The 142,500-nt window shown below is 39.3% G+C and overlaps 5 protein-coding genes across 7 annotated transcripts; 3 read left to right on the forward strand and 2 right to left on the reverse strand.

Annotated features, from left to right (window-relative positions):
- Positions 1-11,978: 11,978 nt before the first annotated feature.
- Positions 11,979-97,949, reverse strand: LOC121876144 (E3 ubiquitin-protein ligase UBR2-like). Its single transcript, XM_042381081.1, is given in 32 exon segments — positions 11,979-13,092; positions 14,616-14,763; positions 16,043-16,259; positions 16,484-16,672; positions 19,637-19,890; positions 22,104-22,268; positions 24,441-24,603; positions 24,605-24,649; positions 24,952-25,102; positions 28,305-28,620; positions 33,890-34,094; positions 63,631-63,909; positions 64,282-64,409; positions 64,770-64,983; positions 65,421-65,648; positions 68,528-68,676; positions 69,293-69,427; positions 71,051-71,278; positions 74,765-74,983; positions 75,882-76,158; positions 76,874-77,028; positions 77,175-77,350; positions 78,847-79,042; positions 80,638-80,769; positions 81,603-81,722; positions 85,608-85,790; positions 86,183-86,383; positions 86,816-86,963; positions 87,416-87,564; positions 89,341-89,451; positions 90,024-90,161; positions 97,889-97,949. Coding segments are annotated over 31 exon segments (5,607 nt in total). The 5' UTR covers positions 90,150-90,161; positions 97,889-97,949; the 3' UTR covers positions 11,979-12,892.
- Positions 43,755-48,213, forward strand: LOC121876176 (neprilysin-3-like). Its single transcript, XM_042381132.1, has 2 exons — positions 43,755-43,905; positions 44,172-48,213. Exon 2 carries the CDS (start codon positions 44,255-44,257, stop codon positions 46,907-46,909), a length of 2,655 nt encoding a protein of 884 aa, XP_042237066.1. The 5' UTR covers positions 43,755-43,905; positions 44,172-44,254; the 3' UTR covers positions 46,910-48,213.
- On the forward strand, positions 54,741-58,642 carry LOC121876177 (neprilysin-3-like). Its single transcript, XM_042381133.1, has one exon. It carries the CDS (start codon positions 55,356-55,358, stop codon positions 58,008-58,010), a length of 2,655 nt encoding a protein of 884 aa, XP_042237067.1. The 5' UTR covers positions 54,741-55,355; the 3' UTR covers positions 58,011-58,642.
- Positions 97,950-111,484: 13,535 nt separating the features above from the next.
- LOC121876191 lies at positions 111,485-114,640 on the reverse strand. 2 transcript variants are annotated; one of them, XM_042381157.1, is made up of 2 exons: positions 114,582-114,640; positions 111,485-114,396 (listed from the first exon to the last, which is right to left on the reverse strand). In XM_042381157.1, exon 2 carries the CDS (start codon positions 114,279-114,281, stop codon positions 113,478-113,480), a length of 804 nt encoding a protein of 267 aa, XP_042237091.1. In that variant the 5' UTR covers positions 114,282-114,396; positions 114,582-114,640; the 3' UTR covers positions 111,485-113,477. The 2 variants fall into 2 exon arrangements, with proteins under 2 accessions (XP_042237091.1, XP_042237090.1); XM_042381156.1 differs by having other exon boundaries at positions 114,521-114,633.
- Positions 114,641-132,562: 17,922 nt separating this feature from the next.
- On the forward strand, positions 132,563-139,928 carry LOC121876264 (helix-loop-helix protein delilah-like). 2 transcript variants are annotated; one of them, XM_042381299.1, is made up of 2 exons: positions 132,563-133,129; positions 136,702-139,928. In XM_042381299.1, the coding sequence occupies exon 2, from the start codon at positions 137,265-137,267 to the stop codon at positions 138,045-138,047; it is 783 nt and encodes a 260-aa protein (XP_042237233.1). In that variant the 5' UTR covers positions 132,563-133,129; positions 136,702-137,264; the 3' UTR covers positions 138,048-139,928. The 2 variants fall into 2 exon arrangements, with proteins under 2 accessions (XP_042237233.1, XP_042237232.1); XM_042381298.1 differs by having other exon boundaries at positions 132,563-133,125.
- Positions 139,929-142,500: the final 2,572 nt, after the last annotated feature.

Consider the following 142,500-nt stretch of genomic DNA (forward strand, 5'->3'; position numbering starts at 1 on the left):
TTCTCGATACCCCTACACTTTTAAAACAGTGATTCCCGAGAAGTACAATTCCTCTGTGCAAGCATCTTCTTTGGATATTTCAACTTCAATAGTTTCTCCAGTTGCTCTCCATTACTGGTAATTCCTATATTTTACATTACAGTATGTATACAAAAAGTTTCTCCTGATAAATTCATCAAGTGACACTTTAAATTGCTATCCCTAAAGGCCCGTCCACACGATCGAGCAGTGCCCAGCGGGCACGCGCTAAATGCCCGTTATCGGGCAAACCAGCGTAGTGCCCGTGCCCGTCGTTGAGCGAAATCACGGTCCGCCTGCCTGGTGGTTTGCTGCCGGATATGGAGCGACGATTCTGCCAGACAAACGAGTTGACCCTGGGACCCCTTCACAAATATTAATGTTTTAATATAATTTTCATTATTAATAATCGATAAAACCGGAAAACCGACATTCCTATAACATTGTCAATAATATTCAACATTACACAAGCCTGCAATACAAGACACGTGTTATTATTGGAACCTCACGTGACTCAAAAACAGCTGATCACTACGCCACCGCTGACCTCGGGGAGGTATGAACAGAGATGGTGACACAACGTATGCTAACACTTTGTAAAACCTGAGTTAAGTACTACAAATGTGATACGTATATGTTCCCAGCTTGGTCCAGTGTATAACCAAATAAGCTTATGCAATGTACTGTTCATTATTGACGTGACAATAAACGGGAGATTGTTTATGTATTGTGTAGAGGACATTCATGTGTGTTCTTCGTTCCTGCTGCTCTCCTCACTCTAGTCCCATAGCTTCCTGTCTATGCATATCATAATTCTAACATTACTCAATGAATTTTTATGTACTACAAATCTCACCTGCAAGTAATCTTCCTTGAGTACTTCATACATAACTTGCCAAGTTGCAGGTATTATGCCAGACAAACTTTGTTTTGATATCCTTGTTCTATACTGAAGTGACGTGTAGGTGCACCCAGTTGAAAGATATATGAGCGTTGCCTCTAGACGAGCCTCTGCAGATATACCCTCCCTCATATAGGTATCCTGTTTTTTTATATATGATTCCACTTTCGCTAGAAGTTTGTAAAATGTGTTGGGGTCCATTCTCACGTAATTGGTGAAGTCTTGCTCATGTCCATCTTGCAGTTCACGTAAAATCGTGGCATGACTTCCCAATACTTTTCTTCGACCTAACCACTCTTTGCACCATTCCCTTTTCTGCATTTGGTTCTTCATTTTGCACATAGAAGCAATTATTATAGTACACAACGCTATGCTCTTCGCTTTAACTGTCCGGCGATTATTCCTGCGACACACCATGGTGATCGTACCGCACCCGCTACTGCCGACCACCTACTAGCTACCGGCGCCCGACTATGACTGCCGCCAACCACCCTCGTGTGTACAACAACACACAGGCTTTGCCTGGTAAACAGGCAAAGCCCGCCGGGCACTGCTCGATCGTGTGGACGGGGCTTAACTAGCCCCATTGGAAGTTATCATTAGCTGAATTGTCAACATCTCTCATTCAGCAAAAATTTACTTTATTAAGTGTTGCCACTGTAATATTATAATATGCTATTTTATGAACAAACCATGAGATATTTTTCCAATAAAATTACTGTATTATACAATATTAATTCAGTGGGATAATAAAATATAAACAGTTTTGCATATTAAAATTTATATACATAATGTAAGAAATTTAAAATTAAATATCTGCACTGCATTATAATGTGTAGCATCTAAATATTTGATGTAAGGTGCTTCCTTAAATAGCAGCTCCAGCAGAGCTTAAGGAAGTGGACTATCAGAATAATAAAACACTCCTTTATAGTATTTATCACACAAAGTTACATTTTCACAAGATAATTTCTTTTGTATTTGGCTTTTAAAATGCTAACTGATGAAAACAAAGTTGATTTATACAATAATAAAGCATTAATACAGCAAAACAGTGCTAGTAACTAGATATGCATTACATTTCACTCTGGCAACCTTAGATTAATGTGACTATGGATCTTCACTAACACTTTCCAGAGTCGGTGATTAATGTCAAAGTCTGCTTCTTCTGAAATGCCTTAGTAAATCCTAGAGAAGAGCAAATTGGATGGCCACTTCCCTGTCAGAGAGACCTGTGGAGATCTATGCCAGCACGCTAAGAGCTGATACACACAATATATTCATTCACTCTGGCAAATGTTGACCTCGCATAAATCTCCAATATCCCGCCATGACAAGTTGTTTGAAAAAATAAAATAAAAAAGCAGAAACACAAAAATTACTCCAGAAAAAAAATATATAAAAATTTATGATTTAACCCTAATATAATATTAGTCTTATTCTGCATTCTGTACAAGGGGATTAATGTTTTTTATGTAAAATTTTCACTTGCCTTCTCTGAAAATTATAAAGGGAGTAGGTAGTTATGTCCTATATTTATCTACAGAAAACATTCAAACCTTTATTTAAAAAAATATATAATTAAAACAGGGATTACCTCAAGGTATGTCATAAACTGAGAAAGAGAGAGAGAGAGAGAGGACAAGGAGGAAGAGAGATAAATATAGTTCATGCAACTAGAACAAATATGGTCCGAGAACAGTGATGTACATTTCAAAAACAAAATTTGTAAGATGAAGAGAAACACATCTCCTATACCAATTAAAGTGCATTATATATATATCTGTACTATATATTTTGATCAAGTATACTGTACAGTATATAGTGGTTATAAAAAAAAAAAAAATCCAACTTATACAATGTTTTGACTCTCAGGAAAATACTCGTTTTAATAATAATGCTGATATGATTCAAAACCAAACAATAATTTGTATTCTCCCCATATTAAACCCAACTGCCATTCTTTGTGCGTCTATCACTAAAAGTAGTTCTTGTAATGCAGATTTCAGAATGCCTGAGAAAGATGCAGCTGTAAATAATAAGTGGAAATACAGTACTACAGTATATGTAAATATCGTGGAAGGATGTGATAAATTTCTTTGATAAATAAATGTACTAAAATGCAGTACTGTACATCCCAAAATTACTGATTTTCTTTCCTATCCACGAAGTGAGACGATAAAGTATGACACAACACCCAAAGTTATACAAGATTTTTTCCCATTCATAAAATGAAGTCTATTTTGTAACATAATTATATATCATACAACATAACATCACAACCATGAACTGACTGTCATGGATCATTCATCTATTACACGCTCTAAGTGTGAGTTTGAGGTGAGGTGCAAAGAGAAAACATTATGGTTGATAGTGAAAGAGTTCTACACAAGATTAAGTACAATATTATTTATTCAGTATTTGGAGCTCCCAACACACAGCCCTAACATCTGAAATACCACATCAAAAAAATTTCACTATCATAATGTCTTAAATAAATACATAGCACTCTTTTGTTACAAGTAATTCATGAGACCAACTTTGTAATATAACAATATTCAATTTGTGAATTATAATTTCTCAATGTTCAGCTCAGTAAATGTGGGTTAATTTGATAAATTGATCACCTAAGAACTGTAACCCAGAAAAAATTTCTTATTACAAATTCTCATGACTACTACATTCTAAGTTCATTTGAAGAAAAAGTCTGTAAGATCTCTGACCTTGTAACACTGAGTTTTCTTATGAAAGGTAAATATCTAGTAAGTCCATGAAACTGGCAATTCTGCACAGCACAAAGATACGAGATTGCATGCCTCACGTTTGACTGAATTGAGTGTCCTTTGTACATGGAAACTGTAATATACTGTACATAAAAGTGTGGTGATATGTATGAATACATACAGGGCCATTTCCAAAATCCCTTGACATTTATGTTTACGAAGTCCACTGAGGCAGCAACACATCCAAAACATTGATATGTACTCCACCATTTTCTGCATGTGATGTAAGTATTCTTTATCATATCTGCTGTTATTTTGACTGACAGGAGGAACTATAATCAATGTATCATGGGTATCTATGATACATTCTATACATTGTAACCAACAACACAAAAAGAAAACGTCACTGTAAACACAGCTATGTGTACAACACAATGAGTGTGTTTTGTATGTGCAATTTCCTTAAGGGGTTCCATAAGCACAAGCATTACGGGACTCTGTAAACACCATTTATGTATACATTTTTGTATGGATAAGCACATGTATACATTATTCACATAGCTTAAACAAAATCTTCACAAATGGCAGACCAAGCTAATCACTTCCTGCTATCTTTAAACTTATTGCACAATCAGTGATTTTACTACTTAATATCTTAAAACACAGTCAACTGAACACGTGTAGTTACATAGAATAGAAAAAGAAAACTGAACTAGTGACAGAAGTAAAAATGTTGGAAAATAGTGTTACCACCTGATTTACTCACACTACCTTATGTATGAAATTCAGTCAAATGAGCCTCAATCCAGAAGGTCTCCAACCTAATCATTAACAGTGAAGCCCAATCCTAATGATTAAGGGTAGGTCTTTATATGACTGAGGCTCAATTCTAATGATTCAATTTGATTGGACTGGGGCTCACTTGACCAATCATTAACCAACTGAAGGCATATAAGGACTTTTCTTGGTGTTTTCTCAATACTTTTTCCTAACACAGTACCGTGGAAACATTAGCCAATTCTAATACTTCTCAATCGATATAAAATTGTTTTTTTTCTGTGACTAAAATTTCATTCAATGATGAGGCCCTGAGGATTAAAGGGTCAATATGGCCATTAGTGAGATCTATGCATTTTCATTTTGCTCTGCTCTGTTCAAAATTTTAAAAATTCATTTGTGTACTATACAATAGAATATATTGACATGGAATTTGTTTTCACTTTTTGTCATCAATTACAGCAGAATGTCAAACTACCAAATCCTGCCTCTCAAGCTGCCGTAATCAATATCCCCAAGTTGCCATACCCGTATTATGTCCCTTAAGTTGCCACAATGTTCAAGTTGCCATATCCTATCCTTCAGCAATGATGGTTTGTACTCACCGAGCAATTTTTATATAAACACTGAACTACTGTAGTATACAGGTGCTCCTCTACTTACGAACAAATTACGTTCCTGAGGCTTGTTTGCAAGTCCAACTTTACTCTTGTAGTTGCCAAACATATTGTAAAAAATGAAAAGAATATGGATATTTAGTACATCTATACCCTTTAATACAGCCTTAAAACCTGGCTCACTCTTCTCCTCTTAGGTAATGTTTGTTCTATCTGGAATTTTCTTCAAAATAATCCAGTTTCATCCACATTACACACCTGTTCTGGAGGTAACCCCCCTCAGTGATGATGTTTGTATCTCTGAAAGTTTGTAAGTTGAACATTCTTAAGTAGAGGAGCACCTGTATTCTATGCATAAGAGGAGGGCTTCCCAAATTATAGGCACCAGGTACAAAATTATGGAGAAAAAAATCAAGTGAAATACTGTACCTATATACTCATGTGATGTTTCCATAAGGTGCGGTACAATATGCAATGCCTGATATGCAGCCAAACATAACACTTGCTCAGTAGTATCACGATTCTCACTGAGCAACAATATTATGTTTTACATCGTGTGTATAAATGCAATTGAAATTATCTTCAGCGCAGGTTATTTTTTTTTTTTAAATAAAATGAATCACTTCTTCCATTTTAATTGTAAATTTTAATAGTAATTATTTTATTTTGATGTCTAGCCTGTGTTATACATAGATTCTACACATGATGTCTGTCACTTAAAGTTTGAGACCCGCAATTTAGAGGAATATGGTCATAAACAAAAGAAATGTACGAGGAAAACGGATTATCAATGTGCCACCAATTTTACATTCAATAAATATGATGCTGGAGAGAATGTGATAGAGGTTAAGAAGATTAAATCTACCCATGATAAAGTCTGGTTGGGAAAATAGTTCCAACTTGAAAATACAATTTTTTTTTCTTTATATACAGGTGCTCCTCTACTTAAAAAAAGTTAAACTTATGAACTTTCAGATAAGAACAAACCTGTCCATGGGGTCATTTACGGTGAATGATAATCACCCATTACAAGCTTGCAGTATACGATCCTTACCAGTAAGCTCCTTTATCCTGGGCTTGCCAACCATGCCCCTAGATTCTTTCTAGATTCATGTTGTTTTATGAAGAGTAGAACCTCATTCACTTTAAAAGCCATTTTAAATCTACAAATATCTTAAGCACATGAAGATAATGAAGACTTACAAATAATTTTCTTTTAGTTTGCATCTCTTAACGTCACAGGTGGCATTGTTGCCAAATTGGACTCGTCACCTAGCCATATCCCCCTAGCCCTCTTGCTACCTGGCCGAGCTGTGACCTATGTTGTTATTTTTCAACTCGTTATTTTGTGTAAACATACTTGACCTTTTTTTCTTTTTTTTAACTCTTGTTACATGCACACAACCCTTCATACATAATATATATATATATATATATATACAGTATATATATATATATATATATATATATATATATATATATATATATATATATATATATATATATATATATATATATATATATATATATATATATATATATATATATATATAATAAAAAATAAATAAATAAAAATTATCAAGTAAAAAACAGAGGGAATAAACATTTGTTTCTGTGCGAAAGTTAGCAGGTTGAGCGTGAAGAGGGAACCAAGTGAGGGAGATCCGTTGCTAGAGGGACAGCAGAGGCAATGTTCCAGCGGAGCTGCATTGCTAAGGTGAGCTTTGAGGCCACGTAGCTGGTGTTTATGCAAATGGCAGCTGTTACTTTCATTTAGCGGTTTCTTAATTATTTTAGCTGCATTTTTTTAACTACAAAGTATACAAATGTTGCTTGAAGTTGCACAATTGTTAAATAACAAAGGTAGTGGTATGGTTTATGAATGCTGGGAAAAAGAGGTACAGGGAGTAGTGAGTTTGCTTTAGCCTTTTGTCTTACCATGTACGCCATTAGTACTTTACATTAGTGATAACATTACTTATGTTTTTACTTTTATTTTCACATGATGTTTGGTATCTACAGGAGTAAAGTTGAACTTACAAAAAGCCTCAGGAATGTAACTTGTTCTTAAGTATAGAAGCACCCGTATTATTTTGAATTTTATAATGGTCTCATTCCGAGTCCTCTCACATGAGACTACAGTACTGTATTATCTAATGATAACACAAATGACAAAATACATAAGCTTAGTAACTCGATAACATCTTATACAGGGGGTCCCCAACTTACGAGCACCCACCGATACGAACAGGGTTAAACTTGAAATTTATAGTATTTTATTTACCGGATGACTAATTTTTTTACTTTCATTTACTATATTTTGTCATTCTGTTTCTTTTTTTGCTGTGATATAGTGGGATTTTAAACATTGTTCTGTACGTACGGTATGCACATAGCATGTGTTCCGACTTGCATACAAATCCGACTTAAGAATGTCCTCAGGAATGGAACCCGTTCAATGCGTTCATAACCCAATAATCCCCTGTACTGTATAGTCCAGTAAAATCCCAAATTTACATAGAACTGTATTATTGAATGTGCTAGGTTTATTAAATTACATGACTGATAAAAAATCAATTTGGTGCCTCGTAGTCTCAAAATTGGCCACTACATACAAAATACCTTATATAAGAAATTTTTAGTGATATAATTTTGATTAGGTAGTCTTCAGGTCTTAAGGTTTAGGTAATGTTTTATTTGATTATTATAACAGCACTGTAGATAAAACACAAGTAAATTTTGGCAACGAAACTCTCTCACTAACATCAGTGCGTTTCATCTCTTACAGTTGCTGGTGGTTTAGCAATGTTTATATACTTTAGAACATTTTTACACTAAAAATGATTTTGCTTTGGTATTTTCTAATATTGTAGCTAAAAACTTAGAAGGGATTAGTGAGAACACAAAGTTTGTGGGTTGCAGGTTAAGATGCATGGAGACTGGAGAAGCCAGTCAGCTGTCTGTACAGAGTACAGTAATTTTGAGTTGTATATATGTATTAGAAGAGTTATTCACTATAATTACAAAACAGTACTGTATACTGTACATATTTGTTAGTGAAGGAAAAACACAAATTTATCCATCTATTTTCAAAGGATATTCACAGTTTTGTGTATTTCACTACAATTCTAAGGAAATTAATTTGGTCAAGCAAATTTGTAAAAAATGGGATTTTACTGCACAGTACATCACCAAGAGTGTAGCTAGATTTCAGTGCACCAGTGCATGTTGTTGCATTCTAGTACATCATCAGATATGTATATATAATTTAGCTCATCACTAATATGACCACTGGAAAGTAAATTCTAGTGTGTCACCAGAAATGTGGCTAAATTCATACACAATATGTTTCCAGCCATTAATTTGTAAGGTGTGTACCAAGATTCTAGTTTGAGTAAGAGCTATGTATGAGGCACAAATTGTTTTTTAGCAACACCAAATTCTGCTGTAGATGTGTTGAGTGCAACCTTTTGTTCTGATCTGCTTAGACTCTATACTTTGTATATTTCTAATAGCAGAATCGCAACACATTAAGGTGGTTGTCAGGTAAGCTTTATTTATACATATAAATACAACATGGCATCATTGACTAGTCATAGTATGCAGAAATTTTTTGTTGTGTCAGCTGTATATTAATGATTTTGCACCTCAGTTTTGCCTTATTGGGAGACCATTTACTTGGGCGCGATATTTTAGCAGAATTTTAGATTACTGACAGTTAACCGTAATGTAGTTGAGATACTGTATATGTTCCAGGACACCTCATCCACTTTGTGGGAGATGTATGAACACATTCCCCAAAACTGTTAGTTAATAATCTTAGTTCTTCAACTCAACAGAAAATGACTGTTTACAAGACAGAGATATCAGTTGACTTTGAAATTATTAACCAAGAAAAATGGTTGAGATATCTGTTTCCATTTCTCATGCATTTGTGTTAGCTGTCTAAGTGTGTTTCTAGCAGAAACCAGAGCTGAGTGTATTTATTATCTCAGAGTAAAGAGACTGACTTTAGGCAGCTTGGGTTTCAGTCTGCAACTGCAAGCATTAAAATAGGCTGACCAATTCACTGACTGATATGAAAATTCAGGCAAGTCTTGATCAATCTTAAAATATCAGAAAAGTGCAGGCAAGAGTGTATTACAGGGCTATGGTAAGCTTTGTGTCTGAGTTAAACTAGTTTACAGAAATAGGCTTAGTAATGTCTTACAAAAACTCTTTTTCTTGATGCTGTATGAGACAAAAGAAACTCCATACCAAAATACTCCTGTGCACTCTAAGAGGGAAAATAATAATTTAATGGACATTTTTTTTTCTAAGGATGAGGGTTTGTTTGTCCCACACAACTTTGGTGGACCTAAACAGTTTATAGGAGCAAATTTAGCATGTTTACTGTACAAATGCATCTATAATGCTGCTAAGGTTAGTTATAATCTACCTCAGCCAAACTTTATCCAACATTAATTAATAATAAATAAATCTTAGTATTTCTCTGGGTGTCTTGTGTGCATCTTACCGAGCCTATATTATTTTTACAGCACAGGGCAATGTGTGGCTACACTCAGATTCTCTGAAACATGACAAAGAACAACTAAAAAGTCAGTGAAAACAGAACCCAAAGCTTGACCTCCACTATGAAATCTGTATCAAGGTACAGCACGCATTGTAAAAAACGAATAAAAAATTCCCTTAAATATGAATAAAGAAACGTCATATATATTCTCCATACTTCAAGCTAAAAAAAAAAAAAAAAAAAAGGGTACAAAAGGACAAACAATTATCCATATATAACAATGCAACCAATGTAGTATTCTTTTTCATATACAGTATAATAATGGAAGCCCCTCGAAATTGAGGATGGCCGGCCCGAGGGCCTCTTAGGCGTGAATTTGTTAAGGTGTAGAAGCTGTCGCCAACACAACAACCACACCCTAAGTTAACGAGCTGCATGGCCCAGTGTCACGGAATAGTCCGAGAAGACTGGACAGCTCGCCAACTGCACTGGCTAGCCATTACCCTGGAATACGATCCACAAATCAATTAACATCCAGGTTCCCAATTACTGCTGGGTAGACAGAGGCAAATGGCGTAAAGAAACTTGCCCATAGTTTCACCCTGCCCGAGGATCGAACTCGAGTCCGCTCACTTACGAGGCGAAGATGCTGACCCTTACACCACAGGTTGCCATATACAGCATACATCATCTACAACATATAGGAACTTTTTATAGCTGACAAAATGCAAAATTAGCTAATGTATGGTAAATCACGACCACCAAAGTGAATGTACCTGAATAATAACTAAAGTTGATTCTACATTTGTGTTTATAAGTTATATAAAAAAAAAAATAAAAAAATAAAAAAAAATAAAAAATAAAAAAAAGGCACCCTTTTGCTGCACTTGAGGTAACTACTACTACTACTACTGTACATACTACATAATATAAAGAGTGTGAAAGATATTTGAAGTACAGGAACCTACTCAATTTGGAGATATCTTAAGAGATGATTCAAGTACTTTACAAAAATTTCAAACACATTAAGAGACAATTCAAATATTTTAGAGACATTTTAAAAAACAAAGAAATGGTCCAAGTGCTTACTTATGTTTCAAATATGGTACCTAATACAAAGAACAGATCTTGAAAACCTTGTAAAAATCGGCATCTTTGGGTCAGCTCGTTACTTGTATTCAATTAATTTCCTTGTTAGTCCCACTTCTGAATTTTAAAGCCAAGGTGTGAATGGAAGAGAATAGTACTGTATTTACCAAGGACTGTACTGTACCATACATCTGATTTAGTAGGTAAAAATATTTCTGGACAACAATATGCAATATCAAATTCTGTTGGAACATTAATATTTATCACTGTATAACTAGACAGTACTTCAGAAGCCCATAACTATTGTACACTGAAAGAATGACAGACAGCAATATGATAATTAAATGAGAATAAAAAAGTGACAATATCTCTGGTATTTCAAGTTCTGTTGTGACGAACTTGGTAAACAATGACAATCAGTACATATAGAATGTACACTCGCCAAAATCTTCTCGAACGCTATAAGCACTACGCAATCTGAAAAATGAACAAAGACTCTGCGAGCATTCCGAGATGACAAGCCCCATTCTCACATTCATTGTGCCCAGGTGTTCGAGAAGTTTTTGTTGTGAATGTACAGTATATGAAACCAGGCATTACAAATACTGTACCTTTAAGGCTGCTATAACCCAAAAGTAACCTTCTGGCTAATTTTCAATATTCATTTTTGTTGTGGAATACCACACAATATTTACTTTTATTATGGGGCATGTCACTTTTATTATGGAGGAAGTCACTTTTACTATGGAGCAAGTCACTTTAATCTGGAGCAAGTCACTTTTACTTAGGAGCAAGTCACCTTTACTAAGGAGCAAGTCACCTTTAGTATCGAGTATGTCACCTTTACCATGGAGCAAGTCACCCTTACTATGGAGCACCAGTAAAATTCCACTTTTGCTATGGAATACTGGAACCAGAATCACCTTTGCTATGGGGTACCAATAAAATTTAACTTTTACTATGGAGTACACGTATTTAAATTGTTGTAAGTTACACCTATATGGTACCCTGTACTCGTTTGAGAGGCAAATCACAAACTTAATCTGGCAAATGAGGTACAGTACAATGCTTGGACATTTGTACAGCCTACGTATTTTCAATAAATGCCAGTTTGCAAGAATACTTTACAGTATTTTATATTTCACTGTATTCTTAAAAAAAAATTTAATTAACTAAATATATAACAATATATGACAAAAGAGAGAAGCATTCTTTTATAAAAAATTTGAGTTCCTTCGAAAACTAAAACTTTCTTATTTTAGGCCATGGCTAAAACTCTTAAAATTCACGACACTTGACACACTCCACAATAGTCTATGACACAGGAAAAATACCACAACTCTTGCTCTTTTAGTGTAACATTTACCAACTACATTCTGCACACGTTTTGACATCCTCAAAAACTGTCACAGTCCACAGTCAGTGATTGATTGCTTGTTGTTAAGTGAGTCGCACCCTATCATTCCATTAAACACTTAGCAACCAACAAATAAAAAGTTGCTACACACTGTAACAGTGACTAAGAATCCCAAAAGTGAACAGTTCTTAGTCGACATCAATTCTGTACATGTACCAAAGTAAACAATTCTGCACATGTATGAAAATGAACAATTCTGTACACGTAAGTAAATGAATCTTTCCTACTTTCACTCAGCTTACACAATAAATTCAAAATCTACCTAAAGCTTTGATTATTATTATTATGTTTGTTAGGATTCAGTCTACTTGTCAAGGTCATACTGTGGTGTACTGATATATATATATATATATATATATCCAATGACTTAGAACTTTGTGTTTACAGAGAAGTACAACTGGTGCTGTGATATAACCACAAACAAACAACAATTCTGTCACAACAAGATTGCATTACGTTAATCAGTTAGGTGATTTGGACACGATTACCAAAAACAAAAAGAGTTGTTGAGAGAAAGGGAGAAAGAGATGAAAGATTATTTGGATATCCTCTTCTTCTCCTCTTAAAGTTTCATCTACAGACAGTAAGTGAAGTGTTTATTGAAAAAACATAAAAAAAAAAAATATAAGCTTAGTAAGATAAAAGAATATAACAGAAACAACCCTTACTAAAGAGCTCCACTTGGTGAACTTGGTGTGTGAGCCTCACATGTGGTGTATAACAACACTCCTCACCAGACTATTTGCCGTACAAGTATACTGAACCTTACAGAAGCAGCAACTTGGGCTGAATATCCCTGATCTGGCAGCTATTACAGTGTCTACACAAATTGAGCCATTAGAGGTGCTGCCACTCTGTCGCCATAACACTCGAGTTGCTCTCCATTGTGTGAGCAATGGTGTCAGGTATGGAGTGGGAAAGCCACATGGTATGGAGGCGTGCATACTGTTTAGCGTCCAGGTGTAAGGGATTTCCACGCTTCAAGCCTTGATCAGTCTCTCCATACTCATCAAGGTAAGGTGGGTTGACGAAGCATCCTGTAAATAGTGCTAACATAAGTCTTATATTCATGCTGTATTAAGTGAAATGAAGTGATTTAAGATATGAAGTGTCTGAGTTCAAATTTTGTCAATACTTCCAGTCAAATTAAAAACAAAGGCCAGCACAACTTTAGTAATTCTCTCTCTCACTCATATAATTACTGTATGCAAATACTGCACATTAATATTACAGTACTTAATGTTTCAGAAAAGATTAAGCAAAACAGTAGTGAATTAACAAACTCACACAAAATTATGGTAAGGAACTTAGTCAGTCATTTGGCACAGATATAAGAATGAAAAGGAGATGGTACTGAGTTACTGTACTGTATCTGATAGTGAATGTATAGAGACAATTTGTATTAATACAAAAAAAAGAAGTTAAAGAATCATAAGTACAGTAATCCTTTGCCAACCACAGGTTTACCAACAGGGGTTTTGAGTATCCATGTTTTATATATTGCATACCACCTTATCAACCATTGTATTGTTTTGAGTATCTGCATTTTTCAGATTTCTAGCCCAGTTCCAAAGGAAGGTTCATTGGATCAGTTCTAAAAGAGGTTGATCTTGTTCACTTAATCATATACAGAATATTCCTTAAATTATATTTTATCATCTCATTTTCACACAAGTTAAATGCAATGTGGCTTTCTACTGTCTTGACAATAGTCATCACCAAATTTAACACTCCAAGGGTCAGGGGCTGGGGTGGCAACCATACCCCTCATGGTCCAGGTCACAGACACTCTAATCACCAAGTAACTATCAAAAGCATTTATACCTTTATTGATAAACATGGAAACTTTTTTTTTTACCAAACTGAAGGAAATGAATTCATCTAGAATATGTTAAAGAGTTACAGTATTTTGTAAGGTAAGTATTTCTTTGAAAATCTGAGATGAATAACTTATTATACATTTTAAAGTTCTCATATTTTTCTTTGCCATCAAAAATATTCATTCTAATTCAAACATATGTAAAAGTATGAAAATAAATCAGTGTAACAGACCAAAATAAAACAGAAAAAGAAAAGACAACTAACACAAAGACCTCTGACATCCTCAAGTGTGAGTGCTTTAGGTTAAATGAGAAGCAGATATTACATGTACTGTATCTTCTTTACCCTTAACACCTTGTAAAAAAAAAAAAAAAAAAATTGAGGACATTTATTGTGTAGGCACATTGAGGCCAGGTGTAGCATCATGGGAGACTGCTCTATTGTACTACTACTAATTCTTTTTTTTAATATCTGTATCTACTCAGTGTACTGTATAGCATAATATATAGCATACATCCTGCATTACTTTAAACTTTCAGCTGTGTATTAAAGGAATTTAGTTTTGCCCTTGTATGGACACTTCCTCAAATCCTATTTCCCATTAAACCCAGCCCTTGCCAACCATAGGAAGTTTCTAAAACATAACCCCTGTGGTTGGTGAGGGATTACTCTATGTGCAAATTATTATGGGAATTAATTTCAAAGCATTACTAAAAAATAATCAAAGCACGGTACATACCTTTGATACGTCCTGACAATAGTAAGATCTTACACTCTCGCACCCTGAGGAATATTCCTGTTCCTGCTCCACAATGGTGAGCATGGTATGTACAAGCACCCACCATCTGTCTTGACCCTTCTGGGAACTCAGTCTGACAGCAGTAACTCTGAAATAATTGTCATATTATGTCATTAAAGTTTGAAAAGTATTTCAAGTTAGGCCAGATAACACATAACTTCTGTCTCAATATGTATGCTCATCTCTATGATGCTGCTTCACCTGTTTATTTTGAGTCACTATTTACCTCACATGCACTACCCAGTACAGCAGGGGTTCTCAACCAGGGGGGAATTCCCCCCAGGGGGGGAATTCAGGTTTTCAAGGAAGCAAGAGATATGTTCGATGAGAAATCAATCACAGAAATTTGGCCCTTGATGTGCGATTCCTACCCAAAAGCGGCAGAAAGAGATATCCGTGCATTGCTTCCGTTTGTGTCGACATATCTTTGTGAATCAGGCTTTTCAACTCTGTTGCAAATTAAAACGAAGCAACGTAGTAGATTAGAGGTAGAAAATGACCTGCGTTGTGCCCTTTCAAGCACTCCTCCGCGTATCCCAGAATTGGCGAAGAAAAACCAATCACAGGTTTCTCATTGACTGTAATCTTCATCTGAATAAAATTAATTACAAATTTACAATATTCTGGTATTCTATTGAACTTTTTGTTTATTGCATTATGCTTCAGTTTGGTCTGTTAAGTAATTCATTATAAATAAAAAAACTATTTTACTTTTATTCAAGTTTTATAAATCCATCAACATTTTCAATTGGCATTTAATTTGTAAAACTCCACTATAAAAATAATCCATGTAAAATTGTAAATGTATATGTACTAATATGGAAAAAATAAAGGATTTTCAGTATTATATGCATATTATTTGGAATGCACTTTTTGAGGCAGACAATCTTGGAAAGGAGGGGGGAATGACATTCTGACATATGGAGAAAGGGGTGCATGGGGCAAATAAGGTTGAGAACCACTGCAGTACAGTATAAGGTCAAGTAATACAAGCAGTGTTCACCAAACATTATGCCTGCTGGCCAAATGCTGCTCAAATCTTGAGTCCAGATGCACAAGAAGCTGACCCAGTTGAATAAGTTTGAACCAAATAATTCTGCATGTATTTGTTTGATTTGGGTTACTCTTATGCTGATGAGATCTGCTCTTGCAGTGTATTGGCTATTGGTGTATTTGTTGCAAAATGCAAGGCAAAGGTTGATATTACTGTACAGTACATACAATTTGTGTTCTGAAATTCATGAGAATATACTAACAGAGGTTAGGCTAATAGATATAAAGATATTTTTCAATTAAAAATTTGGTAACACTATGGGGAAAGTCTGTTTGTTACCAATTTTCTTCCAAGCAATATAATACCTTCTCACCTGTGAACATAACATTTTCCCACATACAAGACACATTGTAGGAGTCCGAGAATCATCTCCAGATGATGCAGGACACGGGAATTGTGAGACAGTGTTGATCAGCTCGGAGTAGTCATGTGGAAGGCTGACCAGCTGATTAATGCGTACCCAAGACCTCATACAACCTTCACTACCGGCACCAGAAACCATGGCTCCTACACGACTGTCACTACACCACCTGAAAAAATTTCAAGTGTACAGAAAATGAATGACAGAAGTTATGAGGTCAAATAGAGTTTTAGATAAACTGCTATTGATATCTGTGTTAAGGTGCCACTTCAATTATAATGTCAAAACATGGGAGTTATTACACCATTATTTGAACTTCATTAAAATGTTCCTGAATATTGATCTCAAAAGTGGGAGGAGAATAAAGACAAAAGACAGAAAATAAGTCCTTACTTGTTGACTAGTTCTGACAGTGCTGGTTCAATGAATGTTGGTCTGAGTTGGTTTACTGCCAGGCCAAGATAGCGAAGGAGACAATAGAACTCGGACTCTGGCACCCAGACAGAAGACTGAAGCTCCTCTGGGGCAGGGACCTCTGTCAGGAAATGGAAGAACAGACCACAGCACCTCAAGAATGGCAAGCTGAAACAAATATAAAATATTAATTTTGTAGGAACATATAAGTTATATACAGTAGTAGATGCTACAAAGCTGTTTGCCATGCAATGCCAAGTAGCTAATTACTGTAGTGTATATCTATAAGAGTTAATACTCTTATAGCAAGATGTAAAACAAGAAAGAACTAATAGGAAAAGAAGGAGAATGTGTTGCCTTTTTTTCCAGCCACCAGTGTTGTCCTTGGGAAAGACTTTGTACAAGTCAAAAGTGAAAATGTGTCCCATAGGCATGACTGCAATTAGGGACAGTGTGGACACAGTACACTGTATACTAAGCCTTTGGTACACAAGAATGCAGCATGGCCGGTACTGCACTCAACCTCATTTATTTCGCCAAGTTGTAAACTTACGTTCCCATTTAAAGCTCGGTGAACTGGGAGTGCCCATGGATTGTACCACTGACACCCTGGAACAGGAGGCGAGCGCTGTATCCACTCGACCACTGCACTAGACAAGTGAAAAGTAACGAATGTGTAACAGTATATCTAGTACTGTGTGACAGCTAGTCTCAGATGTCTTATGTGAAGTGGATACAGACACAACAGAACAGTGTAAAGACCAGTTCACTGATGTAGTACAGCCATCAATGAGATTACGAAAATGGTCGTCCGCAGATGGGGAGGTTAAATGTAAACAAACATGGACGATGATAATCTTCGCTATGCTAGAAGAGAATGATCACGTCAATTACTAATCAAGAGGCCACTTTGTGTTGAATTTTACCTTAATTACTGAATGGCCACTCACTAGAGGTGGCTATACCAAGGGAAGAAAGTCAGTAGCCTGTGTAGGATCCCTCCACTGTTCCTGATAATTTTGTTTTGGGTTATTTGGAAGCCCAGTACAGTAGGGTCTCAAGAGTACGTGAGGATTACATTCCTAGCATCCACGCACAAGTGCAAATTTGCGTATACAGCGGTCCCTCGGTTAACGAGCACAATCCGTTCCAGCATGTTGCTCGTTAACCGAAAAACTTGTTAACCGAAACCATTGTTTCAATGGGTTTTTGGGTAATTGGTTCCAGCTCACAGAAAATTGCCTAAATTCAACAAAAAATGTAGAAAAGCACACTTACTTTGAGGTGTGTATGTAGAAGGCTCCTGGATGATGATGGGAATTAGAATGGGGATGGAGGAGAAGGGAGAAGAGAAGGCATTGGGGTGGAAGAGAAGTCGCCCCATGGCGCCATTTCACCCATAAAATTTTAGTTCTCTTGGTGTAATTCAAGATTATTTTCTTTAAATCAACATTGCACTGCATTATATATTGTCAATATGTAAAATAAATTTCAAAATGACCCATAATTTGCTTGGAAACACAGAAAAAAGGCATTTAGTTGAAGAGTCTCAAGCAAGATGTTACCTCCACTGAAAAGAGAGAGAGACAAACGCCTGTTTGTGTGTTAACAGGCTGGATGGCGTGCCAGAAACTAGTTTCTTTACCTTCAATTATGTTCAATAATTGTTAAAAATGACTAAAAAATATTCATATTAAACTTTTAAAATTATTGAATTGTATAAACTTCTTGATATTTACTAAAATAGTAAGGAATTTAAGCCCTAAAACCGATTACTGTATTGGCGGACTAATACTACAGCTGGTGGACCGCCAAATGCAAGCGAAAACATGTTGAGGTCGGCTTGTAAAAAACTCGTTAATTGAGGGATTGCTCATTAACCGAAGTTAAGAATCTTATGGAAGGTAACTCGTTAACCGAAATCTCGTTAACCGAGGGATCACTGCATGTATTTGGGTCCCCCTGTATATACCTGTATATACGTATAACCCCTTTTTTATACTAAGGTAACCGATGTGCAACTTCAGAGTTCTAAGTCCAATATCTTGATTTTTTTTTCTTCAAAAGTTCTCACAGTAAGTGTTAATTTTCTTTTTCTCACTCTCACCACCATAAATTTTACTCTTAAGGCCATGATTGGGGTAAAGTTCAACGGTAACGAAAAACTTTATGAGCATGAATACCTGGGAAATGTTCATGGGACCAGTGCAAGAGAGAAGGATGCCTCGGCAATAATTTAACCTATGGTACCATACAAACGCTTTAAATGTACAAACAAACACAAATATTAAACCTACGATATCATATGAACATTTGAATGTAAAAACAAACGCTCAAACCATTCTCTGGGCGACGCAACTCAGAGACGTGTGTGACAGCTGCTGTGACATCATATAGGAGGAGGAAGAGTGCAGCTGGGTGGTGAGTTGGGGACGCAGTTACAGCCCACTGCCTTAATACATAGGTTTACTTGCCACACATACACAACCACGCTCTTAATTTTTCTTATTTTACAGTATTGTATTTATTTATTTTTTAAAGCCAAGTTAGAGCAATGTATTCTTTTTTCAAACGAGCACAGACAGGTGATAAACACATTGAGCTAGCGAGAGATGCTGGGTGGGTTGGATAACACAAGAGTAAGACACAAGCGTAAGGGTGGTTCAGGGGGTTAAACACGTATAAGTAGGGTCATGTATTTTGGGATTTTGACTACTGTAGTTTCAGCAACATACAGCAGGGCATCACTACTTTCCATCTGGCCTGACATGATTCAAATCATTTAACTCGCTTGTGTCATTGGGCCCATTAGAAACGGGCAGTAGATGTTCCCGATTCAGACACAACATCCATCAAGCAGGCCGGTATGACATCACCAATGGCTAATGACATAAAAGACAGCCAGCCATGTAAATGGGTTAGTGTGAACCGGGCCTAAGAGATTAGATTATCTTTATTGTTTGCATCTTATTGCAATCATGCACTGTTCTCAACTGTCATTTTTGTCACTTCTGATTCCCTTTTTTGTGCCCAGAGTAAGAAGCAAATTAGTAATAACATAAGAGCCTGATATACTAGCAAGTGGGGGTAAAATGATAAATTAATAACCAAATGCAGGCTTTAGCTACATACCAGCTCTCTTTAACATAACTGAGGAGGTGCTGAGGTTCTACATTAGTTGTTGGCAGGTTGGCTAGTGATCGGCAATGAGTAAACATGGACATAAGCCATGTAGCGTCACTGCTACCAGTAGTACTGGTGCCTTCATCACTCTGTTCATCAGTCTCATCATCAACTTCCATATTTGAGTTGCTTGTGTGACCCTCATAGGTCAGCAGGAGCTGCACCAGGTGAGCCAGGAAGCACACTTGAAGTAGGTGTAGATCCTGTAATAATGGCAGGAAAAGATATAGAATGTAATTTTCTATAAACAAGAAAAGGCAGACAAAAAGTGATTAGCATAGATCTTTTATCCTACTGTTCTGAATAACAAATTGCAAATGGGATAAGTAGCATTTTAAGGTTATTCATGAAACAAGTCAAGCATAACTCAAAATTACTGGAAGACTAAATAAATCTGCTTTCCTATTATAAAACAGCTTGTTCACATCTATTACTACCAATAGTTGCCAAATGTGGCACTGATGCTTCTACAGTATTTACTGTTCCAGTGTTATTCAAATACTGTAGTGAAAGATTATCCATATTCATCTCAATCAATTCACTTAGGTGCAAGCTATTTTCCCAAGTTGAGCTGTTCTAAATGCTGTGCTCCATCCTCATCTGAAATTTGCTGTGAACCAAAGAGGAGGAGGATGTGTGTGTTGTTACCTGGGGAGACGTCAATCATGCTAAAGGTTGCCACGGAGGGTGTAGAGGTACAACATTTACACAATTCAATTAAAGTAATGTACAAAGTGTGATTATTAATACAGTGGCTGGTCTACTGTTATGAGTGGAATGTTGACTGTACAGATGAATCATTAATACTGTTATAGGGTTGACAGAGTGTATGGTCTTTATTCTCTGTATCTGATACACATTCATATATAATCACACCACATAAGCAAAGAACTGAAGAAGATATTGAAGAAGATGAAGAAGAGATGCTTAATGCATTAAATAATTACTGTAAACTATTATAGGGTTGCCATATTTGAACATTAAAAAAAGAGGACGTTCCTGAAGACATCATGCCCACCCGGCACACACTTTGGTGCTATGTAACTTTGATGCAGCCGTGACCGTTTTATGCTCCGGAAAAGTACAACAAATCGTAAGCACTAGCTGTGGCACCAAGTGACAAACCCACAACAAAGACTAAGATCAAACACTGTCACTGCAGGTTAAAGACTGGCCAACCACCGATCACCATCAGAGTTGTCGACACACGTAAATAATATAGCGAAAGTGGCTAGATTTATGGTTGAAAATTGCTAAAATGCCTTAAATGCAGGACACGAAAAACATATGCTACAGTGTAAAAAAAAGCCATAATAAAAAAATGGTATACTTTCAACATTTCATTTATGGCTGTAACAGCAATAAATACAAAAAAGCAAAAACAAATATAATAATGCGCGTGGCTGAAGAACAAGAAAAAGCAGTACATGGCACTACAGTTTACCCCAAAAACTGCTAGCAGCTAAGTTGACAACACCGTACAGGCATACACGTGACTTTGTAGAGGATTCCTCCCCTACAAGCGCCGTTTGTCGCTGAGTAGCCGAACCTTCTCGAATTCCCCAGCCTACGCCTCCAGCGCCGCCTACGGAGCGGGGGTCAACTATCAACCCACGCCTACCCCCGCCTTATAAGACCTGACACCGATGTGACCAGCCTCTTTCTACCCGCTGCCACCAGCAAGCAAGACCTCCTCCTCCTCCGCGCCAGCCTGGCGGCTCCCGCTCCCGCAGGCGACCTTGGCGTCCCTCAAGCTGAGTGTCCTCACTCTGGGCACCCTCTCCAACCAGCTCTCTCTACTCAATGCTTGTTACCATGCTGCTTACCCAGCAACAAACTGCACTGTACATCCAATACAATATGTATACAGTGAGCACATTGTGAGTTTCCTTTCTCCATCCCATCCTGAGTGTGAGCCAATATCTCATAACCCCACAACTTATCAGCTGACGAAAACTGAACAAGATCTCTACTGTTTCCACCTCCCCTCTCTCACAGTCTCTCTCTCTCTCTCTCGTCATTACAGTTTCAGGTTTCTTTCCGTGGAGAAAATGATGGAAGCTGAAATTCCGGACTTTTGAAGAATTTTAAAATTTCCTTCCGGATGAAGATTTCGAGACCTAATGGAGGACATGTCCGGGAAAATACGGATGTATGGCAACCCTAAACTATTATGTAAATACAGTATAACATTAATCAAATCTTTAATAAATCATTAAGCCCAACAAATTATATTTAACCCTCTAACTTTTGAGTAGAGTGAATCAAGAAGTACAGAAACCTCAGAGCCAGGGAGGATATGAGAGAAGAAAATGATGCATGACAATACACTGGGAACCATAGATGATAATTTAGCTTTTAGCAACAATGAAATGCAGTATGCACTTTACATAGATAATAATCTGAAGGGACAAACCTGCTGACAACCAATGGCTATTCCTTGAATGTTGGGGAATATGGATGGCAATCCCAAGCTGAGTGTGACCAACAGGCTAAAGGTGTCCCACTCAACCACACAAGGCGCTGCCTCCCCTCCCTCCAGAATGTAACTTAGAAGGCGAACGACAGCACCTTCAATCATCTGTAATACAGTACATGAATGAAATATAATATATATATATATATATATATATATATATATATATATATATATATATATATATATATATATATATATATATATATATATATATATATATATATATATATATATATATATATATATATATATATATACTGAACGTGTGTGGAGGCAGTGGGCTGTAACTGTGTCGCCGACTAGCCAGCCCACCTGCCTCGTTTATTGTTACATGTAATCAAACTATAAAAGTCGTGAAATAATCATTACAAGACTTTAATGTGGCTTAGATACTATGATAATATAATATTAAATTATAAAATAAGATAAAATGAAAAGCATGGGTGGGTTGCGGAGTATGTGTGGGAAGTGAAGGTGTGTAGAGGTGATGGGCTGTAATTGTGTTGCTGCGCTCCCTCCCTCGATGTGACATAATGGCATGGTGCAGTGCAGTAAGGCAGCAACCACATGTGTGAGTAAGCTGGTTGACTGCCTAGTTGAAAAGTGTCACATTGCTCAGAGGATGGTTTACGTGTGGAAGGAGTTATTTTCTGTGAATAAAATACAGTGGTCCCTCGGTTAACGAACACAATTCGTTCCAGAAGGTCGTTCGTTAACCGAAACCATTGTTTCAATGGGTTTTTGGGTAATTGGTTCCAGCTCACCGAAAATTACCTAAAGTAAAAAAAAAAAAAATGCAGTACAGTACACTTACTTTGAGGTGTGCATGTAAAAGGCTCCTAATTGATGATGATGATGGTAATTAGAAGTGGGGGTGGAGAAGAAGGGAGAAGAAAAGGCAGTGGGGTGGAAGAGAAGTCACCCCATGCTTCATGCCGACATTTCACCCATAAAATTTTAAGTTCACTTGGTGTAATTCAAGATTATTTTCTTTAAATCAACACTGCACTGCATTATATATTGTCAATATGTAAAATAAATTTCAGAATGACACAATTGTACTGTAAAAACGTTAAAATAGTTTATGTTCAAGAGAGTCTCAAGCAAGATGCTTCCTCCTCTGAGCAGACACAAACTGACGCCATTCTGGGGGAGTCAAGTGGCTGTTTGGTGTGCTAAAAACTAGTTCCCTGTACTTCAATTATGTTAAATAATTGTTAAAATGACTAAAAATTTTAATAAAAGAATTGGAAAATTATTGAATAGTACAACTTTCTTGATATTTTCTCAAAATGTAACGAATTTAAGCCTTAAAACTGATTACTGTATTGGCGGACTAATACTACAGCTGTTGAGCAGCAGGAGAAAACATGTTGGGAAAAATTTGTAAGGAATTCGTGAACAGAATTTTTTTCGTTAACCGAATTTAATATTCTTATGGAAGGTAATTTGTTAACCGAAATTTCGTTAACCGAGGGATCACTGTATGTGTACATAATTGTATTTTATGATGTGATGTGTATCATCAATTTTATTGTTTATCATTGCATTTTTTTAATTTTTGATGTATGCAATTTGAAACTTATTCAAATTCGGCTAACCTTGTGCTCACTAAATCATTTAACTCTGAACCACATCTTTTATAAAAAGTGGAATAAGTGTTAAAGAACTTTCCAATAAATATGGTATCTCATCCCTGTTGTGTGCAGTATTCAAACCAGATCAAGAAGACAGGGCAGGGCAAAAGAAAGGGAGAGAACATGAGAGGAAGAAAGAGAAAAGTAGGAATTAAAAGAAGCAAGAGGGAGGGAATGACGTGCAGGGAGGAGAGGGAGACAAGAGAAAGAGAGGTAAGTGGAGGACATGTTTGTTGAAACAAGCATGACCTTTACCAAGCTCCAAGTTAAGCAAAGTTCTTTCTGATAATGTCCAAGAAACTTCATCATGTAAGTTTCAGCTACCCTTTATTTGCAGTATGAATTACATGAGAAAAAAAAATGAGATTTCCATCAAAAATCACTTATTATTTACCGTACTTGTTTACATTCAGGTTAATAGGTTGTAACTTTATTCTATTTATCTATTTTGTTGACCTACACCTTCCAGGGACATAACTACATTTTATATTTATCTTATTCAATGTCATAACATTATTCATTTATCTCACTTAATTCTATACTTAATGAGGACTGTAAGTTTATTTTTTCATATCTGTACTGTATGTTTAGTATTTAATCATTATCATTGTTTACATGTGAGTGAGCTGTAATTCACCTGTTTCTTCTTCACACACAAGGGAACATATGCTGCAAATTTGACAAGGGCAGCGAGGCAGTCACGCTGGCGAGCTGATAATGCAGTAAGGAGGGCACGATTGGCATTTCGCTGTGTCTCTTCCAAGGTATGTATAGTGTAGGCTGCACTGTCCCATACCATGAGGAATACGTCTACTTGATGCATTGGGGTTTACACCAAGGCCGCGGCTGTGGATTAAGAACGTATAAGCCATCATAAATGAATTAAGAGTTAAACTATACTGTAAAGCATTAAATTTCAAAATTATGTTCAACATCTTATTTTTATTATTTTAACTTATATGAAATTCATGCATTTTTTCTACTACAGTGTAGTATGGCAGCAACCAGAAGTAACAATCGCCCTCTCAATTCGTCTAGTAGTTGTAACAGATGTGTTTCATTATGCTGTACTCTTCCACAACTTGTCCTAGGTGAAGCTGTAAATGTAATGCTGTAAAGTAATTGAAAAACTCACTCCCTATAATTACAAACTCACCATGTAAACAGCATGGGCGAAGTTAGACATCATTTCTGACGTATGGCTGGGGAAGGTGGGTATGGTGGTGGCTGCAGGGTTGTTGAAGAGTACACTAAAAGCCTCTGCAGTTTCAGGAGATGCGATTGACATGAGGTCAACAGCTACAGTGGGTAAAGAAGGAGGTGTCCAAGTGCCCTCAGTAAAAGAGCCGTTTTCTTCTTCCTCTTCCTTTCCATCACCTCCCTACCCATCACATCACACACCATAGTTAGTTTAATAACGTAAAATAAAATAATCTTTTCATGCTTAACTGTACCTGTACTGTATATACTATAAATACACACACACACACATATTATTAAAAATTTTACTATTAACATATAATGTCACTGAAATTATAAAAAAAAAAAAATTAAAATACCAGATTATTAATACCGGTCTTTAAATTTCTCATGTCGGAACACACGCTATGTGCATACCGTACTTACAGAACAATGTTTAAAATTCCACAATATCACAGCCTAAATCCTTATATACATGTAAAATAGCTTAAGAGAAAAGAAGAAATATAATGACAAAATACAGTAAATGAAAGTAAAAAATAAGTCATGAGGTAAATAAAATACAGTCTCTCCCCGACTTACGACGGGGTTAGGGACCCAATTCCAGGTCGTAAGTCGAAAATGCGAAAATAATACATACAAAATCTAAAATGGGTGTCTCTTTTTCTTCTCAGCACCACAAAACTCTCACTTTTAAGCATGCCAGCCATTTTAAATGGAATTACAAACGAAAATTTTGTCAGTACACAGTGCAATCACTAACGCCGGGACTTGAAAATAATGAATTTGAAATAATTTTGGTACGACTGGGGCGGTCTGATGTCCGGGTAGGTTGAGGAGTGGCAGCACAGTAAATTTAAAGTTTAACCCGCTCGTATTCGGCGGGCGTTCATAAGTTGGGGACCCCCTGTACTGCAGAATAAAACTATAAAACATACACTTAGATTTCACATATTGGTGTAAAAATTTAAATAATTTTAGAAAAAATAAGTACAGTACAATAATTTGAATTGGAACCACTTCTGTAAAAAATGTAAAGAATTGCTTTTATGAAAATGTATTTTTAGTTAGTGAAGACATGTTTCTTTACAAAGTCCTGCTATATTTACTGTACATCCATCTACCTCATTCTATTCAATGCTAAACTGCATGGAACACATGTACACTAACTACCTCATAATAAACTATACTGTACATAAACATCCAGTAGCTGTCCCAAACACCCTAGTGCATATACCTTCTGACAATTGGATATGACCAAAACTCTCCAAAATATCTAGAAAAAATACAATGATTACAAGCCTCATTCAAGGTATTACTGGGTTATATTTACATAAGTTCACCAACTATTGCTGTTTGTTTGAGTTATAGCAGTTCTACCCAAGACAACACAAATACAGTAACAACAACTGGATGAGGACAACAGCTGCTATTCTCCATCTTTACAATAACAATATTGTTAATTACATATGATGATCATTGACAATCAATCATGTGGGGTAATGATGATGTACTAAGTAGCAGTGAAAGCTGGAGGGATGATGAGACATTAACTATTGTACTTAAAGAAAAATTTATTATCTAACTTGTTGGTGACCTTACTGTGATACATCTTAATACAAATTTAGATTATTATTCACTGATATTTGATGGGACTGATTTTGTTCATACAAACAGACACACATTCAGATTTCCCACTTAAACAACACTGTACAAAAAAAGTAGTACATCCTTAGTACGGAGACCAGTTACGATTCTCCTTTTTGGAACCCTTTCCAAACTTTAAATCAATGCTCACACAGTGTCAGAAGGTTAGTACTGTATATATGAATATCGTACTGAAAGCATTATACTTTGAAAGGCAGAAGTGCATAATTCACTGACATTTCACTGCTAATCTTTTGCACTCAAGCTAATTTTCAATAGAGCGATGTCAATTTCAAGGGCCCTTATTGTGTGTGACCTTGGGACCTCAAAACTGAGATATGAGCATGGATGATGAAAACAGTAGATGGAAGCACAAGGTGATGATGACTCAAGACTGTACAATAAGGGATACTCATTCATGGTTGATTAATTTTTCTCATAAGGTAAGAGGATTGCAGGTGCACAGGAAGTATGAGAGACCGATGTGCAACAAGAAGAAAGCATGTACAGTAGATCCAAAGACAGGTGTGGAGTATACATACACTCTCTCTAATATAAGCAAGAAAGAGGAAGTGAGATACTGTTTAAACACTGTACCAGGTGTGTTCAAGTACAGACAGACAAACTATATAGTGGGAGAAAATGGGAGGTATTACAATAAAGAATAAATGGGGGAAGTGGAATAAAGGAATAGAATGGGCAAAATAAATTTGTAGTATTGAAATTGAAGTGGCCTGGGAACTTCTGTAAAGGTGACCCCCTCACGGTGTGAGGCGAGGCAGAAAAGATATGTGCGAGATTTTTTCATGAACACCTTGCAGCTAGTGCAAGACAACTTCTGGATATAAAATTTATAAATCCTGGACCATTCTGCTCCAAATAATTAATCTAATTAAGAACTGTATATTAATGACTATACATACATACAGTATAATAAATAAATGTAATGGAAGCCCCTCGAAATTGAGGATGGGTCGGCCCAAGGGCCTCCTAGGCGTGAATTTGTTAAGGTGTACAAGCTGTCACCAACACAACAACCACACCCTAAGTTAACGAGCTGCATGGCCCAGTGCCACGGAATAGTCCGAGAAGACTGGACAGCTCGCCAACTGCACTGGCTAGCCATTACCCTGAAATACGATCCACAAATCAATTAACATCCAGGTTCCCAATTACTGCTGGGTAGAGAGGCAAATAATGGGGTAAAGAAACTTCCCCCATAGTTTCACCCTGGCCGAGGTCTAACCTCACTGCATATATATATATATATATATATATATATATATATATATATATATATATATATATATATATATATATATATATATATATATATATATATATATATATATATATATATATATATATATATATATATATATATATATATATATATATATATATATATATATATATATATATATATATATATATATATATATATATATATATATATATATATATATATATATATATATATATATATATATATATATATATATATATATATATATATATATATATATATATCCTTCACAACCAGACAAAGGAAACAGTGTTACACACATTTTAATACATTGCTTTGTCTGACACACACACACACACAAATATAATACTTATAATAGGAAATAAATGGAGGTAAACGTATTTAAACTTTTTGTGTTTCTTGTAGAGTGGGAGTCTGGACCAGCGTGGCGGTCTGCCCCTCTGCCCCCATCCCTTGCATATGCCTTAGTAATGCCGCTGTCCCCAAACTTGTGGAGGACCCTCCACCTCCAGCCAACCCAACCACTAAAATGGAGGTATTTCCCCCAGCACCCATGGGGCTGGCTGTTGCCGGCACACTTACAGCGCCGTGGGTAACCATGGCACCTGATGTTGGCACGACACCTCGCAGTGGCGCTGTCCATCTGCCCATCGTCAGCATGATTACTTTCCTCCTCGGGACGAGCTCCAGACATCACCACTGTCTGAATGCCATGCGAACACACAATTAACAATCGGAACCAATGCAACTGAACTAGCATCTTGAACCACAAAATCTGGTGATCCTGTACAATCAAGGTAAATTTAAAAATTGATCCAGATCTAACTGAACTCTCGGGACAAATTTAATTACTGATCAATACAGATTAATGAAGTACTAGTAAGTGTGCAGGTCACAGTGTTCGTGGCCCATCCAGATCCACCTTGTTTAGCAAAACTTCTTGAAAGCTAGACACACAATACCAGTAGATGTTAGTGAAAACTCTTAACCATTAATAAACACATAACTCATTAACAGTGAGGATCGGTAATCAGTACTATAAATTAATCTACAGTGATCTTCCAGAACTTTTTATTAATATTAATGATGCAAATACGGGATCTTTTATCACTGCTGATTAAACATGATGCACACTCCCTCTGTGATGTAGCATGAAAAATAAGAAACTTATATCTACATACACTATAAATATGAGCAAAAATACCCAAGGCAAGTATCCATATTATTCCATCCAACTATACCCCACTCTGTTGCAGCCAACCTAGAAGGCCGTTTCATACTGGATGCAATGCTAGCTATGCTGCTGATTTTGAATTGCTTCTGTTTTTCAGTGAGGCTGTTCAGACCGGATATGTACCATCCCAGATTGCCTCCTCCGCGAATTTTTCTCAGTGTGGCTTTCACGCATTAGAGCATTTTGGCAGTCTGGGAAGACAGTTGAGAGAGACGGCAGCTAGTGCCCTGCTTCAAGGTCATTCCTAACCATATTACCATTTACTGTTGTGTGTCATTGCACGTGGACCGTGGAGCAACTTATTGAAGAAGTGAAGAATCATACATGCTTATATGACATGACTTCATATAATTACAAAGACATGTTTGTATCTTGTTTTTTTATATCCTTTTCAATTATTAACCAGTACGGCTGGCTTTGGCAATTTTTCGACTTATGAATTTTGACTGAAATGGACTTATACTATCATATAAAGAAGGAAGACATCATTTAACAACTCCCCAAACCATGGAAGGTGTAGTTACGCCCATGGGTGAACGTGTCGCGGTGTTGAAAATTTACGCGTAGAACCCGTCGAATTTTACGGGTGTTGACGTTTTTCATCGAGTGAGAGTGGAATTATGCTAATTACCGTAAGTTTTCACTTTCTGTAGCTGTTTTTTCTTCACTTATTGTCTATCTCGATTTCGAAACATCGATATATTTATCCTTTTTCGTATTATTTACACTGCTTTCATAATTTTCACCAATACATATTTTTTTTTATGACTTTATAAGTACTGTATTTATTTTTTATTTGGTTTCACTTTTGCATTATAAGTATAGATTTTACAGTACTTATTCATTTATCTCGAAAGTATATCGAGGTAGCTGTTGTTACCGCTTACGCTGTATTTAATAGAACTTCATTGAACTGAGTGTGGGACAATCTGAAATATTGTTCAAATTTTTCTTCATCACCTAAAAGCTCCTGTACAAGACGACATTATTACCAAAGTTTGGTCTTTTCACATTTGTTTCATGTTTACCCAATTTTTTTTCTCTTAAGACATTCCTAGAATCAGCAGTGAAATTTCCTCCTCCTCCTCCTCTTCCTCATAAAACCACTGTGCACTGCCTTCCATCTTGACTGATGCAACAATACAGAGTCTCTCTCTCGAAATACAGTACATGGCTTGCATATTATCCGACATGAACACTCACATACAGTAGTAAGCACCGTGACCAAAAACCACAGCATCCGGTGTGAAACAGCCTCAACTCACTTGTTTCAATCTACCACTACTCAATTATCCTAGTCATTATCTCCTATTTCTGAATGATGAGGACCACATCCTAGAGAACAAATTCATAATTATGGCTGAAAATCATGATCCAGAATATAAAGTTAAGGCCATTATGAAACATTAACTTTACTGGGGCTATTACAGGTTTGAGTGTGAAATCAGGCCATGACTCTACATGGTATGTTTCTGGACTTGGGTTTAAAAGCTTGCAAGTTAAATTTGCAACCCCCTAACTGGAAGGGTCAGACTGCTTTTAGCTAGTTCAACTGAACAATGGCAAAAATATGGCTGCCAAAACAGCTTTGAAACTCTTTACAGTAACCTATAGTAACAAAATGCATTCACTAATCAGCAGTTTTATGGTGGCAATTCATATGAGAGCATGGTTTAGAGCTTTGCTAGTTTTCCTAGTCAGACCTGACTAAGTCATTACTACCAAGACATTACTATGCTTGGAGATACAACAGTACTACAGTGCTGTAGTGACTGAAACATAATACCCAAGAGCATTTTCATTATCCTACTCACATAAGTCTTAGCTTCCCTATTACTATAGGCTTAACAGTATTGCTGACAATAACAAAGCTGCATCTGTATAATAGTAGTACTTCCCGATCGCACAATCACGTCCTATACAACACTCAAGTACCACTACATTACTCTATTACCTCCTTTCTGCGGGAGATATAGTATTGTGGTAAAAACTGAAAAGCTGGAAGAACAGTTGCCACAGTGAGCTGTCTTCCTAACCTGTCTGGTAGTGATATAGCAGCAACTAATGTACTGTTATATCAATATGGACAATGGTATTGATTCTATAATCAACTACTGTAGATGAACTAGATGAAAAAAAAAAAGTTTGTCAACTCAGTGGTGACTCTGCCCTCCTGTACCCAGGAGTAAGTTGGAGCAGTTTCTGCTGTATTCTGACAACAGAAAAAAAAAAAAAATGCGTATTGCCATACTATTTCAAATTTTTATCTCGGCAGTAGCCATGGGTCCCAAGAATATGGCAGGTGAGGAAAAGGCTCACATCCTTGCCCTGTTGTGTGAAAATGTTCCTCTGAAGGGAAACCAGGATGAGGCACAACAGCAATTAAGACTAAGTGCACAACAATACTGTTCTACCTCAAAAATCATCTCTTGGGAGGTCCAAAAAAACCTTTAAGGCCACTGACATGCTAATGAGATGAAACGTTCTGAAGAATCCAACAAGGGCTGCAGCAGAAATGAAAATCCCTATCACAACCTGCTTCAGGTTGTCAGAAACAAATGATTCAATATGGACTGGTGTTAAATCAATGGGAAACATGGCAAGGCATTAAATAATATACTGTACAGTACTGTAGTATAAAAGGTTCATGTGTTTTATAAAAACAAATTATCCTTCACTCATGTTGTTATTAAAAGTTATGTAAAAAGGTTATAGTATCAGTATTTTTTGCAGACACTGTAGTTAACCAAGCAACAAATTTCAGAACTTCCGAACAGTTTTACTCACTTAGTGTATCATGAAAAAGTTTTACATAATTCTATTCCTCACCTAAGGCTAATCTACACACAACTGCTAAACACAATCACAATAAAGCAGTAATTGTTGAACTGTTTTAGTAAAAATTATTACATATACATGGACACATTAAGTAAAACAGCTTTATCAATGAAAGGAACAGCACCAATCATGTGTCACACTTATGGCCACTATGCACCTCACAAGGAACTTACCTGAGATTGCAGTACACATATTATAGCACTGTGATGCACTAAAGAATATCCCAAATAAAGACAAGCATCAATGAAACTTGTTAAACATGATGCACAATACCAAAATATGAATCAAGGAGGTAAAATCATCGTCAGTCTACCTCATATCTGATTGCTTGTACTGTACTGCATCTACCATGCACTGTACTGCATCTGCCATGTACTGTACTTGGTATGCACTCTTGTATCTGATATTGTTGAACACTTTTAAAAATTGTATTTATGGAACCTTTACACAAGAGTATTTTACTTACTTGGTTTCACATCTAAGATAGAATTAATGGCCATAATGTTTATTTTCTAAAATTTAATACCTGTCGTCTTATCAAAAGAATTTCATCCTGCAAACTGTTTAACCTTTATTACCTGGTACAGTATACACCAACATCTTCCTAATGTTCCAGACAAATTGCAATTGTAATATCCTATTAAAAAAATACTAATCTGGTTTAACCCCAGCTTTACCATGTGCTTGAATACCTCCACTTGTCCAATGTTCTGTATAATACTATTGTCTAATCAACATAGTTACAGTGCTTCCTTACAGTTTCCTCTTAGTTTTCTGGAAAATATCTGGTCACTGAAATGTCTTGGTGAAATACTGTACAGGTATATTCCCGAAAACAAACGCCTGTATAACCTACGACTTGCATAAGTAAGGATTACATATTAAGGGAAATACTCTGCAAGTTTTGTTACCCCGGAGATCTGATGATCAGGAGAGGAGCGGCAAAGCTATTTTGAATTTTGCAGGTGGTGGCATGGTGCGAATTCTTGACATGAGAGGGCTCTGCGCTCTACCTCCGACTCATTCCTGCCTCTTTGCTCTTGTTTACACTTACCACGCGTCTCTGACTTGTATTTTTGTTGTTGTTTTCAACTTTGTGAGTTATTCAATCATGCCTCAACATCTCAGTAATAGTTCAGGGGCAGTTTGATGGGATGTGATAAGGCATAATAAGAGTGGTGAGGGACCAGCAGAGATTGGTAGACTTCAACTTGCCACCCTAAACCATCTCTACCACTCAAGACAGGTAAATAAATCTCAAATTATGCTTTATATTGCTTATTTAAGGGTTATTATGCTTGATTTATAAGTATGCTTTATTTTGTTGCTTGACTGTGCATGACATATATATATATCAAGGGTAGATGGGAGTTCTAGGAGGGTGGCCGATCCCTAACCCCTGAATTTGTTATAATCTTATGGGATTAATTGCTTCAATAACCGTTGATTTATTAACCAACGACTTTCCCGATCCTTATATGCGTCGGTTATTGGGGTATGCCTGTACAGGGACCACTTTGTCTTGCAAGCATGAAGTGACCAATTAACTATAAAGGGATGAAAAAAGCATTACATTCTCGGTGAAGCTTGAAATTTATATGCTGTATTTTGCAGAAGTGATTCACATAAATGGTAAGTAAATCTAATAAAAAAGTAAGTCACATAAACCTCCATTTATTTCTATTCTTTTATAACATTTCTAAGCAATTGATTACCTTACTACAGTATACAATACCCTACTTTAACTAGTATCATTTAAAAAATGCAGTGCTATTTTTACAATTAACACCTACCTTCCATATTTAGTATTTTACTCCATTTTAAGAAGGTAAAATATAATGCTGCACAAGAAAAATGTTTGGTGCATGCATTTCCTGTAGGTCATGAGGGCTGGACTAACCTTGTACTTGAGTATGGTGTGTAGTCCCCTCAACCAATCTGTTATAGAGATGCTTGGTGGGGGGGGAGGCTGATCTTGGTTCTGGAGGCTGGCCGCTGTGCTTGTGACGCCAGGCAGCAGTGGAAGAGCAGTGTTGCACAGAGCCTCACACAGAGGGCACAAGTACTCGGACTTCTCTATGTCAAAGCTCAGGTTTTGACGAAAACTGGAAAGGTCATAGAAGACTAAAGTACCTGCATTAAATTTCTTCCAGTCATGTGTGAAGTACAGTATGTCAGCAAAATAATGTGCAGTATGTGTGCATGCATGTATAAGGATATAGGTATGAGTGTGTTAGTATAGATATGCAAGTACAGTACTATGTACTGTGTGTGTGTGTTTATATACAAGTAAACGTTTGTGTATGTACAACTAGAGATAAATGTATGAGTACACACGCATGCACAAACACACACACTTGTTTAAATACAACTGCACATGTAGAATGGTGGTGTTTGCATATGGACGTGTAGTACCTGGGGTAGTGGTGGAGTGGGTGGTGACGGGGGGCATTGGCACTTTCCTCTCAGGCATGCATCCTCCTACATACAAAACACCTGATCACCCCCCCATCTTCTCCCTCCCTACCTCTCCTCACTCTCTCTACCTTCCTTCCTTACCTACCCCTCCTCACTCTCTCTCTACCCTTCCTTCCTTACCTACCTCTCCTCCCTTCCCCATCTCTACCTACCTACAGTACCTCTTTTTGCTCTCTACCGCCCTCCCTCCTTTCTCTACCCTCCCTTCCCTGGCCTCCCCAAAGTGAAAACTGTGCTCTTGGCTGGACCATTACCTACAACGCCTTGCACACCCAGTCATGACACAACTGACATGGCCGCCCCCACACTCTCCTCCCTTCCCGTCTCCTCCAGCTACTGATAATGTCAACCACACTTTGTCTGTGTCTTGCCTCCCCTGTCTCTACCACCACTTAATGGCTTATCACCTGGGTCAATTGGTCTCTCTAACCTGTCCGCAACCACCATCATCCACCACAACTACCATCATCCATCATCTTCACCCACCAACAACAATCATTACCGCCAACACACACAATTAAAATGGTATCGAAATGGCACTTGCACTACTTTCTCTGTCCAGTCGTTTCATTAAGAACACAAATGGTCTGCTGTAGGTAAGGTTTGTGGCTAATTCATATTTATTCTAAGGTAAGGTAAGGTAAGGTAAGGTAAGGTAAGGTAAGGTAAAGGTAAGGTAAAGGTAAAGATAGGTAAAGGTAAGGTAAGGTAAGGTAAGGTTAGGTTTAAGGTCTGTGTGGGTAATATATGTTATTGTAAGGTTGGATTGGGTTTAAGGTGTTTGTGTTTAATTCATGTTTACTGTAAGATGCAATCAGATCACGTTTATTAGAACCTGATTGACACACCTGACTCTCACCAACCAGCAGGACCAGGTCAGTAAACCAACCCCTAAATGTGAACCACTGGGTGAAATGAACTTGTACCGATAATAAAAATAATTAAAAACAAAATCTTTCATAAGGTCAAATAATTTGTTCTTCACAAAGTAGCCTAAGTAAAGTGGTTCGTGCATAAAAGCGAATCATAAGTTAGCCGTTTTTACCTATTGTCTACTTTACTCTTCCTTCTTTTCTTTTTGTTTCTTCTACTTACTGTGTGTGTGAACATGAGTTGCAAAAAGCTGTCTGTTGAGTAACCAAAAACTCTGTCAGTCTGTCATCACAGGTCGGTACAAGTCAAAACCTTCCTACAATAACCAACATAATTTCACGGAACTCGGCGCCAGGTGTAATTATAGGAAGGTTTTGACGGCTACATACCATGACAATGCCACCGGCTAGACCAGGAGGAGAGATTATCATCACGTAACACTACATTTATTTTGGTAATGTCAAAAGAAATAAAGAACTCCAAAGATAAAAATAAATAAATAAAAAGCTGTTGGCATATGAAAGTTTGAGAACGATGGATTACAAGACAGGGGTGTTGAAAGTTCAGGTAGTGGGGAGATGTTTTTATCGCCCCTGGTCACACAACTCACTCCAACTAGGGACTTACTTTTCACACCCCACCAAAATCACAGCGCGCACTAGCTTCTTGTCTGGTGAGGGGCAGAGGCAAGGCTAGGTTGTGATAGGTGAAGAGAGGTTGTTCACGAAGTCCGCCTCGTTAGTGCGAGCTCACACGCACACACACTCAAACATACACACATTCCACCACCTTCCATCATACCTTGACACACATCTAACCTGACGGGGGTGAAATTTTTGCTACATTCGTGCACAGTTTCATTCCGCATATCATCATCACCATCACCGCCACAGTCATCACCATCACCGCCACAGTCATCATCATCACCGCCACAGTCATCATCATCACCGCCACAGTCATCATCATCACCGCCACAGCCATCACCATCACCGCCACAGTCATCATCATCACCGCCACAGTCATCATCATCACCGCCACAGTCATCATCATCACCGCCACAGTCATCATCATCGCCACAGTCATCATCATCACCGCCACAGTCATCATCATCACCGCCACAGTCATCACCATCACCGCCACAGTCATCATCATCACCGCCAGTCATCATCATCACCGTCACGATCATCATCACCGCCACAGTCATCATCATCACCGCCAGTCATCATCATCACCGCCACAGTCATCATCATCACCGCCACAGTCATCATCATCACCGCCACAGTCATCATCATCACCGCCACAGTCATCATCATTACCGCCACAGTCATCATCATCACCGCCACAGTCATCATCACCCGCCGCCACAGTCATCACCATCACCGCCACAGTCGTCATCATCATCACCGCCAGTCATCATCACCGCCACAGTCGTCATCATCATCACCGCCACAGTCATCATCATCATCACCGCCACAGTCATCATCACCATCACCGCCACAGTCATCATCACCATCACCGCCACAGTCATCATCACCATCACCGCCACAGTCGTCATCATCATCACCGCCACAGTCATCATCATCATCACCGCCACAGTCATCATCACCGTCATCATCATTACCGCCACAGTCGTCATCATCATCACGCCACAGTCATCATCATCATCACCGCCACAGTCATCATCATCATCACCGCCACAGTCATCATCATCACCGCCACAGTCATCATCATCACCACAGTCATCATCATCATCACCGCCACGTCATCATCACCGCCACCGCCACAGTCATCATCACCGCCACAGTCATCATCCATCACCGCCACAGTCATCATCATCATCACCGTCACGTCATCATCATCACCGTCACAGTCATCATCATCACCGCCACAGCATCATCATCACCCTCATCTCCACCGTCATCATCATCACCGCCACAGTCATCATCATCATCACCACCACAGTCATCATCATCACCGCCACAGTCATCATCATCATCACCGCCACAGTCATCATCATCACCGCCACAGTCATCATCATCATCACCGCCACAGTCATCATCATCACCGCCACAGTCATCATCATCACTGCCAGTCATCATCATCACCGCCACAGTCATCATCATCACCGCCACAGTCATCATCATTACCGCCACAGTCATCATCATCACCGTCACAGTCATCATCATCACCGCCACAGTCATCGTCATCACCGACACAGTCATCATCATCATCACCGCCACAGTCATCATCATCATCCGCCACAGTCATCATCATCACCGCCACAGTCATCATCATCATCACCGCCACAGTCATCATCATCATCACCGCCACAGTCATCATCATCACCGCCACAGTCATCATCATCACCGCCACAGTCATCATCATCATCACCGCCATTCATCATCATCATCACCGCCACAGTCATCATCATCACCGCCACAGTCATCATCATCACCGTCACAGTCATCATCATCACCGCCAGTCATCATCATTACCGCCACAGTCATCATCATCACCGTCACAGTCATCATCACCGCCACAGTCATCATCATCACCGCCACAGTCATCATAACCATCACCGCCACAGTCATCATCATCACCGCCACAGTCATCATCATCACCACCACGGTCATCATCATCATCACCGCCACAGTCATCATCATCATCATCACCGCCACAGTCATCATCATCATCACCGCCACAGTCATCATCATCATCACCGCCACAGTCATCATCATCATCACCGCCACGGTCATCATCATCATCACCGCCACAGTCATCATCATCACCGCCACAGTCATCATCATTACCGCCACAGTCATCACCACTCATCATCATCACGCCACGTCATCATCATCACCGCCACGTCATCATCATCACCGCCACAGTCATCCCCATCACCGCCACAGTCATCATCATCACCGCCACAGTCATCATCATCACCACCACAGTCATCATCATCATCACCGCCACAGTCATCATCATCATCACCGCCACAGTATCATCATCATCACCGCCACAGTCATCATCATCCACCACAGTCATCATCATCACCGCCACATCATCATCATCACGCCGCCACAGTCATCATCATCATCACCGCCACAGTCATCATCTCATCACCGCCACAGTCATCATCATCACCGCCAGTCATCATCATCACCGCCACAGTCATCATCATCACCGCCACAGTCATCATACCATCACCGCCACAGTCATCATCATCATCACCGCCACAGTCATCATCATCATCACCGCCACAGTCATCATCATCATCATCACCGCCACAGTCATCATCATCACCGCCACAGTCATCATCATCACCGCCACAGTCATCATCCCCGCCACGTCATCATCATCATCACCGCCACAGTCATCATCATCATCACCGCCACAGTCATCATCATCATCACCGCCAGTCATCATCATCACCGCCACAGTCATCATCATCACCGCCACAGTCATCATCATCACCGCCACAGTCATCATCATCATCACCGCCACAGTCATCATCTCATCACCGCCACAGTCATCATCATCATCATCACCGCCACAGTCATCATCATCACCGCCACAGTCATCATCATCACCGCCACAGTCATCATCATCATCACCGCCACAGTCATCATCATCATCATCACCGCCACAGTCATCATCATCACCGCCACAGTCATCATCATCACCGCCACAGTCATCATCATCATCACCGCCACAGTCATCATCATCATCACCGCCACAGTCATCATCATCATCACCGCCACAGTCATCATCATCATCACCGCCACAGTCATCATCATCACCGTCACAGCTATAGTTCATCCACATTCCAAGTATTTCCCAATCGCTAGTTCCACCCAAGACTTATTTTTACTACCGTCTCCCACACACGAGCTGTCGACCTAACAATGAATGTAACTGAAAACTTACCCCGAGGTAGCTAAGAACTCGTGATGTCGTAACTAAAAACTTATACTGATGTAACTAAGGTCTCGTGCTGACGTAATTTGTGCTGACTTAACTAAAAATTGTGCTGACGTAACTAAAAACTTGAACTGACCTAACCTAGGAACGCGTGCTGACGGCGTAACTACAATACGCGTCAAGATATCTACAAAAGAAGTTAGTGAGGCGCAAGACATCTTCAGAGATTAGTAAGGTGGCTCAGTTGTCACTAATCCCGGATGAGCGTGATCTTGCTGCTTCTGGCCTCACAGCACTTAATAATACCTGACTACTCTGCCCCTCCTATACCACCCTCTACCACCATGTCACGTTTCAGTCAAATCGCTCAACTGGTTTCTGAGATACAGTGAAAGTCATCAAGGATCACCTGAAGATTCGCCCCATCACCACCTTCTGCTTATTTTACCTTGGTTATTATGTTAGGATAGGTTAGGTTATTATGTTAGGTTAGGCTAAGTTAGGTTGGGTTATGTTAGGTTGGGTTGGTTTGTTAGGCTAAGTTATTACGTTAGGATTTTAGGTTAAGTTTTTAGATTAGGGAAGGTTAGATCAAGTTAACTTAAGTTTGGGTTGTTCATCTACAGGTGACAAAAAAAAGAGACCGATCTTCAGGTGATCTCGCTAAAACTCGTTTAAGATCAGTAGGAAACATGTTGTAGTTCTTGCCTTGACTTTAAACATGGTTATCGAAGCACAACACACACACCGCAAAACAACCTTAGCGCCGTCAAAATGCACATTACACCAAAACCCATCAACAAAGCTTAACTACACCCGGACATAAACTGCGGTGAAAATTCCTTGAACAATTGGTTACTTCCCGGTATCTACTTCTGGGTCAAAATAATATACGATTAATTTATTTCTAATGCCTTTTATCATCACATCATGTCGGAACCACAAAATTAAAACAAAAACTCCTTAATATAAAAAAAATAAAAATAAATCGCGAAAATACAGACGTTAAAATTCTATTACCTCTCGCATAACGATCGTCAAGTACTGACATGCCAGATACTGCCAAGTGTCCACGATATTTTGTCCACAACTGTACGTACAAGGCATGAGCTACAAAGTCCTTCCTCCCTTCACTGAGAGCTGGCCATGCAAAAGGTGATTACATTGTTTACCACGAGAAGGAAAACTCCAGCCAGGGTTCTTTGCAAAACACACACACACACACAGCATCAGCCTGCAGCAATATACTGTACCTCCCCATCAGCGTCTTCCCGTCCCAGGTTTTGTCATTGTTTAAGTTACCTCTAAAGTAACCCAATTTACACCACCTACTAGTCTACATTACCCCCTCCCCTCCCTCCTCTTGCATTATCAAGACCTCTTCCACCTCACACTCAATCACACTTACCAGTTGCTCAGGAAATAATTCTCATTATCCGGTGAAATGAAACTTTCAAAGGTATTTTTTATAGTCATTCACTTTTTCAGAGAGAGAGAGAGAGAGAGAGAGATTACAAGCTTCTCTATATAGTCAACACTAACAAGAGGACAAAATAATAAGGGTGTGAAGAGGTTGGTTAGGTTAAACAGCATAAAACAGACGATCGTCCGAGTGAAATGTAATCGTGTGAGGGTACAAGATTGTGTGTGTAAGATTGCGCGCGTGTGTACCAGCAACGCTAACAACAATGGCGTATTAAGGAGTGGCAAACGAATCGACGACGCAATAGTTTAAGAAGGGAGGGAGTGAGGGGGAGGCAGGAACCAAACCAAGACAATACCACCAAAGGAGTTGAGAGTGTGAGTGTGTGTGTGTGTGTGTGTGTGTGTGTGTGTGTTTTAAGCGAGTACAACCCCTTCCATATATACTGCTAATGAATATGATGCATTTCTTTGTGTACAAAACTCTATCCTGCATGGCAGTGAACATTACCCACATGAATCTGACATATATATACTGTGAATGAATATGATGTATTTCTTTGTATACGAACCTCTGTCGTGCATGGCAGTGAACAGTGACATCACCCACATGTCTGTGTATGAACCTCTGTCCTGCGTGGCAGTGAGAAGTGATACCACCCTCAGTGTCAAAACCTGACTAAATTACTCAGAATAGGCGAACTGTACTCCAAGCTTTGTCAATAAATTTGTTAAACTAAACCTTCCTCCTCCTTTTCCCATCCCTCCATTCTCTAACACTTCCAACTCCTGTGAAGTATATAGGCAGCGCTACGGCTTTTGTTTAATCCCCAGTCCAGACTAAAAACAAACAAACACAAACAACCACGAGTTGTTAACGACGATCTGTTTTCAAATTCTTATCTCTCCACACAGCTGCAAGAGGCGTCAAACCCGTAAATAAATGAAGTAAATAAGCAGTTGTTGGGTTTAGCTGAAGGATACATTATACAGTCTAATTGGTGCGTCTAATCATCAGGCGGTCACATAACCTTGTCAAAAACGACAACAAATAACGAATCATATCTCCCCGGGGTTTGGTAGAAGCGGTATCACTCTTGCCTCGCAAGCTAGATGTCACGGGTTCGACTCCCGGGCCGGCGGAAGTTGTTTGGACATACTTCCTAGCCCCCATTAGTCCCCGTTCACCTAGCAGTAAGGTAGGTACCTGGTGTAAGTCGAAAGTTGCGAATTCGTATTCAGGGAGTTGGAGCTTCCAATAACTTGATGACATAAACCATTGACTTTTCAGGTTTCTACGCCCTAGACTCTTCAGGCTTCTACGCCCTAGACTCTTCAGGCTTCTACGCCCTTAACTCATGAGACATAAAGGCAAGCATGAACTTAGCATGCTTCCCTGTTGGGCGCTGTAAACGCTTCACCTTACACAAGATGTAGGGGGTGCTCCCCCCCCCAAAAAAACACTCCGAGTAGTGTAAGCCGGTAAGAGGGAGGCATTGATGTTGTTATTTACTGAGCTTCTACAACACATTCAGTATACGAGACACTCTTAGGGGATAAACCTCTTGAGTGTACGGAGGTGAGGGGGGAGGGGTCTCTGTGCTGAATACAACCGCCTGCAGTTTAGCCAGATATTATTAAGTGATTCTCGTAGTGAAGAGGTTTAATGCTGCTTCACGGGGGCTGTCACTCTCTTGTGTGATATGACTTGCGTGTATGTGGTGAATTACATACAATACATGTTACGCCGACGCTCTTATGTAAAGTATCAGTAAGTGTGTCACGAAAATTTATGATCACACGGACATTCCCTCCCTCCCTCCCTCACTCTATACCCCCCCTCTCTAAAACCTCCCTCCCTCCCTCATTCAACCCCCTCTAAAACCTCCCTCCCTCACTCAACCCCCTCTAAAACCTCCCTCCCTCCCTCCCTCACTCAACCCCCTCTAAAACCTCCCTCTCTCACTCAACCCCCTCTAAAACCTCCCTCCCTCACTCAACCCCCTCTAAAACCTCCCTCCCTCACTCTACCCTTTCTCAAACACTTCCCTCACTCTACCCTCTCTCTATAACCCAAGTTATGCTGTAATGATCCATTTCAACAGACTCAATGGCAGTATGTAAACACCTGATAATATGCCCCAGCTCTTAATTTCAAACCTGGAGTAAAGTATAATAATTATTTGCCATTACTCCAAAGATAATAATTTTTTATATAAAGTTAACCTGGGACTATAAGACTACACGTCGCTTTAATGGCTTCAAGAGTTTTATTAGTTTAATTTATAATACTCCCTCAATTGCCCTCAGGTTACATTTATTCCTTTTAATTATAACAGTTCCACAAAGAATTAAATACTGAACGCGGGGAAACAGGAGTGAACTGCTTATAATCCTGTACAGTACATGAGAAGGGTGACCCAACACAGATACAGTACCGGTAATCGCACAGTTGGGATCTCATGAAGAATTCGAACTGCCTCTTACGTCACCTGATGATTTAAACACACTAACTTGAACATAACTTCACCCCCCTCTCTCCCCCATTAAGTGTTCGACAAAATATGCAAGGGTTCCTAATCTTCCCGAGATCCTACCTGGGTCCGGGATATTCTTCAAATATTACACCAAGTATACCAGGAAAGAGTTTATATGGGGATTTATTAAAAGGCTGATTTGGATTATCATGTTCAGCACATCACAACAAATTATATGATACATTTAACACCACCACAATGAGTGAATTTGGTAAACTTGTTATCAAGGTGACGGCATCTGGCAGCTTCTCATGTACAATACTACATCACATTAAAGTGCTCCTTTCATTACATTAGTTATGCAAATGGTGAATTTAGTAGTCATATATTGCTGACGTAATTCACGAAGCACTCGATATTACATTAGTTAGATTACATTGTATTACGCCACTACACCCGGAAAGGCAGAATAGGGTGATATTTAACACATCTGGTGTCACTTGGCAACCCCCTTGAGAGAGAGACTGGTAGCTAGCTGGATCCAGGGCTACCTACCTTGAGCTGGACTGTATAAGTTTTACAGTCCAGCTGTCTCGTCAGTAATACTCACCCGTGAGCTGTGGGCATCACACCCGTTCTTGTCATGCACCCGCTCTACTGTACTTACACACTTGTCAACCAACCAGCGAGACAAAAATCACACTTGACGGACAACTGAATCATATTAAGCTGCCCTGCATCACAAGTGAGACAATTGAACACTTCATGTTTTATCCCTTTGTAGTGCAGAAACACAAAGAGGTATTTTTAAGTCTGGTGTCATCAGTAAAACACAAAAGTACCTTGAAATTGATACAAAAACAATATGTAACACTGCTCCAATGAAACTCAGTGAAACCTGTTTACTCTGGAAAAGTCTTCTTGGTCAATATAACTCCACGAAGACAAAATACAATTGGAACTTTTAACGATGTATTACCAGCTTACAAACAAAAACTTCATTTGCTCTAGGATGTGTCCAGGAAAGGAAATAAGCGAGTGACGCCAGTGACTGACCCCAACACACCCATCCTCATTCCTGACCCCCTTCAGTAATGGATGCTCCAGGCTCTAGGTCTTCACCCACCACCACCCACAGTCGAGACACAGGGAGACAAGATGTACACAAACGAGAATACAACACACCTGATACACATGCACACAACTCAACAGGATTTGATAAACACATAAAAAACTCTGAGAGATGCTGTGATCAACCTGCGCCTGTTGGTGAAGTAAGAAGAGTTATACCCTTGAAGGTCACGTCTTCCTCTAAGCAAGAGCATGCTACCTCCAGGATGGGCACCTTCGACTGCGAGGGTGACAGAGTGAACAAACATGGGCGGAGGCACACCGAGAGATGGGTGATGGGTGTGATTGTCGCAGGCATGATTGTCTCTGGACTCATCCTCATCATTGTTCTCTACACAATTCTCACTATCTCCTCGTTTTCACCTGTCAACTCCAACAGCAGTCACCAGTCAACTGTCACAGTCGAAGTTGATTCCTCCAATCACTCCAAGACATTGGTAGAAAACGAAGGAAATCTTGGAGATATCTTGGACTCTTCTAGCTATGATGATCCCGACCTCCAAGACTATCAGAGTTATGTGGCTGATTATGTTCGAGGGGCCATGAAAACAACTGTTGCACCCTGCGATGACTTCTATGAGTATGCCTGCGGAAACTGGGGAGTACAGCATCCTCCTCCAGGTAACGTCTCATATTGGAGCACAGTTGAGGCTATGACGATCCAAATCTGGCACATATTGGAGACAGAAATAAATAAGTTCATCAACACACTACACGACAACAATGACTCGGGTAAACTAAATCTTGATCCCTCGTCCGGTACTCCAGTCAGGTCTCCCTTACATGATGCGGACTCCTTAATAAGGGACTTGGTGGTCAATTACTATGAAGCTTGTAACAATGAATCTCATCTGACTCAACTAGGTGTTAGCCCCCTCCAAGACATCCTCCACAAGATGGATAAAAAGTATAGAAGTGTTGCACAACTGCCACCCTTACAAGCCTTCCAGAGAATGCTGGAACATGTCCATTATGACCTAGGCATCCATGCCTTCTTCAGCTGGAAGGTAGAGGTGGACACCAGTACTGCAAATCTCGTAGTAATAGAATTAATTTCTCCAAATACAGATATGCCACTACAAGGTACTAAGGTGGAGGGTAATGCCATCTCTATATATAAATCGTATGCTTCCGATATTCTGGCAATGATTGGTACATATGACAATAAAACTATAATGAGTGAGGTCAACACTATTCTTCACTTCCTGCAAATTTACCAGACTGTAAGTGGCTCTCTACTAGTCAATGTCACAAATACTGAAGAGTTGAAAAAGTTAGCGCCATTTTTAGACTGGCACATTTATTTCAACAAAGGACTCAATAGGGTGGGTGTGTTTCTCGACAGTGATGAACGTATTCTCTCAATGATTCAGGATTACCTATCTCTTATATCCAAAGAAATAATGGAAGAAATTTCGAGTATGGGGACAGACAGACTGTACGTATATCTTCGCTGGCAAGTGATCCATTACTATAGTCAGTACCTGCACAAACCAGTAAGAAATATGATACAGCCATTATTTGATGAAATAACAGGAGAAAACACTACAGGCTTTGTAAATTTCCGCCTCAGACAATGCACGAAGGAGCTGGCAGAGAAGCTTATCATACCTTCTTCTTATCTCTTCCTGGAAACTATGAAGACAAAAATTCATAAAAGTCAAACTGTGAAAGGTATGATCAGAAAAGTGGAACAAATGACCAAAAATATCCGTAATGAATACATAAATTACATTAACTCTTTCAAGTGGCCAGAGTCAAGTGCTAAGAATCTGCTGATTGATAAATTGAGAAGAGTGAATATATTAGTGGGTTATCCACCAGTCCTTGACGATGTCATAGAACTTCATAAAATATTTGAAAGCCTTAATATCAAAAAGGGCAGTCTCTTAGAGAATCAAATACAGTTATTAACATTTGAACAGGATCGTAAGATGAGGTTCTTGAAGGAACCAGGCAAGTACACGGAGTGGGAGATAGTGACGCCCTTGTCTGTTATCAGCTTCTATGTGTACCGCATGAACTCTGTAGTTGTACCGCTGGGAGGATTAACATACCCACTGTACAGTTCTTATTTGCCAGAGTTCCTCGCTTATGCCACAATGGGTGTGTTCATTAGTCATGAGCTGGGACATGCTGTCGACCTTATGGGCCGCACGAGGGATAGTTACGGCAGAGTTAATACCACCTTGTGGAGCGACTCGATGGTTCAGGTATTTATTGATAAGGTGGTGTGCCGCATTAGTGAATACAGCAAGACTTATTATCCAATCAACAATATTCTGACCATTGCTGAGGTGATGGCTGATGGTGGCAGCGTCATTAATGCCTTCAGGGCAATCAAGAGCCGATTCCGCCATGCAGAATTCCCACCACAAATAAGAGACCTTATGACGGAGTTGCATCTCACACCAGATCAGTTCTTCTTCCTGTCTTATGCCCAATTGTTCTGTATGACGTCAGCCCCTGGTGTGCCACTCAAGGGGGTTAAACATTATCCACCACACTCTACGAGAGTTCGGGCCACCCTGACCAACACACCTGATTTTCACACGGCTTTTGAGTGTCCAAAAAATACCAAAATGAACCCCATTAAAGAAAGTTGTGACATATGGTGATAATGAACATTATACAGTAATTATGAAGGGAAAAAAAGAGTACTTGCAAGTTCTGCAACAAACCAAATATGTTTCACCAGGTATCATGTACTATGTCTTAGGGAAGCTAAAATTCTGCTATGATGGTTTGAACAGTGATGGCATATACTAAGATCAACGTTTTGTTCTTAACAGTGACTAATCCTCTTTCAGGATACATATGCCTGTCACTGATTAAGTATTGTATGCCAATCACTGATCAAATATTGTATGCCTATCATTGATCAAGTGTTGTGTGCATGTCATTGATCAAGTGTTATATCCGTTATTAATGTAGACATGTAATCTAGTATCATATCTCTTGTTCAGTGTTATTCTGTAGTTTCATGGGCCTCTTTAAGGTAGTAGACTCTCTCAGAAGAAAAACACTTCAGGAACTTTAAAGTTTTTTCCTCGAGGCAGATAAAGATGTTAAACTGTAATAGTACACATATGAAAGGTAGACAATGTTGTAATTAATACAGTATAGGTATACGATACTGTAATGTTATTAGTATTTATGTACTTTTAGTTGCTTGTTTAGTGAACGATGGTAAAATAATGCAGTGTAAACTGTATCAGTTTGTAAGCAAAAAAGTACAAAAGAGTAAATACAAGTGATCGTGGGCACTTCGTGCCCGGTGGCGAGTCCGGTGGTACAGTTTACCAAAGCGTGAAAGTTCAAACGCTGGTGCTTGGCTAGTGCGCAACCGCTGGAAGGCTGGCAGCGAACAGCGACATCGTTTTCCAGCGTAAATAAAATAGTTAATCAATGCAAGTGTGTGTGTGTGTGTGTGTGTGTGTGTGTGTTTGTGTCTGTGTGCCAGCAACACTAACAACAATGGCGTATTAAGGAGTGACAAACGAATCGACGACGCAATAGTTTAAGAAGGGAGGGAGTGAGGAGGGGGGGGGGGGATATTAAGCCAAATGACACTTGTAACTACCCAATTAGATGAAGGCGCCAGGAACCAAACCAAGACAATACCAACAAAGGAGTTGTGTGTGTGTTTTAAGTGAGTACAACCCCTTCCATATATACTGCTAATGAATATGATGCATATCTTGTGTACGAAACTCTGTCCTGCATGGCAGTGAACATTACCCACATGAATCTGACCTATATATACTGTGAATGAATATAATGTATTTCTTTGTATACGAACCTCTGTCGTGCATGGCAGTGAACAGTGACATCACCCACATGTCTGTGTATGAACCCCTGTGCTGCGTGGCAGTGAGAAGTGATACCACCCTCAGTGTCAAAACCTGACTAAATTACTCAAATAGGCTCCAAGCTTTGTCAATAAATTTGTTAAACTAAACCTTCCTCCTCCTCCTTTTCCCATCCCTCCATTCTCTAACACTTCCAACTCCTGTGAAGTATATAGGCAGCGCTACGGCTTTTGTTTAATCCCCAGTCCAGACTAAAAACAAACAAATACAAACAACCACGAGTTGTTAACGACGATCTGTTTTCAAATTCTTATCTCTCCACACAGCTGCAAGAGGCGTCAAACCCGTAAATAAATGAAGTAAATAAGCAGTTGTTGGATTTAGCTGAAGGATACATTATACAGTCTAATTGGCGCGTCTAATCATCAGGCGGTCACATAACCACAACAAATAACGAATCATATCCCCCCCCCCCACTGGGGGGGGTCGGTGGTAGAAGCGGTATCACTCTTGCCTCGCAAGCGAGATGTCACGGGTTCGATTCCCGGGCCGGTGGAAGTTGTTTGGACTTACTTCCTAGCCCCCATTAGTCCCCGTTCACCTAGCAGTAAAGTAGGTACCTGGTGTAAGTCGAAAGTTGCGAATTCGTATTCAGGGAGTTGTTGGAGCTTCCAATAACTTGATGACATAAACCATTGACTTTTCAGGCTTCTACGCCCTCGACTTTTCAGGCTTCTACGCCCTCGACTCTTCAGGCTTCTACGCCCTCGACTCTTCAGGCTTCTACGCCCTCGACTCTTCAGGCTTCTACGCCCTTAACTCATGAGACATAAAGGCAAGCATGAACTTAGCATGCTTCCCTGTTGGGCGCTGTAAACGCTTCACCTTACACAAGATGTAGGGGGTGCTCCCCCCCCCAAAAAAACACTCCGAGTAGTGTAAGCCGGTAAGAGGGAGGCATTGATGTTGTTATTTACTGAGCTTCTACAACACATTCAGTATACGAGACACTCTTAGGGGATAAACCTCTTGAGTGTACGGAGGTGAGGGGGGAGGGGTCTCTGTGCTGAATACAACCGCCTGCAGTTTAGCCAGATATTATTAAGTGATTCTCGTAGTGAAGAGGTTTAATGCTGCTTCACGGGGGCTGTCACTCTCTTGTGTGATATGACTTGCGTGTATGTGGTGAATTACATACAATACATGTTACGCCGACGCTCTTATGTAAAGTATCAGTAAGTGTGTCACGAAAATTTATGATCACACGGACATTCCCTCCCTCCCTCCCTCACTCTATACCCCCCCTCTCTAAAACCTCCCTCCCTCCCTCATTCAACCCCCTCTAAAACCTCCCTCCCTCACTCAACCCCCTCTAAAACCTCCCTCCCTCCCTCCCTCACTCAACCCCCTCTAAAACCTCCCTCTCTCACTCAACCCCCTCTAAAACCTCCCTCCCTCACTCAACCCCCTCTAAAACCTCCCTCCCTCACTCTACCCTTTCTCAAACACTTCCCTCACTCTACCCTCTCTCTATAACCCAAGTTATGCTGTAATGATCCATTTCAACAGACTCAATGGCAGTATGTAAACACCTGATAATATGCCCCAGCTCTTAATTTCAAACCTGGAGTAAAGTATAATAATTATTTGCCATTACTCCAAAGATAATAATTTTTTATATAAAGTTAACCTGGGACTATAAGACAACACGTCGCTTTAATGGCTTCAAGAGTTTTATTAGTTTAATTTATAATACTCCCTCAATTGCCCTCAGGTTACATTTATTCCTTTTAATTATAACAGTTCCACAAAGAATTAAATACTGAACGCGGGGAAACAGGAGTGAACTGCTTATAATCCTGTACAGTACATGAGAAGGGTGACCCAACACAGGTACAGTACCGGTAATCGCACAAAACCAATGACGTCTCCTGTATTAGTAACTATTATAAACACTGGGTTTTTTTTTACCCAAAGCATCACAAATAAAGAACAGCGATAATCCTAACTATAGAACTTTTTCCCTTAAAGATAAAAAGACGAGAGAAGAGGCGAGGAGGAGGAGGAGGGTTAGGTATTATCATCTTTGTGTGTGTTGTTAGTCGGGAATTGAACGAGGTAGTGAGTAAGTCGAGTGTTAAGGGTCAGCCACGACAACACGGCAGTCACCGATGATGATAAGACTTCCCACTAACTTTCATCTGATCTCGATTTCGAATGGTCTCTCTGATGCGTTCACCACCGTACTCCACTTCCGTTATGCCATACTGTTGTACATAATGACACAGCTACGAAATATGTCTATGACACCTAAAGACATGATACAGTGTGGGAGGCAGGGAAGATTGAGGGAGGATGGTAGGGTTGGAGAAAGGACCAGTTTACTCCTATCCCTGCTAATAATATACGTGTGTGTGTGGGGGTCAGAGCCTCACCGCCCCTCCACTTTCTAATAACAATGGTACAAAGGGAGAGGACTTGTGGGGCGTCTCCTGGTCCCGTCAACACTAACATCACCCACGGAGAAAGTTAAGCAGGGGTCGTGGGGGTGTGTTGGGGGGACCAGTGTACGGAGGGAGGGGGAAGGAGGGAGGTGGGTAGTGTGGGGCCATGAACTCGCACGCCCCGTGATGTTGCACCTGCAGACACCTTCAGCGCCCCCATCATGCAGTTCACAATCCTCACAATGGTGGGGTTAAAGCCGTGACTGACTAGTGCATAGCGATACTTTCCCTCCCTGTGTCTTACTCTCCCTCCCTAATTCTTCTTCCTTTTCCTCCCTGCTTTCCTAATTCCTCTTCATCAACCTTCCTCCCTCCCTAATTATTCTTCCTCTCCATCCTTCCGTCTTCTCTCCTCCCTCTCACCCTAATTGTTCCTCCTCTCTGCCCACCACCACTACCGTTTTCCTCCTCTATATCTTTTATCACTTTCGATTCCTTTCACCTGGCGACCGTACCCAGTCCTACCCGACACAGCCAGGCACACAGACGGATGGACAAAAATATACGTTGTTCATCACATTTAGGGAGGCCAGCGTTCTGTTTACCCAACTCCCAAAGAAATATTAAGTTATAACACACACACACACACACACACACACACACTTACTTCAGCAGAGTGGCGTTGGTAATGACTCCATGTGTTATCACTAGAGCCGGGTAGAAAAACGAGTCGCCTGGTGTATTACAATGACACAACACAAACACACTGACCCACGGCACAAGTAGCAGCGTTGGGTTGGGTTGGGTCAGGTTCGGTGTGTGTGTGTGTGTGTGTGTGTGTGTGTGTGTGTGTGTGTGTGTGTTTTTGTCGTGCATATGCTTTTACTTTGAGCATGAGAACTTTGCATGGAGAGAGTAGTGTGTGTGTGTGTGTGTGTGTGTGTGTGTGTGTGTGTGTGTGTGTGTGTTGGTTTATAGCAGGAACAACACGTCCTAACTCGCGAGCTGTAAGGGTGAGCAGGGTTCCAGCTACCCCGACTGCCTCCACACTTCGCCAAGTTCCTAGAATATCTAATAGTATGGTAGTCGAGTGTTCGGTACTGGACCACCTGAAGTTTAGACCCCCAGTTTATTTCACGTTAAAAAGTTATCATCCTAACGCTAACCAAACCAAACTAAACTAACCTAATTTAATTTAATCTAATCTAACCTAACCTAACCTCACGTAATCTAATCTTACCTAACCTCACATAATCTAATCTAACCTCAAGTAACCTGACTTAACCCCCCCCCCCCTCTGGTAATATTAAGGTGTTTAATCATTGAAATAAGAGGGTGGGGGGGTGGGGGGCTAATCCTCATATGATCCCAGGTACTTTCTCTAGCGACGGCACGACTCAGGAGAGCGACCCGCCATATACCGACACAAACTCACTCAAGAATACAGTACTACAGGGATCACTTGAACAACAGTCACCCCAGTTAGTTTTGACCTGTCGTGTTCGAGCGAGTATGTCGTGTTCGAGCGAGTATGTCGTGTTCGAGCGAGTATGTCGTGTTCGAGCGAGTATGTCGTGTTCGAGCGAGTATGTCGTGTTCGAGCGAGTATGTCGTGTTCGAGCGAGTATGTCGTGTTCGAGTAAGCGAGTAATCGAAGCGAGTATGTCGTGTTCGTGTTCGAGCGAGTATGTCGTCGAGCGAGGTGTCGCGAGTATGTCGTGTTCGAGCGAGTATGTCGTGTAGTATGTCGTGTCGAGCGAGTATGTAGTATATATGTCGTGTTCGAGCGAGGTCGTCGTTCGAGTATGTCGTGTTCGAGCGAGTATGTCGTGCGAGCCGGTATCGTGTTCGAGCGAGTATGTCGTGTCGTATGTCGTGCGGAGCGAGTATGTCGTCGTTGACGAGTATGTCGTGTTCGAGTATGTCGCAGAGTATGTCGTGTTCGAGCGAGTATGTGTTGTGCGTGTTCGAGCGAGTATGCCGTGTTGTATGTTGTGTAAGGTATGTTGTGTTCGAGTATGTTGTGTCGAGCGAATATGTTGTGTTCAGTGAGTATGTTGGTTGAGTATGTTGTGTACAGATGGTATGTTGGTTGAGTATGTTGTGTACAGGTGAGTATGTTGGTTGAGTATGTTGTGTACAGATGAGTACGTTGGTTGAGTATGTTGTGAACAGGTGAGTATGTTGGTCTAGTGAGTATGTTGGTCCAGTGAGTGTGTTGGTCCAGTGAGTATGTTGCCCAGTGAGTATGTTGGCCCAGTGAGTATGTTGGTCCAGTGAGTATGTTGGTCCAGTGAGTATGTTGGTCCAGTGAGTATGTTGTTCCAGTGAGTATGTTGGTCCAGTGAGTATGTTGGTCTAGTGAGTATGTTGGTCCAGCGAGTATGTTGGTCCAGTGAGTATGTTGGTCCAGTGAGTATGTTGGTCCAGCGAGTATGTTGGTCTAGAGTGAGTATGTTGGTCCAGCGAGTATGTTGGTCCAGTGATGATGTTGGTCCAGCGAGTATGTTGGTCTAGTGAGAATGTTGGTCCAGCATGTTGGTCCAGTGAGTATGTTGGTCCAGTGAGTATGTTGGTCCAGTCCATGCGAGTATGTTGGTCCAGCGAGTATGTTGGTCCAGTGAGTATGTTGGTCCAGTGAGTATGTTGGTTCAGCGAGTATGTTGGTAGAGTGAGTATGTTGGTCCAGTGAGTATGTTGGTTCAGTGAGTATGTTGGTCCAGTGAGTATGTTGGTCCAGCGAGTATGTTGGTCTAGTGAGTATGTTGATTGAACTTGTTGGTTTTAGTATACTTGTGTGTTCTCCGTTCATTCATTATCTATCTCGGTCTCCCTGTAAACACCAATTCTTCCTATCTCTTTGGTCCCTCTCTCACAATCTGAGTCACCAAACCTAACCTAACCCAAATTTTGACTTCTTACTTGTCACCATTCTCATAAGCCTGTACTTTCATATACGCTTGAGTGTGGATAGGCGAGTCTATGTACACATGTGACCGAACTTGCGTGCGTCTAAAGTCCACAGTATGCGCGTCGTGTTCATGCGCGCGTGTGTGAGCCTGCACGCACCTCTACCTAAAACTAGGAAGAGATGGAGGGGTGTTCACCTTAGACTATCCACAAATATTAAGACAACCAGTTTCTCTGTTCAAGCTTGGACAAACATGGAACCGCGTTCAGTGGGCCGGAGAGCTCACACAATCTTTCCTTATTTCAACTTTGTAGTGTGTGTGTGTGTGTGTGTGTGTGTGTGTGTGTTCATGAAGGCAAGAGGCACTCTTTATATCATTTGATTCTCTTGAAAGGGTAAGTGACTTTCCCTCTGCATTCATCCACCAGAGCAAGTGCCTTTCCCTCTGCACTCATCAACCGGAGCAAATGACTTTCCCTTTGTACTCATCCATCAGGACAAGTACCTTTCCCTTTGTGTATTGGACAAGAATAAATCTAACAAAGTATTGGCCAAAACCCGAAAAAAATAACAAATGATTTCATGTCATTTCTCACACACTTGACTCGCTTAATAAAACTAAGATACACCAAACAGCACGAGAGGTGATGAACGAAACTCTTCTTGGTGACGATGTCATAATATTTATCTTTCCTAAAACAATGATAAAGAAAATGTCTTATCACATCGAAGTTACGCCTTGGTGAACTTAATCCTTGCTACCTACGTCCTTGTTACATCAAACTCTCGATATCATGTTTACACAGTTGGGATCTCATGAAGAATTCGAACTGCCTCTTACGTCACCTGATGATTTAAACACACTAACTTGAACATAACTTCACCCCCCTCTCTCCCCCATTAAGTGTTCGACAAAATATGCAAGGGTTCCTAATCTTCCCGAGATCCTACCTGTGTCCGGGATATTCTTCAAATATTACACCAAGTATACCAGGAAAGAGTTTATATGGGGATTTATTAAAAGGCTGATTTGGATTATCATGTTCAACACATCACAACAAATTATATGATACATTTAACAACACCCCAAAGAGTAAATTTGGTAAACTTGTTATCATGGTGACGGCTTCTGGCAGCTTCTCATATACAGTACTACATCACATTAAAGTACTCCTTTCATTTCATTAGTTATGCAAATGGTGAATTTAGTAGTCTTATATTTCTGACGTAATTCACGAAGCACTCGATATTAAATTAGTTAGATTACATTGTATTACGCCACTACACCCGGAAAGGCAGAATAGGGTGATATTTAACACATCTGGTGTCACTTGGCAACCCCCTTGAGAGAGAGACTGGTAGCTAGCTGGACCGCCTAAGTTTTACAGTCCGGCTGTCTCGTCAGTTAAGACTCTGTCACCCGTGAGCATCACACCCGTTCTTGTTATGCACCCGCTCTACTGTACTTACACACTTGTCAACCAACCAGCGAGACAAAAATCACACTTGACGGACAACTGAATCATATTAAGCTGCCCTGCATCACAAGTGAGACAATTGAACACTTCATGTTTTATCCCTTTGTAGTGCAGAACACAAAGAGGTATTTTTGAAGTCTGGTGTCATCAGTAAAACACAAAAGTACCTTGAAATTGATACAAAAGCAATATGTAACACTGCTCCAATGAAACTCAGTGAAACCTGTTTACTCTGGAAAAGTCTTCTTGGTCAATATAACTCCACGAAGACACAATACAATTGGAACTTTTAACGATGTATTACCAGCTTACAAACAAAAACTTCATTTGCTCTAGGATGTGTCCAGGAAAGGAAATAAGCGAGTGACGCCAGTGACTGACCCCAACACACCCATCCTCATTCCTGACCCCCTTCAGTAATGGATGCTCCAGGCTCTAGGTCTTCACCCACCAACACCCACAGTCGAGACACAGGGAGACAAGATGTACACAAACGAGAATACAACACACCTGATACACATGCACACAACTCAACAGGATTTGATATACACATAAAAAACTCTGAGAGATGCCGTGATCAACCTGCGCCTGTTGGTGAAGTAAGAAGAGTTATACCCTTGAAGGTCACGTCTTCCTCTAAGCATGAGCATGCTACCTCCAGGATGGGCACCTTCGACTGCGAGGGTGACAGAGTGAACAAACATGGGCGGAGGCACACCGAGAGATGGGTGATGGGTGTGATTGTCGCAGGCATGATTGTCTCTGGACTCATCCTCATCATTGTTCTCTACACAATTCTCACTATCTCCTCGTTTTCACCTGTCAACTCCAACAGCAGTCACCAGTCAACTGTCACAGTCGAAGTTGATTCCTCCAATCACTCCAAGACATTGGTAGAAAACGAAGGAAATCTTGGAGATATCTTGGACTCTTCTAGCTATGATGATCCCGACCTCCAAGACTTTCAGAGGTATGTGGCTGATAATGTTCGAGGGGCCATGAAAACAACTGTTGCACCCTGCGATGACTTCTATGAGTATGCCTGCGGAAACTGGGGAGTACAGCATCCTCCTCCAGGTAACGTCTCAAATTGGAGCACATTTGAGGCTATGACGATCAAAATCTGGCACAAATTGGAAACAGAAATAAATACGTTCATCAACACACTACACGACAACAATGACTCGGGTAAACTAAATCTTGATCCCTCGTCCGGTACTCCAGTCAGGTCTCCCTTACATGATGCGGACTCCTTAATAAGGGACTTGGTGGTCAATTACTATGAAGCTTGTAACAATGAATCTCATCTGACTCAACTAGGTGTTAGCCCCCTCCAAGACATCCTCCACAAGATGGACAAAAAGTATAGAAGTGTTGCACAACTGCCACCCTTACAAGCCTTCCAGAGAATGCTGGAACATGTCCATTATGACCTAGGCATCCATGCCTTCTTCAGCTGGAAGGTAGAGGTGGACACCAGTACTGCAAATCTCGTAGTAATAGAATTAATTTCTCCCAATACAGATATGCCACTACAAGGTACTAAGGTGGAGGGTAATGCCATCTCTATATATAAATCGTATGCTTCCGATATTCTGGCAATGATTGGTACATATGACAATAAAACTATAATGAGTGAGGTCAACACTATTCTTCACTTCCTGCAAATTTACCAGACTGTAAGTGGCTCTCTACTAGTCAATGTCACAAATACTGAAGAGTTGAAAAAGTTAGCGCCATTTTTAGACTGGCACATTTATTTCAACAAAGGACTCAATAGGGTGGGTGTGTTTCTCGACAGTGATGAACGTATTCTCTCAATGATTCAGGATTACCTATCTCTTATATCCAAAGAAATAATGGAAGAAATTTCGAGTATGGGGACAGACAGACTGTACGTATATCTTCGCTGGCAAGTGATCCATTACTATAGTCAGTACCTGCACAAACCAGTAAGAAATATGATACAGCCATTATTTGATGAAATAACAGGAGAAAACACTACAGGCTTTGTAAATTTCCGCCTCAGACAATGCACGAAGGAGCTGGCAGAGAAGCTTATCATACCTTCTTCTTATCTCTTCCTGGAAACTATGAAGACAAAAATTCATAAAAGTCAAACTGTGAAAGGTATGATCAGAAAAGTGGAACAAATGACCAATAATATCCGTAATGAATACATAAATTACATTAACTCTTTCAAGTGGCCAGAGTCAAGTGCTAAGAATCTGCTGATTGATAAATTGAGAAGAGTGAATATATTAGTGGGTTATCCACCAGTCCTTGACGATGTCATAGAACTTCATAAAATATTTGAAAGCCTTAATATCAAAAAGGGCAGTCTCTTAGAGAATCAAATACAGTTATTAACATTTGAACAGGATCGTAAGATGAGGTTCTTGAAGGAACCAGGCAAGTACACGGAGTGGGAGATAGTGACGCCCTTGTCTGTTATCAGCTTCTATGTGTACCGCATGAACTCTCTAGTTGTACCGCTGGGAGGATTAACATACCCACTGTACAGTTCTTATTTGCCAGAGTTCCTCGCTTATGCCACAATGGGTGTGTTCATTAGTCATGAGCTGGGACATGCTGTCGACCTTGTGGGCCGCACGAGGGATAGTTACGGCAGAGTTAATACCACCTTGTGGAGCGACTCGATGGTTCAGGTATTTATTGATAAGGTGGTGTGCCGCATTAGTGAATACAGCAAGACTTATTATCCAATCAACAATTTTCTGACCACTACCGAGGTGATGGCTGATGATGGCAGCGTCATTAATGCCTTCAGGGCAATCAAGAACCGATTCCGCCATGCAGAATTCCCACCACAAATAAGAGACCTTATGACGGAGTTGCATCTCACACCAGATCAGTTCTTCTTCCTGTCTTATGCCCAATTGTTCTGTATGACATCAGCCCCTGGTGTGCTACTCAAGGGGGTTAAACATTATCCACCACACTCTACGAGAGTTCGGGCCACCCTGACCAACACACCTGATTTTCACACGGCTTTTGATTGTCCAAAAAATACCAAAATGAACCCCATTAAAGAAAGTTGTGACATATGGTGATAATGAACATTATACAGTAATTATGAAGGAAAAAAAAGAGTACTTGCAAGTTCTGCAACAAACCAAATATGTTTCACCAGGTATCATGTACTGTATGTCTTAGGGAAGCTAAAATTCTGCTATGATGGTTTGAACAGTGATGGCATATACTAAGATCACTCTTTTGTTCTTAACAGTGACTACTCCTCTTTCAGGATACATATGCCTGTCACTGATTAAGTATTGTATGCCAATCACTGATCAAATATTGTATGCCTATCATTGATCAAGTGTTGTGTGCATGTCATTGATCAAGTGTTATATCCGTTATTAATGTAGACATGTAATCTAGTATCATATCTCTTGTTCAGTGTTATTCTGTAGTTTCATGGGCCTCTTTAAGGTAGTAGACTCTCTCAGAAGAAAAACACTTCAGGAACTTTAAAGTTTTTTCCTCGAGGCAGATAAAGATGTTAAACTGTAATAGTACACATATGAAAGGTAGACAATGTTGTAATTAATACAGTATAGGTATACGATACTGTACTGTTATTAGTATTTATGTACTTTTAGTTGCTTGTTTAGTGAACGATGGTAAAATTAAGCAGTGTAAACTGTATCAGTTTGTAAGCAAAAAAGTACAAAAAAGTATATATATATATATATATATATATATATATATTATATATATTATATATATATATATATATATATATATATATATATATATATATATATATATATATATATATATATATATATATATATATATATATGCTGATAACCATGAGGAAAAAAGAAAACACGAAGTTCCCAAGCACTTTCGTGTAATAGAACTGATCCCAAGCCCACCCATGACCATAAGAATCTCTGAGTATTACCATTTCACAAAAATTTCTCTCAAATTCCTTTACACTAAAAACCTGGAATGTTAATGTGGCATTTAAAAACTCATGCACTGTTAAACAAATGTTAATCAAGAACTCCCCCAACAATACAGGCGGCTGCATTTATAAGGTTCCTTGCAAGGAATGTAATATGTTTTACTTAGGCCAGACAGGTAAAGATCTTGTAACTAGACTTAAACAACATAAATATAGTGTTAGGACAGGCCAGGAATCCAATGCTCTGTTTGTACATTTGAGGGATAATAAGCGTTGCATTGACTGGGATAATGCCTCCTCGATATTACCTTGTAATTGAATTGACAGTAGGAACATTATAGAATCCAGTCTCATTAAACATAACGAATCCATCAACATGAATTTGAGTAATGGTATGTACAAACTGGATAATTTCGTAATTAAGAAGATTTGTAACCAGGTAAGAAGGTTGGGTCATCTCACCCTCTGACCTGACTACCAACTGCTGCAGTGCTTTTGAAGATTAGTAGGGTCACTACCTAGTGACCGAACCATTGTGGACTTGATCTCACCCTCCTCTACTGTATATATAAGCCTTGTTATGTATTTCTCCTTAGTCTGTACTCACCCCTGAAGATGTGAATTACACGAAAGCGCTTGGGAACTTTGCGTTTTTTTTTCTCGTGGTTATCATATATATATATATATATATATATATATATATATATATATATATATATATATATACACACCATGTCTCATGTCTCATTCACTCCTACATAAGAGTTTATGTACTGTACTATATACTACTGTACAGGACACCATCAGACCTGCATACACTGTTCACCTGTCAACCCTTAAACCAAGAGGCTTTTGTTCATTCTTATGGGCAAGTCCCAAGTAAAGTTTAACACGGGGATGATGTACACAGCAGAATTACTGTGCAGACTAAAATGTTGTCACAGTCTCCAGTGCATTATTAAATGAAGCAGCACATGCATGTTGTTCTAGTTTCCGTTACAATCTAAAAAAAACAAAAAACACAGAATATGAACCCTATTTGGTACACGTGTTCCCTGTGTAAACAAAATGTACCTTAATAATTTAGGGTTCAAAAGGTCAAAGGCTAAAATCATATTTTGATTTTATTGGAAAATGATTTCCACAGCATAACTCCGAGTTGTGAGCCATTCACTAAACATGAGAAGTTAAGTCTTTCTTGGGGAAGATAAACCCTCTTGATTTCAGGCCCTGTTGGATAGTAGTTTTGTTTCATGCTTTTATCCAGTCTATTTGTTGTACCAGACATAAGCAGCAGGTCTGTCTGCCTCCCTCAACCTCTCAAATACCTCCACAAATCCTCATTATGTCAATGCAAGTATTCATAATGACCCCATGTGAATCACAGGTGCTCACAGTGACCCAATTAAATTCTAAGTACTGTAGTGTAATCTGTATTAATGTGTTCTTATATGACTAGCACTTATGCAGGGTTCCTTCAATCTGAACTACAGCAATTAGCAGAATAAAATATTACATAATCAGCATTTAGAATGTCAAGTGTCATGTATTAGCCCCGTCCTTAACTAACACTCACAGCTTACAGTGTTAATTACGGTGCATCTGCTGATAGGCTGTGACCAATATAGTTTTACCAATAAATGAAGAAAAGACCATTTTGAGTTTGTAACTTAACCCCTCAACTTATTTATATATAAGCCAACTCTACCCAAAGCTTATTTAGTCATTCAGTTCTAAGTAATATGACTTAAAAGGTTCTAAAACAAATACTCTCCTGAAAATCCAAGTTCTAGGTGATAAAACCTAACACCAACTATACAACAGTTACACTTTAAGGGAAGCGTCCAGCTGAAAATACGATGAAAATCGGAAATATATATATATATATACAGTTAACCCTCACTTTACGCGGTTAATGTAACCCGGAGGGTCCCGCGTAAAGTGAGAAACGCGTAAAGTGAATAACATAACATATGGGATTAATTGAAATGGAGTCCGGGTCGATCCCCAAACTCCACTTTTTGACGACACACAACTATGTTGTAGTAAAAATATTATCTTAACTTTATGATGGTATGCACACACAATTAATAATTAAGAGAAATATCAATAATATTAGGTTTTTTAACACTTACATTAGTAGAAAAAATGGCTGGGCACACGGGGATGGGCGGTTGGTTCCGAGGCAGAGGGCAGATTATTGGCCCTCACCTGTGTCACTTGTATCAATTGTATCACTATCCACCACAGAGGCTTGCAGGGCCTCTTTGTCAAACTCCCCAAAGTCCATATAAGTCCATATCCTCACCATAATTATCACTATCACTGACTTGGGCCGGCTGTGGTGGGTGAAGAACTGGTAATGTTTTGATGACTGGGCGACCTTGTGCGCATCATGTTCGCGCAGCTTACACAACATGGCGGATGGCGGGAGGTTTGGATCCAAAAATGGCGCGGCTCGCCAGCCGCTCTCCGCGTAAAGGGGTACACGCACCGCGGAATGTGAGCATCCTGGGTTCCGGCAGGGCACCGCGTAAACGTGGAAATGCGGAATGTGGGACCGCGTAAAGTGAGGGTTAACTGGGGGAGGGGTTGTTTCCAGGAGCGTAATTCCCGCAAAAAATACAGGATTACTGTAGTAGAATAACATTGTGCATGGCTGAACATATAGATTTTCTTTATATTTGGCTTGGTTTATTATTTGCCCATTTATCTTTATAAATATTTGGAGGAAAAAATGGTAAGGAAAAAAATTAATGCATCCAAAATAATTGCAATAATCATAAATATCTATAGGTCACGTTCAAGAGGAGTAAATTACCTAAACTCCACACGAATTTCAACGTAATCTAGGGAGAAGTTATGGAGAAGTACAATTTTGAAAACTGATAAGTATACAAGGGAAAAATCAGGCATTAGGGTATTAGGCAGAACCAATTCAGGGGTATAGCAACAATGCATCTGGTGTCCTTAAATGGTGACAGGAAATTGATATTGATTGATCAATTATTAACAAATATTATGAAGCATTTCAGCCGGACACTCCCCTTAATTACGTTAGCATTCAATGGTTGCACAAAACTCTATACCTTTGATCCTGTAAGTGTGCTCCAGAGATCTTGCACCAAATTCTCCCCATCCCACACAACCTTGCACTCCTCATCACCAGTAGCCACGATCTCCAGTCATTCTTGGGTGTATCTCACTCACTTCTAATGTATTCCTCACCCCATCCTTCCACCTCCTCCTTTGTCTTCTCCCTCTCCCAAACTAATATCTCTCTCCGAGTAATACACACTACATGATACATTCCAACTGTTGTTATCATGCTTTTGAGGGATAATATGGCAAGTTAGCTTTAACAATCAGTTGACTCTTTTGCCAAATGTAGATGTTCAATTTATCCTTTTCAAATGCCAGAAAAATCTTTGCAATCATGATAGTACAGTACAATATTGACATTCATCTACTAAGTCTTTTTCTATCTTTACATTATCAAACTTTAAGTTAGGTTGGATAAGTTCGACTAAGTAAAATATAATTTGGGTAGTTGCACTGATACTACCAGTATTCATTCATAGTTTATGCTGTATAGCAGTCATCTACTTGACTGTTGCCATGTACGATTCGGTCCAAACCTTTTTAAAAACAAAAATATTAATTTGCATTACCACTATTCAGATAGTATCCCTAAAAAGCATGACAATTACCGTATTTTGCAGCATATAGAACGTGCTTTTTTTTCATCAAATTTTTACCCTTAAATCACCCTGAGTCCAATATGGTGAAGGTCAGGATTGGGGTCCAGCTTGGGATCTCTGTAATCCCCTAGTTTAGAATCCAAAAAATGTGTATGACGCATTTTTTCTATTTTTTTTAAATGTATCACAAATCACCCTGCATCTAATGCGCCCATATTACGGATGGGAGGCCGAGCGCCATAGGCGGAGGTGCCTAGCTAGGGAGTCTGGGACGAGCAGTAGTCCACTAAGCAAAAAAATTGTGCTACTAATAATATTACTAATAATAAAATATTGAAAAACAAGCCAAATTATCACAAACTTACGGCAAATTTGTCGAAGACGTAAATAATGGCTTACATTGGCTTAACGGCAGAGGAAAGCTCATAACATCTCACTGTACCTCCATCCCCAGCATACGTAACCCACACCAGATACATGTCTTACATTATTTAAGGACTGTATTACCTTTAAGAAACATTTGTTTTTTATCTTAATGAAAAATGCTCCTAGAAAGATTAAAGAAATGTTAACAGAAAGTTCAGCCACCAGTCAGCCATTTGCAATGAGTCGATGACGCCAAAACAATAGCATATGGTGCTACACCCTGGTGGCCGATCGCGGCAGCACAAAACATCACAGCTAAAAATACGAGTTTCACATCCTGTCGTTAATTCTCTTGACCAAAATATAAACAAGCCACACAGCTGCTCTGATCATAGGTAGAGTTGGGTTAGTATAATGTTACTATATATGATTTCCTACTTGATTCCAGTATATATTGTATTTACATGCACAAAATCATATGTTTTCCCCTACAAAACCACTTTAAAATCACTTTCAATAATTGGATGACGAAACATAATAAAAAATTCCACAAAATATCCTTGTAAAATAGGGGTGCGTCTTTTGCGGTGGTGCGTCTTATATACCGGCAAATACAGTAGGTATTATAATTTTCTAGTAAATACTTACAGAATAGCATATATATACATAAACAGTATACAGGGTACTCACCGATAAGGTCTCCGCCTCTCTTTGATAAGTACATCATCAAAGTATTTCTGCCAACACTGTGCATGCATGGCATGACCACAAGAAGAAGTATGTGCACCCCAGTGCAAGTCTGAAGGCAACAACAGTGGGTCATGACTCTCAGGTTGGTCCAAATGTCGGGTACGGTTACGAGATAACACAGTAGATCTTTGAATGAGGGCACCAAGAACCATTGGCCTCCCTGTGCTACCATCTCCTCTACCAACAATGTCCTCTTGATGGCATAGGATGCATGTGTACCTGTCATGGTGACAAAATAGCCCACTTTAACTTCAAGAACATTCAATATATAAAAAATCATAAATAATGACCAAGCCTTTAACAAAACAAGAACCTAATGGAAAATATGAGTATTAATCTGTAATGCAAAATGGTGTAGATATGGAGGTGTCTCTCACCATGAACAAAATCCATTCCTGTAGATCTGTGATATGGCTGATGACATAAATAAACAAATGGATATATGGAGCCCAAACCACCAGTTCATGGCAAGATTAACATTTGAGTGGGGGTTAACCACTGATAATTTCACCAACTAATAGACTGCATAAAAATAGCTAGTTATTAAGTATGAAATAATTTTAAAATTAACTACAATTTACAAAGACTTACGTTACTTCCAAAGGCGGTCTTAGTGTCTGGCGTGGACCAATTGCTATCATGTCCTCAGTTAATTGCTCACTTAATTCCATGGGGGTGGTCTCTGGGATGTCTGCTACCTGTTCTGTTGAGGGAGTTTCCTATAAAAGAAAGAGACACACATTAATAAATAATATAGTGGAGCAAGTTTGTGTTCTGTGGAAGGATTCTTTCAAATAGATGGTAGTTGACAGAGATAAACAGTATTGATAACAGTGAAATTGAGGTCCCATAGGACTGTAGGCCTGTTACAGGTTGAGTAGATACATCACATATACAGTTCACTAATATTCCTTTTCCACAAGGCTCCAAGATATCTATCTACTTTTAGCATTCACTTCAAACAACCAAGCGCCAACAAGCAGCAACAAATTATGATCCCCAACACGAACACATTCTTCCCCTTACAAGGAAAAACACACTATAAGTAGTCATCCCAACACAAATACTTTCCCTCTCACCTCAAAAAATGTTTCATTTGTCTTGATGAAATTTTGTTGCATAGAGGCCATCTTAGCCATAATACGAGCTTTTCTCTGGGCGGCAATGTCGGCCCTCCTTTTCTTCTCGGCTGTAGCTGTGGCTGACTCGGAGGTTGAGGTCGAGGCCAGTACTGCCTCTGATGCCTGGCTTTGTTTTGTGGAGTCCGTGGACAGATTAAGAATTGCATGGTACCTATGGGAGAAATAATTATGACAGTTCCATGATGAACAGTAGAAAATATTTGTATTTACAGACATGTTCAAGCATCTACAACCAATATTAATCATAGTCAGCAGTTCAATAGGATGATGCAAAGAAATCCTTGATGATTGCCTTTTTCAATCAAATTTTTCTTCAAGAGTGCCTTGGCTCTCATTATAGCCTCAGCCATGTGAACAGTGTTGTTATTGTTCACTTAGTATCTGTATTTTCTGTCTAAATAAACTATTTTAATCAATCCATCCTTTCCACTTCTGTAATGGGTTAATCATGGGGTACATAAAATTTAAGACTGGATTGATACCTCTCAACAAGTGAAGGAATCAACATAATATAATCAACACATAGTGTAGTGGTTATTGGGGGGAGAATTGGTTAAACAAACTCCCTTCCAGTATATTCCAACTTACTTTCTGATGGTCCATGCCAAAAGATCTTTGTGTGTGGATGTTCGGTGATGTCCAACCAAACCCTCGAGCAGGGAGAGGAGATTAATCTTCTGGGCACGACGGGTGAAATGAAAGTAGGGATCGTTGTTACGGTGGTATCGTTCCTCCTCATGAAGTGCATAGCCAACCAAGTGGAGGACCTTCTGCAGCTGTGACTCACTCACACTCTGAGCTTTGGTTTCACTCATTCTGTGAGAGTAAATAGTAAAATTCAGTTCAGTTAATAATGTTTTTATTTAATTTTTTTTTTATGGGGATTTGCCCACCCAGGCACAGGTCACTGACCCACATCGGGGCCTGGGGGCAAAAATGTAGTAGTAGTAGTAGTGGGGGAGGCTGGAGGCCACGTGTAAAAAAAAAAAAAAAAAAAAAAATAGTAGTACAGGTAGTAGTACAGTAGTAATAATAAAGAATTACAAAAATGAAAAAAAGATAAAAAGTGAGAAACAATATATGTATGTTGTGTTGTCAATGGTAAGAGAAACAATTGAGACCCTGCAATTGTGTGTAAATGGGGCAGAAAGTCAGATCAGCAACCTGGGACTTGGTCACAATTCTCGTGATGCCGTATGGCAGCAGGGTCTACCACAGACAACACATTATGCTTCCAATATTTTCCCAGGCGGTAGTACCTCCCTGTTTGGTAGCTTCCTACTACCTACAGTATGTACAGGATGCATCAAATGTTCTTACTCATTTATCATCAAAATGGATAGTTTCAGAATGAATGTATTAAAATTAATGCCGAGGAACTGAGAAAAATTCAGATGAAATTATGTGCAAGGATTTGTATCTATAATCTGTATGTAAGCTTATAGCATTTAATTTGAATGCTTGATGAAGAAAAGATATTTGGTGGATTCTGACTATGACCACAGACTTTTGGAACACCCTGTATAATATACCAACAATGCATGTAGAATAAATAAATATAATTTTACAATAATATGCAGTACAGTATTAGGCAAGATTCGGGTCAGTTGGGCTCTGGCTTGACCCTTAGGCTTTGGGTCACGTCACATGACGTTTTGATTTTTTTTTTACGGGAATTAGCTGTGCCAAGCAACCCACAACGGCGCCGAGGGGGTGAAAAAATAAGAATAGAAAAAAATTAAAAATAGAAAAGAAAAAGGTTATACTAATCTACACCACAAAGATGCCGGAAAACCAGCTTTTTAAAGTGAGACAGATTGTATGAGTGTGCAAACACAGAAGAAGGAAGAGCATTCCCCAGTTTGGCTGTGTGAGGAAAGAAGGATGTACTATAATGGGTTATTCTAGTGTGACCGACATCCGCAGAGAAACGATGGGCACCGCGCGCAAAACGTGTGTTACAAGCCCACGGCCTTGCCGGCGGTACACAGGATGCCAAATCCACCGAACATTGCCCGTTAAAGTACCAGTAAAATAGAGAGGTGAAGCAACATCGCGGCAAAGAGAAAGGGTAAGAAAGATTGTCAACCAAAGGAGGAGAGTTAATAAGATGAAATGCCTTTGATTCCACCCTAACTAACAGTTGGACAGAAGAAGGCCACCCCAGATATGAGAGCAGTACTCCAAGTTAGGACGAATGAATCCTTTATATACTTGAAGCAACTGCTCAGGAGTGAAGAAGCTACATTATCTGTACAGCATTCCCAACTTTCGGGAGGCAGCTTTAGCAATGTTGAGGATGTGTGGCTTCCATGATATATTAGAGAAAATGGTGAGGCTTAGCATATTTATTTTAGAATTTGGCAGAATGATAGCATCCTGAAATGTAATTGGTGGGAGATGATCTTATTTAGAAAGTGTTATTGGTAAATACTGAGTTTTATTACTATTGAATTTAACTAAGTTTCTACTTCCTCATTCAGAGATGCTGCACAGATCCGCATTGATAGATGTAATGATATCAGCTCTAGAAACAGATCTAGTTTGAGAATTAGGAGGAAGAGGAAAAAGTGAAGAGGAGTGAAGAGTAGAATCATCTGCTTAAGAATGGATAGAATTAGTTGTAGTATGAAGTAAATCATTGATAAAAAGAAGGAAGAGAGTAGGTGAAAGAACAGAACCCTGTGGGACACTACTATTGGTAAAGAAAGAACGAGAGATCGATCCCTCGACAACAACTGCCATGGATCGGTTCTCAAGGAAGCTAGAGATTAGAAAACAAATTGGGGGAGAGAAACCATAAGAGGGATGTTTAGAAAGCAAAGACTTGTGCCATGCTTTGGAGAATTCGAGGGCCACGACGAAAGTTTCCTCATAATCCCTAAGAGGCTAGATTATGTTGCCAAGCAGGTATTTATCTTTCACTCAACCACACATGAGCCTCCTCTCAGCTTTTGTGATGAAAGAATCTCGCCTCATGAACTTGACTCCCTTCATCACGTGTTTACACGACCACCCCCAGGCACAAGTCTACTATTATGATCAATTACTGGAGCAGAAATAATGATTGTTAATAGTGTAAATAGTAATAACACAGTAAAACAAGTGTCCTGTATCTCATACTGTCTACAAATTAGAGCATTTACCTCATTACTATTTTAACACACACACATGGCACTTCGCAAACATTCTTGACTCTTCCTAGCCCCGGTGTTGCCAACCTGTTTATATCATGCATAGCCACCAGTTTGCAAGCCTAGAATTATTTTTTAAATGTTCCCAAATATACCCATACATGAGGGTGGGGGTGGCGACTATAACCCAGGGGTTAATCTAAAATACTAAAATATCCAAACTATTAGGACCACATTAGGGTTTCAGCAAGAGTGGGTCTCAGTCCTAATGGTGAAGCTTGGGACCAAACTGATCAAATACAATAGACATCAGCACTTAAGAGTATTCATTATATCCTAAAGGTGTTAATATTTAGTTGCCCCTCCTTCTTCTTACTTCCTTCCTTCCTCTTAAAGCACTACTGCATCTTCCTGTTCTGGTACCTAAATTTGGTTATCTTCCTGAAGTTCTAGGTACTACAGTACAGTACCTCAAATTTCAAGCCTTGATTATACACCCAACAACACAGGAATAATAATAAAAAGAATAATTATATAAATAACAATGTCAAAATAACTAACCTCTTGAGGACAGTCTTAATAATATGGAGAAACACGTCACACTGAAGGATGTTGACAATCATAGTGAATGGCACAGTAAAGGGTGGTGGGATGGGGGGTGGGCAGCACTCCTCCTCACCTGCTGCCTTCTTCCTTGCACGCTGCCCAACCTGAAAACACGTAATTCTGAACTACACAACTTCAGAGCAATGAAAAATAGATAGATAAGCATATCAAAATTATTAGGCACCCCAGTTTACTGGTATATATTGTACTGTGATAATTAAATTGAGTTAAGTTTACCATGGTTAAACTTCATGTGATCCAAATTACTGATTAATTTTTTCCTTTTAATGTGAGGTAGCCAAACTCCATTTATTTTCAATGCTTTAATATCTTCATAAACTATTGAAGGTATGAACAAAGTCCAAATACCTCACTTCTAATACAGTACATCCTTCACCTCAACCTTCTACTGTATATCCATCTATTAATGATACTCACAAGTCCCCCCCACCACAGTAAAATCAAAAGAATAATTTAGGGCAATACGTAATAATAGAAAATACAGTACTAATAATTATCATACACAATCCCTTCTGAGATCTTGTGATATGTTGTATCTATACACAAAGTTGGGTAAAATATACAGCTATTTACTTTAGTTAAATTGTGCTAAAAAAGTTGTGTGTGCATTTGGCAACACACAAAGGAAAATGCCTGTTATTTCTGTGTTCTCTTTTAGCAGGGTGACCGGGAACAATATGGTATGTTGTATTTGCCTACCTCTGACTTGCTCTGTTCCTCCCTTGTGTAGTGATAGAAGAACAGGTTGTAGTGAGAGTAGTAAGACTTCTTAAGTTCAAAATAACCTTTTGTAGCACCAGATGATTTCTTGAAATCTGCAACTTCGTCAATAACCTGTACGAGAGATTTGATTAAGTATTTGTGATACCATAAAAGTGATAGAGAATATTCTTGTTACACATCAACAATTATATAAAACAGTAATCTTTCTTGTCTCGTGCACAGACAGTTCACATTTTTTTTAAGTAGAAAATTGTTCGTGGGGTAAAACATTTTTAGTTGTAACCAAATCTGTCCTATGGTCATTATACTGTACCCTTAACCTTACCTTCTTCAACCTCAGTTATGTGAACCAAAATTACATGAATCAAAACCTGAAAATAAAGCAGTAAAAGAAACCTTTCCAGTTAAAACCCTTAAAACAAAAAAACCTAACCTAACTAACTAACTTTAGTGTCACTAACATAAGATTCAGTTGCAATAAATTATTTTTGTCATATCTATTTCTTTGCTTAAGAAATGGAAAAAAAATTAAGTCCAGGGCAAACATTCAACAGTCATATTATAGTTCTATTATATGTAAATGAAACTGCTCCACCTACAAGACCATGATATGCCTACCATCCTGGAACCATAAGAGTTATAACCATGAAAAGTGAACTTCATCTATATCTCTAGGGAAAACATTCTTCAAAAACATGAAAGGAACTAGATAAAAAAAAAAGAAAAACCCACAATTGCAAGAGTATAATAATCCCTGTTGTTTGAGAAGTGCAGCAAGTTCTCCTATAACACGTGTTTTCAGAGCAGGATTGGGTTATAATGTGAAGAATGTATAGTAGGAAACACATCTATTATAATGCAGATGCGATTTGGATATAACGCAACTGAGTAAACAAAAGTATGTCACTCGAGTAGGAATAAGCAGTTATTCAGTCACCTCAGCATAACATCACACAAGGTGGGATGCGCCACCCCCGCAGTCTTTGCTCATCTTCCATAACTATCAGACATCTGTTATTGTGGACTGTGCTTTAACTTAGTACAAGAACTGTACAGTGTCAACTTTATTGCTTTTAACTATAATGTGGGGCAAGGGTGTGAAGCATTCTGGTCGTGGTGGAGGTGTAGCAAAATAAAGAAAAGCTATAACTTGAACAAAAATTAGATGTGATAAAGCTGTATGAACCCTCACCTCCGTTGTCAGATTTACTCCACCTCCACCACTCGTCTCAAACAACCATCTTCTCTTGTCGTGAGTGTTAAAACATTCTTATAAGTTTATTTACATTTCTTATGGTTAAAATATTTTGATTTATAAAGGTTTTAGCATTAAAAGCTCCTATGAGTGCTATACTCCACGACGTATTATGTATTTCATAATTTTCGTTTCTGGACCCTCCTTCACGGCTCCGTTTTGTATTGCGTAGCAACTTACATTAACACACTATCCTATATAAAAAATTCCCCTCGTCATATTTTTATTCTCTTATTGAATGATATTATCAAACTAAAAGACAGTTATTATAAAAACACTTAAAACTAACAATAATATGAAATTGAATGTGGGTCCCATGTCATGGTGTTCTCGAACCTACTATCACATAACCCTTAATTCCCAGTAAATCATTGGTTACTACAATGCAATTTTTCTATAATGCAGCGTTTTTCAGGAATGCAACTACAGTACTGTACTGTGTTATAAGAGAACTGACCGTAGCACTACGAGGTACTTACCTTCTCCATGCCTGTCTCATGGTTGGTTCCTTCAGGGAGGGCCTTGTTGAGCACCGAGTGTGGCATGGGTTCAATACAAAGGAGCTGGACGATCTCTTTCTTAATTCTGTCCTCTTCTTCAACCTGCCCGATGCCTGGCGTGTAGCGCTCGGCCACCAGTGTCATCACCAATTGCAGGTACTCTTCCACCAGTATTACTGTTTGTCTCATGTTGTCTTCATCATTACCCTGCACAGAAGAGAGTCAATGTTAGGTGAGAGATAAAACAATTTGATTGTTTGTGTATTACTGTATACAGTCATGCGCCGCTTAACGTCCTAAATACGTTCTTGGGAACGTGAAGTTAACCGACTTGGATGTTGTCCGAACATCCCATTGTGAACTTTGTATTTATACTTACGTGTATGTGGAATATTGCAGTGTACTTGTACTGTACAATATTGACTAAATTCACTAGATAACGTACACAACTAATGAAACACAGAGGTTAAAAAGGCTAATAAAATAACATAATGCCTACATTGCCGACGAGGCAAAACCAAGCATACAGTACACTGTTATACAGTTTGTAAACTTTTTATTTTGTAAGTAAGGAAATCAAATTAAAAGTACTGTACTGTACACTACAATAGCCAAAAAACATAAACCAGTAACATAGGCATTTCTTATATCCATCAAAACATATTATGGATATATAGTTACTGTACTGTATCATCATACGCCTGGCAGCACAATCTATTTTGTTTAAGAACACTTGATGCATGCGTGAGGGCGCCCACTCTAAGGCCACTTACGTCCACTACGTCCCGTTGTCTGAACGGGTTTTTTTTATCCCCATTATTTTCTTATTATTTTTATGGGCCACAGACATATATGCGATCGGACGTTGTTCGGACGGACGTAAAGCGACGCATGACTGTACTTGTATCACTATAACTTCTTTCCATTCAAGACGTAGATGTGTACAGCATATGGATAACACTACACTATGGCTTCAAGTGGCTTATGGGTATATATATTACAGCAGTTTATGGAGAGACTGTATGATGCATAATAATGAGAGGGGACTTGGAGCAAAAAATTATGCACAAGTCTAATGATTAGGGGTAAAATATCTGCATTAAGCTTTTCATGAACAAGTATGTAGATCTGTGTCTTATATGTCAAGAAAACAAGTCATTATCTAGATCTATATTCTTGTTTCCTGTCAGCTACAACTCAGTACCACTCATGGCTGTCACAGCTCAGGGTCATATGTTGATTCACTATCAAGGCAGCTATGCAGTTAGTTATCAGTGAAGAGTTTTAACAAATGATTACAGTGATCGGCGAGTGATGCACTGTAAAATAAAATTACCAATCACAGTGTTACCTAACGACATCCCCTTTTGGCCTGTCACCACAAGAATTCCTTCTGTCTGAATAAACTTCAGTGTTGTACTGGTGGACAAGCCAATATACAGTATACTGTACTGTATATGAAGTGACTCATTAAAGTGTTCAGCCTACATAAGAAAAAAGAATTACTCCAGGTGAAACAAATGCTTCTATCTCTCCACACCATTACACTCCATTGCTTCACCATTCTTTCCTGTGCTCATCAAGTGCCCTTGAATCGTCTCCATTCATTGGACAGCTACTCCCCGACATACGACCACCCGGACATACGACCGCCTCAGTGGTACCAAAATTTTGTCAAATTACCTATTTTCGAGTCCCAATTTCAGTGATTGCGCTGTGTACGGACAAAATTTTCGTTTGTAATTCACTTCAAAATGGCTGGCAAGCTTAAAAGTGAGAGTTTTGTGGTGATGAGAAGAAAAAGAGACACCCATTTTAGATTTTCTATGTATTATTTAAGCATTTTCGACTTACGACCTGGATTTGGGTCCCTAACCCCGCCGTAAGTCAGGGAGCAGCTGTATTTCTAAACCGAATATTTTTTTCTTTCAATTTAACAAAAATATATATTCTTGTTACAGTACAGTTGGCTCAAGAGATGCAAATCCTGTGTCTTAGCATTCATTAAATACTGGGTTACCTCCCACCTTTATCAGGATTTTAGCTGATCAAAAAGTTGTGCCACCATCTGCAAGCATTCCTGACAATGTACTCCTTTTATTGCCAAGTGTGTTAAAGTCGATGTACACAGAAAACCCAATACGCCACTTCAACTGGGAAACAAATCCCGGACAGGCAAGGTGAATCCTAGAACCCTGAGCTATGGAGCAGTTTATCATCATTATAGTAGCTATCCATCATTTTCACAATTTTAGCAGTGACCTCAGTGAACCAGAGGACCATATGGCTGTTCCTTTTACTTCAACAAATGGCCCCATTAACGAATTAATTAACTGGATCCTTATCTTAAGTGGTTTATCTCTTCCCCCATCCTACCCTTAGTTACACTTCTTTTGAACATTCACCAACTCATTATACACTGCACGATTAAACACCAGCAATCATTCATTGTACACCCAACAATTTACAAAATTTATACATTAACAACCTGTACCCCAGTAAGGTCTTTCACTCTTGGTAGCTTTCTCACATCCTCACAGTATGCCTAAACCCTACCAACTCTCTTACTTACTATAACACTGCAAACAAAATTTCCATTTCTACTACCACATTATGCACTTGCTTAATTAAGTCTTTAGATGCTTATTGCTTTACAAGCACAGTGAACAGCTGGAACAAGTACAGTACTCCTCTATGTAGGCTTCATACAGAATTGATTAAGACCAGGGCTGTGCAAACTGCGGCCCTACAGCCACATGCAGCCCTCTGAAATTACCGTGAACACTTTAAGCGACCCCAACACACAAGGGGGCAGATTATCCACAACTTTCTGCTCACGCACAAAAAATTTTGTCAGTGTTTGGAAGTGCATCCTTATATAAACAGCATTTCTCAAAAATTAATATAACAAGGAACAAATTAAGGTTCTCTATTACTGATGTGCAACTACTAAACACCCTTCGTGTTGCTGTCATCCATCCAGCCAGACATTGCAGACTTCGTGCAGCAAGTACAAAGTCACCCATCCCATTAACAACTCATTTCACAGTCAATAAACAGTAAGTATGCATTTTGTCTTTAAATTTATTATTAACTTTGAATTTTAAAAGCAATATAATGAGTGTATGGCCGATCATGCCTCAGATGGTTTTACTGTGGCCCTCTATCCAAAAAGTTTGCACGCCCCTGATTTAGACCTTCTTACTGCTCATTAAGATTATCAGGATTCCTCAAATTCAAAGTAATTTAAATATAAAATGAGTAGTTGATGGCACATGATGCCTAGGTATTATAAAAAGCAAGAAACAAAAAATTAAGGCTGGGGGGCACCACAGAAGTACAAATTGGGCTGGGCAGCTATATAAAATGAATGACAGCAAATGAAGAGTCTACATTGCTCTTGATCTGGGCCACACTGCATCATGTTGGGAAAGGGATTGCATCAGTGAATTATATTACTAAACCTGTATGTTAAAAGCACATATCTCTGTAAAAGTTACACCTGTACTGCTAAAATCACTGGCCTAGAAACTCATGGAAGGATATGATGGTTAAAACAGAAAAGAAAGACAGCATAGTGGCCACAGGAGATTTTTTTTCCCTAAAGGCATCAAGGATAACCAGGGGCTAGTAAATGCTATGGCCACAGAGATTCTAGGCCTAAAACAAGCAGAAAAACAGTTTATGACTTACTCTTAAATAGTTGATCTCATAGTCTTCTCGTGCCCAGCTCATCAAGCTGAACCTGTTCATGAGGTGTACCAGGAACTCATTGGAGTCTATAAGAGTAGCAGCTATCTGAAGGAGCATCACGTCACGGTCTAGCATCTCTTGCCTGCACCGCACATTATGATAAAAATAGATCTGGTTGATAAGGGAGAAGCCATTACGTCTCCACATCCCAGCATGGACCTGTCAGAGATTAAATATTTAGTAAGTACAGTACAGGTACTATCTTTATATTAATTTCATAGTTTTAATACCACATCCATAAGCATCAGTAAGTGCAAATTTAAGATATACTGTACTGGATAAATATTTTATATAAAGAAATATCAGCAATAAGTTGTGAAACTTATATGAAATCCAAAAGAAAAAACTATTTTACAACTTTTATGAGTAACAAAGAAGCTTAACATAAAGTCCAAGGGTGGAACATGAGCAAACTAAAAAGATGTCAATCTAATATGAATCGAGGAATTTATATTTTTTCTTAAAATGAGAAAAGGTGGTTGAGAAGGGTTCATGCAGGAATCACAATACTATTAATGCATTTGGACATCAGTAAAACTAGTATGAAAGTTTTAAATCGATAACAATGTTGGATTCTCAAGCAAATGTTACATTCCCACAAATGACACTCATCACCTTGACCTTGTAAGATCATACTTATTGACTACCACTCTACATGACAAAAGAACATCTTGTTAGATCAGACTGAATGATCACTAAAGTAAACAAACTCAACACCCTCTGAGATTGGCCTGAGTGAAAAGTCAGACTAAATGATCACCAGTGAGCATGGGAAAACAACACCCAGTTAAAGTGAGCTGAACATAATATCCAAGTTCAGGAGTGTCAAGGTTAGTAAAATAATTTACTATTACACGCATCATGCAAGACTGCACTGGTAACATACAACAAATATACAAGTGAAAGCTGAAACAAAACTATAAGCACTCTGTGTAGCTGATGTTTGAATGACAACTTTGGAGTTTGGATATGACACTTAAAGAGTCACTGTAATAGGACAACTCCTGTTTATCTGTTTACCCTCTAAAATAAACAACATATACTGTATCCACATTACCTGAGCAATCATAACTTGTGTTCTGAGCACAGGTTCCATCAACTCCTCTGGAGATGGCTTTCCCTTTACTAAGAATTCAGGAGAGTTGTAGTTAAGGCCATATTTATCTAGATGAAGTGTCAATCCAGCCACTAGACGAGAGAGTGGGAGATGGATTGATACTGGAGCCGAGGAGACGTCATACTCTATGCACGATACTGAATAATCCAGCAGCTCTCTCACATACCTTCTCCGTGTTGCCTCTGTACACAAGTTTCCGAGGTCCTTCATTAATGCCCTGAAAGTACATTGATGACACTTAGACCTTGCTTTTTAAATTCAGAACTTTATCTCCCACAGGAAAACTCAACAACCTTAAAAATATAAATAAATGTAAACTATATATATATATATAAACACACACAGCTGCCAATGAAAAGCAGTTGCAACTTTGGTTTGATACACAAAACATATATATATATATATATATATGGGTCTCATAACTCCACTCAGTGAACAAAATTAAATGCTATGGAAAGTTATGAATGAAAGTAGATGTTTAATTACAGATCCAGAAATTGGGCTACAGGTGCTTCATGGCCCTAGAGGCCTAGACCATGGTAAGGTAACACCCACTGAATATAAAGCACCTGAATTAAGTTCCCAATACTTCCCTGCTGGATTGGATGTTATATTCATTTTATTACTAAGTGTACAAGTTGAGAATATGAGCAAAATCTATATGGTGTAATTCTACTTATTGTCTTAAAACTTTCCTAACACTTTCTAAAATTGTCCTGCACCCTTTCTTCAAGTTTCTGTAACCCTTGATCAACTTCATACAAGAGTGGGAAGAGAGAAAACTACAGACAGAAAGGAAAAAAGTATTCTGTCCCAAGTGATAAGACATAATGAGAGAAAGGTAGTTCTTATTAATAAAGAAGAGAAAAAGAATTAGGAAATGAGGGAAAAATGGAAAGTTGTTGATTGAATCAAAAGTGAAAGCACCTTACCGATATGCTTTGATGAGCACAATGCGGTCTGATGCTGCCCACTCAATTACAAGGGGGATAACAGCAGCTAATTTGATGTGAAGGTTGAAGGCCGACTCCCACTCTGGTTCATACTCCATGTGTGTACCCACCTGTCGTACCATAGGATCCATGCCCTTCCAAGTGGAAAGGATAATAATTTCATTAGTTATGAGTGCAATTGAGAATTTAAGTAACACTATTCAATACATCCTTAAGCTAGAACATACAAAAATAATATTAAAGCACTGTGAATTACACACAAGACGATCACATTACATACCTGCATCATACCAAGGAGACGCAATAGGAGGGTGTACCCATGGAGGAACCCTCGACGGAGGCCATCTGTCCAAACTTCTGGTTTTACTCCTAACAAGTACTTGAGGTCATACAGAATATACTGGATGCGACGGAAAGCTGATGTGTTGGAGCTGCGGTGTTCCAAGGCTAACTTGTCTGTAATGAAGATAAAACACAAATGAATACCCAATAAAGCTTAAAGCTTATAAAAGAGTACATAACAAGACTTTATATAAGTCATCCAAGTCATTTGAAATTTGCTAAATTAATGCAACATACTAATGTAAGAACCATCCGAAACCTAGCTGTGCTTGTGAAATTTACAATAGTCATGTTTAGGTAGATAATGAGATACAATACTGTAGTTCATATCAATGTATACAGGTATAAGGAATCATTTAAATAATTAAAAAAAAATTTATTATGTAAATGTATTAAATGTAAATCCTAATTTAGAAATGTGATTGTTCTGACAGGGAGCTGTGCTCCATACTTTCTAAAACTCTAAGCCAAATAAATTTGTCTATCTGTCTGAATGTACTGTATAGAAATTCTCAAAGGGTTTGCATCTAAGAGCATCTTTAGTTGCTTATTACAAAATCAATGTACAGTCACTGATAAAAGTCATGTCGTCTCTTCTGCTGCTCCATGAACCCCGAGATTTTGATTCATGAATCCAAAGCATTTATGAACAGAATAATGCATCAATATCTACAGCTTTGGGTTCACAAGTCTGAATCTCAGGATTCACCGAGCAGCAGAAGAGGTGACAACTTTTGACCGACGGTAAGAGGTATACCTCGTTTAGCTTTAATTCACTTAATGTTAATTTGTTTTTAGCAATAAAAATTTTTGACACCTTTCTCCCCAATTTTAAGTAAAAATTCAGTTTAGCAATATATTGACTAGCTGAGAAGGGGACAAACTGGGGGTGAGGTGGCCTGTGAGATGACATGTTGCCATTGTTAAATGAAATGAAACTAGGAAAGCTGAGGAAAAATCATTAAAATACACAATTGTGGCTTAGAAACAAAGAAAATATAAAATAAAATTATAAGATAAGAACAATGAAGAGCTTGGGTTTGCATGTGTGGGAAGTGAATGTACATGTGGAGGTGCTGGGCTGTAACTGCGTCACGAGCCCAGCTGTGCTCCCTCCTCTGATGTGATGTGATGTGATGACACGCACGCACGCACACACACACACACGCACACACACACACGCACATGCACGCACGTGCGCACACACACACATCTCCATGTCCGCTAAGAAACTGCCCGGCTGAACTGCGCCACATTGCGCAGAAGATAGTTTGACTGTGGAAAGAGCTATTATTTTTTACCAAAAATATATGGCATGGCATTTTAGGATATACTGTACTAAGTATCACTACCATAGATAGAATCCTTGATAAACAGAGCATATAAATGTATAAATAAGATTAATGCAACTAATATACAGTACTGTATTCTAAACACAAGCCGAGTAATTCTGTAAGACTTGTTAACTATTTCAGTATTTGTACAAAATATTTGTTTCTTTTTGTCTTGCAGCTTCCATAAATAGATTTATTTAGACTTGCATACTATATTGTCACAATGGTTCATATATATTTTTCTGATCTGTCACGAAAGCAGAAAATAACACTCACTATCTTTAAGTTTCATGTCACACTCTGACAAAAAGGTGTTGAGGAGTCGCGCCAGCACGTCCTCCTCTGACACTAGCATATGAGCAATGGTAGGCATAGTAAACAGCTGCACACCCAACGAGGCAACGGACACTGCATGGTCGTGATCGTCCAGGATGAAATCTTTCATCATCTTGCTGTAGTGTTTGGTAAAAGTCTAAAGAAAGAAGAAAAAAAATCTGAGCAACTACCATTTTTAATATAAAATAAATTTCATATTTCCTACAAAATCTGAACACACTAAAATTAAATTAATTATCAGAAAATGCCAAAAGATGAAGCAAATTCACTAGGATGAGTCAATATTAAAAAAAAGTACAGTACTATGTAGTATACATGTACTGTAATACAAAACAAAAAAAATATAGAGGCACAACAACTCTCATACTGTTGAGTTGGTGTATTAACCGAGATCAGTAGAATAGTTAATCAAATTCGTAACCATCAGCCCAATTGTAAACCCAGCACACACAGTAAAAACATATCTAGCCACACTGTGTGAAACAAATGACACTACGGATAATGGATACTGAGATATGCCTGTTGGTCCTGTCCCACATTGGTAGCCATCGTCCGTGGTGTCATTTGTTTCACAGTGTGCATAAATATGTTTTTACTGTGTGTATATCTACAAAACAATCCACAAGTGATTCACACCAGCTGATACACGAGTGACTCACACCAAGCTTTTTCTAGCACGACCCCATCCAGTGTTGTCAACTATCCAGTGCGACCCCAAATCATTTCACTGGCAGACCCCAGCGACCCCACCAACCCCATGACCTCTTTGCGACCCTACCTAATGAGCCTTCCGACCCCATTTGGGGTCGCGACCCCAGGTTTGCGAACCCCCGCACAAGTGACTCACACCAGCTGATCCACGAGTGACTCACACCAGCTGATCCACTAGTGACTCACACCAGCTGATCCACGAGTGACTTACACCAGCTGATCCACTAGTGGTTCATACTACTTGATCCATTTCTTGAGTACAATGATCTCACTATGATGATATGGCCAGAGTGTTATAATTTGGAATTGGATTAAACTGGATCAAATGCCTTCTTTTATTTTTAGCCCCCCCCCCTTTTTTCAATCATTTAAGTTGTCCTCCACTATAAGGCAGAATCACGAGCGAATACAAATGCTCTCTCCTCATTCACCATCACTCATGCAATTCTAATCACTATCATCATGATCAAGACCTCTGTGTGATGCTATGGTGATCCCCCTTCCAAAATACAGCCCTAAATGTACTGTATCAATACTCTTTTGCTCCTAAAATTAAGTATAGGTTCACATAAGGGGGAAAAATGTAGGTCATGTACACGAGCAAAATATAGCAATGAAACTACAATAGCATAACACTGATTTTCAAACTCAACCGAAAGGCCAATGATCTGTCACACCTATTCTTTGGCTACTGAAAAGGAACCAAAATGGTGATACTGTACTTTGTATGGATGGTCATGAATAACACAATATCCCCACTGTATATCTATGAGGGTTGTTGGTAAGCAGGATCATTCAATAAAAGAAAAACTAGTGACCGAATGATAAATGAATGAACATATACTTAGAGACACCAAAGATCAAGTTAATTATTACCTTGTTATCAGATATATAAAGAATTTATTCAAGGAACAGTCTGAAATATCCCATTTGTAAAAAAGTCAATTTGTTTGGTGACACTCAAAATAGAAGTCTTTATTTACATTGGAGAAGTAAAAAATGCCTACACTTGTAACTCACCCTGGCAAACATTTTCTTGCTTTCCTGATCCATGAGCATCCCAGAAATAAAGAGGCGGTGCCACTGTATACGAGCTGTCTTCCACATCTTGGTGTCTGTCCAGATGATGTTCTCCACGATGCTACCACCATCCTGACAACACAGAGGGACTTTATAAAGGCATAACCTACCACACACACACACAAACACACACACCTGGCAAAAGGAATATAAAGCAAAAACCCGAGTACTGGACTAATTAAGCCACAGCAATTTCATTAATCAGACAGAATTCACTATTCAAATATCCAAATCAGCAAAGAGGCACGGCTGTCCAAAACAGCCAGGATATTACACTCTCATAGATTAGCTTATTTAAGCTCATAATAAATTAGTTCAAGTAAAATTATCATACTTATGATAGTCTTTCACCAATTCAGATTTTTTTTAAGTGTTAATAGATGTAAGTAAGGTTCTAGATACTAGAGGTTTTCAGAGCCACAGAGAAGATTTTTTACGGTTCCCGAGTCCGACACATGTGTATGTAGCATGGATGTCCTTGTGCAGTGTGAGATAAAGTGTATGATGTGGATGTGTACAGTATACCATATACAGTTCTCGCGTACGGTTTAGGTTTTTATGATCAAATTTTTATGTAAAAAGTATGGGAACAAATTGTATGCATAGTATTTTTGAGGGGTTAAAATTCACTTGATAGGCTTCCCATAAAAGTACATCAATATGATGTTAAACAATATAGAATAATGAAAGAAATGTCAAAAAAAAAATAATATTCTAATTAAAAAATTTTGCTATGAATATATACTATAATAAGGTCCCGTTCGTGAGTGAGGTGTTCGTAACTCAAGAGAAATTTATTATAAAGTAAGATCTTGATTCCTTTTTTCACAATGGTCTTGGCTGCACACAAAATGCTTTTCATATTACTCACAATGATATCTCTACATAACCAGGTTCTGTCTTACCCTGTTCACAATGTCACTGAAGATAAGTCTGAAGGCTTGAGCCATCTCAAGAATGTTGTGAAGCCATGTTAGCAGCCTGGATGCAAACATCTGGTGGGCTATAATGTATGTCTGCATCACCTGAAACAAAAGTATCACATATATTCTTAATCATAAATATAAGCCTCTTCCTACTGTTGTGCAAGTTGGCCAAAATGAAGATTAAGACAGACTCGCCCATTATTTGTAGTCATTCATTCTCTCTATCTGTTGTAACATGTGTTTTGCTATGGTGTTCCACTTCCACAACTTGGTATACTATTATTTTCATCTGGATGCATCACTGTTGCCTCATACAACCCAATGTTACCCATAAGCTATACATCCATCCAAATATATCACTGGACACTGCACTTACCAGTCATTCTTACACTTGAGGGATTTTAATCACCCTCCCTGTTTATTGCTTCCACCTTAATCGTCCATCTCCTCTACAGTTTTCCACAGTTAAATAAACCGTTTATAGATTAAAACTAACACTTATTGAAGTTGTTACTAATCTGAACTGTATACAGTAAAGCCTTGAATAACGACATTAATGTGTCCTCCAATATTGCGGTGTAAGGTGAATCGTCTTATCGCGAATCATTAATTACCATGAAAATACAAAGCAATAATAATGAGATGCATTCCCAAGTGTGACCTTTTCATATCTTTTGTGTGGCTTTTTACCCTCTTTTCCCCCCCAAAACAATACAATTAATGAAAATTGCAAACTATATTCTTAAAATAATATTTCTTAATGCACCTTATACAATATAAATGAATAATAATATAGTCACACAAGAGGAGATGGGACGCTGTTGTTTTCATTTGTGTTTACAGCTGGGAGTCCGGGACGAGAAAATTAAGAAAATAAGACCCTGGTTGTAGCTGTAGTAAAACTAGTGTAAAAAAAAATAATATATATGTTTTAAGTAACATTATTTAATGTTAAAAGATGGAACAATAGAAGTAGCTAACCACTAATGGCAAAGAAAAAATAAAGAGATGGATTGGGAACGCCAACAAATACATACCGTATATACCCGTGTGTAGTTCGAGTTTTTAAGACCAAATTTTTAGGCAAAAAATTGGGGGTCGACCTCTACATGGGTAATAGTTTTGCTAGGTTGAATCCGTGCATGATGGAAAGGGCGAGGAGCATCTTTTAGCTTTAGACATGAAAAATATTTACCATTTACTGCCAGTAAACAATGGAAACATAAAATATGTACCAATTAGTAATGAAAAGCTGTGTAGTGCCTTCAGCAGATGAAGCTCACCAACTTACAATAGGCTAAATTACCTTACGTGCTTTCAGCAGTCTATGTTGAAGTTCTTAGCACAGGCTAACTTAACATATCATATACGGTATCACAGTACCCATTGATCTACAAAAAATACCGGTAATAAAAACCTTTTCGATATTTCACACTTAATAAGAATACCCGGTAATCCACCTCAACCTTATATTGTTTACAACGATGCACGACGCACCACCAGCTGTTGAGTATCAGCTAGACGGTACACGTGTTTTTCGAATCTTTTTCAGTTAAAAAAACTGTTACATCACAAGTATATTTTACCCTAACTGTGCCTGAATGAATACATTCTCGGAAATAAATAGTAGTTTTGCTGAAACGTGATGTAAAATAGGATAAAATACATGATGAAAACAAAAGACTTTACCTAACCTTCCGATGTTCAAGAGATGTTACTCGTTTTTTAATAGTTTTCGGTAAAAATACTGTTATATTACAATGATATTCTATTCATACTGTGCTGGATATAATACATTCACGGAAATGTTATATTTTTGCTAAAATGACGTACATATTACAGTGGAAAGTGGGATAAAACCCTGACGAAAACAATCAACTCCCTTTCTTTCGTTGCTCAAAAGATGTTACCGTAATCGCTTTTCGAATGGTTTTCAGTTAAAAAAACTGTTGTATTACAATAATATTCCCTCCTAATTGACTTGAATAAATACTTAAATGGAAAGATACAATATTTTTGCTGAAACTACCTGCATTTTAGTGTAAAGTGTTGTAATAATGGTAAACAATTTGCCTTCGGCACTCGGTGTTTCAGGCACGGCGACCCTCAGTTTATAGGACGTAGAGTGTGTTTAGTGAAGGTTTTGCTGTTCCATTACCCTCAAAAACTTGGGTCGACCTATAAATGAGGCATATCATAAATTAACGATTTCTTGGTCAAAAAATCAGGATCAACCTATAAACGAAGTAGAATTATAGACGAGTATATACGGTACGTGCGCATTTAAGGGTACCGCGTCATTTATATTTTTAAGAATATCTTGTATGTACAAAAGATTGTTGTCAGAGTTTACACCCATAATGTCAGTTATCCACCTGAAACTGAAGAAAATAAGACCCTGGTTGTTGTTGTAGTAAAATTAATGTAAAAAATATGTATGTTTTAATTAATGTTATTTAATGTACAGTAGAAGTAACCACTGATATTAAAGAAAAAGTGAGACTGATAGTGGAACGCCAATGTATTCAGTACGTGCTCACTCAAGGAAACAGTCATTTATCTTAAGAATATGTACAAAAGATTCATTATTGTATATTACTGAGTATGTATTTGATTGAATTAATGTTTATATATGTGAAATGAACAATGCAATTCATTAGTAATACGTAGAATATTAAAACACACAAGAGACAAGACGGCACTGTTTTTGTGAGCAACGATGGTTCTACATAAACTGAAGTAAATAAGACCCTGGTTGTAGCTGTTAGTGAACTTAATTTTAAAAAATCGAATACCTGTATGTATGTTTTAAGTAATGTTATTTAATGTTAATAAATGGAACACTTGAAGTAGCTAACCACTAATGATAAAGAAATAAGGCGAGATGATTGGGAACTCCAACGTATGAACAGTAAGTGCATACATGTGAAAACATATCGTCATTTCTCTACATTTGAATATGAAAGCAACGCTTATTTACTGTTCATGTATGTTTTAAATAATATTTACGAATGTAAAACAAAAATTCTACTCACCAATGGTGGTAAAGTCAAAAACACAAGGTCAGCCAATGAATATTGTGCAAGTTTTTACTCTGGCTGAAGCTGTAGCTTTCCATAAAGCTGTTGCTGAAACTGTTACTGAACCTGAAGTTGATGTTGAAGCTGCTTATGATGCTGAATTTGATGGTTTAGGCCTTCGAATAATAAAGCTGTCGAAAGAACCTTGCACAGCTGCTTTCTTTTCTCATTATACATCTTTATGTAGAGGTCATTTGCGTTTATTTAAATTTTAATGCTTTGTTCTGTTAATGGATCCATTTCAGAAAATATGTTCATTGCCTGCTCCATAGAATACCCACAGACCTCTCACCTTTTTCATGTCGTTTTAACACATCTAGTTTCTCGGCTAAGCTTATACACTTTCTATTAGCTTTTGAACCAACACTACCATCACTTGCTTATGTTGAATAGGGATGCAAAAATGCTGTAAGAAACCTGAGAAAGTTTTTCCCCTGTTCCTGTTCCAGATGCGTGAAAACAAAAGGCTCGCCAAGCTCCGACTGTTGTTTACCACTCATTAGCCATGCAGCTTCTTTGCACAAGGCACTCTTCATTTTTTTTTTCAGTAATTTATTTTTTTTATATAATACATATCGGGATTTAGTTATTACGTATATGAAAATGTAATTTTATTTTATTTTTATTATATTTTGGTCGTAAATACGAATGAAATAAGGACGTAAATTGAATTGGGTCCTAAATTAACTAGGGTTTTAAATATGAAAAGTTGTTGGTCGAACCGTTGTTATCGGAGGCTTTACTGTATTACTATCTTATTACGGAATACTTGTCACCCCAAGTTATATAAAATAAGTGGGAAAAAACAATTGTTCTGTATACTACAGACCCCAAGAGAATATTTTCCAACTTACAAGTTGTGGTATACAAGTGTCTCAGTGTACGGCATTAGGCTATTCCTCACCTGAACTTTAAGTGGTCGCCCTCCGCCCCTGGTTGTTTGTTTCTCCATGAGGTTTCTTGTCTGTGAACACTGTTGGAAGGAAGAACACTTCACAATGCACCGACCTTCCCTGTCTATGCTTGTTGCAAATGCCACAGCATCCTTCTGTGTACAATCAATGGCTCGCTCTAGCGTGGTGATGACCTGAAAATGAGTGTCTCCTTCTTAACACTGAAGGTAATCTTTCTGCTTCCAAATTTATAACACGAGTTACTACTGGAGAATATTAATTATAGTACCAAAGTACTGTATATCTGAAAATTCATTGTAACTGGACAACCTGAAAATTCATTGTAACTGGGCACTACCTGAAAATTCATTACTTTACTGGAATCTGCCCGAACTGCCATCCTGGTGTCTGTTACAGTTTGATTTTTTATAGATAAATGAAGCTAATCTATCAAATTTGTTACAAGCTATGATTACATAATGACAGCTTTCTAGGCTGCATAGTCACTTACAACCACTATAATCAGAAAATTCCTCAAAACCTCTGCCCAAGTCATTCTTGGTTAAAACTCACACCTTGTACTAACCTGGTCATAAGTATGTGTCTCATCATTGTAGAGCATAGTGACATAAGTATCTTTGATATCATAAAGGCTAGATAAATTGGTGGGTTCCCGGTCAGATTCACGAATTTCTAGGTCCTTAGGAATGGAAAAACCTTCTTCACATGTAAGTAGTTCCTTTGCATATGGCAATATACAATCAAATATTATGTGGATCCTCTCAGTCTGAAAAATAAGATAAAAACTCTAAGCACACGAATTACGATCACCTTCGGATCTAAATCATTTAATTCACACCATGAATATAAACTCTGTACTGTAGTTTGCCTTGTAGGTGACCTTACTGCAGTTTCTATACAAAATATTTACAAATTTTCATTTAGCTTGACAGTTTTCTGGACCATTACATACCAGACAATGCTTGAAAAAGAAATAAACTTTTTACACTTGCAAGCCCCATTGTGCTACTGATGCAGGGTGGCTAACAACAAGGGTTCTTTTCACAGTCCCACCTGTTAATCATTCTCTGTTACAGTACAGTGCCCTGCTATGGTAATTCCCTTCGGCAGCAAAGCCTTAAGTATTTTGATTTCAATTAAAATTATTTTTATATGACTTGCTTTAAATAGTTGTTTCAAATAACATTAATAAGCTTACCAAATCTGCTGGGATCTTTTCTAATGGGTTTTGTGATTGCTGTACCATTTGGCCCTTAACATGAATATCACAGAATACATCAGTTTTCCATGCCTCTCTGTCACCACAGTCACAATAGCCACCCCCAGATGAAGTGCTGATCTTGTACCTAAAAATGAATAACTCGTTATTATACTGAACAGTAGTTGAAAAATATGCATCTATAATCACGAAAGTACAAACAGACCTTCCTCTTTAATTGATCTTCCAGGCCCCTCTCTTTATCCACTGCAATTTATTCCCTGATTAACTGTATCTTTTGGATGACACATTCCAGAAATATTATTTACATAGGTATACAGATCACTCCTTATAAATCACCCCTTCTCTCTCTCTTCTTCCGCACACAAGCATATACAGTGCAGGACAGTATAAATCCTACAAATACTGTATGTACAAATTGCTTTTATTAACAATACTATAAATACAAAGCAAGAGATCATTATTGTCATCTATTAATTAACAATTCTGAAAATCTGACAAAATCTGTTCAGTCACTTATGTATTTAGACACTGCATACTGTACCTAAGAGATTCCACTGCCAAAAACTGTGTCCTCACCTGTGTTTACTGTGTGCAGAGTTCTTGAAACAATCAGCACACAAGACACACGTGGGATCCATGCCACAGTCTCGACAACCATAAGTTGGATCACCATTTTTAAAAACTCGACCACATAGAGATGGGGGGTTGTCTAACTGTTTAACCATCTGTTGGATATAACACAAGTTTAAGAAAAATCATGATTCCCACAACTAATGCATGAGTCACTGAACAAATATTCGATCAATTATTTTTTCCCACTAAGCCATAGGGTAACCACAGAATTAAGTCTAACAGAACCTGCTGTTTCCCTTCTACAAGAAAGACCATATTTTTTCCATTTAATTTACCTACGTCTTATATAACCTTGCATCACATATCAGTATTGCCTATCTACAAGAACTACAAGTGCACTGAAAAGATAAACTTCACAAATGAAATAAAACTCATACAGGAAATAATTCAATAATGTCTATCACTGTTTACTGTTTGACATATCTATAAAACTACTAGTGCAATACCTGTACTGTATCAAGCTTCTCAAAATGCCCAGTACAATATAAAACAATGATGGGATGGGTTAGGTGTGAATCCCTTTGGCACTAGGTAAAACACAAATTAAAATGTAGGGACATGGTTGAGAGGAACATCCAGAACATCAAGCTGAGAGCAGAAGAAAGTGACAAAACCCAAGTAGCTAACCCCCTAACTTTCAACAACAGCCAAAGGTCAAAACCCAGTGGGTATAAAACTTATTGAAAGTTACCAAACTGACAGAGACTAACAAATTGTTCCCATTTAAACTTCTACCACAATGATCCTAAATTTCAGTCACCAATTTTTTTTAAGTCACATCTCAATTTCATCATAAAAAATCATAAACTTCTGAATTACAGGGTATTTAATTTTTTTTTTAATTTGAACCCCATAAAACATGAATAAGCTTGGTTAATGAGTGGCTACACATAAGCTTCTTCTCAACATCTATATACATACAGTTATCCGTTAAATGAAGGGTTTCACTTCTCAAGTACTCTAGATATAACGGGATCTTATCTCCATATAATCAGATAGATGGGAGTGTTACATCTAACAGACACTTGACGCAATAGACTTTCCTATCCACATAGTCCATTAAATAGAGGTTACACTGTATGTTGTATAATCATTTGAAATACTAATATGAGATATATATAATGTAATAGAGTATCAGGTAAAGGCTGAAACCAAGAGTGATGCAACACAGCTACAGATAGCAAACAAATTAAAACAAGCGGATATTCCCTTATTGACACACACACACACACTTGACTCATATCCCCAACTGGCATCCAACATAGAGCAAAACCGAAACTTCCACACTGATTCAAGGCACATCTTATCAATTCACTGTGCATATTAAGTTAAGTTGACAGGTTTTCATGTTTATATATACTGTATTGTACAAGAATAAAAACAATTGTTACACTGTCAAGAATTAATCCCATCAAGCTGTTTCTTTTTGTCTGTTCAACTCTTTTGTTATTTAAGTCATATTTTCATTTCCAATAATGCATATACATGTAAGGTACAGTGAAACCTCAATTTAATGGACTACGTATATAGATGGAAAATCCATTATATCAAGGGTCTGTTTGATGTGACAACCCCATCTAATCGATTACATGGAGCCAAGAATCCATTACATCAAGGGTACATTAGATGCGACGCCTCCCATTTAGCAGATTATGCAGAGAGGGAAGTCTGTTATATGGAGGTTTCATTGCACAGTAACTGCATGATGATTCTGAAATACAGTATTTAAAAATCTTAGGTGATAAGAGTGACAAATTAAAGTTTTTGACTGAATATATTGTAACTTAACAACTTACCAGATATGATTATGTGCTCTATATTCAGTTATACAGCAAACATTACCCTAAATTCCAGAAAAAAATATTCACCTGGTACACCTGGGCTGGGTCACCACCACACATGAATCTCTCCAGAGGGTCAAACAGCATTTTTTGGGCCAATTCCTCATCGAATGTTATCCTTAGACAATTACAGTTTGGCTGTAAGGAAGATTACAAGTCAAAGTTACCCAGAGGCAATAACAGTAAGTTTGCAGGGAAGCTTTCATGTTAAAATATTCTTAGACAATTACAGTACAGTTTGGCTGCAAGGAAGATCAGTGTTCAAGCTTTCCTAAGACTGGCTCTAAAGCAGAAATATGAATATTTCTATCACTTTTAATACCATACAATATCAAAATGGTAAAACTTATGAACAGTACACTAAAAATAATGTATGCACCTCAGTTCTAAGTGTCTACTTCAACCTTAGTGATGTACAGTAGTCAGAATTTACCACACAGCAGGATATTACTTCACAAACCCAAGAGTGAGCTAGAGCACATCCTGTATTGTGTACTGTACAATCCAAAACATGTGGGCAGACCTTCACACAGTCATGTAAATAGTACAAGGTAAAAAATAAAATAAATTAAAATATACTACAGCATATGTCTTGATAAACTACAGAATATTCATAACTTAAATCCTAATCATCTGCATCTAAAGTTTATTCATCAAAGAGTACTGATTAAATGTCTTTATTTAGAGATCCACCACGACTAAAAACCTACCTGTGGAGAGTATATTTCCGGGACTTTGATACGCCAATATTCTCTCACGTTGAGGGCCGAGAAACGACCCTCCTTGTGAAGCGCGTCCCATCGCTCAACCAATTCAACAACTGTAGGATCCATCATGTCATGATCAGCCTGCAAGAAAATTTTTTTAAATAAATATTAAACAATATCTACAATATTCCTAAGAATTATTTAGTCTTGGTACTGTACAGCTTACTCCAAAACTTTTGTCAACAGGGACACAGATCAACACACCAAATCAAATGCTGTACTGTATCTGTGTGGTACAATACACTCGGGGTCAAATGTTCGCCCCCGCCTAAAATGAAGTAGCATCAACCCTAAATGAGATGAAACAGTCAGAGCAAGTCAGTTTGGAGACTCATTCCTGTAACTCAGTTTCACCACAGGGAGCAAACTTTTGTCCCTGACTGTACATACAGTACTCCACTAATATCAGGTGGAACTCTTTGAGTCGGTAAAACTGAAGTTGGATCACCTGAAGACTAGGCACCTGATAATTTAACACCCTAATGCGAATCTACAACCCCGTAGCATTAAGGTATTTAATCATCAGATGAACTAAGTGAGGCAACCAATCTTCAGGTGATCCACTGTTTTCATAAACTTGTGATTAGACAAACAAATACCCCAACTCCTATAGCTACTATAATCTTCTGCTCAATCTTGGGAGACTAAAATATAACAAAACTAAGAGTAGATTTTATTACTAACCCAATACATAGAGTACAGTACTATATAAGCTTTACGAGCCCAATACTGTACAGTAAAATCTCCTATAACGAGAATTTCATAGTGGGGGTTATAACACGCTGAATGTACTGTATTAGGGAACACATTTTCTAGAATGCAGATGTGGCGTATGCGATTTGGATATAAGGCAATTGAGTAAACAGAACTACATTATGTCACTCAAGTAGAAATACTGTATGCAGTTACACGGTCACCTTGGTGTAACATCACATAACGTGCTGTGCCATCCCAAAGTCTTTGTTCATCTTCCATAAGTATCCAAACATCTGTTATTGATGAATGTGCTGTAACTCTGGCACAAGTTACTGTACAGTGTCAACTTTATTGCTTTTAACTATAATGTGGGGCAAGGGTGTGAAGCATTCTGGTCGTGGTGGAAGTGTAGCAAAATAAAGAAAAGCTATAACTTGAACAAAAATTAGATGTGATAAAGCTGTATGAACCCTCACCTCCGTTGTCAGATTTACTCCACCTCCTCCTCCACCACTCGTCTCAAACAACCATCTTCTCTTGTCGTGAGTGTTAAAACATTCTTATAAGTTTATTTACATTTCTTGTAGTCATAAAATTTTTATTTAAAAAGGTTATATCATTAAAACTGTTAAAAGAGTCACACTCCCGTATTATTTCATCATGTTTGTTCTGGACCCTCCTTCACGGCTCCATTTTTCTATCGCGTAGCAGCTACACTAACACACTGTAACAAGTCGCTTTCCCCTCTTGTCATTTTTATTCTATTAATGAATGATATTATCAAACTAGATCACAGTTATTATAAAAGAACACTTAAAACTAACAATAATATGAAAGTGAAAGTGCATCCTATTTCAGTAATGTTGGTGTTCTCGAACCTACTACCTCATAACCCTTAATTCCCAGTGAATCAATGGTCACCACAATGCAATTTTTCTATAACTCGTGTTTTTCAGGAATGCAACAACATAATGTGTTATAGGAGAACTGACTGTACATAATATTTGAGCCTTATAGCTATACAAGCTTTATGAGCCTAATACTGTTGCTAGAAATTTTATGAGCCTAATACATGTGCTTTACAAGTTCATGTAAACACACTGAGGTGTATCAGTCAAGGATTGATAATGCCTGATAGCAATACAGGTATTAGGTCAAATTCCCCACTCTCAATATTACTTACTGGACCCACTTTAACAACACACTTGGGTCAAGGGTATGAGTGGGAGAGGGCTCATGATGATCCAGGGAAGGGGTCCTGGGGTAAGAGAGGGTGGGGTGGTCTTGTTGGTTGAGACGATACAGATGTAACAGCTAAGTTCATGGTCATTATTTAGGAGAACAAGGTACAGTTGTTATACACCTAGTTTATAATTGCTATGATTATACAAAGTGGCAATGATCATTAATATACAATATGTATTCTTTCATTAAACTGATATTAAGAAGTAATACAATAAACTCAGCTCTCAAAAAATTTTAAATCATCGTGAGTATGACAAATGCAAGATTGACAAATTCAGGAATTCACATCAACATGATTGCCAAACCAACCTTATATTCCTAAAGCAAATGACCCAAACTTAACAATCACATGCTCGTATTTTTTAAGTTTGATATCTGTTTGAAAAATTTATTTTTGAAGCCCTCTAAAGGTATTTTTTTTAGATTAATAATTTTATAAGGAATACAGTGGATTTATCTGTGAGATTCAGGTGGATATCATGATCTCAATATTTCATGGTTACAGGTGGCAATACACAAGCATCACACCAAGTCAGTGTGAAAGTCAAGAAAAACTAACTCTCACACAAGGTATCACAACAGATCAATGCCTAAAAGGATTGATATCGTACACACACTCATCAATGTCCTCGCAGCTAATGTTCAATATTATCTTTGGCAACTTATAATGGTGATCATCACAGCAAGGGAGAAAGAAAGAAACAAACACACATGCGCACACACACACACATATATGGTAAATAATTTATAGTAATAAGCAGTTAAGGCAGAAAGTTAATATCATCACATTATCAATACAGGTATTTAAAATCAGAACATTTCAGCAGTTTCTACTGAGGTCCAGTTTTTCCCCCAGATAATACAGGGTGGTTGTCACCTTCAGTGAGCTTGAAAGTGAAGGTGCAACAGAGAAACTCACGCACAAGGTACTGTATTGTAACAAACTGTCAAGGCACAAAGTATTACTGTATCACATATTCATTAGTTATTACCAACACACCTTAGCATGTTCTACACCACAGGTATTTTACTTTTATCTTGGCCAATACCTAATAAATTTCATGAAGATTAAAGAGCCCCAGCTTATTTCACCCAACAATTAAACACCCTAATACTGAACTAACCTAACCAAATCTTATTTAACCTGATCTCCCCATTTAATGTAAGGGTGTTTAATCATTATACTGTACTGTATACTATAGTTAGGTGAAATAAGTGGGGGTTTCCTAATCTTCAAGAGATCCCATTTTACAGTAAGCATCATGGCCTGAATGTGAAAATGAAACTCTCACAGTGATCATGACACTAATTTGCATTGTATTGTTTGGTTGAAGTGTGAATGAAGTCTTGTGTGATTAAGTAACTACCGTGAGAGTTTAATGTACAGTATGTCAAAATTTGATCTAAAATCTAGGGGTACAGTACAGCATAATGTACCCAATCCACTTCATAAATCACACACAAACAAAGATAGGGTACCCTATTATTAATCTGCCTTCAAGTGTTTATGACAATATTTCTTAAAAACTTTCTAAAGCTGTTCAGAGGGTTAAGATTTGGAAAAGGTCTACAATGGAAATTTATATTGACATTCATACTGTATAGGGAGATACAGTAAAAATGAAATAAACCATATTACCGGTATTAAATTTCCATTGCAAAATTATAATTTTTTGGAGGTGTTTACTGCACATCTTACTCACATTATTTTGTGCCACCAATCATCGTTGCTCTCAGTGTCACATGATACTCCTGCGCATACTCAAGTATTGAACATTTTTTGGCAAATCACAAGACAGATCCTCTGTGCAACAGATGTTCTTCGCCAGCTTGGCAAACCATTCATAGTCTTTGAAAATGAAGCTGCTGCTGCTATCGACATTTTTAAAGCTTATGGTATTCTGTCAACTTCTGTAAAGTGTGGTTCAAACTGTCACTATTGTCAAGATAAGATCCTTTGGTTTTGTACTAAAAAATGGAAACTTGCCAAGACAAAGAAATCTCACTGTGGCTTCTGCATTTAATACTGATTGAACAATGTACCTACAAGTAGCATCATTTAGTTCTACTATTGCATGCGGTCTACAAAGATATCTTTATTCTGACCTAACTTCTAATCTAACCTAACGTAATCTAACCTAACCTTGCCTGACCTAACCTAAATATTTTGTAGATCGCAAGCAATAGTAGCACCCATCATTTTATCCTCCAGGACCTGATATTATGCTAAGGTTTGGTTAGGTTATGTCAGATTCAATTAAAACACCACAAAATACAATAGAAAAAACCTATTCTTGTTGGTACTGTAGATTTTGTGGTAGACCTTTTCTGAGTCTTTACCCAGCACTGGAGGGGAAGTGGTGATGTTGAAAAAAATTGATATACTGTATTTACAATTTCTTGTGTTGAAAGAGTACATGCACTGTGTATAATACAGCACAATAGTGGACAGCAAAGCTTGCTACAATTCCTAATAAGGGAAGTTAAGGAGACATGCTAGTGTTGCTTCATTTTCAGACATTTGTTTATGGAGTCTTTATGAATAGTGTACAATTTAGGGGCACATTCTTAATGAATGCAAGGCATACACTGCATGCTTAGTAGAAAGCAAAATATATATTAAAATAGTATCTTCAATAATACAAATTTAATTTTAGAGTCTTCACAGTTTTTACTCAGGAAAGTCGAGGAGACTCAGTGTCCCTCAATGCATACAGAAGGATAAGTCGCATGGTGATATTATATACTGTACTGTATTACCTAAGAGTTGTTGTACCATAAGTGTGGCTATTTAATAAGGTTTTTGTAAATGTAATGGGTACAAATGCATGCACTTCGAAAACTGCATTCACTTGTCAGGCGGCTCTCCGTCAGCCGGACAAAACTGGTCCACACTATTATTTTTAATATTTCTAAATAACCCTACTGTCCACTTTCAGTTATAGTGTTTTCACTTGGGAAAGTAATTAAGTTTTTTGTTTTACTTGAAATAATAATCGGTTCAAATAAATATATTTGCTAATTACCTAAATGTTCAGAAATAAGATCATTGGCAACTATACAGAGGGCCAGCATTGTGCATGATGCCTAGTCATTTTTCTTTTAACTACAGTACTTTATTTGTAAATTACTGTACATCACACATGAAGCTCAATATTCCTTTGCTGTAAGTATTTTTGCTGAATTTCAATAAGTAAATATTTCTTGACTGCAAAATGATTTGAGGTAAGATACAGTAGTTTAATTTTAGTATAGTTTCTTTGGTGTTTATAAAAGAGAGAAAGGCCATATCCTACTTGATTTGATAACTGATATACTGTATGTGGGTGTTCTGCATGCCTCATCAGTGCAACCATGGTATGTCACTCATACAATTACTGTATTTGCTACAATATTGCTGAGAGAATTTATATTTATATGAAAGAAAAGAAAATGCTATGGTAGGATAATTTAATGAAACAAAGCATAAGAGTTCCTATGAACTACCATCACCTAGTTAACATGGAACTATCAAGGAGATTGGAGCTTCACAATTAATGATGCTGGAAGACCTAACCAATTCAAACTTAAACCAATGATCTCGGATTTCTTTGGTTACATTAAGTAAGTTTGGTTTGATTATTGTCTGCCATTTCTTAATGGGTATAGGATCACACTACCCTCAGCATTCAGTAGATAGCAAATCACCGACGCTTTGGAATAATTTATACATGTAGCTGTACTTATTTCTCAAAGTATATTTTGTACTACCATATTTTTTTCCTTTCTCCCCTAACCGAAAATAAATTTTTTAGCTAAATTAAAAAAAATATATATTATTTTCCAATGGACATTATCAGGAAATACAGTGGTCTTCATCTTCTTAATCTTTAGCCTTAATAACAGTAGATGGAAGGTGTTCTAGCTATCCACAGCTTGATATTTTCAGTGTTTTGTAATTAATTATTCCTGAAGACAACGCTATACAGTATACGGTAGTGTATCATTTCCCAACCCTGTTCAATGTTCCTATTATAAAATATAACAGACAGTAGTATGTCTTGGGCATCTGCATTTTCCCCAGTCAAATTAATACAAGAATAATGGCTTCATTGTGTTTGGTGTGAAAGTTTTGGACCTGGATGAAGAGTCCTCGAGTAAATAATGCTGGATGGAAAGCTGCTGTAAGGACTCTCGGAATTGTGCATGAAGGAGTATTTGTATGGTATACCATTCCATAGTATATCCTACATTATAAAAGGGAAAATTACACAGAAACTCAGGTAGCATATTTCTAAATTGATCAATTGATTACACTATATATATATATATATATATATATATATATATATATATATATATATATATATATATATATATATATATATATATATATATATATATATATATATATATATATATATATATATATATAGTATACACTAGATGCAAAATCAAGTAGAGCTTCAATTTCTTCTTAATTGAATGTACTGTTAGTGGGTCTAGTCTTAGAACTACAAGAAAAATACTGACATAAAGGCTGTGGCCTCCACTCCTTAAGTTAACTTGAAACATCACGACACTATTTGATTTTAGCAAGTACTTTTACGTTACTTTTATCCTCTTTACCACTGATCGGCTCATTAGCCGCTTGGGCGATCGGTCACGTCTTTGTTACACACTGTTGGCAAGTACTGGGCATGCACCGGCTCCTGAATGTACCTGAACCTGCTCCAGTGTTGGTCAAGTCTTGTCTTGAAAGAGCTCACACTCGGTGTCGTCACAACACTTTCAGGTAGATTGTTCCAAGAGTTTACAACTCTCACTCCGAAAAAGTTTGCCCTCACAGTTTTCTGGACTTGCTGCTTCTTCAATCTTGAGCTGTGACCCCTTGTGGGGCGAGCGTCCGCCAGCTCCAAGTAAGGACACTCAACTGAGTAGTGCCCCCTGAGATGCTTATACACCTCAATTAGGTTGTCCCTTGCCCGTCTGTAGTATAAGCTGGGCAAGTTCAGGCGCTCCAATCTCTCAGGGTAGCTGAGGTGCCTTAGTGCAGGCACCAGTCTGGTGGCCCTACTTTGAACATTTTCAACCAACTGACTCATTTGTTCCACCTGATATCTGATACAATATTGTTAATTGATGGTTCATTTCACTGCCCTTGGGGTCGTACTAGATAGGCGATAGCATTAACGGTGGATAGGCACTGGAAAATGCTTGAGAACCCAACTTAAGAAAGTGCTTTACCTCCTAACTACTTATATCAAAAGTATATATTTAGCTCACTTATTTAATGCTGGATTATACTAAAGGGTCTAATGTTTCAAGGACAAACAGCTTCAAGTGTTTATGAGAAATTTCCTTTTGCATGAAATCATACACCAAATGTTAAGTTAGATTGTAATTCACTTAAACCTGCAGTGCTCAATAACTCCACGCGTTAACTACTGATCATTTAAGTAAACAATCAAACTAGAATACGCCACAAACAGTTGTTGGTTAAGGGATTAACAGCTCTGTGTGTTATAATGGATTTTTTTTTTCACAAAATTAAAAACAAAAATGTTACATACTTACTGTCCTTCCCTTAAGACCTCCAGTGATTATTAACTCCCGAACTACACACACTACAAGTAGCTTAACTCACACAGAAATATGCCCAAATGGTTAATGTTGCTAGGATTCAGAATTCGATGTGTTGAAGTAGTTTATGGAATAATCTTACACAAAATTATAAACAAAAATATTACGCTACTCACTCTGCCTCCCCTGGATCTCCACAAATCTTTAACTCGTCAAAACGACAAATAGAACTAATTGCTCTTACAAGTGACTCAACTGACACTGAGATACGCCAATACTGGTACTACTGCGCAGCGAAAACTTACACTTTCAGTCCAACACTCAGACAGACAGTCACTTTCTCTGGTAACAGATGATAAAGCTACAAACCACCAGACGATCCACGCCAAGCCCGACCCTGACACATCAATTAATTCACCTGATTTCTACCAACAACTTGTGTATGTTGCGGCTGTATAAATAAAAATATTAAGAATAAGTGGATATTTAGAGTCAATTCATATTATAATGATCAAGTAAATGGATATTTTGTTAATAAAATTGAGTATGACAGAAATTTTATTCCGTTTTCTCTTTAGTCGCTGCTCCAGTAACCAATTGGAATGCAGGAAAATTGAAGCACAGCTTGTGATTCGCTACAGCTGATTGCAACTATTGTTGACACTATATTTCGTATAATTACAACAAAGGTATTGGTATTAGTTCACAAGGGATGACTTTTCGCCACAACTAGTTATTTTATGCTTATATTCAAGTAACTATTAAAAATAAACTGATTTTGTGTGAAAATGCGTTAAGATAACAGATTAAAAGATATTTTTAAATAAATATTGAAATGGAAAATTTTGTCCCGTTTTCCTTCCAGACAGGACAGACACTTCTCTCTGTGTTTGGTCACAGCTGATGGCAACTATTGTTCACAACACTGTACATTTGGTGAAATTACAACAAATCGTTCGTTCACAAAGGATGAGTGCAAGTGTGCAGTCGGTGATGACATGACTTACGATTTATGATATATGGCTAATCACATTATATTATTAATTAAGGCAACTTTTCATGAAAGCCGTAATACTTATGACTAATACTTATTACATATACCTAACTTCTTATCTCTTACGATTAAGCATATTATTTACGACTTATTTGGGATTTAGTAGTTACATGGAATTATTACTTAAAATTTAATTCTAATAACGCAACACTTTTTTTTATTCCTCGTGACATACAGGGTGTTCCATGACTGTCAATTCCCCATTGTTTATATTTTAAATAATTCCCAGTTGAAAATGTTTTAGGAACATGGGCAAAGACCATCTGAAGGTCTTTGACATGGGTCTGATTTTCAATAGTTACTTACAGAGTATTTGAAGTTCAAGAGCGATTGGTACACGATTGTTCAAAATGGCCGCCTTCGGCTTAAAGAAGAAATAATTACTTCGCCAAATAATGGAAGCTGCAAAACCCATACAGAACACCCCTGGCGTTCTTGGTAATGTTACTCATTCATTGTTATCACGAACTTGAATGTGTATCCAAACTGAATGCTAAATTATACATTGTGAAGATATAGTAAATGTGCATAGAGAGAGCTCAGGTATACAAATAATGTACAGTACATAGTGTAGGTATACAAAGTTGTAAGGTACTGTACATAGTGAAAATGCACAGTGTATATAGACAATGCAGGTACGATATATAATGAACTGTACATGCGCAATGCAGGTATATAAACAATGACAAACAGCTGTAAATCTTTTATCCATGTACAGTTAGGGTCAAAAGTTCGTGTGAAGCAGTTCGACCCCATACGAGATAAAACAGTACACCCGGACTAGACGACAGTTAGGTTATTTAAGCTATTTTTACTTTTTTACTTTTATCCTCTTCACCCCTGAACGGCTCGTTAGTCGCTTGGGCGATCGGTCACGTCTTTGTTAAGCACTGTTGGCAAGTACTGGGCATGCACCGGCTCCTGAATGTACCTGAACCGACTCCAGTGTTGGTCAAGTCTTGTCTTGAAAGAGCTCACACTCGGTGCCGTCACAAAACTTTCAGGTAGATTGTTCCAAGAGTTCACAGCTCTCACTCCGAAAAAGTTTGCCCTCGCAGTTTTTTGGACCTGCTACTTCTTCAATCTTGAGCTGTGACCCCTTGTGGGGCGAGCGTCCGCCAGCTTCAAGTAAGGACACAAGGAGACTCATTCCCGTGATACAGTTTCACTGCTTCGAACGTTAGACCCTGACTGTATACGGCTTATAGACAGCTGAAGCAATATTACTTTTACTTTTTACTTTTATCCTCTTCGCCACTGATCGGCTCGTTAGCCGCTTGGGCGATCGGTCACGTCTCTTTTCATTTATATTACTTGGATCTTAAAGAAAACTAACAAAAAAAAGAGTAAACAAATTATTGCACTATGTAGGAAAGAACCCATCTTGTAACCTGTGAAATACCTGGGGCTAACTCTTAATTCTTCTTTATTTGATGCATTACCCGTTGATATTATAGTAAATAAAGGTTAGGATAGAATACCCCAATAGAAATGCTACCGATAAATGCCTCTCAGCTGATGCCCGTGAGACCCTTTGCTTGCGCTCATACAACGTCACTTGGACTATTCCTGTGTTCAGGTATGTCTACACAAACTTCTCAGTTCGCTCTCAGATTTTGAAGGAGGGTGTTTTATTGCAAAGGAAGAGCTGCAGTCTATTTTTTGTCAGTTTCAATATCATACTGAACTAGCTATACTGCATTAGATAAAACTTCTGTCTCTTAATTTTTACTTCTTAATACTTGTAATGCGTAGTACTAATGAAGTCGTAGATACGTAGTAATGGAAATTAAAGATAAAGTGGCAAATTAAAGAAAAATCGGAAGATTTTGAAATAAAATTTAAATATTTTTTACTATTAAATTTCTAAAGCCATCTTTCATTGTGTGGTGTAGTACATATCAATTAACTTCATTATAAATTATTTGGAATAGTTATTAAACAAACATAGTGGATATTTTGCCTTGGCCGATTAAGTTCCTACTAACGCTATTTTACCGTGAGTGCGCTCTGATTGGTTAAGCACTTTCTGTTTAATATGATGGGGGTCTGCTCCCCCCCCCCCCGGCTAGGAAGTTAGGTAAGATTAGGCAGGTTTCTTTGGTTGGTTAGGTCAGGTTCTATTAGGTTCTAGTAAATGTCGCCCCTTTTATAATGATAAGAACATCTGTGGAAAACATGAACAAAATCAATTAACTCCTTCTGGTGGTAGTGGTGTTCTCAGACATTACCGCATTTTTAACCTTTTTGCAAGTTAGTCAAGGTTTTCAAATGCTTGTTTGATGTTCTTTTTAGTATTTTATCCTACATTTTCCCTCTACTGCCCACTTTGAACAACCAATATTGTTGGCAATGGGGAGGTCTTATCAGTTAAAATACTCTAAAAATATAAATTTGCGCCGGAAAAATGATAGAATATAGTTTTTCTATCTCCCTATATAAAAATAAATGTGAAATTCCATGTTCGACCTAAAACGAATCTTTAATTCTATTTTTGTCAATAGATTCCATGCACAACAGAAATACTCGTATGGTTATGTTTATAGCTTGTAGTGGATATCTCCCATACAACTACAACTGCCGTTTGTCGCAGACTAGCCGATCCCTTTTCGAGTTTCCCAGCCAACGCCTCGTGGTCTAAGGTCGGCTACTAGCGACGCCTGACAAAGCGAGGTCAGCCATCAAGCCACGCCTACCTCCGCTATATAAGACCTCACCTCGCCCTGACCTGCCTGCTTCTTCAAACCTACAGCCACGCAGCACGAAACACCTCCTCTGAGCAAGCTCCTCACCAACCAGCTCTCTCCTACTCCAGCTTCTAACCATGCTGCAACTTCCCAGCACCAAGCTGCACTGTACATCCAATACAATATATTTACAGAGAGCGCATTGTGAGTTTTCTTTCTCCAACCCATCCTGAGTGTGCATCTCGAAACCCCACAAGCTTACACAATGATCGACTCACGGCGAAATAAATGCCAAATGCCGCCAGAGTCACGGTCGAATATAATTCTCGCGCTGTTCGCCGGTAATGGACGATTAGTCAATTAGAGCGCAATCACGTTAAAATAGTGATAGTGGGAACTTAGCCTAAAAAATAACTTATTGGCTACTGTTACTGGTGAAAATTAAGACATTGTCGGAACGCATTCAGTCAGGGCCGGATTAAGCTTAATAAGGGCCTGAGGCACAGATCAACTTGGGTATATATATATATATATATATATATATATATATATATATATATATATATATATATATATATATATATATATATATAATAACAAAATATAGCAAAATATACCAAAATTTATCAATGATTTCATCAATATTAAGCTTCTGCAAAATAACACATTCAATGTTCATAAGAGACAGAAAATTGAGACGTTGCTAGGACATCGTTGAACGAAGATCATGTTTTATATGCTTCATCTTCGAGAATGTTTGGATTTGGGGGCCAGTGCCTCAAGTGCCTCATGGTTAATCCGGCACTGCATTCAGTTTTGTTTGTGCAGACAAATCTGAATAAAACTTCGAATGTTTCAGGCCTTAAGATTAGGTTGGAATTTGGTTAAATTTCGTAAGGATTGGTTAGGTTCCAAGTCCGTAGATTAGTTAGTCCTGAAGACGGATCACATGGAAAGTGACATTACGAATCTATGATAGTTATCCCTGTTATGATTTTAGGTTTTCTCTTATCGACGTTTTCTTCCAGAGTTTAAATTCGCAATGGTGACACTGCAACTTTCCTCGCTTTGTTGCTCATTTATTTATAAAAATACCACAAACCGAACTGTTTATATATGGCTGCCTGGATAATAGGACTTTCTATACAAACCATACTGATAGTTTTAGAGTTCCGACTTTGCAGACCGAGGTTTGTCTACACAAACTGTCAAGTCGGACCAAAAGATGGGCAAGTATAGCCAGCATTATATACACATTACCCAGTTCAACCTACTCGAATTAGATGATTTATGATGAAGTTAAGTGTTGCTGTAGGCCTAGTATTCAGTTTGGTAATTTTCCTCCGGAAACACATAATCAAAGGATCATGGTGGACTAGACAGATTCAAGCTAATAAGCCCTGATAATGCCCGAGATGAACAAAATACGGGTAACCAAGAATTGATCATTACCTGTGTTAATTAAAGAGCACTCTAAAAAAACCTAGAAGCGAAAAATATTAAATAGCCAAGCAGGAAAAACGGGCATATAAAATGACTAAGCACACACACACACACACACACACAAATATTCCCGATGTTTCCAGGGTCGTTTTACATGATCTCTTTTACCCAATTCTCATCCAAAATAAGAACACAGGATATAAATTATGCAGTCTAGTGTTATGTTCAACATGCATCGCAGATGTTCAACATGCATCACAACATGTACCACAGAAGCTCTACATGCACCACAAAATCTCAAGATGTTCAAAAATTCCTGGGGATGCTTAGACTAAAGCCTAAATTCCAAGGGAATGTTCGCAATTTGGAACTCACAAAAAAAGAGTCTCGAAACAAGGCTAATAGAGTACTTGGGTTCATACAAAGGAGTGTTAGTTACAAGACTAGCAAGGTCATCTTAAAACTATATCTTGCGCTTGTGAGACCCCACTTGGATTACGCAGGACAATCCTGGTCACCGTATTACAGAATGGATATAGAATCCTTGGAAAGAATTCAGAGGAGAAAGACAAGACTAATCCCAGGCATTAGGACCCCTGAGTACAGAGACAGGTTAAAGCTTCTTAATTTGCACTCCCTCGAGAGACGTAGAGTGAGGAGCGATATGATCGAGGTGTATAAATGGAAGTCAGGGCTGAACAAAGGAGACATTACAAAGGTGCACAAACTATCCAGCCAGGAGCGAACTCGAAACTTTTACTTTTTTTACTTTTATTCTCTTCGCCACTGATCGGCTCGCTAGCCGCCCGGGCGATCTGCCACGTCTCTGTCACGCACTGTTGGCAAATACTGGGCATGCACCGGCTCCTGAATGTATCTGAACCCGCTCCAGTGTTGGTCAAGTCTTGTCTTGAAAGAGCTCACACTCGGTGCCGTCACAACACTCTCTGGTAGATTGTTCCAAGAGTTTACAACCCTCACTCCGAAAAAGTTTGCCCTTACAGTTTTCTGGGCTTACGGCTTCTTCAATCTTGAGCTGTGACCCCTTGTGGGGCGAGCGTCCGCCAGCTCCAAGTAAGGACACTCGACTGAGTAGTGCCCCCTGAGATGCTTATACACCTCACCGTCTGTAGTATAAGCTAGGCAAGTTCAGGCGCTCCAATCTCTCAGGGTAGCTGAGGTTCCGAAGTGCAGACACCAGTCTGGTGGCCCTCCTTTGAACATTTTCAACCAACTGACAGTCCCTAGCATATCTCGGGGACCAGACGGGGTGACAGTACTCCAGATGGGGAAGCACTTCACTCTTGAAAATCGTTACGAGGGACGGACCGTCTAGATATCTGAACGACCTTCTTATAAGACCCAATAATTTATATGCCTGGTTTACCTTCTTCTCGCAATGGCCCGAGAACTTCAGCTCATTGTTAACATACACACCTAGGTCCTTCTCACATTCAGTCTCAAATAGTGCAGTTTCTTCATTCCGTTGGGACATAAGATACGCTTCCTTACCGTTGGCACGCCCCAGGTGCATCCTCTTACACTTCGTGACATTGAATCTCAGCAGCCATTTCTTCGGCCATTCCTGGAGCCCACAGAGGTCTTTCTGCAGCTCTTCACAGTCCGCTTGGTTCTTAATTTCCCGAAATAACTTGGCGTCATCGGCAAGCATTTGTATGGAGGAGTGTACAACGTCAGGCATGTCATTTATGAAACAAACAAACAACAGCGGGCCCAATACACTGCCCTGTGGTACCCCACTTGTGACAGGTACGGATGACGATTTCGTGCCATTAATCACCACACACTGCTTGCGGTCATGTAGAAAGTCTTCTATCCATGCTAGGACATTTCCCCGAATTCCGTACCCTTCCAGTTTGATTTTCAGCCTTTCATGGGTTACACTGTCGGAAGCCTTGGCAAAATCTAGGTAAATATTGTCGATATTACCATCCTGTTCCAGAATATGGGTCCAAATATCCAATACCTTGAGCAATTGTGTTAAGCAGGAGCGCCCCGGCATAAAACCGCGTTGGTAATCCTTTACAAGGTTGTTTCGTATTAGATGTTCCATTGCGGCATCTCTGATAATACTCTCAATTACTTTACATATTATGCTGGTCAAGCTCACTGGTCTATAGTTGTTCATGGAGTGACGATCGCCCTTCTTGAAGATAAGACTCACATAAGACACTTTCCATTCACTGGGGACCATTTGTTCATCCAGGCATTTACAAAACAGGATCTTCAGGGGCTCAGCAAGCTCGTTGCACAACTCTCTTAGCACTCTAGGATGCACCATGTCAGGGCCGGGACTCTTATTGACCTTTAGCCCGGACAGTTTATTTTTAATACCCTCTTCTGTGAACACAATGTGGGTCAGTGCTGTGTCGAACCGTCTGTCTTCAAACGCAGGAAGGTTAGTTGCATCCTCTCTTGTGAACACCGAGGAAAAGAAGTTGTTCAATGCCTTAGCTTTATCCTGGTCAGAATCTGCGTAACTACCATCCACAAGCCTCAGGTCTGATACTCCTACTCGCGTTTTCAATTTCGACTTTGCATAGCGGTAAAACGCCTTTGGGTTTGACTTGACCTCGCTTGCAACCAGCCTCTGGAACTCCTTTTCAGCCCTTCTACACTCTATCTTTGCTTGGTTTCTGGCTCTTGCTCATCGTTTGACCCAACCCACGTCTTGAATTTCTGGGTTTTCTTTTTAATTTTGTCGACCGCCGCATGGTTCATGTGTAGGGATCCCCTCGTATTCCTAGAAGCACTGGGTTTGGCCTTGGGTATATACCAATGGTTTTAAATTTGACAAATTTAGATTTAGGCGCGAAATAGGTAATCATTTGTTTGGAAATGGAGTAGTGGATGAGTGGAACAAGTTACCAAATATCATCATTAACTCGAAAACGCTGGATAGCTTCAAACATAGGTTGGATGGCTATATGAGCAATAGTGGTTGGGTGTAAATGGGACTGCCCAGTATGGGCCAATAGGCCCGCTACAGTTTCCTCCATTCTCATGTTCTTATGTTATAGACAGATAAATACATGGGTATCTATTCAGGAAAATCGTCATACAAGTTTCCATGCACTAGACATTGCAGGTCTACAGAGTAGTAAATAATAAGATATTGAACCAAATATACTCCAAGAAAATCTTTAGTAGAAGACAGAAAAAAAAGTATTTTCCTCCAGGTATACACGTAAACTGTCTTAAGTTACCGAATTACAAGACCTGTAAACTCTACTGTCATGTAATTTTGTACTTTGTTAAGGTTGTTATTGTCAATTATTTGGGTAAGAGACGGACTGTGTCGTTGAGAGCAGGTTACCTTAACCTGCAGCTCGTCTAGACAGGATTCTTCAAGGTTCTCCAGTTATTTTTTCGCATAATTGGATTTGTGAGAACGTGTCAAGCTGGAGCATTAAAGTTACGATATGAAGATGGATTTCATTGGTTGATAAGTTTAATTTTCTCCCAATTGGAGATGTGAAACTACATCAAACTGACTTAAAAGTTGGCGATCAAACAACGTCGAGACTTTCGTAAACACTGTGTTTTTCTGAGTCTTCAGTTATGGTGAAGAAGATAACGAACAAGTCTGAAGCTGCAGGTGTTGTGGCTACAGCTCAGCACCACACTGATAACGGTATCAATTTTATGCGGTATTCATTCAGAAGGCAATTTTCCGCACACACCCAAATTAAAAGAAATGTAGCTTTGATTGAAAATATCCTTTACCGGCGGCGGAAATGACTTGCACTGAATAACTGGACCTTGTAAGGCTAAACTTATTTCGCTCAAACTTCGTATTATATTTGCGATAAAAACTATGTAGATATTTCACACGATAAAGCCATAAATACTGTTGGTATTGGTGGGTGTAAGTCAACCCGCCAGCTAAATGACCCAGGTTAAAGCTGGGCAGAAGACGGAGGGTGAACGTACCAGCAAGTGTTCTTAAACCGCCTTCAACCACAGCTTTGTTCTCTGCTGTTTATAAATATCTTTGAGCGTCAAGCTTTCCTTTGAATGAATGGCAAAATTTTTCTAGTGCTTTTCTTCATTATTTTGTACCATTTCTTTCTTATCCTTCCTTTCTATTCCCTTTCATTCATTTTTCATCTGTTTTCTCCCCTTTTTCTCTTCTCTCCTCTTTGCTCCCTTCGACCTCTCTTCTCATTTTTTATTTTTCCTTTCCTCTCCTCCTCTTCCTTTATTCTTTTCTCTCATCTTTCTTCCTTCTCCACCTTTTCGTCCTCAAGGATCATCTTCCTGTGATGTTTATCTAAAATCTGAGGGTGCTATAGTTTAGTGTGTGGTCTACTGAGCTGAGTTGGTCTACCGGGATATTTGCACCGTCGGGTCCATGAACGTAACACCCTGTCACGTCACAACACCACCCCAGAACCTTAATAACTGTCAGAAAATTTTGGTTCTCGAACTTATCTGAGATATTGTCGTTACAGAGCACCACACTAAGTATGTATACAGTCCATCGCTATGTGTGACTTATCGCTATGATAGCCCCCTTCACCGACAATTACACGGCAGAAACAATAGATAACAAGTTTAATTTGTAAACAAGATAATACTCTTAATTAGTAAATAGTAAAACATTTAGTAAATAATATAATACTTATATTTTTATCTAATTCGTAAATAATATAACATGATAAACAGTAAATAAGTCTAGTTTAATATGTATAAAAGATGACACATTCAATAAACATGACAACACGTTTAATAAATAAACAAGGTAACTTAAATCCTTTCAAGACAAGTAATAGTTCCTTGTATTTAACTACGGACTGAAACTATTAATTCTGCCTTTTTTTTCAAAAATTACAACAATTCATTATTTACATCATACTGTACAACACCTTTTTTCGTTTAAACCGACCGTCAGCAACGCTGACCGATACACTTTCGTCGGCGTCGCTGTGCAATGTAATGCATATCACAGACTCATATGAGTATTTTTTCAAATTTATTATTAGATATTAGTTAAACTGTAAATCTGTAACAAACATACAGATATATCACTTTTTTTTTGTACATTTCTTTCTAATTGTATTACTAAAAGTCTAAAGAATGCAATCAGGAACGACTGTGCTAAAATTAATGTGTCAGTATTAATAAATATTCAGTAAAACTTCATTCAAGCATTAATATATGTGTATGCTAGTCATGAAATCCAAAGTTTGAGGAATTATTAATTATAAAATTGTACCTTTGAGTATTTTTTTCTAATGGCTTAAAGCAGGTCACTCCTGAACACGTCGACCCCAAGCCTCTCTGGTCAACACGTACTGAGACACTGAACTGACACCTAAAACCAAAATATAAGCCGAAATTTCTCTTATTCCGGCAGCCCATCACACCAGAGTGGCCCCTGACCTCCGCGAACGCAACAGTGGCAGATACTTGACCTCGCAGCATCTCCTGGAAGCTTCTAATTTACATAACAAAGAGCCTCGGTGTTGACCTCCTCAGTGGCCCCCGCCAGGAGGCCACTCACGTCTCCGTATACAGTACAGTTGCACGTTATGTGAGCCCCAGTCCTAATAGATCTACTATTCGGATAAAGACCCACTGACTACATTTTTATAGTACACATAAGGATTGATGTTCATTAGGACTGGGACCCATTAGGATTGGGGCCCATTAGGATTGGGGTCCATTAGGATTGGGGTCCATTAGGATTGGGGTCCATTAGGATTGGGGTCCATTAGGATTGGGGCCCATTATGTTTAGGGCCGACTAGGAGGGAGCTCTAAACCTAATGATTAAGTTAGGTTGGGGGCCCATTCACCCAAATTGATGGTGAGGAGGAAATGGTATTAAGAGTTAAAGAGTCTACCTGCAGATACGGAGACGGTGTATTGTTTACCAACTACCAGACGGGAGTAACCTGAGGGAGTAAGAGAGGTGGTCTGAACAGCGAAGTGACCGATGTTAAAGGAACACCACGAAAAAAATAGGACCACCGGGGGAGGGGGGGGGGGGTTAGGAAATACATGATCACTTAATTTTTCGGGTATCACATCGTGGAGATATCTGAATCGGGAGGGGATTTGGGGGTGTTAGTTCACTGAGTATGAGCGTGATACGAGGTCAAGTCGGGTCTGTCCAATTCGAAAAATAATGATTTAAACGTTACTTTGATTTTACGGAAATTAACTTCAGGAAAATTGCAACTGTGTTTGGATGTATACAGGTCAAGGGTTGAATGGATCAGTGAGCACGATGCGAGGTAAGGTCAGATCAGATTAAGGCGAGTAATGATGGCAAAGTGGAAGGATCATGAGGGAGGTAAATTCTCATCTGCTGAAGTTGATGAGTTAAACTGGAAAACTTACCTGAGCGGCGACGGTGGTGTTGACAATACCCTTCTACTTACTTCCAAGATATATGACTTAACAAGGCACCCGGAGAATAAGATTAAAAATACAACTCAAGTAGAACTGATCCAATTCCGGTATCTTGGCTATGAACGTGACCCCTAAGGCAAGGTCAGGTTAGGTCAGGTCACCTTTAGAAATGTGTAATGATAGTTAGAGAATAAACGTGAGTATTAAGAGAGAAGACGAGATAAGTAGAGATAATTATAGCTCTTTGTTTAATGATCTTGAAGGCGACAGGTTAAATGGGCGCCAGTTTTTAATGGAGCCCAGACCAGCCATGAGTAAAGCCTCAGTGTGATCTTGACGCCATTTTAACCATTATCTTGTTTAATGTCGAAGGTTGTGTGGGTTTATTAATTAAGTTTATTGTCAGACCTCCAGTCTGGGACCTGGGTGACTCGTGTGATTCATCTGGGTGACTCATTTAAGTGACTCGTCGTCTATGAGACTCGTCAACTACATGACTCAATACAAGTGACTCATATTAGGGTGGATTAAAAGGCATTATTTTACAATGATATTTATTCATACGAGTATGTACACTATCTCAACACAAAAAGCAGTCACAAGTGTGGGTGTTGGGGTGTATATGTGTAGGTGTCGTGGTGTCAAGAGAGGGTGTAGGTGTCGTGGTATCAAGAGGTGTCGGGCAGTGTGGGTGGGTGGTTGGGTGTGACCCAACGTGTCGTGTTTACAGAGTACAACACGCAAAGTTAATATCCTACCAACATGGTTCACCAAGACGCTACCAGCCATATGAGGATTTTATTGATCAGGACCTTGTTGAAATCTCCTGTAGAAGGCATGAGCGAAGAGCCTCTTACAGCACCCTCCTCTGCTCCCCGAGATGTGAGGGACAAGAGGGGGCGTGGAACAGACAAGGAAAAGGAGGAGAAGTCTGGATAGGTGAGTGGGAGTCAAGTAGGAGAAAAGAGAGATGGAGAGGGGTCATGACCTGGGGTCTTCTGCTGGGGTCACAGAGGTCGTCATGGGGGTCACACAGCACCTATGTGTCGTCACTTTCTCTTGCCTAATATGACTGGCCCGTCTCGTATATGGAAGGCATTTTACACACCTCAGTAAAAGTATTTGAAGGTGTGTAAACATCAACCAGAGATTGTTGGTTTGTGTGCCATGTTGATGTTTGGCCTCACTTGTCAGGAAGAAGATAATACGAAGTCGAAGAAGAAGACAAGGATGACAAATGGTGTGTATTTACATGTTTGGACAGTGACTTTGTGACTTAGAGAATCACCAGTCACCAGTACAAGTTGGTGACTACATTATAACCATCACCAACACCTGAAACCACAAACGCCACAAACACACACACAAACACCACACAGCCACTATATCAGACGCCACAAGCCACTATAGCACACCAAACACCATAAACATCACACTATACACCACCATCACCATACCCACAACATCCCACACTACTGCACCTGGTTATATTAATTGCTTCTATATAAATATTGCTGCCACTTATATAACTGATAACTGTACTACCAGTCACTGTACTACCACTGTCACTGTACTACCACTGTCACTGTCCTACCACTGTCACTGTACTACCACTGTCACTGTACTACCACTGTCACTGTACTACCACTGTCACTGTCCTACCACTGTCACTGTCACTGTACTACTAAAAATACTGCTACCGCTACTACTACTGCAACTCTAAATAATAATAATAATAATAATAATAATAATAATAATAATAATAATAATAATAATAATAATAATAACAATAATAATAACTAGCCTCACCACTAATCTTCCTTTCCACCAATACTATTTTCACATATACACAAAATTTACTTAAAATACGAAAATTTTACACATTAGATATTAATACATTACAATAAGACACTAAATAAAATAAAAGAAGTATATTTTAGAAGCAATAAATTAATAAATTAAAATTATAGATCGAAGACAATAAATTATACTAATACAATAGATTTTTTGACCGAACAAATGTATACAATAATAGTTTTAAGACAGAAAAAATAATAAATTACAATAGATTTTAGACAGAATATTTCAAATTAATACAGTAACATTACAGTAAATATCCTGAATAAAGATTAATACACATGAATAAATAGAAAATCAATAATTACTATACAAAAAAGTTCATATTACAGGATTTTATAAAAGAGTTAAATAAAAGTATTTTAATTGGGGGGTGGGGGGTTGTAGGCGGGGGTGGGGGTTGTAGGCGGGTTGGGGTGTGTGGGGTGTGGGTGTGAGGGTGAGGTGTATGGGGGTAATTAAAGACCAAATTCGAAAAAAAATTAGTATATTTTTACCTCCCCACAATTAATCAGAAGAAATAACTTTATCTTAAGGTCGAGTCTTAGTGTAGTTTATGATTCATTTTGGCTGCCATCTGTATTATTACATTGAATAGGATTTATTGAATAGAATTAATATATTGAATAGGATTAAATGAGCCAGTTAGACGAGTTCTCACATCAACAGTTAGGAGGAAAATTTAACGTAAGATACCATGAGAAAATATAAAGAAAGAGAGAAAGAAAGACAGAAAGAAAATGAAGAAAGAAATATAGAAAGAAAGAAAGACAGAAAGAAAGAAAGAATCATAAGTTTTTGTCATAATCATTGCATTTTCTTAACTAGAAGTACCAAGGCATTTAAAAATTTGCTCTACGAGGTTGTACAAATTATTATTATTATTATTATTATTATTTTGGGAGGATTGGTGGATTGGCCCTGACTCCCTCCCCCCTCCACACGTGAAGTCAATGCTGGCTCCTAAAACACCCATTTCACAGAGGTCCTACTACACAGAAGTCCTAGTTCACAGAGGTCCTAATACACAGAGGTCCTAATACACAGAGGTCCTAATATACAGTAGTCCCAATACACAGAGGTCCTAATACACAGAGGTCCTAATACACAGAGGTCCTAATACACAGAGGTCCTAATACACAGAGGCCCTAATACACAGAGGCCCTAATACACAGAGGTCGTGCTACACAGAAGTCATACTACACAGAGGTCATACTACACAGAGGTCCTAATACACAGAGGTCCTAATACACAGAGGTCCTACTACACAGAGGTCCTAATACACAGAGGTCCTAATACACAGAGGCCCTAATACACAGAGGTCCTAATACACAGAGGTCCTAATACACAAAGGTCCTAATACACAGAGGTCCTAATACACAGAGGTCCTAATACACAGAGGTCCCAATACACAGAGGTCCTAATACACAGAGGCCCTAATACACAGAGGCCCTAATACACAGAGGTCCTAATACACAGAGGTCCTAATACACAGAGGTCCTAATACACAGTAGTCATCCTAGCATAACCAACGAAGACACAGGTTGTACACTCGTCATACACTCAATAGATTTATACTAAAGAAACTTGTAGCCTTAAAAGTAAAAAGTAAATGACTTGCTGTGAATCTGATTTTAGTCTATTTACGACTTTTATCTATCTATTTACCTATTTATCTATTTACCTATTTATTTATCTATCTATTTCTTTTACCTCTTGTCTTCTCTCACGTGTGTGTGTGTGTGTTTCCATGTAAATATCCCACACACATTCAAGGCAGATTCAGCTGTGAGTTTTGTGTTGGGATCCTGTGTAGTGGTGATGTTGATGGTGTGTTCAGGGGGACAAGATGGTGAGAGGCATGTACTCGTCTTTAAGTATAATGGTGTTGATAGGTGGTGTAAGTGGTGGCAATTATGGTGTGGGGGGGGGGTTGTGGGTGGTAGTGTAGGGGGCTATGTGGGTGTGTGGGGGATTGTGGTGATGTGGGTGGTGGACGGAAATAGCAACACAATTATAGGACAGACATTTGCGAAGAAAGTCTTATATATATTTGGCGCCAATTTTCTTCTTTTTTTTATTAAACTTTTCATGATAAAGGAATTTTGAGGTCAAGGATGTAGCACTATAGATACAATTAATCGTTAACTCATTGACCCATGTTACCAAGCTCTTAAGTACAAGAAAATAGCTCAACAAGTAAGATATTTTAACCTCTCGAGTACCATGACCAATTTCCTTGAGTACGATAACACTGTACTCGGAGGTCTGAACACCGTACTCTAGTGGTTAAGAACACGAGGGTTCACAGGGATGGTAAGTTTCGTAGGCCAGGAGTGTCAAGATGAAGCCAGTACAGTGACAGCAGAGCCCCCCACCACCCCACACTAACTACTTTACGGTGTCGAGTCAGGAAGAAAAGGATTCGAACCCCAGTATAAGGAGTCCACGGCGATGCGGTGATGATGTGGTGTCAGGTAACCAGAGAGGTGTGGAGGGTGGTCCAGGCGGGGGCTGGAACGTCACATCCCAGCAGGAGTGTGACGCCCTCAGCCTCAGACGCCACCGAAGGGTACGAGAACGACAAGCTGTCCTCAAGGATCCCAGTCCCCGAGGTTTCACACAGGAGAGACACCAGGTGGGGTTCCGTCGGCGTGGTGGGAGGGTCTGCCGGTCCGTCGGTATTGTTGAAGTTGTGTTCCAATCTGGGTTTCTTGGGGCTGGGAGCTTCCTGCAGGAGGCTGGAGAGGACCCACGAACAGGTGTCCTGATGGGCGTTACCGTCAAGGATGTCCTGGAGGGACCTGATGTAGGCGGAGGCGAGTCTCAGCGTCGTGATCTTGGTCATGTCGGCGGCAGCACGTCTACGACACACCCACGAGGGCAGTACACACCGCAAGCTCTCGAAGGCTGTGTTGATCTGCCTCATGCGGTATCTCTCCCGGGCATTAGCCGTCTTCCTACGATACCTGGAAAGCGGCGGCGGGCGTGGCTTATGTCTTAAAGTTTCGTGAAGACTCCACTCACAGTCGTAGCGGCGGTGTGACTGTCCTGACCGCGGCCGCAGTTGGTACTTGGCACTGGCGGTTCCTGAGGTGTGGCGCACATCAACACTGCGGCTGTGAGGGCCACCATCAACTCCTTCACCCTTATAGTTATCACTGTCATTGCCTTGACTATCACCACCAATCTGGTCATTATTGTTTCTGTCCACCAACTCCTGGTGGTCGAGGTGCTCACCGTCACGGCCACTGAGGGCGGTGGTGGTCGGCAACATTGTTTTACTGGCACACCGTCACACTAACTCACTCTAGTCTGTGTACGGTCAACACAGTGCGTTATGTTCCTGCTTATAACATTTCTGTTAGAAAAAATCCCTTCGTTATTGCCATCTGGAACAAAATAAAAAATATATACTTCAGCAACAAGGACTTTGGTCTTCTCTGTAGCACACCCATCACTTTAAGCGTCACTTAACACTTATAAAACATGAACGTAAGTCAGATAAGGACATACGTCACCTCCCAATAAAAGGTCGTCACTACATTTTCCGGGTGAGTGGAGTGGAAATTCTCACCTGTGTGAAGCTGTGGCAGGGGAGGAGCCTGACACAGGTCGTACATCGGCCACCTCCACCAACACACTGACTCCCACCCGCCCTCTCGTGCTCGCCAGCGCTCCTCTACTCTATTTACATTTCCTACCATCAACTCCAATCAACTCATCCCGTGGTGGAAACTGAGGCTACACGATGTTTTAACGCTTCCCGTGTCAATCTGTACCCAACGTGGACAGTTCTGGGTTAATATGTTGGTTGTTTCGAGGATGTAGAGTCACAGGTTTGACCTAGTCTGTCGGGGGAATATTGGCCTTGACTGTGGTGGGCTGGGAGGTGATGAAAGCGTGCCCGACACCACGGTGTTCTGCTGTTCTACCTTCTGTATTCATTTCATAGACCTAAAGAAACAGACAGACAGAGACATCAGGGAATAGAGGAGCGCTCCTCCAGTATGCCTTACACCCAGGCTACACCACTTGTATATCTACATCTGGACAGTGTGCTAAAAGAGTAAACAGATAACAAGTTGCTAAGAACGTATGGATGCATCAAGGTGTGTGTGTGTGTGTAAGGTGTGTGTGTGTGTGTGTGTGTGTGTGTGTGTGTGTGTACAAGTACGTCTATATGGGCCCAAAAGTCAATGCCCTTCTAACCCTGAACCATTAAACTTTAAACATGTACAGAAAATAAAACAATCAGGTCCGTTGGACAGACACACACACACACACACACACACACACACACACACACACACACACACAATACTCCCCCTAAAATATAAAAAAGGTAAGAATTCCGTATTTTTCTACTTGTAAAATCATTTTACATCTTAAAAGTCAAATCCACAAAGTCAACCTCTTTCAACACACACCAAACAAAGTCAATTCAGACTTTTTTTTGTCGTAATTTTCGGACACAAATTATTCCTGTAACTTATAACGTTATAACAGACCTTCCAGCTCAACCATTGGATATCAGGAGTGACAATACAAACCTGGAGAAGAATAACAACATCTAGCAAAGGTTAACACGAGGAGACCCGTAATAAATACTCTACAGATGCCCCCCAAAACTATCTATACAAAATTATGTTGAAAAAATATGACACAACGGACGAAGGATTTTGACAACCCTACGGAGACAACAGGAGTCACAGTGTTCATTCTGAATTTCATCGATCACCCCAAGTAGAGATATTTTTTTGAGTGACTCTACAGTACTGTTGTCACTATGATCATTCTACTATAAAAATAATTATACAACAGTTCTAAATCCACAAACTTTCTATAAAATTTAAACTTTCTATGTAATTTAGGTTTTCTATATAATTTCAGTTTTCTATATAATTTCAATTTTCTATATAGTGTCACAACTTTTCTATATAACTCCAAATGAGACAGTAAAATAAAGTTTAACTGAACTATACGACGTAACTACGGTTTGATTAAGTTAGATTAGGTTAGGTTAAATCAAGTCAGGTTAAGTTAGGTTAAGTTAGGTTAGATTCAGTTAGGTTAAGCTAGGCTAGGACACATTAAGCCATGTTAGGTTAAGTTACGCTATGAGAGATTAAGTCAGGCTAGATTAAGTAAGGTTAGGTTAGCTAGATAATTAGGTGTTTCTGTTTTGCCATCCGGATTCATTTAGTAGTAAACTAAAAAAAACCCGACAACTGCGAAATAAGAAATCCGCATTTGCTGTACAAGAACGACTAAACCACAACATAAACAGTGGCACTTGAACAGGGACCAGTGTGGTAATGGAGGAAGGGAGAGGAGAGAGAGGGGGGAGGGAGGAAGGGTATAAGGGAGATAAGAGGGAAATGAGGAGGGAGGGAATAGAGGGTATAAGGGAGATAAGGGGGAAATTAGGAGGGAGGGAGAGGCGAGAAAAGGAGGAGGGGAAAAAAGCAAAGGAGGGGGGAGGGAGGGAAAGAAGAAGGAGGGATAGAAAGAGGGGTGAAAAGGAAGAAATTGTGAGAGAGTGAAGGAGGGAGTACTGATAACAGGTGAAGTATGGAGGAGAGAGAGAGTATCAGAGAGAATAAGGAAGCTATTTACAGTAGTCATTAAGGATCTATAAAAACACACCTAAACAAGGAATTAGAGTAAACTGTAAAAAATAAAAAAATAAAATAATTGTAAAAATAAGTAAAAGTAATTATAAAAAAATAATTATAAAAGGTAGGTTTTGTGTGTGTATGTGTGACCTCCGCTGACACACACACACACACACACACACACACACACACACACACACACACGATCACCATTCTTATCATCAGTACTTGGGTGGAACGAGTTACTGATTGATGGGTACAGGTACAGGTTACAAGTTCCAGGTACAGGTCCAGGTATAGAGGTGGCCGGGCTACCCTGCAGTATGGCCCAGTCTAGAGAGGGTAGAGGGCAGGTGAGAGGTCAAGAGATAATCACCTCACCTGTGGAACATCTCTCCGGCTCTATACCTGTCACCTCATTACCTGTCACACTTTCACCTGGATCACACACACACACACACACACACAAAGGTTATATCTCACCCTTTGGAATCTGTCAGGCCTCCCAAGTCCTGTCCAAGTTTGTTATATATCTAGATCACGACAGCATCACCGCTCACCCCGTATATAGAATCACACCTGTGTTATCGTATGGTCAACCAAGGGCGTATATGGCATTGAACCTATTTTATATGAGGCCCTAGCTGCTATATGACTGAGGATAAGTCCGCGTATTCTAACATCTTGCACATTTAACAGATTTACCTGAGTTTAGTTTCCGTGTCGACAAGAAATAACATCAAACATGGCCTCAAGAATACTCTGAGACTCTACCTTAATTAGATACGTTCACTTAGCAACAGTTATTAGATAAATTTGACGTTCAGAACCTTTCCTATGCGGTTGGTTCCGTTCATTTTATCACTTAACTGGTGTAAAGTGAACGTATCAAGTTATGGTAGAGTCTCAGGGTAATTTGAAGGTTATTTCCGTACGATAATTAGCTTAAAGGGTCATATCCGGTGTTCAAAACTGGCACAATAGTGTGTGTGTGTGTGTGTGTGTGTGTGTGTGTGTGTGTGTGTGTGTGTGTGTGTGCCCAAAAATCAACACCATGACAAAAATTAAAATAAAACATAATCTCAGGTGTTGGAGAGACGTGTACTGTCATAAATACACCTAAACTTTGAGTGTGTGTGATCCAGGAGCTGTACCCGTCACTAGTGTGGGCGGCTGGTTATGGAAGCAACACCACCTTCTGCACTACTACTACTACTACTACTACTACAGCTACTACTACTACTACAGCTTCAATACATTTCGTTCAATGAGGGACCAACCCAAGCTGACCTGACGTGACGTGCCGTAACCTAACCTAAACTAACCTAAACCTACCCAATCAACCTAACATAACCAACTCAGACTTAACTAACCTAACCTAACCTACCATAAATGTAAGCAAAGTTCGTAATGATAAGTTAATTTAAGCCAACTTAGTTCAGGTCAAGTTAGTACTGTATTAGGTTAAGTTAGGTTAGGCTAGGCTACGTTAGGTTAGACTAGTTTAGTTTAGTTAAAGAATAACTTTGTCTAGATTATGTTAGGTAAGGTTAGGTTGGGCTAGGCTAAGCTACGTATGACTAGATTAGGTTAGGTTAGGTTAGGTTGGGCTAGGCTAAGCTACGTATGACTAGATTAGGTTAGGTTAGGTTAGGTTGGGCTAGGCTAAGCTACGTATGACTAGATTAGGTTAGGTTAGGTTACTTTAAGAATACACAGGATTAAGTTAGACAAGACTTCTCTCACCAGCCTATAGTTCACCTCACCTCACCACTGTGCACACTCCCACACCCTCATCACTCACCTTATACAACCGCAGTAAATAGACGTGATATATATCGGATAAATTGTTTATTACTCTGTTTGGTTGATATCGATTTAGGTGTTTAACATAACCGGTCGTGTTCCTCCAGGCGCCACCACTTTAAATAACTTCTGACTAGTTGGGATCACGCACCGCCCGCCCGCCAGCAGCCAGGTTGAACAATATGGACGGGGAGATGCGATGATGAGGGGGGGTGGTGGCAGGGGGATGTAGTAGTGGTGATGGTGGGGAGATGTGATGATGGTGGGGAATGTGATGATGATGGTGGGAGGACTCGGGGGTTCCCTCAACAGCGAACCAACGAACCTTAGGACGAGAGGCGAGTGCTCTATCAGCTCAGCCACTGCACCCAATTAGGAGACAAGATTAACACACAGAAGGTTGAAGCTGAGTTATAACTCGGATTAAGTGAACCCCATGCATTATTATCCATCACTTGGGATCGATATGAAGATGTGTTCAATAGACATTTTTTTTATTCGATCGAAATTTTTCCATCTCTCTCTCTCTCTCTCTCTCTCTCTCTCTCTCTCTCTCTCTCTCTCTCTCTCTCTACATCATTACAAAAAAATAATAAATAAAGTTAAATCTTCCGCCTTTCATCTGAGGAGGACACTATCACTTCGGGACCTGGTATATAATTTAACGTGTGCAGTCGTGTGGTGGTGAAGGGTAACAAGACGGTCCACTCCCAGCCAACAGAGATAACAGTAAATATATCCCATTAGTTTATCATTACGGGTCGACCTGAACAGCGTCACGCAACACAAAGGAATATATTGTTGATATTTATATACTTACACGGATATATAAATACGGTTTGTTTTCCTTTCTTAAAATGTTCTTTCCCTTAGTGTGGCCAAGACCAAGGGACACACACACACACACACACACACACACACACACACACACACACACACACACACACACACACACACACACAGAGATCAATAGTTGTAAGTTATTATCTCTGATGTGTTCTGATAATCTGAGACATACATTAACAAACCACAAACACAACCTATACCTTCAATAGCTGTCATTCATTATCTCTAACTCCCCTTAACAATAACTGAGTGTAATTAACTTAGCTTGACACAGTAGGAGACGAGTGTGCCCCCCACCCCCCCCAGTCATGTAGACCTCGGGGTGACCAACTCTTCATATTGTAAGAATTTCTGACTTGGTTCTTAGAAATGTTATTGTCTTCAAAGTGCCGTACAAGGGGTTGAGAGGAGTGCGTCTGTAGGAGGGGTGTGTTGAGTCTTCCTCCAGCAGGTGTGTCGGGGAGTATAAGGTCCTCCTCCAGTAGGTGTGTTGGGGAGTATAAGGTCCTCCTCCAGTAGGTGTGTTGGGGAGTATAAGGTCCTCCTCCAGTAGGTGTGTCGGGGAGTATAAGGTCCTCCTCCAGTAGGTGTGTTGGGGAGTATAAGGTCCTCCTCCAGTAGGTGTGTCGAGTATAAGGTCCTCCTCCAGCAGGTGTGTGGGAGCATAAGGTCCTCCCAGTCAGGTCCTCCTCCAGCAGGTGTGTAGGGAGGTCCTCCTCCAGTAGGTGTGTAGGGGAGCAAGGTCCTCCTCCAGCAGGTGTGTAGGTGCATAGGGTCCTCCTCCAGTAGGTGTGTAGTATAAGGTCCTCCTCAGTAGCAGGGAGTATAAGGTCCTCCTCCAGTAGGTGTGTAGTATAAGGTCCTCCTCCAGTAGGTGTGTTGGGGAGTCCCTCCTCCAGTAGGTGTGTTGGGGAGTATAAGGTCCTCCTCCAGTAGGTGTGTTGGGGAGTATAAGGTCCTCCTCCAGTAGGTGTGTAGGGATCAAGTAGTGTGGGAGTATAAGGTCCTCCTCCAGTAGGTGTGTAGGGGAGTATAAGGTCCTCCTCCAGCAGGTGTGTAGGGGAGTATAAGGTCCTCCTCCAGTTGGTGTGTAGGGGAGTATAAGGTCCTCCTCCAGCAGGTGTGTAGGGGAGTATAAGGTCCTCCTCCAGCAGGTGTGTAGGGGGGGGGAGTCTTAATCTTAAAACACATCTGACTTAGAATACCAGAAGGTTAAATGTTTGTTGACATATGAACACTTAATACCAGGAGTCTCTTGTACCTACCTGAACGACCTACTTGGACGACCAACTTGGACGACCTGCTTTAACGACCTACTTGGACGAACTACATAAACGACTTACTTAAACGACCTACTTGAACGACCTACTTGAACGACCTACTTGGACGACCTGCTTCAACGATCTTCTTGGACGAACTACTTAAACGACTTACTTAAACAACCTGCTTGAACGACCTGCTTGAACGACCTGCTTGAACGACCTACTTAAACGACCTATTTGAACGACCTGACAATCTGAAACATTTACACGGGAGGCAAATTGTCTTATGATCTTTAATTAGTCTTTACACCTTCACCTTCCTGCTGCCACACCCTAATACACCCCATCCAACCCGACCACACCCTATCCAACACAACCACACCCTATCACACCTTATCCTGATCACACCCTATCCTACATGACCACATCCTATCTTTAAACGACCACATCCTATGGCACCCTATCTACATGACCACAACCCTATCCTAAACGACCACACCCTTCCCCACACCACACCAAAATGATCTGCTTTGCCACACCCTACCACAGCAATATGACCATGCCTCGTCACACCCTACCACACCACCACCACTTCCTGTCCTAGTCAACCACAACACAACCACACCCAACACTTACCACCACACAACCACACCCACATCATACAAGTACACTACCCCTCCCCGACACACACACACACACACACAAGGACCACGCCCCTGTACGTAACGGGAAGGGCGTGTGGGGGTGATTGTACCGACCCATACTAGGTAGAGAAAGCTGATTGGTGGGCGTGTTGATGATGGAGGTGTTGGGATAAGGGATGGGGGAGGGGGAGGGGGAGGGGGTAGGGGTGGGGGTGGGGGTGGGGGGGTCCTTGAGTGGCAGTAGCAGGATAGTCGATGTGTTGATCTTAATGAGCGCCAGTGTGTGTGTGTGTGTGTGTGTGTGTGTGTGTGTGTGTGAAAAAGAATTAAAATAAGGACATATCCACACTTGCCTAGTAGAAGAAAGATATCACCCACACACACACACACACACACACACACACATATACCCTTAAACACCTGTTGAGGTCGGTAAACGTAGGACACACCCACCACCTGCACATACACACACACACACACACACACACACCTGTCAGGCTGCTCTCCTCTAGGACGCACAAAGGTCAGGATGAACACCTCCACGACACAAGCGGAGTTCCTCAAGGCGGCGACCCAACACCTAATCAAACTTAACCTCAACCGATGACCCGTCCCAGTTCCTACTGACCATTATAGGTGTATACTCAATGTTATAAGCTGATATATATGGACAGTCTATTATATAATTACATTTATACTTTCAATTATAGATATGTAATGATTATATAAACCTTTTAATATCGAGTCGGCGTTGAAAGGAAAATTAAGAGCATAATTGATCCAAAATAAATTGTAAGACTAAACTAATCTGGAAACCTGTATCTATAATCGGATTGCCGTATATGTACACAGCAAGAGAGGTTAGGTTAAGGTACAATAGGTCAGGTTAGGTTAGGTTAGGTTAGGTTAGGTTAGGTTAGGTTAGGTTAGGTTTAGTTAGGTTATCAACATAATGACCACAACAGCGTAAGGATTTGCGTATATGTGTGTGTGTGTGTGTGTGTTACTACGGCGGCGTTAATCAGGGTTCTTTTTTAAAGGATTACCCCCACCCCCCCTTCCCCAATCCCTGATACCTTTACACTAGTTCCTGAACCTGATATTATCCTACCACAGCCATATCCCTGATCCTGAAAAGCTCCTAAGACAATTTTCCTCCATAACTCTAGCTACGACACAAAGATGGTTTTTGAAGGCTTCGTATGTCAATTTTTTCCTTAACTTGAGACACACACAAAAAACAACATTTACTCAGATACGGTCATACATCACCAGTTACGAGGGAAAATTTAACGAAGGGACCTTTGAGATTCCATCTTTGTGTCGTAGCTTAAGTGAGACAGCTAGATGTGTTCTTTTATGTCAAATTACAAAAAAAAAATATATCACGTAATGACCTTTGGGAATCCACCTTATGTCGTAGTTTAAATGAGACAGGTAGACGCGTTCTTACCTGTCCAGTTAGAAGAGTTAAAGTCAAGACCTCGGAGACAGTAAACTGAGGGCAGTCTTTACCTCCAGTATTGTTACAGCCTAATTTCCGGGGAGCAAGGTGGAGCAGCGATACCAACACCTAGCAGACGTCAGTTATCAGTGTTACCAACGACAGGACAAGTGGCGAGGGTTCTTGAGACTGAGAGAGAGAGAGAGAGAGAGAGAGAGAGAGAGAGCACTATGTGTCAGTGATTGAGAGTTAGTAGTGAACAGGTTTTCAATTATAGAACGATGGTGGTCAGCTCAGCCCAGGATAACTTTTTGCTGGGAAAAGCCGAGAGTACCCGAGAGGAACTGGGAGAAGATGGGAGGGGCTGAGAGAAGCTGAGAGACGCTGGGAAAGGTTAGAAGGTACTACGAGGAGCTACGAGGACCTGGGAACACCTGAGAAAATCTTAAGAGTGGCTGGGAGTATCCAAGAGGTCCTGGGAAGTAAGAGGGAGAGAGAGAGTTAGGGTCAGATATAAGCCTTCAAGAGTCAAGCTGTAGGCCACATCGTCTCCCTTCATCGAAATATATCAATTTACGTCAGAAGCAATAAACTAACTATACCATTATTCGATTATATCACTAGGAATAAATAATCATCAACGTCTACATAACTAGAAATGAATCAGTATTTTTTTAGAAACTTTCAATATTATTAAAAATCATGATTCGTTCAGATCCTCAAGTTGTGGTTCGCATACAGCTGAAGTATTGTACTACAGCTTATTTGACAACGTTTAAGCGTGTCAAAAAGTTTCATAGCCAATCAAAACAACACGAGTACAATCAGAAACACACACACATACACACACCGACAGGTTTCATAAATATATCACAGCTAATTCTATCTATGCTTAATCTATCGTATTTTTCCATTACTTGAGCGTTAAGTTCCAGACCCACAACACGTTCACCCATAACCCGACACCAATGTTTAGTTTGGACAATATTGAATGTAGAAAAAAAAGTTACAATATTTGGTCAGGACTTTAAGAAACTGGTGATCACATATTTCAAGGCTCATCTGAACATTTATTAACCTAACCAAACCTAACCTAACATTAATCAAACCTAATCTAACCTAACTTAACCACCCCAGGTATTAAGGTATTTCATCATGTGAAAAAGCTGGGGGGGGGGGCTATTGTTCAGGTGATCCGATTGTCGTTACACATACATTCTGCCTAAAGAAATATACTCTAGAAACTTTGCTTTAAGAGAAAAATAATGTCCAGAGTTTCAGGAGGTCAACCTTTGTCAGAATATCTCGTCTTGGTTTAAAACAATTTCATTCGATCAAAAGTTTTTTATTAACGACCAACATCTTAAGTTATCATCAAAGCTTCTGTAACCTATCGAAAATCTCAATTAAAATATTTGTTTATTTTGTAAATTGTTCACTTGATCAAAAATTTTCTACGGAGGTCAAAACACACAACACACACTGGTCAGCTCACCTTACCAAAACACGTTCTGAATACCTTACCGTAAGGAACCTGCAGCACACACACGCTAACATCTGACATGTGCCGGTGTTATAATGGCTTAGAAACAGATGTTTTATGACGTGTTGATATATAAACCAAAGAAATGTTGAGAAGCTTTTAAATCGAGGGATCGTTTGTCTTTCTTATTATTTATATATTTACTAGCCACTTAAAAAACATATTTGTCCAATAGACCTGACGACCCGATTTAACACACAATAAACTAAGCCAATATTTGTCAATACACAGGAAGGCTGGGTGGCGGCACTGATCTCTCTTTCACCTCTCTGAATGTAAAGTTAGGTACCCTTTACAGTTGGGTGGACTAGGAGCTCCTCGGGATCGAACCAGTGATCTTAAGACAGGACGCGAATCCATTAATGGATATATCTAATAAACATACCCTCCGTCGAGAAAACTTGAACAAGAACCATCCATTTATTTTTAATGTTGCTTTAATACAATCATCGATCACAAGCTACCAACATTTTTAATAAATCTACCAAGTGATAAAAAATATTAAACTTAATTTATCCAGCATTAACCACAAGACAAAAAATCGTAATTTCGCAAAATTTTGAACCAGGACAAAAAATTTGCTCACCAAATCTTACACTTGATTTACAAACTAAGAAAAAATCACCAGACAAGTGAGATTTTTACAAATATATTTAATAAGTGGTCACAAAATTTTGACGTTTTTTAACGAAGAGAGAGAGAGAGAGAGAGTTGGTAATCTCCGTCACAGGGATCCAGTTCACACCACAACCACTACTAGTGCACCACTACCACCATCACCACACCACTTCTTGTACCCAACTCAACCTACTGGCAGTAATATCCCATATGGTCACTATGTCTTGCTCTCCGTACTGTTATTACAAGAAATAGTATACGGTACTGTACTAAATTTGAGATCCAGTATATTATCGTCCATGATTACTGTAAATAAGTAATAATCCATTCTCAGACCTACTTATCTTCAGGTTATTATGTGCCAGATGTTCAATACTTCTTGTTCATTCCTACAATACTTTAATATAATTTAAAAGTCATGTCTGGTTAATTGTGGTTCTCGCGTATTGATATCATTTAATTCTGGTGACTAACCAAACTTATCAACGCCCAAGATGGTCATCGTTTCTTATTCTCATGTCTATAATTACTCTAATATTCTCGAAACATCTTAACTCTAATTAACAAATTCTTTGAAGACTATCATCTCAGTCCACCAGCGGTAATGATCCCAGATGTTCAACATTCCTTACATGCAGTGCTGTTAATACTGTACTTCTGTAAGCGCTTTATATAATAATAATAAATAATTAGGATACTATAAACAATATACATAATCTTTAGCTCTAAAAAATGCTAACTAGTATCTCTTTGACGAGCAGGAAGCATCTGGCAAATAATTAATATAACAGATGGTAAATAATTCCCAAGTACATACTCATAAACATGAACAAATGTTTGGTGAATGGATTAATTTTGTGTTGAATATCACAATGTATTTAATCTTTTCATTAAAACAGTCATTAATTACATTATATTTAGTATAATGAACATTTATGAATTATCTTTACGAGGCACTCAATTCTTGTGAAAATAACTTCCAGAAAAAATATTTCTGCAATAAAACATTTCCCCAGAAACGCATGTTAAAGTGAATTTACGCTCCATAACCATCACTTGCTGTCATAAATCAAAATGTCGTTGCATTTACAGTATGTGATTTTATCGTCTGAAAGTTTTAACACCTCTCCTTGGTGTGCGTGTATGTGTGTGTGCGACATCAATATTAGTTCTAGTGTTAACAAGCCATGAATCAGGGCGTCGACACATTTACTTGTAATAATTGCGATCCTGCTACATTAGACTTTTTGTAAACGTCTGGAAAATCTGATTAGCGACAGATGGTGTTGCGTGTCTCGCCTCTGTGAGGACGACAACATGACAGTACTGGTTCTGGCGGTCGGCCCTCAAGCAGAAACAGATGATGTAAAACAAAAAAGTACCGAAAAATTACCGGTATATTATTGAATGTATTCATTATTTGTGAGATAACGCTAACTAAATACCCCTAACCAAAAATGCCTTAGGATCGGGAGGTTGTCAGGTTTAAGTTAGTTAAGGTAAAGTAAGGGTAGGTAAATATTGGTTACGTTAGGTAAAGTTAGTTAGGTTTGCTTTAGTGAGGTTAGATTAGGTTTTTAGGTTTATTGATTGTTTTAATGTTCTTGATTACACCTCCCTGCTAATAACCTAAAGTAACCGGCTCAACATCATCTAATGTAAACCGTCTTAACCTGAAAGATATAATCTGATCTAACCTAATTTAATTTATTCTTCCCAATTTTACCTAACATAACCTAACCCAACTTAACCTGAAATAACCTAATCTAAACTAACCTAATTTGTTCAGCTTGATCTAACCCAAGCTAATTCCAGGTGAGCGAACTTTTTCCCGCCATATAAGAGACGGTCGCCTGGAGATCCGTGAGACCAGGTGTGTGCCTGAGGCGAGCCACGGTGTTTAGATGCAGCTGTTGACCGGTGAACAAACTTCGTGGAAGCCTTGGTCATGGCAGTCTTTGTCGTCACAGTCCTGGTCGTCACAACCTTGGTCATGACAGCCTTGGTCATGACAGCCTTGGTCATGACAGCCTTGGTCATGACAGCCTTGGTCATGACAGCCCTGGTCGTAGCAGCCTTGGTCGTAGCAGCCCTGATCATGACTGCTCTGGTCGTGGCAGACCTCCCTGGATGTTACAGCCCTGGTCGTGGCAGGCCTCCCTGGATGTTACAGCCCTGGTCGTGGCAGACCTCCCTGAATGTTACAGCCCTGGTCGTGGCAGACCTCCCTGGATGTTACAGCCCTGGTCGTGGCAGACCTCCCTGGATGTTACAGCCCTGGTCGTGGCAGACCTCCCTGGATGTTACAGCCCTGGTCGTGGCAGACCTCCCTGGATGTTACAGCCCTGGTCGTGGCAGACCTCCCTGGATGTTACAGCCCTGGTCGTGGCAGACCTCCCTGGATGTTACAGCCCTGGTCGTGGCAGACCTCCCTGGATGTTACAACCCTGGTCGTGGCAGACCTCCCTGGATGTTATAGTCCTGATCATGGCAGCCCTGGTCGTGTCAGGCTTCAAGTGGTGTACTGTAGGTGTCTCCCTGGCGTGGAGCAGTTTTTGTGTGGTGACACTGGAGGTGGTGGCCGGCAGCTGACTGACGCTTAGCTCCCGTCCTCCTGTCAGTCTCTCTCTCTCTCTCTCTCTCTCTCTCTCTCTCTCTAGCTGTATTTTGGTTTCTTCATTCTTCTGCTTCTCCCTTTCTTTCCTCTTCCTGCTTTTCTTTTTCTCTTTACTGTCTCTCTGTATTTCACCTTCTTATCTTGTCTCTCTTCACCACCCTGTCTCTTTTCACTCCATCCTCATCTCCGTGTATTTTCCATTCTCTTTTCCTTCTACCTCTCCCTCCAACTCACTGTCTCTAGCACACCTTCTGACAGTATTATCATTACAACAAGTTACCACCCACCAAGTCATGTCTGATTCTGTACTGTACTTCCCTCTATCTCTCTTTTCTATCAATCATTTCCAATTTCTTTCCCTTCCTCCTCTCTTCCTCCATCTTTGTTTGTCTGCTTCTTTGTCTTACTCTTCTCTATCAAGAATTTCTTTTGTTTTCCTTTCCCTCCTCTCTTTCTCTCTATATATATATATCTATCTATCTGTCTGCCTGTCTGTCTTTACCACAGCTGCGAGTCCCCAAATTCAGTCACCAAGCTTGCTCTTACAAGGGGTGAAAGGCCAATGCTTCACACGGCCCCACAACCAAACCCCATCACCATACCGTCACCAAACCCCCTAATCACTACTATTACAGCTCACCACCACAACTCACCATTATACTAATTGGTCGAAGTTACCTGCAAGACTCACCCTCCTGACCTCTCTGAAATATAAATTGAACTTGAGGGTGTTTCAAATCATCTCGGGCAGAAGTAGGTTGCAATTTACTACTCCAGCAACACCATGTTTTCAAAAGAGCCGCCTGGGTTGAGTGGTGTAATGCTTCTATCATCAATCTGTTCGTTCTCTTTCTCTCTTCTTGCTTTCTTTCTCTCTTTCTGTCTATCCTTATCAAAGCATCATATAAAAATGAATCTCAATTTATTTGTATAAGAAATTATTCAAAAGAGCCGCCGCCAAGGTGAATACAGAAACCATTAAGCTGCTATCTCTCTTTCTCTCTGTGTATCTCTGTCTTTCTGTGTCTCTTTCTATCTCTTTTTCTGTCCATCTGTATCTCTCTTTCAAATCAATACAGACCAGGTAGGTTTCAATATCCAGGTGCAGAAGCTTGATATTTTCAAAAGTGCCGCCTGGTGGAAAAACCATCACTACTTTCCCATCAACTTTTTTCTCTCCACATCTCCTTTATACTCTCTCTCTCTCTCTCTCTCTATCTTTATATTTTCTTTGTTTCTTTTCATATCCGATCATCACAGAGCTAATTAGTTGACAATTTGTTTGTATGTCCTCAGAAGGTGTTCAAAAGTGCCGCCTTATTCAGTGTTTCAATTATTTTGCCATTATCAGTCTGTTTCCTCTGTCTACTCGTATCTCGCTTTGTTTGTCTGTCTGTCTGTCTGTCTGTGTCTCTCTCTTTCTCTCCCCTATCAAATCATGGAAGAGAAAATGGACCTCACTTTGCTTGTATAAAAACATAGTCAAAAGCGCCGCTGGATCTTCCGCTTATTTTCCCATTATCTCTCTCTCTCTCTCTTCCCTCGTCAAATCGTAAAGATTATTCAGTTCACAGTTTATTGGTTCAACATTTGATGACCTTTAAAGTCATCTGAGTGTTAATAATTAGGAGTGAGATATTTTGTAAGTGTTTTCTTTTTTTCTTCTTCTTCATCTGTTTATATTATTAATTCTTCTTCTTTTTCTTCTTCTCCTTTTTTGTTCTTTCTTCTTTTAGTTCTTGTTCTTCGTTTTTCTTCTTCTTTTTTGCTTTTACTTCCTTAAATTTCTTCATCTTTGTTTTTTCTTCTTTTCTTCTCTTTTGTTCTTTCTTCTTTGAAATATTTTCTTCTCCTTCATGTGTCTTTTGTTCCCTTATGTTGTTACCTTTATTCTTTTTCCTGCTCTGTTTTTTCTTCTCCTTCCTTCTGCTGTTTTTGTTCTTCTTCCTTCGGCTCTTCTCATTCTTTCGTTCTTCCTATTTTCCTTCTTCTTTCATCGTTTTCTTTTTTTTTGGGGGGGGGGTGGTGGTTCCTCCTCCTTCTTGTCTTCTGTTCTTGTGTTATTGTTCTCCTTTCTTCTTGTCTTCTATTCCTCTGTTATTATTCTCCTTTCTTGTTCTTCTTATAATTCTCGTGTTTCATTCTTCTATCTTCTTGCGTACTCGTACAATTCACAAAATCTAACCTTGGCAAACTTGTACCCTGACCCAGCACCACCAAATCCCGTCTCCTTGCTGTCTGTATAGCTATAAAGGTGTTTTTCTAACGATTTTGTGCAGGTTGGTGGGTTGGGTTGGAGTTCGGGTTGCTGTTGGGTTGTTGGGTTGGGGGGTTGGGTTGGGGGTTGTTTGGGGGTTGTTGGGTTGGTTGGGTTGGGTTGCTGGGTTCGGGTCGGGTTGGGTTGGGTTGGGTTGGGTTGGGTTGGGTTAGGATGCGTTGGGTTAGGTTTTGTTTGGCTAGATCAGGTTTGGTTAAGTTAGGTTATATCAGGTTGGGTTAGGTTAGGTTAGGTTAGGTTAGGTTATTACATGTCTACTTTGTTACTGACCCCGAACAACGAAGACCCTAAATGATAACCTGTATATTTCTGGTTATTTAACAAAAATTCAAAGATGACGAAATAAATCCAGTTTCGGGAGATTTTGATCCACTGCTCTACGGGAAGTCAATCTATAAGGGACTTAACTCTGGCGTAAGTTAATCTATAAGGGACTTAACATTGACGTAAGCCAATCTATAAGGGACTTAACTCTGGTATAGGTTAATCTATAAGGGACTTAAAATTGACGTAAGCCAATCTATAAGGGACTTAACTCTGGTATAAGTTAATCTATAAGGGACTTAACATTGACGTAAGCCAATCTATAAGGGACTTAACATTGACGTAAGCCAATCTATAAGGGACTTAACTCTGGTATAAGTTAATCTATAAGGGACTTAACATTGACGTAAGCCAATCTATATAAGGGACTTAACTCTGGTATAAATTAATCTATAAGGGACTTAACACAAAGATATTTTAAGTAATGATATGAATGATGAAAATTTAACCTCATGACCATTTTACTGGGGTCAGAGTTCACCTACAGGAGTCAAAGGTCACCAACAGGAGTCAAAGATCACTAGCAGGAGTCAACGGTCACTAACAGGAGTCAAAGGTCACCAACAGGAGTCAAAGGTCACCAACAGGAGTTAAAGGTCACTAACAGGAGTCAAAGGTCAGCAACAGGAGTCAAAGGTCACTAACAGGAGTCAAAGGTCACTAACAGGAGTCAAAGGTCACTAACAGGAGTCAAAGGTCACCAACAGGAGTCAAAGGTCACTAACAGAAGTCAAAGGTCACTAACAGAAGTCAAAGGTCACCAACAGGAGTCAAAGGTCACCAACAGGAGTCAAAGGTCACAAGCAGGAGTCAACGGTCACTAACAGGAGTCAAAGGTCACCAACAGGAGTCAAAGGTCACCAACAGGAGTCAAAGGTCACTAACAGAAGTCAAAGGTAAAAGTACCCGTTAATCCACCACTCGTTTAACCTAAGTTCTCGTTAATCCACCACTCGTTTAACCCAAGCACTCGTTTATCCACCACTCGTTTAACCCAAGCACTCGTTAATCCACCACTCGTTTTACCCAAATACTTGCTAATCCACCAACAGTTTAATCCAAGTACTCGTTAATCCACCAACAGTTTAACCCCAAGTACTCATTAACCCAAGCACTCGTTAATCCACCACTCGTTTAACCCAAGCACTCGTCAATCCACCACTCGTTTAACCCAAGCACTCGTTAATCCACCACTCGTTTAACCCAAGAACTCTTTAATCCACCACTCGTTTAACCCAAGCACTCGTTAATCCACCACTCGTTTAACCCAAGAACTCGTTAATCCACCACTCGTTTAACCCAAGCACTCGCTAATCCACCACTCGTTTAACCCAAGTACTCGTTAATCCACCACTCGTTTAACCCAAGTACTCGTTAATCCACCACTCGTTTAACTCAAGTACTCATTAATCCACCACTCATTTAACCCAAGTACTCGTCAATCCACCACTCGTTTAACCAAGTACTCGTTAATCCACCACTCGTTTAACTCAAGTACTCATTAATCCACCACTCATTTAACCCACGTACTCGTTAATCCACCACTCGTTTAACCAAGTACTCGTTAGTCCACTACTCGTTGTATAAAGGCAGCTGGTAGAGATTTAATTCGATTCACAGTAAATTATTCCAGTAATTATGTAAAGAAAGTCCTCTTGTGTAAGTATTTATGTACACTTAAGAGGCAGTAATGTATGTGTGTGTGTGTGTGTGTATGTGTGTGTGTGTGTGTGTGTGTGTGTGTGTGTGACGATAGTTTCACTTAGATAATGTAATATGTATACACACATTATACATATACATAATTACATCCAATCAGGCGTGTACTGTACATGCATTAAACCTACATATACATAACGATAATAACAATAATGATTTCATATTAGTATAATAATAATAATAATAATAATAATAATAATAATAATAATAATAATAATAATAATAATAATAATAATAATAATAATAATAGTTTCATAATAATTATAATAATTTTTAGGAAGAAATGTAAGAGAGAAAGAATGAGTAGAGCTTGACACAGGTGCAGAGAGAGAGAGAGAGAGAGAGAGAGCAACACTATCACTCACCACACACGCACATACAACAAGCACTTAGTAGAAATATACGTCCAAACAATACTCATGCGAGGTAACATGTGTCGGAATGAGCCCCTCATCCGCCGTCCTCCTCCCACTCCTCCGCCCTCCTCCTCCTCCGCCCACCTTCCTTTCCTGCCACCCAGCAAGTCAGCGGAGAACAGAGGCGTATCCCACAAAGCACCATGTGTCCTCATTGGGGCATCCCATATCCCCTATAAACGACTCAGAAGGGTAATTCCTCACTCCACCTCACACTAAACGGCTGCACAACCAGAACAGCCAGCAGTGTCACCTGGTGTGGGTGTCTGTGTGGCTACGGGACCATCAGGAGGTGACATCTGACGGGCCGAGACTCTCTATGGAGGAGGAGGTGGAGGAGGGAGGGAGGCAGGGAGGGCCCAGGAGGTGCTAGTGGTCGACGCTTCCTAGGTGAGTCCACACCTTCTCCATCAGTTTCCTTCCTCACGCAGCGACACGCAGGGTGTGTGAGTGAGGCTCCCTCCCTCTCGATGCCTTAAGTTGTCAACCATGTAATAAGCAGAGGTTCTTCACTTACTGACGCGCCCGCAGGCGGTAACGAGTGGCATGCTGTAAAAACCTCAACGGCCAGGCGATACCCCCCCCCCCCGAGTGCCTCGTGGGCGTGTGAGCACGTCACCCAACGCATCACTGTCACAAACTAGTGTGCCCTGCACTTGTATTGACGCCTCACCTGTCTACGTGGCCGCAAGCGATAACGAGTCGCATGTTCTCAAATATCAAGCAGCCAGGCGACCCCAACACCTAATGTCAGTGTCAGCAGCATCAGTGTTAGCCAGCTAGTGTAATCTCCGTGCTTAAAGAATCATTAAGTGTTTATCCCGAACCGCGCGAATCACAAGTACACCCATGACTGGTTCTGTGGTGCACCGCGTGTAGACCCTGTGGGAGTGTATGGAACGTTGTTGCTGCGTCCACGTGAGGAGGTCATGATCCTCCTGGCAGTGTGTGACCTCGAGAGCCGCGTTTCCCAGCAGCCATCTGCGGTAGGTCAGTGCCTTTACGTTGACCCACGGGCGCCGCACATGTTGTAGGGTCAACACCTATCCTTAACTGATCTAGTGTAGCCTATCCTAACCTAATGTAGACGGACTTAATCTAATCTAGTCAAGTTTAACTAATCTATAAAGTAACCCACCCTAACCCACCCTAGCGTTTTTAAACCTATCTGTTATAGCCTAGCTTAAAGCAGTAGCATAACCTAACCTACTGAATCCGCCAGTACCACATGTAGCCTGACCGAACCTAGCGTCGCCTAAAGGAGCCTAACGTCACTTAGCTTAGCCTAACCTAACCTAACCAACAATGTGCCCTAACTTAACCTTACATAGTCTAACCTAATCTAATCTCAGATCATTAGGTTAGGTTAGGTTTGGTTAGGTTGACAGATCTGAATAGTTACGCTAGATTAAATTAGGTCTGGTTAGTGGTAAGTTAAGGTTGACAGGTCTGGAGTGATCAGTTTAGTTAAGTTACGGCTGGCTGATTCGTGTCTGTTGTCATAGGAGGTAATTTTGTCCACATCCGGCTCAAGTAAACATAAGCTGAAAACTGGACCGCGAGTGTAGCAGCTGCCTATTGTATACACTAATATAAACACCCTAGAGCTGCAGCCTCGATTCTCCAAGTTTCAGATGGTGTTGATATTACAATGTATTACAGAACTGTATTTTAACAACTAAGGCCTTTAAGCGTGTATTCATAGTACAGTACGCAATAAGCGCGTATTCTAAGTTATAGTATACACACAAACTGGTCATCATCAAGTAAAACTTACCAGTCACATCGGTCTTGTTTGCTATCAGCTACTTCCTCTGGTTCAAGGTGTCAGTAACCTCTATACATGTCACCACTTGCTTATACTGTATCCAATAATCTAAAAATAATACTGGGTGTTATCTTATATTGTTTTTGACTCCTCGTAAGTTATAGTTTAGCACACTGTGTCTGCCGCCCCTGGGGTGTGACGAATTAAATAATAATAATAATCATAATATACTATCACCGGCACATGCGCATAACATCCAATAGGTACTTATTTCATGAAGTAGTGATGTCAGGAGGTACTTATTTAACATTACTTATTTCACTATTTATTTCACAAAGTATTTATTTTACAGTGTAATTATTTCATTAATTATTTTAAGAGGTACTTAATAAAGTACGTATTTCGCGAGAAACTTATATCACAGATTATTTTTCATAATATTTCATGGAGTGCTCATTTCACAGAGTACTTACTCTGCAAAGTTCAAATTTTAAGCAGTACTGTATTTATTGTATGCGGTACTTATATCACGAGGTACTTATCTCACGCCGCACCAAGATGTCCACCACACACAGCCGAGAGCAAGCAACATTATCTCTTACAAATGAGATAATAGCTAAAAACCTAACAATCAACTTAAATAGGATTTTTGTCTAAAATTTCCAAATATATCGTCAGTCTCCATAAATGGACTTTTATTATTATTAAGACACGAGCAGAGGTATAATTTAAATCGACTTGATGACAACTATTCGCAGAACTTCAACGCTCAGCTGCACTTAAACTACGGAGTAATATCTCAGGATCAGGTGCGTTATTTTTTCACCCAACCTCATAGAAGATACACTGTTGTAATTATAGAGATTCGATCATTTCCGGAAAGTAAAAATAGTAAATTATTTTTTTTTAATCTAACTTCACCAGCAAATTAGGCGGTGTTAGAATTTCAATTACCGGAAACGAATTTCAGTCCCGATTAAAAAAAAAAAAATCTTCTAAAAAGTGTGAAGAAATAACAACATATTTCAACAAAGGAGACTGAAAATTGATCAACAGCTGCGTTATCAGCATACTAAGCGTTCGGAGTGTTGGTTTGATATTGTGACGACCTTGAAACGAAAAAATTCCTCCCTGAAAAAAAAATCAGTCAGAACATGTGTGGCGGATACTTGCCTGATTAAAAGTAGCCAAAATAAGATGATAGCTAATGTTGTGACAGGACCAATTCAGCCTTTCCATAACATCGTGCACATAAGAGAAGGAAGGGAAGTTTCAAACATCAAAACCTGATACACAAACTTGTGTTATGGTACTGAGGCTGATTACTTCTTGTTAACACGAGTCTCACGGTAATCAGATCATCTTCAGTTTAACCAACTTAACCAAATCTACCCCCCCAAATTAATCTTCTAACGAGGGACATTACGTAACCAACTTCCCTTTAACACCTGAGATCCGCCCTTCGTGTCGTATTTAAACAACACACTGTCAGCTGAGTATTACATCATTTGTTACACCATCAAAACATATTTATTTTTACACAAGTGAGATACAGGGAAACATCCGTCCTCAACCCAGTATCCGTCCGTGCCTACTATCTTTGTATTTCTTTCGTTTTTTTTTTTCCTCAACACCACAAACCTGCCTGATGTAAGATTTATCATATAACTTTAAGCATCGGATCTTAAGTGTGCCAGTTCAGTTTTTGCTTTCTCACATCGTCAAATAAATGGAGAAATTCATTGTGACGAGCTTTTGAAAATCCGGTTAGTGATTTTTTGCATCCAGAACGACAGGATGTTTAACAGCGTCATGTTCAGTGTGAGAGTGTTCGGCGGGTGTGTCATTACCGCATCTTACCGTAACCCACCCGATTCTGATCATGTTTTGCTTGTTTGGTAATTATGTCAGACAGTAGTGCTGTCCGGACCTTTTCTGTCATGGAGGTTGTGGTGTCATGCAATTGTTTTAAAACGGGTAACATTAACTAAACCCAAACATGACCTTAGCTAATTTGACTAATTTATATTCTACGATCGCTTACTTTAGGGTATACAGGTTACGTCTGGTTAGGGTTGGTAAGGTAGCTTAGCTTTGGTTAAGTTAGGTTATTAGTTGTTTATTTCAATAGACGGTTTTAATAATCTACACCAAAAATCATATCAGCAAAATACGAAATATGAGAATAGAACAGACTGACTACAAGAGCATTTCTAATATAACGATTGTAGAAAAGCGCCAAATAATGGGTTAAAATCGACCGCGCTACTGATGTTAACAATTACCGCTCGTTTTAGTTAGCCATCAAACTGTTTTACCGAGCCATCACACTAACTTATTAGGCTCCCAACGTTGAGATTTATTATTACCGGGTGGTCGTTTAGTTGTTAATAACGTCCCAGTCGGCGGCCATTACTTCCTACTCGATCCGCTTTGTTCTGACTCAGTAATTAGATGTCTTGCAGGTCAACCGGGTCATAGTCCTGATAGGTCACACAGTCTTGCCATGCTTCACTCAGACCTAAACTACTGTAGCTTAACCGTTCGAATTCGGTGCCACCTAAGACTTTGGCTCTTGAGGACTTGGGACCATGAAGACTCGGTAAAAAAAAATCACTTAACAGTCTATAATAGTTACACTCTAACCTAACCTACCCAAACTTGGCCTAAACCAAAGAAACTACTCTAATCCTTTAAATTATCTAAAGCTAAATTAAAAATCATGTTCGTCAGTTAGTCATAATTACTTACACCCATAAACACTCATCTGTTTTACTTTGTTCTCTTCCTGTAGGAGTAAGAACCCGCACCCCGAGTCTCACACTACCTGGGAACAAATTCGCCACCTGGGAACACTCGCACACTGCTGAAACGTTACCATCTGAGGACGGCATCATCGAGGAAGTAACACCGTCTGAACACAGCAAGCAAACGACGCCAGGCTGCGACGCCAACAAGGAAGGGCCGATGCAACAAACACGTCTACACAGAAAACTAGTTCTTGATTATGACGAACAATAAAAATAACATATATGTGTTAAACTTGACTGTCAAACAGACTGGCAATTTTATTCACTGACTCATTGTAAGCATAGAAAGGTTACATTCTTTAACTTGATATTAAGACTGCGCTTGATGGTCAGTTTATCCTCTGTCAAAAGTGGTAAAGTGAACAAGCATTTGTAGTTTGTTATGATGCCAGACTAATCGACAAGGACCTAGAGTGTTGAAGACAGTCATGAGTCCAGCACGATGATACACTTAAGGAACTGACCGTAAGAAGCTCCTTGTAGCGATGGTGACAACGTGTATGACTATATCAGCCTCCAGAGAGAGAAGACCCAGAACTTAATAAGTATGGAGAAGTTCGGTGGCGTGAGCGTCACCTTCAAGACGCGGAACAGCAAGCACCACCCCTCCAGCAAGAGAGGGCTTGGGTATCCTCACTCCAGGATAGCGGATAAGTACGGGATGAGGCCGCGGAGCATTATCAGACGTCTGCTGCAGGAGAGACCACTTCGGGAAGGATCGCACAAACGAGTCAAATCGAAGCTACAGCCGTTCTCCAAGTACCGTAAAAAGCTGGCGACCTCCCGCGAACGGTCCCACGTGAGGGAGATCAACAAAGCATTTGAAAATCTGCGGAATGCCTTGCCGTCTGCCGCCGGCTGTCGCAACGACGCCTCTGCCGCCGCCAAGATGACCACACTCAGACTGGCTCTGAGGTACATTGCAGCACTCACACAGCTGCTACAGGAAGACGATGACCAACGCTCTAACGACGACGACAAAACCAGCAGCTGTTCAGACACCAGCGGCGACGACCCCAAGACTTCTTCGTCTGGTCAAGAAGGCGGTAAACCAGAACCATCATCTAACAATGACCAAGAAGACAGCCCTGAGGACAAGTACATGCTGGCGCTGGCTAAGATCTTCCAAGAAAGCGACGACACAAACGACACGGGGACTTCCGATGGCGACAAGGACGACCGAGCGTACCCTTCCGACAGCGACGACCTCTTGAGCAGTCGAGGAGATTTCAGCGATCTTTCTGACCACGACGTTGAAGGTCAGCTCGATGTGCTGGCCAACCTTAGCCACTTGTCAGAGGGAGAGACTGAATCAGGAGTTCTCTCCTGAGCACCCCGTCTGTAGTGGCAGGTCGCGGGGACTGAAATACCCTCCCTCATCGAGGCACAAACAAGGACTTAGTACATTAATGTTTGTAAACAATTAATGTCTCCTTGTACAGTAACTGGGAACATTAGTGGTGTTATTATTGCTCATCCAAATTATGTAGTGTTCTGTATCGTATCTGAAGCCTAGTGTTATGTAGTGTTAAAACTATGAGTATGAGTGAGAGATGAACCATTCTGTGCCTACAGCTCCTACAGTTAACCAACAGTGACGAACACCTACGCTGACTTGAAGGTCCTAGTGACCATAAATCTTAAACCATAAGTGTTTTACTTCTGAGAAACAGTGACGTTGGTCCTGAGTGATGTCGGTCCTGTGTCATAATTCATGAACTCCCGTGTTATCTCAGCGTGACGATGGTCTGAGAAATTCTATGACTCGACAAGATAAAAAAATGAGAAAACAATGTTTTCTTCATAATATATTGTTATAACCTCGTTCATACACCATGTATATGTGAACTTTATGGCGTCTTGTTTAAGTAAATATGTGTAGTGGTTCTGCATGAGTATATCCGCCATATGAGTTTTCAATACGTATAACCTGTGCCGTACAAAATCATGTACGGGAGTAAACATGCATCATCAAGGGTAATTTATCTAGGACAGCGTCGTGGCCATCATACCTCATGGCGTCTACGGTATCATGCAATACACGTATTGCATAACAAACCGTCATACAATACTTTGATGCAGGTAAAACGAACGAACTAAACCTAGCCTAACTTTAACTTAATTATTCAATCAAGTTGTTATCCTCATGTGACTCAGCGACTCATTCATCCTCTCATTTATATTTCACATCTATCACCACATTTATTTTTACTTCCCAAATACACAATATTTTCAAACGGATTAAGTTCTGTTTCCTACCATAATTCATGTTAGAATTCACTTAAATATCTGAAAAACAATTACCTGTCTTTATAATAAGAATTCTTTAAGATAATTATGTTAAAGCTGGTTACTTTTGGTTCGCTTTGCCCGTTTCAAAAGATGTCCAGTATGAGTTTCGCCAAAACTTTTATAAAACCCAGACTATTAAAACATTTCTTCAGTGACGTGCAGATAAAAACACCAAATAAGAATTAACATGCACCGTGATGCTGTTCTGGACCATTACCCTGCCGGTGCTCACCGAGTATTAGAGTAGTTGTAAGAGTAATTTATTACATTGTTAATTACATCTATAAGGACCGAAAGTACAGCTCCCCACCACCAGAGGGCAGCACGAGACTCATGACAGTGAGTTGCAATATTCACACCCGGGTCCGGCTCTCGGTTTATTTTTTATGGTAAGCCGGATGTCACGGCTTACGTACAAAAGCAGTCTTTGCATGCAAGAGGCTGATCTGGTCACAGTATACACACCTGCTCAGTTATTGGAACAACAGCGAGTGACAATGCAAGCTTAATCGAACCTGAAACCAGAGATTGTGAAATTGCGTTAAGTTAGGTGCGGCTGTTTCGTGTTTAATGTCATAAATGATTAATATGTACACGGGCTGTGACATACAAGGCTCCAGCAGACATACACTGACAACAGGACCCGGATCGGTGTCAACAGTCTGTCATATAATTATTATTGCTCACGTACTGCCCTATTGAGGGCACTGCTACATGAGCCTTCCTGTGCCAACAACTTGTTTTGGTAATATTGACTGCGCTTCATATGCTTTTTATTTAGCCTTATTTAATTATATGTAAGTTTCCATTCGAAGTATTGAAGACGACGACCAAAGACAAGTGATGGAGGACAGGACAGATTAACACTGTCTACTCAACATGGTGTTAGCTATTTGAGAATAAAGTCATAATAACTGAACATTAATTTATTTATCATCACGATGGGTATTATGGTAATGTGAAATAATTATGTCTTTTACAGGAATTTCATAAACAAGACGGATCAATTGTCGGCCGACACTAGCGGCGTTAGAACCCTTGAAAAAAAATATCTCCGTAAGTACTTAAAGTCAGAACAAGAAAGGCGGTAATTGGGTAATCAAACATAGACAATGAACATATGAACAGCTGACCTACCATCATGCATACATTAAACGCTTAAGCAATCATCACTCAACTGTGAAAATTTCAAATTGAAATATTGTTGTGGCTACTTGTAAACGTTGGTGAGCATTCCTTCACAACTCATAGGAATTTGTGTTCTTGTTCTAGCTCTTCTTACTTCTATTGTTCCTAAAATTCAGGGGTCACCAAGAATCCGTCAGCATCCTCTCTACTTTCTCAGCCCGAGTTGTTTTTTTTTTTATCTCAAGTCTTTTAGCCGCGTCCCACCACCCCTTCATCTCCTCCCTGATCGTCTGCATCTCCACTCATCGCGCCACAAGACCACACCATCTCAGCCTTGCCCTTCTCATATCTTATACACGTCACTCCTGCTTTAGTTTCTTACTGTACCAACAAAACAACCACCACACCATACTCATCTCGGTTCTCTCTAACAAAACTCTTTTAACCCATCATGCCGAAGTCTCTGCCTCATGCATGTACACAAGCTGTAAATTTTGTCTTCAGTATTTTAGTTTTACACACGCAAGTCCTCTCCTCCTGTTTATCTGTGTTGCTGCTGTTTTGTATTTAGGTGATTCAAGTACCAAAGTCTTTAACCACCCTAAGTGTTAGTGTCTACAGCACTCGACAACAGACAACTTCTATAAATGAAAGACAAATAATTTCTCTGCTGGAGTGTGTGTTGTTTCTTGACGCTCTACGGCAGCGTGACGTCATCAGTGGTGTAAACAAAGAGGGGGTCGACCAGCTGAGTGTCGATCACAGGCGAGGAGACAAACAGAGAAGTATGTCTAGCCATTAATGGCACTAAGTGTACACACAGAGGAAGCCATTTACAATAGACGTGCCAAGCTTCCACACACCGAGGCACAAAAAACACAATTAACTCTCTGCACTTACGGGTTCCTCACGAAGAAGCTCCCGTCCAGAGATTTTATAAATAAACAATAAAACCTTGAAGAACAGGTGTTAAGCTTACGAGATGCATGAGACAAAACACCACTTAGCTCTCTCTCTCTCTACCTAAACAGATTGTGAAGAGAAAGTAAGGGAAAAAACAGTATTTCCAATCATTAACACTAAAACTGTGAAGAAGAATCCGCTAACACGTCAAAAAAAAAACACATGTTAAACTCATACGGCAGCTGGAGACAAAATACTAATTAATCTTTTGTCTGTACTTAAAACCATCAGATCACAACATTGGACTCCGTAAAAGGAAGTTTATCTAACCATTAACTAACACTTAAGATGTGTAAGATACGGGGACAGGTGAGACGATAATACACTCCTGGGCACAGACGAGCAATTACCTACAACACTGTATTTATATAGATCTCACTGGAGGAAACTTGTTCATTAAAATATGTACGGAGCTTCCGAAAGAAAAAAAAATCACTTAAGAGATGTATAAAAGTTAATTAAAGACAGATGGTTTAGTTTACAAGCTCCAGGGTACAAAAATATATCAACCTGTATGTATTCAGGGACATTCCAGCATAAGAACATCAAAATAGAGTAATTGTGGCCATTAAATATGAGGAAGCTCTGTGGAGAAAGCCATTTTGGGGGACAGGTGGTTGACCTTACACGCTCGGGGGCAGAGACACGTATAGCAACTCTCTGGCTGTGTCTAAATATACCTCCACCGGGTAGTTTATTCATTGACTATACCGAAAGGTTAATTATTGACGTTCAGAAAAAGCTACATTGACGCCAGGTGTTACGCTAATGACTAACTATAGCTTTCTATTTGTGTTTAGAATGATCACAGCTAAGAACCCTCAATACAGTGTTGCAATATCCCCAATCATTAAGGCTATAAAGCTAAGTAAAGAAAGGGTATCTAGGGGAGAGGTGTTGAGCTTTTACACTGGGGGAAAAATATAACACCTCTCTCTCTCTCACCTCGAAAAATTACAAACACACAAACAAATCCAAATAAAAAAAAATCCACTGAACACAATCCTACCAAAACAGCAACGGCAACAGTAGGAGGTAGAAAAATGAAGCAACACGTAGTAGACTTTTACTAATAAATTGCTGGGAACCCCTCCTTCCCAAAAAAATAAATCTTTATATAAATAGAAAAAAATGAAAAATCTAATCACCCCCCAAAAAAATTATTCTATTCAACTACTCAACCATTAACAACAAAACAAGCGAGACGAGGACATATTTAACAAGCTCTGGGTAAACCTAATATTTTCACCTCCTTCTGTACTTAAACACACCCTAAACAAGGAACTCCATCAATAAAATAAAAAGTAAAAAAAAGGGGGTAGTATATCCAGTAATTAAATATGATACACACAAGAAACCATTTACCTGACAGGTGATTAAGCGGATAAGATGCGGGGAAG

Source organism: Homarus americanus, unplaced genomic scaffold (genome assembly GCF_018991925.1).
Source record: "Homarus americanus isolate GMGI-L3 unplaced genomic scaffold, GMGI_Hamer_2.0 scaffold34921, whole genome shotgun sequence".
Taxonomy (NCBI): domain Eukaryota; kingdom Metazoa; phylum Arthropoda; class Malacostraca; order Decapoda; family Nephropidae; genus Homarus; species Homarus americanus.

Bases quoted from the DNA above. Each gene is read 5' to 3' on its own strand.
- LOC121876177 (XM_042381133.1), top strand. From the start codon at position 55,356: ATGGATGCTCCAGGCTCTAGGTCTTCACCCACCAACACCCACAGTCGA.
- LOC121876191 (XM_042381157.1), bottom strand. From the start codon at position 114,281: ATGTTGCCGACCACCACCGCCCTCAGTGGCCGTGACGGTGAGCACCTC.
- LOC121876176 (XM_042381132.1), top strand. From the start codon at position 44,255: ATGGATGCTCCAGGCTCTAGGTCTTCACCCACCACCACCCACAGTCGA.
- LOC121876264 (XM_042381299.1), top strand. From the start codon at position 137,265: ATGGAGAAGTTCGGTGGCGTGAGCGTCACCTTCAAGACGCGGAACAGC.